The sequence below is a fragment of the Panthera uncia genome, chromosome E1, assembly GCF_023721935.1.
Source record: "Panthera uncia isolate 11264 chromosome E1, Puncia_PCG_1.0, whole genome shotgun sequence".
Classification (NCBI taxonomy): Eukaryota; Metazoa; Chordata; class Mammalia; order Carnivora; family Felidae; genus Panthera; species Panthera uncia.
Window position 1 is genome coordinate 48730379 of NC_064814.1, and position 144179 is coordinate 48874557.

Sequence of the window (144179 nt, forward strand, 5' to 3'; positions counted from 1 at the left end):
GACTCGGCCAGGGCTGTGTGCGTGTCGGGGTGGGGGTGGGGTCCCCTGGACAAACCCGGATTGAGGTTTCTCCCACCTGGTGCTGCACCTGCGGTTCGAGCTCACTGGCACAGGTAAGACCAAACAGGGAAACTGCAAAGTGGGTCAATCAAATGCTCAAGTTTATTGATACGTCATAGACGCCCTTTCACTGGGAGGTTCAAGGGTGGTTTCTGAAACCCACTGTTCTCGGGCTCCAGCCCCAGGCCCAAGAGGGGCTGCACAGAGCTGTTGACTCCACCTGTTCTCGAAATCTGCTGCCTTCTGCTAGGCAGAAGATGGGTCCAAATGGCACAGAACTCTACTTTTCTCCCCTCTTCCTGGACATCACCAGAGAGGTGTTACAAGGACGTGCGGGTGAGCAGGTTTGGGGCGCTAAGCACATCACAGGGGGAGGAGGGCTCCCCCACAGCCAGGCTCCCCAGCCCAGCAGTCCAAACCCCTGCTTCCGTCCCCCGCTACCTGGCCTCAGGGCTTTTCTTTCGGAGCGGGGATTACTCTCCAAGTCTGTTTCTCCATCGGTAAAATGAGGCAAGTAAGGGTTGATATGCCGATCAAATAAATGTTAGCTCGATACAAACACTTCACCGTAACTGCCAGATTGACCTAAAAGGGTAAATAAAGGATCTCTGAACGCAGCTTGCCGGGCGGGCCAGCCAGGGAAGGAGGCAAGTCCTTTCAGAAGCTGTCCGGCTAGAGCAAACGTGGTTCCAGGGAGCCCTAAATCCAGGTCTTGCCCCAAACAAACACAGGCTGTTCTCCACCCCTCCCCAAAACAACACAGCGGGGAGCCGTGGACCGCCACCAGTCCAACAGCGAGCTTCGCTGAGGATACGCACGTCCCCGGAACGGCTCGAACTTCGTGCTCACTAACCTGTTTCATCCGCACCCCACTCTCTGAGCTCTGCGCCCTTGCCCTCTGGACACACAGCTCTGCACGGGGCAGCTGGAGTCTGGGACCCGGGGGACCACCACGCCGAGGAGGCAGAGTGAAGCTTTCAGCAAACAAGTGCTCGGCTGGCCTCTCCTAGTGATGGAAGCAAACTCTGGGAAGGTCAGGACTGTCTCGGAGGAGGGCACGCAGCGTGGGGCGGTCCACGACCGTGCGCCAGGCAGCCTCGCCCAGGAGAGGCCCACCGCCTGTCTCCCGAGTGCAGACATCAAAGGAGCCGCTGTGCCAAGGGAAGGAGCGGGTGCGGGGCTCCAGGAAGCAGCCTCCTTGGCTCAGATCCACTCCCAGGAGGCACCCTGGGAACACACTGAACAACAAAATCCACATGGCCCGTTGAAAACTGGGCTAAGAGACCCTCCGTGAAAAGGGGGAGCCCATAGGTGAGTTCCGCTTGCAGGGGGCAGACATGCGCGCCCAGGGCCCTGGTCTGTGCGGCCTCCGTGGGGTCAGTGTGCCTGCAGCGGCGGGGACAGCAGGCTCCCGGCCCCCGTTCCTGTCTCTACCACAGTCTGGTCCTTGAATTCACACTGACCCTTCCTGTTTGGCTCTGCCCCCTCCGCAAAAGGGGAGATTTTCGGGGCTGATTGTCAGTTTCCCGGAGGGCCACGCTTTTCTAGGTGGATCGGTTCTGAGGCTGTTCCCTCTGACTCTGGTAAGGAAAACACCATCTTGACACTCTCCCACAGGCAGTCCTCTCACAAGGGCTTTGATAAACAAGGAAGAGACGCGAGCAGGTCCCGAGAGCTTCTGTGGCTGAAGATTCACGGGTCCGGGCCCCAGAGGTGAACCGTCTCAGGGCCGCGTGGAGATGGGCACAGACGCTTCGAAAACGCACCTCTCGGTGGAGGGAGGACATCACGCTCCCCGAGCAGATCCTCGCTGTCGCCGACACCAGCAGGCAACCCTCCTGGAGCCACACACCGCACTTTATCTCAGAAAGGATTTAAGACGGTCTGTAGAGACTCCATGCGTGGGAGGTCGTCCTGCAATCACTTCTGTCACCTCAAGGCCTTCCTAGATACCTGAGTCAATGGCTTCATGTCCACTATGTTCCCGCTCAGCTTCTCCCTTGTGGCCCTGTGGAGACTGAGGAGGACCCAGCCCCGCCAGGAAGCTCCTCTCCAGGGCTCCGGCAGAAACAAGACCATTGCTGCCTCGACTGTTCCTCTGGGCGGGGATAAGGGCGCGTGGACCGTGGGAACCGTTAGGTCCAGGACAGAGGTGCCGTTATAAAGGCAAACTCTTCCAGCGGGAAGAGCTGGTTAGCAAATTCACCGAGCAGGCCTCTGTTTACATGCGTGTGCTCAGTAACTTCCCACGTTATGCCTTCAATACGGGTGTCAACCCATGGGTGTGTAGACTGGCCCATTTCTAGCGTATGAAACAGATGATACGGAATTAAAAAATACACGTGGAAACATAAAGCATTTATTATTGCTATAATCAAGGCAAGATCTCTGAAAACAACCGGCCTTGAAAATGGAAGTAGAATCAGAACCGTTATTCATGAGTTTACAGTTTGTTCTTTGCTGTTCAGACTTCACGGTTTCACACACAGCATCTATCACAAGACGGACCTTTATTATACAAGAGGAGGAAGAATGAACTTGGAAGTCACAAAGCATGGCTTAACTACCTCACTAGTTACCTGACTTCAGACACATCACTTACTTGCTGAGAACCTGTTTCATCCTGTTTAAAGAAAAAAATAAAAAAAATAAAAAAATAAAGGACAGGGCGGAGGGGCCAGAAGGAACCCAGCCCCTTGGACGATCTACTGAGAGAACGCGGCTGATAACTACGAGAAGGTGAATGAAACTGCTCGGTATGCTTGAAGAAATTACACAAACTAGAGTGTCCCTAATACCAGTGCTCGTCACCCCCACAGGGAGGCGCAGGAGTCCTCATCACGTAGTCTACATGCCTGGCAGCCTGCGTTGACAGTCCCCGAGCATCGGAAATCTTGGGGCAGGACAAAGGATATGAGCGACCACCAAGCCTCCAAACTCACTGAGGAAGGAGCTGGCTTGACAAGCCACGTAATACGGACCCAGCTTGGCCCCAGAAACACTTTGTCACTTTTATTTTACCTCAATATACATCTGTACAGGCAATAATAAAAAGGCTATTACACAACAATTCAGTGAGTTTTACCTAGTTTCAAGAATAATGCATATGCAGTTACAAATGGGAGGTAGAAACACTGTATTAAAGACCTAAAAATACAAACATCATATAAATAAATGTTCAAATTAAGTGCTGGAATTTCATACAGATAAATAAGGTAAAAATTACATTACTTCGTCAAAGTAAAAGAAAAACCATGTTTTTGTTTGTCTTTATCAGTACGCTAAAGTCAGATTAATGCCAAAGAGCTTCTGTGCAATTTGTCAGAGTTCAGATTATATTATCTAAAAGGATAAAGATATAAGGATTAAAAGTGGAGAATGTTTATTCAAGTATTCAAGCAGGTGAGTAAAAGAAATCAAACAATACACGACGTAGGAACGGTTTCTGGAAGGATGTTAACTGCCCGCATTCTCCACGTCTAGCTATCTGGTGACTAGCTATCTGGTGAACTGCCAGGATTAACGTGAAAAATACACATTAGGCTGGAGAGAGAGCTGCCCATTTTCCTAAGAGAAAACAAACCTCATTTTCCACTAACTTCACGTAGAAACTCCACATCACTAACAAGCCTTTAGGTCGCCAACTTTGTTGTGGCCCGGCTAAAATTCTTGAGAGTCTCCCGATTGATACTCTTTCTAATACTGCCCAAATAAACCTAGCCTTTAGTAAACGTAGAGATCACAGGCGTCAATGCACATTCTGCATGCACGGTAAAAAATAAAACCAAAGGCAAACGACCAGCAACTCAAAAATACCACTGAGAAAATCTGTTACGTGTGGATGAACAGGTTAAAAAAATGCAACGGTCCACATGAACACAAGTTTTTACCGTTTAAAAGTCCACTAGACATTACATGTGAATTCTGGAAAGGGTGTGTGTATAGAATATAATCAAGTAAAATATTTTAAACGAGTCCATTGTGCCTCAGTTAGTTTTAAGTTGCAAAATCCAATGCACAGTTGTTTTAATAAATTAGTGCAATATGAAAGATTTTGGAAGAGTAACATGTGTCCATATTAGATCAGATGGAAGATTTCACAATTTCTTCCAAGAGCCTTCTTTCAGCTGGTTCTTAAGCTATTTCCTCCTGAGCTGTTTAAGGATGCGTGCTCAGATTTAGACAAACCTACCCCAGATATCAAACTGCCCGGATGAGATGTAGATTTTTTTTTTCTTTTTACTTTTATACCTCAGTAAATACATGGAATTTCACACATTGCTCTGATGAACGAGTAAAGAGCCACTCATTTTGTTCCCCTCTTAATCGTCTTTAAGAATAACTGCACTGATAGTTCTATTTCTAAGGTACGTTTATTTACCAGGTTCGAACTGAGAGCCAAGTGGAATACTCTTGCTGCTGCTTCTACAAAGAAAAGGGGAAGGGGTGTCGTCTCCGATAAGGCAGATTTCCTACAAGTATGTAGTTTTGGATTGTTCTTCCTTTGTGAAGTCACTCCTTGCTCTTTGGTAGTCACCAGGTGAGAAACTACGGTTTCCTGGAGATGGGGAACCAGAACCCGAGCTGTCATCCCAAACTTCTCTCCTCAATTCCACCACTGGTCCAGGGGCCGGACCGGCTGCCGCTCACAGGGTCGCGGTGCTACAGCAGAGTGCTGACAATCTTCTCTCGATACTAGTTTTATCTAGAAATAAAGTAAATTCAGAGCAAAAGTCATTTCTGTTTTCAAAACCAAGGGCAGAACAAATGAAAAACAAAAACAAAAACAAAAACAAAAACAAAACCACTTTCCACCTACATCCTTGTCTCTGTTCTATCTTTGCCCCAAAGTGAACCATTCTGAAGATTTTTTCTTCTTTCTGCCTGATAATTGTTTAGATATAATGTCTAGCTCAGTGATGCACAGGAGCAAAATGTAGGTTAGCACGTCAAATAAAGAAAATTTAGGTTTTAATAGCTAGCTTGCTCACAACTGCACATAATTTTAGAATTGCAGTCCTCTTGAGGCTCTTCAAAATGTGGTGTGACCACATATGCTCCCAAGCCCCTCCTCAAACACCAGGGCTTATACTCCACAAATGGTATCATCATCCTGGCACTCTCTAAATCTCCACTCTGTTGTCTATACCAGATCTGGGGTACGTAGGATCTTCATAAAGTTCTTTTTTTTTTTTTCTTTCACAATTTTTGAGAGGAGAGAGAGCACTAGTGGGGGAGGGGCAGAGAGGGGGGAGAGACAGGATCCGAAGCAGGCTCTGCGCTGAAGCCCACAGGGCTTAAAATAGTTGCATGTATTATTATTTAACAAAAACAGAGTTCTCTACATACACAAACACACATCTTCCAACACGGTAATGCGGTATAAAAATCAAAAGCCATCAATCATTACATTATAAGCATGATCTCCGTTCCTCAAACAACTCTCTCATCTTTTAGAAGCAGCAGCAGACCGCAGTAAGAATCAATGACTTGCCCAAAGTTGGAAAGCCAAGATTCAAACCCAGGCAGTACGACTCCAAACTCCAAGCTCTTCCTGCTGCACCCGTAGGAGGCAACTCAGCTGCAATCAATAACACACCACTTTCCAAGTCAACTTACATTTATGTACGTTTTCAATATCTGCAGGGTCCTGGAGGATCTTCGTTAGGCCTTCCAAAAGAAGGGCTGCCTTATGATAGCGATAAACAATATCTTCTGTCTGCTGAAACATCTCATCCAGGGCTGCAGACTGAACCTGAAGCCAAGTCAGCAAGAGCAAGGAGATTCTCAACTTTTCCACGAAAATACACATCCATCTGGGCAATGCAGCTTTAAATGATATCTAACACATTTTGACGAGATGATATAATCTACCAAACTATACAAAACTTACTCATAAGACTCATCAGATGAGCAGTGTAAAGGAGCTTCTCGATGAAAGTTACTTCGCCTTCAAACATAATCCCGTACTCAGAGAGATTCATGACTCAACATTTATACTTCTAAATTGGCTCTTCTACGGCTACACTAAAAAGTTTATTGTAAACATATACTCTGACACTAGGGCAACCTGACATTTCATTAAGGTAGATTTTGTTATAATAAGATAATTAAATGGTGGTAAAAGTCATTTAATAGCTTCCTTTAGCCAAAGAACTTTCTGGCGTAGTCGCCCATTCACTCAGGGGTGTTTACAAGTGCCAAGCGCTGCACATACCACGAAGGAGAACTCACAGTCTGGAGGGACACACAGGCCTGACAACATGGCTTGCTCATTCCACGAGACACGTGGCTGTGTAGGAGGAAGCCCCGAGATGGGACGGAACACATACCGGGCACATCTAACCGCCCCGTGGCACGCGGAGATTAGGGAAAGCCTCCAGGAAGTGGTGTGTAGGCTGAGTCATAAAGGAGTAGAGGTGATGAGAAAGGTGGGCAGGGGCTTTCCAGAAAGAGGAGACTGTAGTATTTATGCACAGGTCATGACTATTTGAGAAGTCTTCTCAATGGTATTCTGATTTCCTTGTTAAAAAGTAGACGACAGGCCCAAAATGGCACCACTTAGGCCAAGTCAGTAAGCCAGGACATAATACCTCACCTGACTGCAGTTCCAATACCCCAGGTATGTAACCTCGAACCAGTCAACATGGCATTTCCTGGTCAGCACTAGGAAATTTACTGATTGACCCCTTCCTTCCCCACTTCAGTTTCCCTTAGAAGGGCAACTTTGCCTAAACAACGCATTCCTTGCTAACGAATTCCTTTCCTCTTTTTTACTACCCCCTTCTCCCTTCAAACACCTTTGTTTTATTTAGCTCAGTAAAGCTCTCCTCTACTTGCTAGATGAAATGCTGCCTGATGCATGAATCATTTCACAAAAGCCAATTAGATCTTCAATTTTACTTGGCTGAATTTTGTTCTTTAACATTCTCTTCAGTCATTAAAAGCCGGGACTGCCAGTAACCCAGTATCCTGATGTGTACTTGCCGATATCTGTTTCTTTCAAAAAATACTTGAAAGCCACTTACAATAAAACAAATAAAATGGGTACAGAAAATCCATTCTGAAAAGGACGAAGAAATAACTAAACATGGTGCTAATATCACGAAGTTTGCTGTGCAGCTGGGGCAAAAGGAGGGACTTATTCAAGTTATGCTGCTCTTGTTATCAGAAAAGGAAGAACAGCCAAACTCCTCAGGAGAGGACATTTTTCTTGGCCCCAAGTTTTAAAAATAATTTATCATATGAAGTCTCAAACCGGTATAGAGTGATGCAATGCCTATTATTCATATCAATAGTTTAGAGCAAAATAATGTATGTTATGCTTATCAACAGTTTATACTCCAAAGTCATTTTCATTTGACTTTTGATAATGGCTTGCGGAATAAGGCCAAGGGTAACATAACCATACAATTCAAAGTAGACATATTCTGGGGGGAGGAGGTAGATTTATTATGTTAATGTGGCAAAAATAAGATTGCTCAATAATTTTTTCCCCCACTAAACTACTTAACTAACAGTCTCTAATTTCATCACTACTTCAGAGCAACTTTTCCCCCATGAGATAGAAACAAATTATTTCCAATAGTAGACCCAAATAATTTGAAAAGCAGATTTTACTTTGTGTCTATACTTCAGTAAGGTCAGTAAGTGGAATCTGGGCACGTGGACTTTTGAGGACTGGTAAACAGAGCGGTATTTTTCCTAATGTTTTATTATGCCAGAATTTCTTAGACAGTACAAAATGCAGAAACAGATCCAGCCAAAGCGTTTAGATGCAAAGTATAAGAAGATTAGATCATGCCTAAGGTTAACAATTTTTAGGAGGTACAATAACACTTCACCAAATGCGGTAACCAACGTTATTCAATGTGTCACCTGTGCTCATGAAGTCCAAGTCCTCCTTTAGTAAGAGGCTATCACCGTGTTTGGGACTTGGGAGCAGTCAAGGGCACAAACTCTTTTTAAAACGATAAGGTCAAGCAGGTATTCAACTCAAAAGATACTCTTAAATAATGTTAAACCGTAGAAAGGGTTACCATTTCTACAGCACAATTATAGATGAGTTTCTCTGCAGTCACGCTGCTGATTTCATCAATAAATCTCTGTTTGTCAGAGAAGAAGCGAGTCAGCTCTTCCGTAAGTTTCTTGCACATGGTGATGCAGAATTTGTATCGTTCATTCAAATTCTTGACAACTGAAAAGAAGTTGAGATGAGAATTTTATTTTTCCTCCACAAGTAAAGTCACAGTGACATGCACCTTTCCTGCTGATTTAAGGAAAGTGACATTAAATGATCATTGAAAAAAATGACCGGGGTTGGGGTGGGTGGCTCAGTCGATTAAGCGTCCAACTTCGACCCCGGTCATGATCCCACAGTTCATGCGTTTGAACCCCACGTCGGGCTCTGTGCTGACATAGCAGACCCTGGAGCCTGCTTCAGATTCTGTGTTTTCCACCCCTCTCTGCCCCTCCCCCCACTCTCAAAAATAAACATTAAAAAACAAAAAAGACCAGAAATCAGATTCTTTCATGTGTTCTCTTCCGGTTCAGAAAAGCACTTCCAACTGTCCCTGTATGAATTAAATGGCAAAAACAAAAAAACAGAAAAATCAGAATCTTTCCCCAGTTAAGAATATTTAAATGTTTTTTAAAAATTATTATCTGTTTATTTTGAGAGAGAGAGAGAGAGAGAGAGAGAGAGGGAGGGGGGGGGGGAGGGGGGAGAGAGAGAGAGGGAGGGAGGGAGGGAGACAGGGAGAGGGGGAGAGAGAGAGAGAGAGAGAGAGAGAGAGAGGGGAGGGGAGAGGGGGAGGGAGAATCCCAAGCAGGCTCTGAGCTGTCAGCACAGAGCCTGACTTGGGGCTCGATCCCATAAACCGTGACATCATGACCTGAGCTGAAATCATGAGTCTGATGCTCAACCGACTGAGCCACCCAGGCACCCCTACGGATATTTACCAACACAGGGATTCCTCATCCCAAACTCTCAGTGCAAAGGGGAAAGGAGCAGCTCGAGGACCGTCACGCCCCACCCATACCTTGTTTCACGGCCGTGGATGGGCTCAGTTTCCCGGACTTGACCTGGGCTTTGGCGAGATGCAGCGACGCGGCTAGAAGCTGTGCCGCCTTCATGTACAACACCAGCTGCTCCACCCGCCTGTGCCCAGAAGACAGCAGAGTGTTATCCTGGGACCCACATGCCAGACTCAGCTCTCTACTCGTCAGGTCACCATTAAAACAGCATTTCTAAAGGAGGATCGTTCTCCTGGATATATTTTAATGCACAAGTAACTCTGGGAGGAAGAAGGTTCATGAAAAAGATGTGTGTGTGCTTTGAATACAACAGGTCTCCTCAAAGAAAAATCAGTACGATCCCTTTATCGCCAAATACCTTCGACAGTGTAAGACACAAAGAGAAGGCAACGCTAGGGTTACGGAATCTTCAAGTCTTGGCTCATGTAGTGAGATCTCGCACAACGGAACAACTCGGGGCTCCCTTGAAGCCCTGAGATGGGATGTGATCTCGGCGTGCGGCAAGGTCTCCGTCTCAGACGTGAATTTACAGAAAGCATGGAGGATCTGGAAGTGAATGGCTGGGGAGCACCTACCCCCAGTCTTTGCTTAGTTGGCTGATCTGGTCCACGACCACGCTCTCCTGGATCTGGTACAAGGAGACGGCGGATGAGACAGCGGACGCGCACAGCTCCGGGTCTCCTCCCCGCGCGGCTGTCAGGTCCAGCACGCACTCGGTGAACATCAGCATCACACTGAGGTGGCGTAAGGCGTCTGTGTGTTCTCGCTGTGGCAAAGCCAATTTGTCTTAGAAACTTTCAGTGAAGAGGAGGCGTGTACTCTTTCCTGTATATAAGCCATGGCCGGCGCTAATGTTTTTCTATACTTATGAATATCAGAATGAGCAAAACAGACGAAGATTTTTAAATTCCAGAAGACTAGTAAGAAAATAAACACAGGTGAAACCAAATGTGGGTATGCGCATGTGTTTGTGTGTATGTATGAGAGCAGCCCCAAAATTAAGTGTCAAAGGAATGAGGTCACTGTGTTTTACCAGAAAAACAAAGACAAGCACAACCCCAAAACTAAACAATTAAATCAACATACTTGAGACAAAAACATGACCAAATAAGCATCAGGATTTTAAGGATATTCTTTACACTAAACCACCCTTCTTGCTAGTTTAGTAAATTCTACTGACCTAGAGTTCCAGAGATGTTTTATTTTAATTTCTGGTGAGTTTTCAGTTCACAGTCACTCCTAATACCAAAGCTCTAAATTTCTGTGAGCTGTTCACTTAAAGAGGGGAGTACAGACATAATAGCATGCTTTAAAAAATGAGCATTCTAAAAGTAATGTGGGTTTTTGTTTTTTTGTTTTTTTTTTTTTGAGAGGGCCCAAGTGAACCAGGGGCAGAGAGGGAGGGAGGGAGAGGGAGGGAGGGAGAGGGAGGGAGGGAGGGAGGGAGAGAGAGAGAGAGAGAGACAGAGAGAGAGAGAGAGAGAGAGAGAGAGAGAGAGAGAGAGTCCCACGAGGGGCAGAAAGAGAGAGAAAATGAGAGAGAGAGAGAAGGAAAGGGAGAGAAGTGAGGCTCACCCAAAGCAAGGCTCGTGCTCACCCAATGCAGGGCTTGAACTCACAAACCCTGAGATCATGACTTTAGCCAAGGCTGAGCAACCCAGGCACCCTAAATTAATGTTGTTTTGAGATGTGCTTTTAGCTATAAATGTTTTTTGAAAGCTCAAATAAGACTAAGCTTCTCATTCTCCTTCTATGATGAAAAAAGAATCATTTTCCTAGAAAAAGGAGAATAAACCAATTAACTTTTGAAAGTCTCTCTGCTCTCTGACAGCATATTGGACTGTACATTCCAATACACTGGAAAATGTATTAGAACACAATTTGTGTCTAATTTGATGGAAACTGAAAAAACTCTGAAAACTGCTTTCCCAATCTTAGGACTGCATTGTACATATTTTCAAAATCACGACTAGAACTACTCCAAAATCACCACTAAATTTTGCATGCAACATTTTATAACTTTTATGTGAAATATTTAATTCTCATTCATGCAAAATAAAAACGTTAGTTGGAGGTCCAGCATGGAGAGAGAATTTGTTCTCTGTTGGCCCGGAGAACTGATCAGTTTAATTTGAAATGCTAGCTAAGTTAGCATTGTAATCAGGGACTGAGGACACAGTGTAGGCCACTGGGTGCTGTCCTAGAGTCGAGTCTGAGGAACTGAACTGGCACAGTCTTTGGAGTCGCAAAATTAACTTCTGTCGTTCTGAACGTGTGTTCAGCATGCTTCAGATTAGGCTGCGTTTTTCCCTGTGGAACTGGCTCCACCGAGGGAGGGTGCTGGTCTACAAATGTGAGCATTTGCTTGGCAGTGCGACTAATCTGGCATTATGCTTTATTATTTCATAAGCCTAAGTGTATTGCTTTTATCTTACGAAGAAAAGCAAGCGGTGAGAATAAAAAGTTACGGTTTCAGGACAAAGACTGTGCTTTTACAAATCCCATAACTAGCAAATAAACTTCAGATTAAAAAAAAAATCTGCATGTGTCACTTCCTCTCAACCAATGCTTGTTCTGGATGAGTGTCACTGTTAACGTTACTCTAAAAACACATCAGCAATGTTTTTCAAGGAGAAAAGGACAAGGTGAGTTAAAGAGAAGAAAACAGCTTCAGAGCTTTTGTGTATTCTGCCCTTTCCTCATTGCTAGAACCTTCTTCCGTGCTCTCGACATTACAGCGACACGCCACAGGGGTCTCTTCTCTACCTCCATCAGTGTCTCCTCTGGCAGTTCAGGGGCTTCAAAGGTGATGAGCCCCTCTAGGCTGGGGGGTGAAGCACCATAAGGCATGTATCTCAGGCCGGGAGCCGCCTCCGCTCCCGGAGGGGAGGAGCCCGAGCACGGCCCTGGCGGGGAGCCCACGCACGCGCGGCCGCTGGCGGAGCACAGGGAGCCTCCGGAGCCGCTGGAGCCCGCTGCAAGAGAACAGGACATGCGGCGCAGGGCCCGCAGTGAGCGCCTGCTCCCACCATCCAAGGAACAAAGGAAATGTTAAAAGAAAAGGCACCGACCCCCTGGGTTTTAGTTTTCCAAGTTCCCCTCCGCTCTTCTTTTATACGCACATTCCATAGACATCATCATGGCTCGTTTTAAACTAATTTGTGACATGCACATCTCTCCCTGTTGCTCCGTAGTCTTTACTGCAACATGCGGTCGATGCAGAGCAGTTCACTACATTTTTATAGGTAACGATTATCGGAAGATTGATACCATTTCTGATTTTTGTATCACAAATAACACTATAATGGAATCCAAAGCGTTTCCTCCCTCTGAAAGGCTCGTTTGTGATCAATACTCCCAAGTGCTGGTGTAAACAGGAATGGGATTTCCACAGAGCAAACGTGACCCCCGCTTTTACAGCCTTGGGGACAACCGCCTCACGGCCTCCTACGGCAGTAGCTGTGAGGCAGCGCACCGATCCCGCCAACCTTCAGCAACGCTGGGCGTCAGTCTTTTAGTGTTGGCTTAGTTAACAGGTAAAAAACGTTACTTTCTGCAAACTGTATTTTATTATTACTTAATACTTCTAATAATCCGAAGAACAAGATCGTTGGCTCTACCTCCTCTCTCGTTATCTGTTTACAATCCTTTGCTTACGGATCTGCTGACATCGTGATCGGTCACTTACTCAGTGTAAGAGAACTCAGAGAACCCACGGTCCAATATAGAAGATGATGTCAAATGAGAACTCATTTCAAGTCCGATCTAAGTGCTTTCTTCATTTAGGGTATTAACGACCTATGTGTAGAGTATGGAGGATGATAAAACCAATCTATTGACCTATCTCAATGCAGACAGGATTCAGTGCAAAGACTGGGGCCCAAGGTACAAAAAAGGTAAGACTCAGGTTTCTAAAAGGACAAAGCAAAGACAAACAACCATCTACCATTTCAAAAAATGTACTAACTCTACTAAATCAAGCCTTTAATATAAGCTAAGAAGCACCATATAGGCATAGCTGCTTCATCATGGAGAAGTCACACTTCGATCGTATCGCTATAATATCGCAGTTGTAAATATACAGTACTTTTATTTTATCAAGTCTCCCCCTCCCACAAATAAGGTCCCATTCATACCTTACAACCCTTTAAGGTAAAGACAATGATGATCTCCATGTCATTGGTAAAGAAACTGAAGTCCAGAGAGGTCAAGGGACTTGCTCAGTCACACCATTAAGCCATCAACAGAACACTGTGCTCCCAACACTAGCCAAAATCATAATAAGACGATGCTTCACCTGAGGTTGTTCTCGTTCGAAGGACCATATGGGTACAAGTGGGGGCCGTGGCACTGTGTGGAGGAGATCCTACAGTGAACAGGACAGCCCTGGAACTTGCTGCTGTTCCTATGGGAGGTGCCAGTACCACACCACAAGCTCCTGCGGGGGCTACGGTGAAAAGGTCACAAGATGTTACATCGTTTTGATAGTGTCTCTTTTGGGGGCTGGGATTATAGGGAGACCTGTACTTTTATATAGTGTTTTAGTGTTTTAATAGTAATAGTGTTTTATAGTAATCTCTTCACAGCTGTGAATCTTCTTTACCCCAAAGCCTTGGATGCAGAGTCACTTCCGTGAACTTCCAGAGTATGTGACCTGCCGTCACACCTGTTGAGGGTCATCTGAAAAAGTGGAAACCAAGTACTTAGAATAAAAATGTGAGGTAGAGCTGAAGGAAGAACAGGAGTCTCCACAGAGTAAGAGCTTGAAAAGAGGGAGAGAGTGGAGTCGAAGCACACGCCTTGGAACTGCAGCCGTGTGTCTGTCAGGGGGGCGTGAGGTGGGTCCAACGTCGGAGGGGCCTGACGGGCTTAGCGTGGGCCAAAGGAAGATGAGGAGAAGAGTCCCTCCCCACCAAACTAAGGCGAATGAACAGAAGTCATCCAAAGCTTTTTCACATCCAAGCATCTCGAAAACATTACATTTCTGAGGTCACGGGATGGAGGCAAATCACAAATTTAAAAGTAGAAACACTGAACCAGACACAGAAAAAAATTGCCATCAGTGTCCGTGATCCACAACAGAGCATGACAAACTTGAAGCATCTAATTAACAGAACAGAGAGTTCATGAAAATCTTCTAGGGAGTAAGGGAACAGTAAGTGGGAATCGATTAAATAGCACCTATTGTCACAGGAGATGTACGAAACGACACAGATACTCTCTTTCTGTAACATTGTTATGATTTTATTTTATTGGGTATACATGTATTTAAAGATAATCATGGGTATATTTTAAGGGCCAATGATCCTATTGTTTCTTAAGGGCTTATGTTTTTATTTTCAGAAAAGGAAATTTCATGATTAGAGAAATGTGCAATTTCAAATGCTGACAATAAAGTTCATGTGGAAGATGGAAAAGAAAAAGAGAATAAAAATAATCAAATATGCATTTTCTGCCTAAATATTGTTTAAGGAGAAAAACCTGTCTCACATCCACTAACTCGGACCGAAATCAGAACGTATATTCATGTAGAACTTACACAACCTATAAATTTAAATCTATTTGTGAAGGAGAACGAGACATAATATGCTCTTTCAAAAGAGCTATTTTCAAAAACGGTCCCAACAACCAGTGACTGACTTTTGGCAGAGAGCCCACAGAGCAATCACTCCCAGAAGGGGCAGTGTGTGACGGGCATCGCAGACCTGCTCCTCAGTGACACGACCGTAACTGGTGGAAATTACTTCTCAAAAAACAACCGCTCAAAGCGGCTGCAAAATGTCCTGAGGGCATGCAGGAAATGAAACATTTATTCGAGAATATCTACCACATCTCGGTAAGAACCCTTGTCTCCACCCAGCCCCCACTCCGAGGGTGGAACCGGGGGGCGCGTAGATGAAATGCTAGAGCTTTACTGCCCTCACCTCAGTTCACTTGTCGAGCAGAGGTCTCGGGCCTGTAGAGAGAGGCAAGCCAAAAAGACCAGAGGCTTCCAGCCCACCCAGCACCCAGGTCACAAAGCAAGGGAGTCACTCTGAAAGAAATGGGCCAGCATCCTCATACCCAGCTCTAGAGAAGGGTGCCCAGGATTTTCCACGGTGGTGGAGACACGGAACGAAGAATTCTGAAATCCTCCCCAAGGAAATGGACTTTATTTGAAACAGATCACGAGAAAGTTCTCTGAGTGCACTGTCAAAAACAATGAAGATTTTGGTGATAAATGAGGAGGCTGCTGGCTCCATGAGAGCAACAAGCTGCCAAACAGACCATCTAGAAGGTTAATAGAGAGAACCAGGGAGGGAGACAGCTAAGAAGAGCCCTCCTGTGGTCAGAACGAGGCTGAAAGAAGACTGGCTTCAAAGACTCCTTCTGCAAAAGGGCCAGGATTTAATCAGACAAGACCGGAACAATTCACATCCACCACAATTTGTCAAAAATAGAGCCCTCGGAGGGCAAGCCGCAGGGCCCACCAGTTGGCTGTGGTACCGACAGAGGGAGAGCCTGAGAGACCAAAGAAAGCGTGGAAGAGAGCCCCGTCAAAGCCACCGTCATCCCAGGGCAAGTGTACACATGGCCAAAGCTTGCTCTCCGAAGACCGACGCCAGAGGGTTCACACTACCAGGCCTACAGATTTCACGGGAAGAGTCCAGACAAGACTAAACACATTAAGCCCAAAACAACAAGCCAAAGGGTAAGGGACTGGAGGAGTCAGAATTCAGAACTGCTACAGAACTATTATATAAAATGTCTGGTTTTCAACAATAAAAATGTGATATGTGCAAATAAACAGTAAAGAGTGACCACACATAGGGCGCCTGGGAAGCTCAGTCGGTTGGGCGTCCGACTTTGGCTCAGGTCATGACCTTGCGGTTTGTGGGTTTGAGCCCCACGTTGGACTCTATGCTGACAGCTCGGAGCCTGGAGCCTGCTTCGGGTTCTGTCTCCCTCTCCCTCTTTCTCTCTGTCCCTCCCCCACTCGTACTCTTTCTGTCTCTCAAAAATAAATAAACGTTAAGAAACAATTAAAAAAAAAAAAGAGTGACCACACACATGAAGAAAAATAAACAGAAACTGCCCTTGAGAGGGCTCAAATGTCAAAATTAGCCGACTTCCAAGGAGCACTTTTAAACATCTTCAAATAACTAAAGGAAACCATACTTTAAAAAGTAAAGGAAAACTTTACACTTGTCAGAATGGCTAAAATAAAAAAAAAAAAAAATGCAAGAAATAACAAGTGTTGGTGAGGACGTGGAGAAAAAGGCACCCTCACGCACTGCTGGTGGAAATGTCAACTGGTGCAGCCACTGTGGAAAACGGTATGAAGATTCCTCAAAAAATTAAAAATAGAATTACCCTATGGTCCAATAATTCCACTCCTAGGTATTTTCCCAAGCAAAATGAAAACACTCATTCAAAAAGATTTATGTGGGCCACCTGGGTGGCTTAGTTGAGTGTCCAACTTTGGCTCAGGTCATGACCTCACAGTTCGTGGGATGGAGCCCCACGTGGGGCTTTGTGCTGACAGTGCGGAAACTGCTTCAGATTCCCTGTCTCCCTCTCTCTCTGCCCCTCCCCTGTCTATGCTCACTCTCTCTCAAAGATAAATAAATATTAAAAAAAATTTTTTTAAACCAAAAAGATATATGCACCCCTATGTTTACTGTAGCATTATTTATAATAGCAAAGATATGGAAGCAACATAAGTGTCCATCAACAGATGGCTAGATAAAGAAAATGGTGTGTGTGTGTGTGTGTTATCTATACAGTGGAATGCTATGCATCCATAAAAAAGGATTGGCATCTTGCCATCTGTGACAACATGGATGTACCTGGAGGGTATTTTGCCTAAATGAAACAAGTCAGACAGAGAAAGACAACACCAAATGATCTTATTCATATGTGGAACCCGAAAAACAAAACGAATAAACAAAAAGGAAGAATCAGACCTACAAATACAAAGAACAAACTGATGGTTGCCAGAGGGGAAGGGTAGGGGAAAGGCAAAATGGGTGAAGGGGAGTGGGAGATACAGGCTTCCAGTTACGGAATGAGTAAGTCATGGGAATAAAAGGTACAGCATAAGGAAGAGAATCAATGATATTGTAATAGCATTTATGGTGACCGATGGTAGTTACACTTATGGTGACCAGAGCGTAATGTATAGAGATGTTGAATTGCTATGTTGTATATCCAAAACTAATGTAACATTGTATGTCAACTATACTCAAGAAAAAAAATGTTTTTGAGAGAGAGCATGTGCAAACTGGGGAGGGGCAGAGGATGACAGAGATTGAGAATCTTAAGCAGGCTCCATACCCAGCACAGGGCCCAACGCAGGGCTTGATCTCATGACTGTGAGATCATGACCTGAGCCAAAATCAAGAGTCGGACGCTTAACCAACTGAGCCACACACGCCCCAAGAAAAAAAATTTAAAGTATGACATTAATGTCTCCTCAAATAAATAATATCAATACAAAGAGAAATTATTAAGAAAAACCCCAAATGCAAATTCAGGAGTTAAAAAGAATAAGTGAAATTAAAAATTCACTACAGGGGTTCAACAGATCTGAATTGGCAGAAGAAAAAAATCCATGAGCTTGAAGATAAACCTACAGAGACTGTGCAATCTGAAGCATCAGGAGAAAAGAGAAAAGAATCGCAAAGAGCTATGAGACACCATTATGGGTACCTATGCATAATGTGTATTATATGCATGATGGAAGCACCAGGAGGAGAGGAGAGACCAAAAAAAAAAAAAAAAAAAAAAAAAAAAAAAAAAATCCAAGTAAATAGTGGCTGAAAATTTCTCAGGTTTGAAGAAAAACATGAATCTGTATATCCAAGAAGCTCAACAGACTCAAAGTAAGATAAAGTCAAAGAAATCCACACCCAGATACATCAGAGTAAAACAGCAAAAACTGAAGACGAGGAGACAACTTTGGGAGCAGCAAGAGAAAAATGACCTGTCACATACAGGGGTTTCATTCAATCTATAGATCAATTGGGGAGTAAGTCTTCTGATCTGTAAACATGGGTTTCTTTCCATATTTAGGTCTTCTTTAATTTATTTTATCAGTGCTTTGTAACTTTCAGAATAAAAGTTTTATCCTTTTATTCAATTTATTTCTAAGTATTTAAAAAAAAATTTTTTTTGCATTTATTTATTTTTGAGAAACAGAGTGAGACAAAGCGTGAGCGGGGGAGGGGCAGAGAGAGGAGGAGACACAGAATCCGAAGCAGGCTCCAGGCTCTGAGCAAGCAGTCAGCACAGAGCCTGATGCGGGGCTCGAACCCACCAACTGTGAGATTGTGACCTGAGCTGAAGTCGGACTCTCAACCAACTGAGCCACCCAGGAGCCCCCTAAGTGTTTTATTTCTGATGGTATCTTACATAGAATTGTTTTTTTAATGTAATTTTCAGATTGTTTCTTGCCAGTGTCTAAGAAATACAGTGGATTTTTGGATATTGGTCTTATACCCTGTCATGCTACCGAATTTATTTATTAGTTCAAATAGTTTTTTAGTGGATTACTTGGGATTTTCTATATACAGGATCACGCCATCTGTGAATAGAGGTGATTTTATTTCTTCCTTTCCAAGCTGGGTGTTTTGTTTGTTTGTTGTATTGTTGTAGTCATTTTTGCCAAGTTGCCCTGGCAAAAGCCACTGATGCGATGTAAATGGAAGTGATGACAGCAAATATCTTTGTCTTGTTCTTGATCTTGGGGGAAAAGCATTCAGTCTTTCACCATTAAGTATGATGTTAGTTGTGGGTTTATCAGGTGAGTAAACTCACTTCTATTCCTAGCATACTGAGTGTTATGTATTACCTTAATTGATTTTCATATGTTAAAGCATGTGAATCAAGGGAAAAATTTCATCCTAGCAGGTGATGCTAATATTCATATTGGAAACTCAAGGACCCAGGATAACCAAAACAATCTTGGAAAAGAACAAAGGGGGAGGACTCACATTTCCTTGGTTACTATAAAGCTATAGTAATCAAGGCAGTATGGTACCAGCATAATAACAGACATATAGATTGATATAATAAAGAGTCCAGAAATAAATGCATTTATAGTCAATAGATTTTTTTACAAGGCTGGCAAAACAATTCAATGGAAGAGAGAATAATGTTTTCAATAAATAGTGCAGGAACCACTGAATATCCACACACAAAAGAATGAAGTTGGACTCCTACATCACATCATCCTATTTGACAAGACCTATTTGACAAGAAATAGGTCAAAGCAGATCACAGATCTAAATGTAAGAGCTAAGATATAAAACTCTTAGGAGAAAATATATAGTTAGCCAAGGGTCGGATGTTATTTAAGGAAGGGTATCTAGGGAAACTCAAAAACAGCAGAGAAAAGTTTAGCCTGACACCTACAGGTACAGGAAACACTAAGCATAGCCTAACTCCTAGCCAGAAAAATGAAAAACCTCATACTATTTAACTCAATTCCTTTCATCCAATATATCATGTCAGGCTTTCACACACACAAAAATTAAAAGAGAAGCTAAAAGCTAAAACTAGTTTGATGAGACAGGGTAACCATCAGAACCAGACTCACAAATAGCAGATTGGAATGATCAGATTAGAAGTTTAAAATAACTGTGATTAATATGCTAAGGACTCTAATGGAAAAAGCAAACAACATGTAAGAATAGATGGATAATATAAGCAGAGAGTTTATGGAAACTCTACAAAAGAATCAAAAGGACACATTATACATCAAAATCATCAAAACAGAAATGAATAATGCATTTGATGAGCTCATCAGTAGATGGACATGGCTGAGGAGAGAATCGGTTAGCTTAAAGATACGTCAATATGAACTTCCAAAATTGGAAAGCAAATACAAAGAAGAATGAACACAAAAACAAAAACAGAATATTCAAGAACTGTAGGACAACCACAAAAGTATAACATACACATGATGGGAATATCAGAGGGGAAGAAAAAGGGAAAGGAATAGAAGAAATATATGAAGCAGTAATGACAGACCAAACCACAGATCCCAGGGAGCTCAGAGAACACCAAGATGAGTACCAAAAAAATGACACCTAGACCTATCATATTCAAACTACAGAGAATCAAGACAAAGCAAAAAATCTTGAAAGAAGCCAAAGAAAAAACACCTCACCTATAGAGGAACAAGGTAAGAATTACATCGGACTTCTCTTCAGAAACCATGCAAGCAAGAAAAGAGTGGAGCATTCTCTTTGGATTAGAAACCATGTTCAATCAGATATCTGATGATCCAGATATTTCCTTCTTTGGAAATATTTCCTTCTCCTAATGGGAGAGTCAATAAAAAAATTCTAGAGAAAACCAGAACAAAGAGATTACAACAGTGATTCTCAAATTTAAGTGTATATAATAATCACGTGGGGAGCTCATTAAAAATACAGAATCCTAGAATCCATTCCCAGAAAATGTAATTAAAAAGTCTGGGTTATGGTCTGCAACCTGCCCTTTGTTTTTATTTTTTTGACAAGCAGTCCAAGTAATCTAGAGGTGAGTCTGTGGACACAACAGTCCCTGAAACAACTATGAAAAGGCCAGGGGATCTCAGTGACCTACGTTTTTTATAGGATCTACTCACAGTAGAAGAAATGCTCAAGAGCATATGTGTATTTAAGCTCACTTTGGCCAGTATTATCCTACCAACATAACCCAATCTTGGGCCAGAATTCCTTCTAACTCCTAGCTGTTGATCATCAAGATACCTAACGAGCCCCTATCTTGTTGTGCTGAGAAAGAAGATGAAATGACAGGAGTGGGTGAAGAAATCTGGGTCAGTAGGTTCATGAAGAGTCAACAGAAGCAGACAGGTGAAATCATTACTTTCTCTTGGCCTCCTACACAGCCAAAGATGGCCAAGTCCTAATGCCTGGAAACCATAAGTAGGCTACGTTAAATGGCAAAGGGTAATTAAAGTTGCAGACAGAACCGAAATTGCTAATCGGCTGGCCTTAGAATAAAGGGATTATCCTGGATTATCCAGTGGGTCCATTGTAATCACAAGCATCCATTAAAGGTAGAATAGGGAGGCAGAAGGTCAGAGTCTAGACTGGTCCCCAATGGGAAGGGATCCAAGCAAGGACTGAGGGCAGTCTCTAGATGCTGGAAAAGGCAAGGACATGCATTCTCCCCTAGAGCCTCCGGAAGAAATGCAGCCTTGTCAACACACTGATTTTAGCCCAGTAAGACCCACTGCAGACCTCTGACCTCCAGAAATGTACGATAACACATTTATGTTGTTTTAAGCTACACGCTTGTGGTAATCTGTGGCAGCAATTACAGGGAACCAACGCATGCACTCACAAATTACCTGCCTAAAAAGAAATCACATTTGTCTTACCTATATCCATTGGTCGTTCTGTATTTAAGCTGTCCGTGCTGCCCTGATGTCCACCTAAAGGTATCTTTACTTGTTGATCTGATAATTTCCCAGTACTGACAGACCTAAAAAGAAGAATGGTGTTAATAACGGAAAAGTATCCTTTAAAAATCCAGACATTTAAATAATAAGGGGGATTTAAGCCAAGCCACAAAAGGGTTAATGGGAAGTCAGAGAAGAAGGAGACAAAAAAGAGATACCAAACAATTCAAGGCAGAGATGAACTTCAATAACTGAAATAAACAAAAAGCAGAGATAGAACATTCAGGAAATTCAGTGAGAGCTCTGTATTCGCAGTTGCAGGAAGCACCTGTAGGTTTTCAGAGATTCTAAGGGTACACAGTTCATATTATTAACCGTGTGGCATAAACCAGCTACTAACCCAATTTGGTCTGGTTGTCTTTATACCAGAAATATATGTACCATTACAGTTTTCATATCAAAGGCTGGAAGGAAATGCTGTCTTTTACCTGCCAAACACTGCCTTGTTCTGCTGCTCAGACTTCTGCCTCTCACTTCCTTGTACTAAGAGACAATGAGAGCATTCCCGTGGGTCACTCCCATCTTTAGACTGCCCTTCAGAAGGCCCATGACGAGTAACCAAGGCTAGCAGGTTGGAAGACGCTTGTGTTTTAGGTATTTTGAAAGGAGCTGTGGTCTGAGGAAGAAACATGTGGAAGCGAGTTACTACCATGCGGGCAGCATTCAGAGTTGTCAGGCTGCGCGGTGCGGCGCTCAGAAGCACAAGTCAGACCCAGGTTCACACACTGGCTCTTCCACTCCTGGACAGTTGGTTCATACCCTGTAGCCTCAATTTCCTTTCTCTGGGATTAAGTAGGATCATGTGTATAAAGCATTCGGGAAGTAAAGTGGCTTTAGACTGTGCCTAAACTAAGACTGTGCCTGGCACCCAGCAAGTGTTCATTAAATTGCAGTTGTTTTCACCACGAAGCTTTTCCCTGGTGTACAGGAGTCTCCCTATCTGTGGTTTCGTTTTCCGCGGTCAACCTTGGTCTGGAATAGATGATCCTCCTTCTGAGGTATCATCAGAAGGTCAGCAGTAGCCTAACACTGCATCATAGCACTATATCACTGACCTCACTTCATCTCAACACACAGGCATTTTATCATCTCACATCATCACATCTCACTGTAGTGACCACAGTATGGTATTCTGAGAGAGAGAGAGAGAGAGAGAGAGAGAGAGAGAGAGAGAGATCACATTCATATAACTCTTATTGCAGCATATGTAACTGTTCTCTTTTGTTATTAGCTATTATTAATCTCTTATTGTGCCTAATTTATAAATTTAACTTTATCGTAAGTATGTGTACATAAGAAAAAAACAGTATATATAGGGTTTAGTACTATCTGTGGTTTCAGCTGTCCACTGAGGGTCTTGGAACATATCCCCTGCGGGTAAGGACTACTGTACTTAACTATACTATACACTAGCTCATGACCTACTGTCAAGAGTTCAACTGGGCTACTCCACAGTATTGCTGCCTCTGCATTCAATTTGTGTGGCCATATGGCCTGCAGGACCTTAAATGACCTTGAGCCCCTCATGTAAGCTTGTGGCCTAGACAGCGGTTTGCACAGTCACAAGGAAATGTAAGTTCTGGATAGGACTCCTCCGACAGCCCTGGTCGTCAAAAGTCTCCCCCAGGCTTTCCCCTTACATGTCCCATAGATAAGACTCCTGTGGAGCTTACCAGAATCTCATTCTTTTGGTTTGAATTGACCAATTTAGCCCAGGAACCCCAAAGAACTCGATCCATGAACCCTAATAAAGGCATGTGCCCCAGGTCCTGTCTCTCTCCGTCTGCACCTGCCTTGACGTCCCCGTGTGGCCTCTCGAGGCATGCCAGGTACGTCTGCCAAGACAGAGGAATGGAATTCTCTATTTCAATTTCTCTTGTGGTCTACTGTTGAACCTTGGCTCAACATCCGGCACTCGATGCTCCATTTAACAAACGCTAATTTAACAAAGTCCTAACACTGACAAAAGAGTTTAACAAACATACCTTAGTAGGAGAGCCAATGATTGTTGGTAAAGGAGTTTTAAAGAGCCAGTCTGAACTCCGAGGAGAGGACCCCATGTGCTTGGTGGGAGAGGTTCCAAGGCCACCAGGCCGACTGGGCTGAGGTGAGTAGCTGTACCCAACCCCAGCGTGGGATGGGCACACAGGGTCCGAGTGCTGCTTTCTGAGTTTCTGCTTGTTCTGGTAGATGTCAGTGAGGGTAGGGGCGCTCTGCAATCTAGCACCCAACAGGAGAGACTGTGGTGACTGGGCCTGTGGCACTGGAGAACCTGCCAAGAACGCAGCCAATGTTCACCCAAAGCGTGGGGCAAAACTTAACGGTTAAGAAGACAATTCTTAAAGTGAGAATTCTAACAAATGTCACATTTTTCAGGAGCTATTTAAAAAACTGTTTATTTGGCAAGAGACTATTTTCAAGCATCTTTTACAAAACAGTAACAAGCCCACAGTCATTGGGATTCTCAGGAGGCAGAAGTTGATGATGGGTATGTTAGCTGTTTTTATCAGCAGCCAGCAAATAACTCAGATGAATGTATAGTCTGATTAGCACAAAAGAGAACTATATCATAAATTGTTAAAGTTAATGAAAACTACAAAAACCTATATTGAACAAAATGATTCCTACTCTTTATATGAATATATACTTTGGGGATACCAATGTAATTATTCTCTTTTCTCACGTAGCAGCTAAAAGAAACTTTTCAAAGCAACCCAGAATAACCCTTTAGATATGGGGAAATCTATATATAAAATTAGATAATACAGTTTTCTAGGATTTTATTTTACTTGTCTAAAAATAACAAGCTAATTCATTTTTTTATGGATAATTCATTTTTTATCAGTTTCATTAGTGAAATTCACTTATAACCTAAAGAGTCCATATTTTCTACAAAGAAAACACTTGTCCACAGATTCTTGCCTCTTAAGGGCACACCTCATCAAGAGCACACCATATCAATAGGATCTTTTTGGGGTTTTCTTTGAGAGAGCGAGCACACACATATGAGCATGAGCAGGGGAGGGGCAGAGAGAGAGAAGAGAGAGAATGTCAAGCAGGCTCCAGGCTGTCAGAATAGGGCCTGATGTGGGGCTTGATCCCACGAACCATGAGATCATGACCTGAGCTGAAATCAAGAGTCAGATGCTCAAGCCACTGAGCCAGCCAGGTGCCCCGAAATAGGGTTTTGATATGGTAAACAGTTGGCAGCAGCAAGAGAATTCCCCACACAAACCTTGTTGTGGCCAATTTAAGGTCTGCTACGTAAGCCTGGAGCTTCAGTTACAAATTCTTTGGTGCTTCTTGCAAGCCACACTACCACCAATAATGCTAAGGATCTATAAATCTCCTTGGTGACCCATAACCATCATCTTCCCAAAAAGAAATTAGAGCTTTTGCTGCTGCTGCCCACTCCTAGCTTACTCTCTTCCTAAATCTGGGATTTTATCTTTCAGAACTGGGCACTGCCGTGTGTATGTGTGTGTGTATATGCACGTATACATACCCACGTGTACGTATGTACACATATATACACACAAGTAAATAAAATTAACAGCAAAATGTTATGATTTGGAGAAAGTTACCTAAGACTTATTTTTAGGGAAACACAAAATATGAAAAACTAAGAAAAGAGTGAGATTCTAAGTACCACAGGATTCCTTTAATTGGCCAACTCTTCAAATGCACATACAATAAAACTTGACTTACAAAAGTGTGATTTACACACATCTTTTCGGGCATATACATATTATATAATAAAGCAAATAAACATCTCTATTTCCTGTTTATCTCAGGTAGCTCTTATCAAGAATAGTAGTAATCAAAACAATGAAATTTCATTTTCTAGATTGACTTTCATGATCTTTGTGACAATGACCAAAATTTAGCTCAGTTACTGAATTTCTAAGACTTACTTTCATAAAAGAATCATCTACCCAAAGAGAAATACTTTGTGGATTGGATGATAACGCTAAAACATATTAGACCAAGATTCTAAACAGTAGGATAACAGATAAAATATTTCATGCCAGTTCTATTCTTTTGATAAGACTAGAGAAACATAACACAAATCCACTTACAACAGGATTAAAATTATTAGTACACCAAATATATTTCCTACCTGATGAGTTTCTACTCCTGGATTCGTGACCCTGAGGATGCCCACAGCAGCACTGACTAAATTGCTCAGGAATGGTACCAACTATGAACGGGCAAATGGGGAAAAGGAGAAATGATTCAAAACCAACGAAGGACGGAAACAGGTAACACATGCACAAATTGCACAGTACATCATAGTTCACAAAATTTGATTAGGCAGAGATTTATTTCTGCTGACACTTACTGAGCGACCCATGTGCTGGGTGCTGGGCACGCTACCATACACTGTGCCTTGAAACAAGATCACCAGGGAAGGAAGCCACGCAAACAAATTAAAGCCTGTAACAGGTAGGTCACTTAAGACAGAGAAGTACCAAGAGCTTGCAGTGTTTGAGGCGGGTGGAGCCACAGGGGGCGCAGCTGACTCACAGCCCAGCTGCTGTCCCTCTGCACCCACCCCATCCCTGAGGCTCCTGACAAGGCCAGTTCCCCAGGGCTGCTCCCAGACAACCACCGCCTGTGGGCGAGGCACTAATTCAGGCCATTCCAGCAGGTCAGGGAACCTGGACAATGCAGTGTCTGGGGACGCCCCTTGGGCCTGGCTAAAAGGTTCCGAGAGCTCACCCTAGTCAAGACGCCCCCACCCACGCCTCCTAGCTTCCTCTCCCCCTCCCAGGAGTCAGATCTGCAAGGTGATCTGAAGGGGCTCCCCCAGATTCCTGCTGCCCCCGACCCCCGTTCCATCACAGGTATCTCCCGAGTCACTCTGGCACGTCCCTGCAGCTACCTTCTCTGCATCCACCTCCGAGAACCCAAACTAAGGAGGAAGCGCTGAGAAGGCCCAGGGAGTTTAAGCAGACAGGAGACATGGGTCTATAAAAACAAAAAGGCACTGACCCGGTAGCTAGGTGGCCAGGCGACACTTAGGTCCCGAGGAAGGGCCTAGAGTGCAAGCATAAGGCTTGGACCTCGTCTCTGGAGACCCTGAAGTGCCCCCAAGCGCTGCCGAGGGGGTGAAGGAGGGCCAGGATTTTGTCCGGGGAAGATTTTTCAGCTAAGAAACAGCTTCAAAACCATTGCAGGTGAGGTGGAGAAATAAATTTTTAAAAACATTATCATTATGGTTTTGCGTTTTTTGGAATCAGGGCTCCTGGGCACCACTTCCATCCTTCTCACTCCGCCTCCTCCTGAAATTTCCTCACGTGCCCTGACTCTCACTCCAGCAGCTTTGCCTGAGGGTGGGGCCCTCTTCTTTTAGAAGTAAAAAAGATATAAATACATTCGTACACCTTGCGGGGGCGGGGGCAAGTTTGGGATCTGCACCATGAGGCCTTAAGACCTGCTGCCGGGCCCTCTGGGCATCCCCTGCCCCTCCCCTCCCCACCACACCGGTGAGGTCTCTCGCGCACTCTGCCATCTCAGCGGCTTTGGCCCCTCTTGCTTATATCCTGAAGTCGGAGCACTTTCTCTCTCGATTCCCCCGAAACCGTGGTTTAAGGTTCGTTTTTTGGTTTGTTGCTGCTGCTGCGTCCCTGCTTGTTCTAGCATTCCCCTTGCCCTGCGTACGGTTTCCCCGAGAGGTGGAGAGATCCGTAACGAAGCCGCTACCATCTTCCTCCCAGAGCTGGGAGGCCTCTGGAGAACACGAGCCGGCACGCAAGGTTCACTATTGTCTTCTAATCCTCGTAAATCGGAGGGCTAAGTGGGCAGGCGTTTCATGTACTTTCCTCTAGGGTTTCCGATGTTGTGTGTTTACAGCCCAAACCCAATGGAGAGACTTTTTACCCTTGAGATTCATTTATTATTACATTTCCAGTAGCGGTCCTAACAAATTTACACAGAGATGCTCAGGCGGGGGCCAGGTGTAGGGTGCAGCTGGGGGAAGGATATGGCTCCCCATCAGCTGAGAGTCACTGTCGTCGCGAGCCACCGTCACGACTGACGTAAAGAGCGTCCCGTCAGATTTGTCACAGCGAATAAAAAAAGTTGAAAACAACAGCTTTGCTCTCCTTACCCAAAGGGGAAGGTGAATAAGGTCTGGAAGACCCAGTGGAGAGTCTCCGTCCAACTGTCTGCACTGTGTCTGCTGGTGCCGGGGAGCAGGATCCCAGCCGGAGGAAGCCCATAGGGCTGGTGTTAGACCTTCGTACCGCTGCAGATCTGAAAAGAAAAACAAAATTGTGCCCTCTCTGGCAGGTTCTAGGACTCTATTTCTGTCTTGTTTTTTTTTTTTTTTTTTTTCCCTAAAACTTCCTGACAATCTGCCATGGAATAGAATTTTCTTTTTTAAAAGTTTATTTTTTTGAGAGAGACGGAGACAGAGCGAGTGGGGGAGGGGCAGAGAGAGAGTCTCAAGCAGGTTCCACGCCGTCAGCACAGAGCCCGACGTGGGGCTCGGACTCATGAAACTCGTGAGATCACGACCTGAGCCGGAACCAAGTGTCAGACGCTTAACCAACCGAGCTACCCAGAATTTTTTAAAATATATGGTGTGGTCACATGGAACAAATGTAAAATGTATAAAATTACATGGCGCGAAGTCTCCCTCCCATCCTGTACCCTGTCTGCCTGATCCTCAACATTTCCTCAATCCTACTCCAAAGGTTACCATTATTTCCAGTTTCTAACATATCCTTCCAGAATTCCTTAATTTACACACAAGCAAACAGACTGAAAATAAAATCTTACTTCCATCTTGATTTAACTATTTTCAATTTTTTTGGTTTGAGGTTCCCTTTATACTCCTAAAAATTACTGAATATCCCAGAGTTTTTGTTCATGCAACTTATATCTATTGATATTTACTGTATGAGAAGTTAAAACTGAAAAAATTTTGTAATTAGTAATTCATTAAAAGTAACAAACTTATTACATGTAACATAAGGTTATGAAAATTAATTATATCTTCCAAATAAAATACATTCATGAGAAGCATGGCACTGTTTTACATTTTTTCAGATCTCTTATGTCTGGCTCAATAGAAGACAGTTGGATTCTCATACTTGTTTTTGCATTCAATCTTTAATGTAACACAGTACATATGGGGGGATGTACATGAAGAAAATACAGCCTTATACAGCCTTCCTCCTCAAAAAAAGGAGGAATATTTTGGTAGCCTTTTCAAATAATTGTGATGCTCATCTTTGATACTATACCAAAACTCAGCAAATGGACATTTAAAAAAGATTAGCTGCAATGTAGAATCTGAAACTACTTCAATGAAATCTTGTACTCCATTACATTAGACTCTAATCTTTTGCAAAGTCCCTTGTACTTGGACTGGACCTTGTTTTTTTGAGCCCGACATGGAGCTCGAACTCACGAACCACGAGATCACGACCTGAGCCGAAGTTGGACGCTCAACCAACTAAGCCACCCAGGAGCCCCTGGACTGGATATTTTATCTATGCACGGTTTTTAAACATTCGGTCACTTGAAAAATGTTGGTTGATATTCCAAATGTCGACCACATCACAGGGTATCAAAAAGTCACATTCATACCAAAATATCACCACAAACCTTAACAGAAGTGGCTGTCAAGGCATAGCAGAAGCTGTCAAGATCACAGCAGTGAATCAAGAGTTTTCAAAAACTCTAATTTTTGCTCAAGAGCTCACATTTCACGATACTTATTTTCCAGGTGGTGGCAGACTTGGCTCACGAGCCGCCAGACGCCCACAGCTGGAGTTTGTCAGTTGCTCTTTCACGAAAACACGGCGCTCCGTGAAAAAGGGGCTATGGTTCAGCTTGCAACTGAATCACGCGAGAGCTTCTCCTTAAGAGAACTCCTCCAATCTGCTGCAACAGTGCTTTATGCCCACATGCCACTCGAGATGGCGATTTCCAAAGAGAAATAATAACTTTGGAGGCTTCATTAAAGACATTCCTTGGTACCACAGTGCTGCTGGTAAAATATACAAAAACTCACAGTGTGGTTGGGTGCCACCACCGTGATGCATTTTAAGGCACCAGCAATTTGCACGTCATTGCTTTTGCACTGTCAGTGCATGTCCACACAGTGAGAGAAAGCAAACGATGTCCCAGTATCATTATGAAAACAGGTTTGACCTCATGGACCTTCTGGAAGGAAGCCACACATGAACCACACTTTGAAAACCACTGCTAATCCTGTTATCACTTTGCTTTTTTCATTTTATAAAATACCTTGGAAATGTTTCTACCTTAGTGCACAGAGAGCTTCCTTCCTCTTTTTATGGAAGGTGCTCTGTTGTCACAGGTGGACCTTATAGCAGTCACTTACTGGTGGGAACTTGGCTTACTTCTCATCCTTTGCTATTGTAACAATTAACGACGTGTGTATATGTAATTTCATACACAGGCAAGGACTGTATATCCATAGAATAAATTGCCAGAAGTTAGAGTGCTGGGTTCAAAAGATACATCCGTTAATAATCTTCACAGATACTGCCAAAATGCTCTTTGTAGAAGTTTTCTCAGTTTACATCCTATGAATCTTCTTCCATTCACTGAGCTCTACACTAGGTGGGCCCTTTTAACCTAAAATCTTGTGTTCTCCAATCCTGGAAAACTTTCTCTTGATTATTTCCTGGAATTTTCTTCTTCACCATTTTACTTGTTCTTTCTGGAATGCTTACATTAATTAACACTTGAAGATTTTTTCTTTTTTTTTGTTTTTAAGTAAGCTCCATGCCCAGTGTGGAGCCCAGTCTGGAGCCCAGTGTGGGGCTTGAACTCATGACCCTGAGATCAAGATCTGAACTGAGATCAAGAGACAGACATCTGGGGTGCCTGGGTGGCTCAGCTGGTTGAGCATCCGACTTTGGCTCAGGTCATGATCTGGTGGCTCCTGAGTCCGAGCCCTGCATCAGGCTCACCACTGTCAGCACAGAGCCCACTTCAGATCCTCTGTCTCTCTCTCTCTGCCCCGCCAGGCTCACGCTTGCCCTCTCTCAAAAATAAACAAACATTAAAAAAAGAGAGAGAGAGAAAGAGACATTTAAGCAACTGAGCCACCCAGGCACCCCTGAAGAATATATTTTGTTCATAGTTTCCACCTTCTTTATTTGATTCACCTATTTCAGATACGGCCTCAACTTTGTCTTCCAACATCTATTTTTATCTATTTCAGTTATATTTTATAACATCCAAGAGGTCTTTTTGATTTTGATTATTTTCAAAAACATTTTGTACCAATTTATGGATGCAGTCTCTTTCCTATTTCTAAGGATACAATTTTTTTTTTTTTTAAAGATTTTAATTTTAAGTAATCTTCACACCCAGCATGAGGCTTGAACTGACAACCCCCGGATCAAGAGTCGCGTGCTCCACCAGTTGAGCCGGCCAGGCGCCCCGGAAAGTAACAGATCTTTGAATAATAACAACACATTTTTTAAAAGAAAAGGAAGAAAAGAGAACGCTAGCTTACCTTGGAGAACCGTGCAGATTTGTGCCAGAGCTGGCAGTAGATGTAAGATTCTGCTCTATGCGCTGATAATTCCTTATCTGAGTAGGGACCGGAATTGGTGCTGTCTCACTGTGAGGGGACACGGTAGGCTGGCACTGCCTGCAACCGTAATTTATTGAAAAAGGCAAGAGATCCAAGTAAGCCTGTTTTTCTTTCATTTGACACATTGGTGATATTTAAAGAAGATTCTAGAAGGGGCCAAACGATCGCTTCTATGTGAATAAAAAATGATCATCTCAAAAAATAAGGCACAGAAAATCACATTAGTCATTTAAAAGACTCTCCAGACATTCAGATGCTTATTGAGGACGAAGAATTCTAACAAAAACTGGAAAAACATTCCTCTACGACAATAGGAAATGTCCGTAGGTTGGCAAAACTCAAGTTTCATCTGCTCACATTCTGCTACTCTTTATTACGTGAGAGAAAAAAAATATTTCTAGGAAAATATGCTGGGTGAAAGAACAGGAAGTTCATGAGCAAAGATGACAGGAATGTTTACAAAAGTTATGAATGCAGTAAGCATTCCCAAAGAACTTCTGACTTTTAAAAAGATTGCAAATAACACTGTACAACTCTCAAAGTACATTATCGATCTGAGGCCCACATGGTGAGGTGTTAGTACTGGGTTTCTGTAACAGCCTCTCCCCTTGATTTTCATAAATTCAGAAACAGGATGTCCTTGGATGACTTTCAATTCAATTTGCAACCTGTCTTGACATATCAGGGACAATGCTGGGCCTTAAAAGGTGATTTATTTCATTTTTCTGTCCTCCTATAAGTCCAAAAAAGCCACATGAATCTAATACTTTTTCTCAAATTACAATATTACAGATATCAAGAGACTGTATACTTATCTAACAAACAATATGATATTCATCTAAAGTGTCACTTTAGAGCTTTTGAAATATTAGAGCATTTCATATTTAAATAAAATCTCATCTCTAATAGAGATGTTAGTTGCTTTCTCCAATATCCATTCACCCACTCTTTCTGACTAGCAGAACTCAAATTTTATGGAAGATGGCAATTTGCTCAGTGAGATTACGACACATCCCAGACTCCTTTGCAGCCATGAGTAGTCATATATCTTTCCTGGTCAATGAGATGTAAGTGGAAGTCTTCGATCCACTCTTCCTCCTTCCTCCTTCCTCCTGCCTGGACTGTGGGTATGCTTGCCGGAGCTTCAGCAACTACCTTTGAACTATGAACAACAGGCCAAAAGAATTGGAGACAACTTCCTGGAGCCAAAGAAACGAAGACAACAGCTATTTATTTTGACTTCTCATCTTGCAAGAAAACTAAACCTTTAGTGTGAACCACGCTACAGTCAGGACTGTTGTTTCTAGCTTTTTGTCTACAAGCTCACTCTATTTTTCCATTTAGGTAATTCTCATTGTCGTGTATTCATTTATCCATCCATCCATCCATCCATCCATCTTGAAGTACAGTTGACACATACATTAGTGTCAAGCAGTATCTTTTAAATACAATAATGTGTGTTTTTAATATCTATATATCTGACTGTGAAGTTTACCTACAACCTGAAAATGAAACAAAACAAAACCAAAAACTTCTACTAGCGGAAACTAAACAGGTTTACAAGACTTCATTAACCAACTGTGGTGCCTGCAACCCAGAGCTCGCACAAGCCTGAGAGCCTAAGTTCCTCAGTAAGACAACAGCCAGCACGGCCATCAGATCAGAATGTGAATGAACAAATGTCGTCTTCCTACTGTCTCAATTCAATGAGTTAGTAAAGACTTAGTGAAGCAAGTACATCTGGGAATTTCTTTTAACATATACATCGTCAAGTTCTAATATCTTTTCACCAAAGGGAAATTAGAAGCTGAGTAAGAGTGCCCTATGATATAAATTGAGCAACTTCATACATAATTCAAAGCACCTCTCTCAGGGAATCCTAAGCAATCCTCTCCCAGCATATGAGGAGATAAGCAGCCATGACAGGTGTTCTGGAAATGTGGTCTCCGACAGTCTCTGGACAGAACCTTCAAGCAGACCTGCTCAGTCTACAAAGTCTTCCCAGGAGAAATCCCCAGAGCACCGGCTAGCTAAGACCACTGAAGCCAAATTTCTGTCTAGCTTTATATTAATATCAATATTTAACCATTACTTGACTCCCTAAGCCCAGGATGAGGAGAGGGAAGGTCTATGCATGCCCTGAGTCTCCAGCACAGCCTCCCCACCCCCACTAAGTAAAGCAGTTCAGAGGACTCTCTATATGCAAAGTCACGTTTGACCTGCATGGAATACTAGAAAGACTAAGCAGGCTGCCCAAAATACAATACACTTCTATTTTACGGAAATGAGTCATTTTTATCTAGGGGTCAGAAATTTTCCCGGAAAGATTTAGGTTAAATATTTCAAACTACTTTCAACAAAAGTGAGGCTCCGAGGAAGAATGAGACCTACTACTACCAACATTGCATAGACTGGCATATGAGATGACAGTTTGGGATACGGAGGTGCAAAGTTTTAACGACTTCACAAACAATATGTCTTGTACCTGCATCAAACCATTTTATTTTTGCATACAGCATAATTTCAATGTATTTTTGGTAATTTCTGTTTTCACCTGCACTTAATATCTTATGGTAGAGTGTTTTTTTGTTTTTTGTTTCCAAAATACTCACTACCTCTCTCTGGACCCATTTCTATACTCCCTGGTGTGGGCACTCCTGCCACAAATCCTGGGAGGTAGGTTGAAAGAACAGCCCCCAGTTAGGACATGCTGTTCTCACACCACAGGGAAACAGACCGATGACAGAAGAGAAGGTTTCAGAGCCATTATGTAGTCCTGCTAGCACTATTTCCCCCTCTCCTTTAAGATCAGCATGTCCCAATTCTTCTATACAATGTAAGAGACAAAAGTACCCCAAAGCCCATAAATCTATGATATTATTAGAAACACATGGGGTGCCTGAGTGGCTCAGTTGACTAAATGTCTGACTTTGGCTCAGCTCATGAGCTCACAGATTGTGGGTTTGAGCCCCACATCCGGCTCTGCGCTGACAGCTCAGAGCCTGGAATCTGCTTCATATTCTGTCTTCCTCTCTGCCCCTCCCCTACTCGTGCTCTCTCTCTCTCTCTCTCAAAAACATTAAAAAAATTTACAAGAAAAAGGAACATATAAAGATGCCATTTGTGACATCAATAACATAAATGGGGGGTAGTGTACTCCCATACTCTCCATTAGGAGGGTTTTTTAAAATATTTTTTTAATGTTTATTTATTTTTGAGAGAGAGAGAGAGAGAGAGAGAGAGAGAGAGTGTGAGAGAGAGAGAGAGAGAGAGAGCGAGCAGGGGAGGGGCAGAGAGAGAGGGAGACACAGAATCCGAAGCAGGCTCCAGGCTCCAAGCTGTCAGCATAGAGCCTGATGCAGGGCTCAAACTCACAGACTGTGGGATCATGACCTAAGCTGAAGTCGGACACTTAACGAACTGAGTCACCCAGGCGCCCCAGGAGTAGAGTTTTTGCAGGCAACTGAAGTTATCAGTTAAATGAGATTGTTGTAACTGTTAGGATATTTCATGTAGTCCCAATAGTAATCACAAAGAATATATCTATAGAATACACACGATAGGAAATGTGAACTGAAGCATGTCACTACAACAAGAACAAAACACAAAGAAAGGTAGCAAGAGAGGAAATGAGGGACCAAAAAGCCTCAAGACATACATAAAAGTAACAAAATGACAGTAATCTATCTTCCCCTATTAGGCTGAAAGTGAAAGAATATCCCATGCAAATGGTAACCAGAAGAGAGCAGGCACAGCTATAATATCAGACAAAAAAGACTTTCAGTCAAACACTGTTACAAGATACAAAAAAGGACATAATGTATAATGATTAAAGAGTCACTTAACCAGAAAAATATAACAATCATAAATATTTATGCACCAAACATCAGCTCTCCCAAATAGATCAAGCAAATACTGACAGAATTGAAGGGAGAAATAGATAATTCCATAATAATAGCTGTACCCCCACTTTCAATAATGGATAGAACAACCAGATAAAAGATCAATAAAGAACCAGGGCTTGAACGACACTCTAGACCAACTGGATCTTGTTGACATACACCAAGCACTCCTCCCACCAACAGAAGAACATCCGTTCTTCTCAGGGATACACGAAACGCTCTCCAGGATAGACCACACATTAGGTCACAAAACAAATCTTAAGAAATTGCAAAATACTTGTCAACAAGCTGGATAACCTGAAGAGATGTATACATTTCTACACACACACAGGCTACCAAGACTGGATGATAAAGAACGAGAAAATCTGAACAGACCCATAACTAAGGAGACTTGATCAGTAATCAAAAACCTTCCAACACCAAAAAAAGCCTAAGACTTTCACTGGTGAATTCTACCCAACATTTAAAGAACATCAGGGGTGCACGGGTGGCTCAGTTGGTTAAACGTTGGACTTCGGCTCAGGTCATGATCTCATGGTTTGTGAGTTCGAGCCCCCCATGGGGCTCTGTGCTGACAGGTCAGAGCCTGGAGCCTGCTTCCGATTCTGTGTCTCCTTCTCTCTGCCCCTCCCACACTTTCATTCAGTCTCTCTCTCAAAAATTAAATAAATGAAAGAAAGAAAGAAAGAAAGAAAGAAAGAAAGAAAGAAAGAACGAACATCAACATCTCAAACTCTTCCAAAATATTGAAGAGGAGGAAATAACTCCCAAACTCATTCCATGAGTTCAGCATTATCCTAATACCAAACCACACGCAGATACTACAAAAACAAAAACAAAAAAACTACAGCACAACTTCCCCTATGAAATTTGATGCAAAAATCCTTAACAAAATATTAGCAAACCAAATTCAACAACACATTAAAAGGATCATAAATCGTGACCAAATGTGATTTATAACACACCTACATCAATAGAAAGGACAGAAACCACAGGACTATCTCAATTTATGCAGAAAAAGCATTTGACAAAATCCCAACATCCTTTCATGATAAAATGCATTCAACAGGGGTGCCTGGGGGGCTCAGCTGGTCGAGTATCTGACTCTTCCAGCTCAGGTCATGATCCCAGGGTCCTAAGATTGAGCCCCTCACTGGGCTCCATGCTAAACGTGGAGCCTGCTTAAGATTCTCTCTCTCTCCGTCCCTCTGCTCCTCTCCCCAGCTCGTGTGCTCTCTCTCTCTAAACAAAAACAATTTTTAAAAAAGCATTACAAACTAGGAATTGAAAAAAATTACCTCAACATAATAAATACCATATATAAAAAGCCCACAATTAACATCATACTCAATGGTTAAAGACTGAAAGCCTTTTCTCTATGATCAGGAACAAGACAAGGATGCCTGCTCTCATCATTTCTATTCAACTCTTAGCCAGAGCAATTAGGCACAAAAAAAGAAATATAAGGCATTCAAATTTGAATGGAAAAAGTAAAATTATTTTTGTTCATGGAAACATGATCTTCAATGTAGAACATCCTAAAGATTTCACACACAAAAAGCCCTTAGAACTAATACATTCAGTGGGGCACCTGGGTGGCTCAGTCAGTTGAGCACCTGACTCTTAATTTCGGCGAAGGTCACAATCCCAGGGTTGTGGGATCGAGCCCCATGTTGGGATCCACACTGAGCATGGAGCCTGCTTAAGAGTCTCTCTCTGCCCCCCCCCCGCCCCCCCTTCTCTCCTGCTTGGTCTCTAAAATACAATACAATAACTCCTAGAAGAAAACATAGGAGAAAAGCTTCATGGCATTGGATTAGGCAATGATTTCTTGAATATGACACCAAACACACACACACACACACACACACACACACAAAATAGACAAATGAGACTACATAAAATTCTAAAACTTCTATGCTCAAAGGACTGGAAAAACAATCTTTGGAATGGGAGAAAATATCTGTAAATCATATATCTGATAAAGGGTTAATATCCAAAATATATAAAGAACTCCTACAACTCAACAACCAATGACATACAAACGGCCAACAAGTATATGAAAAGACACTCAAAACCACTAATCATTAACAGAATTGCAAATCAAAACCACAATGAGCTATTACCTCACACCCAAAAAAAGAAGTAACAAGTGCTACTGAAGATGTAGAGAAACCAGAACCCTTGTACACTGTTGGTAGGAATGTAAAATGGTACAACTGCGGAGGAAAACAGTACGGCAGCTCCACAAACACTTCTAACATGATATGAATGCAGCAACCCCGCTGTTGCGTATATATCCAACATAACTGAAAGCAGGGTCTCAAACAGGTATCTGCACATTCACGTTTATAGCAGAAGTATTCACAATAGCCAAGGGGTAGAAGAAATGCAATTGTCCGTTGAGAGAAGAATGGATAAAGAAAATACGGTATGTGTGTAGAATGGAATATGATTCGGCCTTAAAAAGGAAATTCTGACACAGGATGTAACATGGATGAACCTTGAGGATATTATGATGACTGAATGAAGCCAGTCACAGACACGTGTTGTATATCCTACTTTTTTGAGGTCTATAAAATAGTCACATCCATAGAAACAGAGAGCAGAATGGTAGTTACCAGTGCCTAGGGATGGGAGAAATGGGGAAGGCTATTACATGATGAGTACTGGGTTTGACTTTTGCAAGACGCAAAAGTTCCGGAGAGTGGTTGCACCACATGGTGAATGTACTTAACGCTACTACACTGTAAGCTTAACTACGGCCAAGATGACAGATTTCACGTGTTTTGCCACAATTTAAACTTTGTTTACCAAAAACGACACATTGTGAAACTAAATTTTAAGAATCAGGAACACAAAGTCCCCTAACTTTCCTCACAAAACTCAAAACGAGAGCAATCTTTTCATTTAATATACGTAAACATACCCTGCACACACCAAGAACTCGTTTGAAGCACGCTTGCCAGCAGCTCCCATTGGCATGTCATCTAAAGGAGAGAGAGGAAAATACAGTCAGTTCTGCTCTACCATCTGCTCACGAGACGTAACTTGTTCCAACATGATCATTAGGAAAAATCTGAGCACGACACAAAATGATCACTTGCTTATGTTGCAGCTTCCTCCATGAGTAAAAGCAGGTAAAAACCGCGAGGAGAAACACCGAAGAAGCTGCACCCAGCTGAATTCACAGCCCGCGGCGCTTCAACGCCCGTTTCTAGAAACAGTCCGGTCTTTACGAGGTAAAGTGTCATATTTATTTCAATGTCATGTATTTGTCCACCATCTAACACGCACGGGAAAACTGTGCTAACGTTTCGATCGTGTTCTTTTTAACATGTCACTCACCAATGTCTGGAGTATTATGGCTCCAATTCCAATTTGCCCATAAACTCGGCGGTTTTTACTGAGCAATTTTTTCAGACTGTGGTAATTTTCAGAACACACATGTCACCTTCTAGCACAACGGACTGCAAACAAAGTCTAGTTCACACCAGTGTTGGAGCACCCCCATCCTCCTGCATAACAAACACTCCTGTGTCCTGAATGGTTGTTGAGCGAGACGTGGAAGCTGGGGCTTCTCAGACACGGCAGCACATGCCACAGGCCATCGTCACCTACTCCTACATCATCTGTATGTGGGAACAGAGCTGGGCTCAGACGCAGGGGCCCCTCACTCCTTGTCACTGGTATGTCCACTGTATCACATTGCCTTTGTGATTTTAAATGGCCGTAAACGTGGGGCGCCTGGGTGGCTCAGCTGGTTAAGCATCTGACTCTTGATTTCAGCTCAGGTCATGATCTCATGGTTTGTGAGTTCAAGCCCTGAGTCAGGCTCTGCACTGACAGTGAGGAGATTCTCTCTCTCTCCCCCTCTCTCTACCCCTCCACCACTCACACATTCTTCCTCTCTCAAAAGAAATAAACTTTAAATAAATAAATAAATAAATAAATAAATAAATAAATGGCTGTAAAGGCATAATTAATGTGTTGATATGACACAGCAAATAATACAATTTTTTAAAAAGTACACAGCTAATCTATACTCAAAAGGGGGGAAAAATCAACACAAATATCCCTTTGAATGGCCCTAAATAAGATTTGAGAAATGTATTTACTTTAGCACATCTCAAGTCCCTGCTCTCTTGAGCTTACATTCTATCAGTGAAAGAAGGTAATAGTGTCAGGCATGATAAGAAATATAAAGGAAAATAAATCACGGTAAGAGAATAAAGAGAAGTGAGGAAGCAAGGTATCTATTTTAAAGAAAATAGCTGCCCACATGGGAACAGGGCAGATGGGGTAGAGATAGAAGCTACTTTTCACTAAGTGCACTTCATTTTGTAGCTTTGAGTTTGGAACCATACATAATTATGAAACAAAATAAAATCAAAAGAAAAAATATCCCTAGAAATCAAAAGCAAACCACGATAATGTTTTGCCATTCATAACCATATATCAACATATCTGTATTGTCACCAGAAGGGAATTCTTTCAAGTGACTTTAAAGCTCAGTAATTTGATTGGACATCCCTAATGAGATTATCCTAAGGACAAAAAAGACCCACAGAAAGAGTTTTTGTTTTGTTCTGTTTTCTTTTGTTAAGTAGTCTTCATGCCCCATGTGGGGCTTGAACTCTTGACCCTGAGATCAAGAGTCACAGTCTCTACCCATGGAGCCAGCCAGGCACCTCCCATAAAAAGATTTTAGTAATTATATCGTTATCTTGATACCACGTTGGGGAGGGAGAGAAAAGAGAAGAGCCTAAACTCACAAGGGCAAAAAGAAAAGTCAACAGCCACAAAAACTTAGAAGCTATAAAGTTGATATAAGCCTCATTTGATTTAGGAGACCCAAGAAGACAGAATCCTTAGCCAGCAGAGGTTCCCCCATATTGTATCAGGGAGTCTTCTCTGGGAGATGTGAATGGCCCTCCAAAAGGGAAGCATTCCAAGGCAAGTCAAGGACTCAGCCATATCGTGTCCCTAAGACCCACCACTTACAAAGCTTTCAAACAATGTTCTAATTTTCCACTCTTAATTATGAGTACACAACAACCACCAAACATCCAAAGAGGGAAATCCAATCTGAAAACCAGATTCCCAAACAACCTGGGGGAGATAAAAAAAAAAAGAAATATTTTCCAGGGAAAGGTTAAAAGATGTATACATAATTAACGTCCTCGGATAAAACAAAATACTGCACCCTGAAATAAGAACAATTCTCAAAGGGAGGAGGGAAGCTTCTGAAAATTAAAACATGAGAACATAAATGAAAAACTCAGTGAAAGAAAACATCAAGGAAATTTCCATAAAATTAGAGCAGTAAGACAAAAAAATGTAAAATCTGACAAGAGATAGGAAAATCAGAGGACTGTACTCAGGTATTTGTCTTATGTTATTACTTCTAAATCGTATACATGTTATTTATTTATTTATTTATTTATTTATTTATTTATTTATTTAAATCGTATAGATGTTTTAAAAATCTTATATGAGGACTTCCGCTTCCCAGTCTCACATGTAAGAAGCCTGGAAGTTGCCATTCCAACCCAACAAGTAAAAAGTTGAACAGACTGAACAATCAACAATTCTTCTTGGTGGGCGCCTGGGTGGGGTGGCTCAATCAGTTAAGCGTCCAACTTCAGCTCAGGTCATGATCTCACCGTTTATACGTTCGAGCCCCCCCCCCCCCCCCACCCTTGGGCTCTGGGCTGACAGCTCGGAGCCTGGAGCCTGCTTTGGATTCTGTGTCTCCCTCTCTCTCTGCCCCTCCCCCACTCTCACTCTGTCTCTGTCTCTCCCTCTCAAAAATAAATAAACATTAAAAAAATTCTTCTTGGATCCAAAAGAGAGAGAAGGACAAAGGGCAAACCGATGCCCTAGGATTAGAGAGACAGACAGGCAAACACAGGGACTTGTGGCTTATCTGAGATAAGATTCACCAGCAGAATTCTTGAGGAAACAGAGCTGGGGTGGCAAAACATGAACCATGACTGATAATTTGCTAGAGGATCACTGTGGACAACTCTCAGAGTTAAAAACTCCAGGAGGATCTAGTCATAGGGAGGCTCACAATATTGCCAGATTTACCTCCAGGAACTCAGAAGCTCACAGCAAATACCAGAGAAAAATCCCCTCCTGCTTCTGCTGAGATAATGGAAGAGAGACCATTTTTAAATAGGTCTGAGCATTCTGTTCGGAACAAGGCCTGCCCTCAGGGGAAACCACTTAAGCAGAGCCTAGCCGCCCTGGGGGCAGGGAAATGCCCAACTCCAGGCCCCTACGGCCATCTGGTCCCACCTAAGGCAGGAAGAAAAAGAAACTGGGAAACACTTATGCCCACAGAGCAGAGACCTAGGCTCACTAAAAGACTGAGACCTAATCGCAGGGCTACAGAACACCTCTACATACAGGCCTACTACTTACTTCCCCTGCTACTTACTGAAAGGCCTACTTACAGCAGTTCCTTTTACCCAGTACATCATGTAGGACTATCAAGAAAAAGTCACAAGGCATACCAACCAAAAGGCAAAAAAAACCAAACCAAACAAAACACAGTTTGAAGAGACAGAGCAAGCATCAGAACCAGACTTGGCAGGGATGTTAGAAGTATCAGGCTGGAGGGGCACCTGGGTGACTCAGTTGATTAAGTGTCTGACTCTTGATTTCCGCTCAGGTCATGATCTCACCGTTGGTGGCATCAAGCCCCACATCGGGCTCTGCGCTGACAGCATGAAGCCTGATTGGGATTCTCTCTCTCTGCCCCTCCACCCTCTTTATCTCTCTCTCTCTCTCTCTCAAACTAAATAAAAAACATTTCAAAATATCTTTAAAAAGAAAAGAACTATCAGACTGGAAATTTAAAACTATGATTAATATGCTAAAGGCCCTAATGGAAAAGGTAGACAGCATGCAAAAACACATAAGCAACATAAAAAAAAAGATGGACATACTAACAAAGAACCAAAAAGAAACACTAGAGATTAAAAAGCACTGTAATGGAAATGAAGATTGCCTGTGATAGGCTTATTAGTGCACTGGACACAGCTGAGGAAAGAACAACATATGGACAGAATCCTCAAAAACTGAAAAACAAACAGAATAAGAACAAAGACTTTTAAAAAAATCAACAGAATATCCAAAGTCTGTGGGACAACTACAACAGGTATAACATGTGTAATGGGATTACCAGAAAGAGAAGAAAGAACAAAAGGAACAGAGGGAAATATCTCAAACGATAATGACTCAGAATTTCCCTAAATGAATGTCAGATTCAGGAAGCTCAAAGAACTCCAAGCAGGATAAATGCCCAAAACAACTACACCTAGGCATATCATTTTCAAATTACAGAAAATCAAAAGTAAAGAAAAAAGAATTCTGCAAGAAGCCAAAGAAAAAGCCATACTTACAAACAAAGATAAGAATCACATTGATGGGAATGCAAGCTGGTGCAGCCACTCTGGAAGACAGTATGGAGGTTCCTCAAAAAACTAAAAATAGAACTACCCTACGTCCCAGCAATTGCACTACTAGGCATTTATCCACGGGATACAGGTGTGCTGTTTTGAAGGGACACATGCACCCCCATGTTTCTAGGAGCACTATTGACAATAGGCAAAGTATGGAAAGAGCCCAAATGTCCATCGATGGATGAAAGGATAAAGAAGATGTGGTGTGTGTGCATGTGTGTGTGTGTACACACACATATACATATACACACACACGCACGCGCGCACACACACACACACACACACACACACAATGGAGTATTATTCGGCAATCAAAAAGGATGAAATCTTGCCATTTGCAACTACGTGGATGGAACTGGAGGGTATTATGCTAGGTGAAATTAGTCAGACAAAGACAAAAATAATAGGACTTCACTCATATGAGGACTTTAAGACACAGAACAGATGAACATAAGGGAAGGGAAAGAAAAATAATATAAAAACATGGAGGGGGACAAAACAGAAGAAACTCATAAATATGGAGAACAAATTGAGGGTTACTGGAGGGATTGTGGGTGGGAGGATGGGCTCAATGGGTAAGGGGCACTAAGGAATCTACTCCTGAAATCATTGTTGCACTACATGCTAACTAATTTGGATGTAAATTTAAAAAAATAAAAAACAAATAAAAATAAAAAGAATCACATTGACTTCTCAGTAATCATGCAAGCAAGAAGAGAGTCAAGTGACTTAAAGTGTTGAGAGAAGTAAACCACCAACTTAGAATTCTGTACCCTGCAAAATTATTCTTTGAAAGTGAAGGAAAGGGGTTCCTGGGTGGCTCACTCTTGATTCTGACTCAGGTCATAATCTCATGGTTCGTGGGATCAAGCCCCAAGTCAGGCTCCATGCTGCCAGCATGGAGCCTGCTTGGGATTCTCTATCTCCTCTCTCTTTGCTCCTCCTTAGTTCACGCTTGCTCTCTTTCTCTCTCAAAATAAATAAATAAACTTTTTAAAAAAGTGAAAGAAAAATAAAGACTTTCCCAAATAAAAATTGAGGGGATTTGCTGACAAAATAATAGCATCAGCATATTCAGTTATGTATGCTAAATGTTTATGTCTTATGTATATATGTATATGCTTACATATGCTTATATTTAACTGGAATGAATGACAGCAATGATACAAGGGATGGCAGGAAGGAATGAGGATTTTATTATTATAAGGTACTTCACATTACCCATGAAGTGATACAGTTTATTTGAAAGTGGGCCTGGATTAGTTACAAATGTATATTGCAAACTCTAGGACAACCACTAAAAAAAAGTAAAAAGTATAATTGATATGCTAAGGAAAGAAAAATAGAGTAATAAATGCTCAATTAAACCCACAAAAGGCAGGGGCGCCTGGGTGGCTCAGTCGGTTGAGCGTCGACTTCGGCTCAGGTCATGATCTCACAGCTCGTGAGCTCGAGCCCCGCGTCGGGCTCTGTGCTGACAGCTCAGAGCCTGGAGCCTGCTTCTGCTTCTGTGTCTCCCTCTCTCTCTGCCCCTAGCCCACTCACATTGTGTCTCTGTCTCTCTCAAAAATAAATAAACATTAAAAAAAAAAAAATTTAAACCCACGAAAGGCAGAAAGAGTGGAAGACAAAAATAGAACAAAGAACAAGGATGATGAATAGAAAACAGTTAACAAATATGTTAGATATTAATCTAACTATATCAATAACCCTTTTAATGTCAATGGGCTAAATACACCTATTAAAAGACAGACTTCAGACTGGATTAAAATATACAACCCAATTATATGTTGTCTACAAGAAACTCACTTTAAATATAAACACACATAGATTAAAAAAGTAGATGGGTAGACAAAAATAGACCATGCTAACACTAATCAAAAGAAAGCAGGAATAGCTTTAATCTCCAACACAGCAGACTTCAAAGTTATCAGGAATAAAAAAGGGCATTACACAGTGATACATTTATGTTTACATAAACATAGATCCTCCAAGAAGACATAATAATTCTTACTCAACAGGTACGCATGCCCATAACAACAGAGCATCAAACTATGTAAGGCAAAAACTTACAAGGAGAAATAGGTGAAACCACTATCATAGTTGGGAGACTTCAACACCCTTCCCTCAAAAATGGACAGATCCAGGGGCACCTGGGTGGCTCAGCTGGTTAAGCACCTGACCTTTTTTTTCCTAATGTTTATTTTTGAGAGAGAGAGAGAGACAGACAGACAGACAGGGCATGAGTAGGGGAGGGGCAGAGAGAGAGGGAGACTCAGAATCCGAAGCAGGCTCCAGGCTCTGAGCTGTCAGCACAGAGCCTGACGCGGGACTCGAGCCCACAAACCGTGAGATCATGACCTGAGCCGAAGCTGGACGCTTAACTGACTGAGCCACCCAGGCGCCCCAAGCATCAGACTCTTGATTCCAGCTCAGGTCATGATTTCATAGTTTCATGAGTTTGAGCCCTGCATCAGGCTCTGCACTGACAGCGTCAGAGCCTGCTTGAGATTCTCTTTCTCTGCTCTTTCCTTGCTCATGCTCTCTCTCAAAATAAACAAATAAACTTAAAAAAAAAATGTTTTTTAAAGGACAGCTCCAGCAGGCAGAAAATCAATAAGGATATAGTTGAACTCAATAACGCCGTCAATCACCTAGATATAATTGGCATCTACAGACAACTTCATCCGACAACAGCAGAGTACATATTGTTTTTAAACTCACATGGAACATTCAGCAAGATAGACTACATTCTGGGCCATAAAACATACCTTAACAAATTAAAAAAAATAGAAATCAGGCAATGTCTATTCTCACACTACAAGAGAAATAAACTAATAATCAGTAACAGAAAGATAATTGGAAAATCCCAAAATACAGGGGGATTAAAAACACACTTCTAAAAACAAATTGGTCAAAGAAGAAATCTCAAGAGAAATTTAAAAATATTTTGAACTAAATGAATTTGAAAACACAACAATCAATAAGCTTCTAGGATAACTAAGAAACAGAGAGAGGATACAAATGACTAATATCACTAATGAAAGAAGGGACACCACTAGAGATCCCACTGAAATTAAAAGGATAATAAAGGGATACTATGCACAACTCTATGTCCACAAACTTGACAGCCTAGACGAAATGGACCAATTCTGTGAAAGACACAATCTGCCAAAACTCACTCAGGAAGAAACACGCAATTTGAATAAAGGCCTATTTCTATTAAAGAAATTGAGTCAGTAATTAATAACCTTCCAAACCAGAAAGCACCAGGCCCAGATGAGTTCTCTGGTGAACTCTTACCAAACATTTAAGGAAGAAATTATACCAAATCTTTATCTTCAATCTCCTTTCAGAGGATAGAAGCAGAGACAGTATTTCCTAATTCATTCTATAAGGCCATCAGTACCCAGAAAAATCTCCAACAAAACATTAGCAAATTGAATCCAACAATGTATAAAAAGAAATATACACCATAACCAAATGGGATTTATCCCAGGTATGCAAGGCTGGCTCAACATTCTAAAATTAATGTAATCACATGAATAGACTAAAAAGGAAAATCACAGAAAAAGCATTTGACAAAATCCAATAACCATTCATGATAAAAACTCTTGGTAAACTAGGAATGGAGGAGAACTGTTTCAACTTGATAAAAAACAATCTACAAAAAGCTACTGCTAACATCATACTACATGGTGAGAAACTCCAAGCTTTCCCACTAAGATCAGGTAAGAAGATAAGGACGTCCTTTTTCTTTCTTTTTTCCCCCCACTGATTTTTTGTGGACTGTGGTTATTACAGTTTCATATAATCTGTGAAAGATGTCCTTTTTTACCACTCCTTCAACACTGCACTGGAAGTCCCTGTTAGTGCAATAAGTCAAGAAAAGGAAATGAAATGGATACAGCTGGGTAAGGTAGACATAAAACTATTGCTTGCAGGTGACATGATTATTTATGTAAAAAAAAAACAAACTCAAAGAATTGACAACACACACACACACACACACACACACACACACACACTCTCCCAAACTAATAAGTGATTAAAGCAAGGCTGCAGGATACAAGGTTAATATTAAAAAAAATAAATTGCTTTCCTCTATCTCGGTAATAAACAACTAAAATTTGAAATTGAAAGCACACCACCATTTAAAAAAAATTTTTTTTAATGTTTATTTATTTTTGAGACAGAGAGAGACAGAGCATGAGCAGGGGAGGGGCAGAGAGAGAGAGAGAGGAAGACACAGAATCGGAAGCAGGCTCCAGGCTCCGAGCTGTCAGCACAGAGCCCGACGTGGGGCTCGAACAAGTCAACCACGAGATGATGACCTGAGCCAAAGTTGGACGCTCAACCAACCGCGCCACCCAGGCACCCCAGCACACCACCATTTCCATCGGCCCCCCACAAAATGAAAATATTTAGTATAAATCTAATAAAATACATACAAGATCTGTATGAGGAAAACTACAAAACTCTGATGAATGAATAAAATCAAAGAAGAACTAAATAGATGGAGAGATACTCTATGTTAGGAAGACTTAATATTGTCCACATGTCAGTTCTTCCCAACTTGATCTATAGATTCAATACAATCCCAGTCAAAATCCCAGCAAGTTGTTTTGTGGACATTGACGAACTAATTCTAAAGTTTAAATGGAAAAGGCAAAAGACCCGTAATAGCCAACACAATACTGAATGAGAAGAACAAAGTTGGAGGACTGACGCTACCCAACTTCAAGACTTACTATAAAACTACACTAATCAAGACGCTGTTGTATTAGTAAAAGAACAAACAGATCAACGGAACAGAATAGGGAGACCAGAAATAGACCCCATAAATATAATCAACTGATCTTTGACAGAAGAGAAAAGACAATACAATGGAGCAGAAACAGTCTTCAACAAATGGTGCTAGAACAATCAGACATCCACAGAACAAAAAAAAGAATCTAGATATAGACCTTACATCTTTCAAACAAAATTAACTCAAAATGGGCCACAGACCTAAATGTAAAACAAAAAACTACAAATATTGTAGAAGATAACATAGGAGAAAACCTAGAGGACCTTGGGTGTCATGATACCAACATGAAACACAATCCATGAAAGAAATAAATTGATTTAAATAATTTAACTAATCATTAAATTTAATGATTAATTTTAACTTATCGAAATTGAAAACAACCACTGTGAAAGACAACATCAAGAAAATGAAAGATACCCATAGACTGGACAAAAATATTTGCAAAAGACACATCTGATAAAGGACTGTTATCCCAAACATACAAAGAGCTCTTAAAGCTCAACAGAAATGGGAATACAAACTGGTGCAGCCAGTCTGGAAAACAGAATGGAGGTTCCTCAAAAAATTAAAACTAGAACTACCCTACGATCCAGCAATTGCACTACTAGGTATTTATCGAAGGGATACAGGTGTGTTGTTTCAAAGGGGCACATGTACCCCCTTTCACAGCAACACTATCGACAATAGCCAAAGTACGGAAAGAGCCCAAATGTCCACCGACGGATGAATGCATAAAGAAGATGTGGTGTATATATATATATACAATGGAGTATCACTTGGCAATCAAAAAGAATGAAATCTTGTCATTTGCAACTACGTGGATGGAACTAGAGGGTATTGTGCTAAGCGAAATTAGTCAGAGAAAGACAAATATCATAGGACTTCACTCATATGAGGAATTTAAGATACAAAACAGATGAACATAAGGGAAGGGAAGCAAAACTAATACAAAAACAAGGAAGGAGAGAAAATAAGAGACTCTTAAATACACAGAACAAACTAAGGGTTGCAGAAGGGGTTGTGGGTGGGGGGATGGGCTAAATGGGGAAGGGGCATTAAGGAAGACACTTGTTGGGATGAGCACTGGGTGTCATACATAGGGGACGAATCACTGCAATCTACTCCTGAAATCATTATTACACTATATGCTAATGAACTTGGGTGTAAATTTGAAAATTAAATAAATAAATAAATAAATTCCATCAGTAAAATGAAAAACAAAAACAAAACAAAAAACCAAACCAAACCAAAGTTCAACAAAAAGATAACAAAAAGGGACCAAAGATCTTAAGAGACACCTCACCAAAGAAGATATATGGATAGTGAATAAGCATACGAAAAGATGCTGCACACCACGTCATCAGAGAAGTGCAAATTAAAACAAGACACCACTGCACACCTATCAGAACAGCCCAATCCTGGAACACTGACAGCACTAAATGGTGGTGGGGGTAATGGGGCAACAGGAACTCCCATTCACTGCTGGTAGGAATGCAAAATGGCGCAGCCACTTTGGAAGACAGTTTGGTGTTTTCTGACAAAACGAAACGTGATCTTACCATACCAGCCAGGAGTCATGCTCTTTGGTATTTATCCAAAGGAGTTGCACACTTATGTTCACACAAAAACATGCACACGGATGTTTATAGTAGTTTTATTCTTCATTGTCAAAGCTTGGAAGCAACTAAAATATCCTTCAAAAGGTAAATGGATAAACTGTGATATAAAACTATACAGACAAAGGGATTAATGGTTTCCAAGGAGTACGTGGGGAGCATGGAAGATTTTTAGGGCAGTAGAAATGCTCCGTATATTATAATGATGGAAACGTGCCATTACACCTTTCTCCAAATCCACAGGATGTACAACAAGAATGAATTCTAAGTAGACTGTGGACTTTGGGTGATTGTGATATGTCAACGTAGGCTCATCCTCAGTGACAAATGTACTGTTCTGGTGAGGTAGGCAGGAGGTGTGGGGGAAACCTGCATCTTCCTCTCAATTTTCTTATAAACCTAAAACTACTCTAAAAAAATGAAATCTTTGAAAAAAATATATGTACGTTTCAAAATAACAAATTTTTAGCAATTGAAAAGAAGGGTGTGGCCAACTATAACACACGCTGTAAGTACATCAAAAAGATGAAGACCAAGAAATGACCTCTGAGGTTTAGAGGCACAAAGACTTCAACAGAAGCAGTTTTGAAAAAAAAGGTTTTCATATATTTACACAAGCACAAAAAACAAAGGTAACTAGAATAAAACAAAAGATGTGAAGGCCCTTTATGTAGGAAAATATAAATATGTATCAAAACATGTTAAGGAGAAACACATACTCTTGATTTGACAATTCAATATTGTAAAGATCATTTACTGCCTCTCAATAGATCTTATAAAATCAACACAATTCCCATAAAAATCCCCAAATGGTTTTTTGTAGGATTTGTCAAGCCAAATTTAAACTACATGGGCATAAAGGGGGCCAAGAATAGCCAAAGTGATTCCAAAGAATACAAGAATGCTATCATCATCCCTCTCCACAATCTCTCCCCGCTACCTCACACACACACACACACACACACACGCATGAATTTAAAAATAATTTATTTAAAAATTAAATAAATGTGGGGCGCCTGGGTGGCTCAGTCGGTTAAGCGTCCGACTTCGGCTCAGGTCATGATCTCACGGTCCGTGAGTTCAAGCCCCGCGTCGGGCTCTGTGCTGAAAGCTCAGAGCCTGGAGCCTGTTTCAGATTCTGTGTCTCCCTCTCTCTCTCTGACCCTCCCCCGTTCATGCTCTGTCTCTCTCTGTGTCAAAAATAAATAAACGTTAAAAAAAAAAATTTTTTTAATTAAATAAATAAAATTTAAAAATGATTTATAATATAGACAAATAGACCAATGGGACAGAAAACCTTAAAAAAAACCCTTAATCCTTTATATAAACCTGATTATGACAAATCTGGAATTGCCTATCAGTAGAGAAAGGACAGAATATTCAATAATGGGATCCCTACTTTATTCCATCTACAAAAATGAATTCCAGGTAAAGACTTTTCTTTAGAAGGTACCATTATACCATTAGGGGCAGCATGGCAGAGGCTATTGACTGGCTACAACTTGTGTGAACCAATATTTTGTAGATTTGAGGTTGAAAATTTCTGAAGTATCCATGTGGAAGGAACTCTGATCCAAGGACATCTGTTATAGTACGTTCTGAATAGTGAAAAGACAGAAATAATCCAGGTAACCATCAGCACAGAAATAGACAAACGGTGGTTTAGTTGTACCGTGAGATTCAGATATTAAAATGAACTAGACACACACCTAGATATATATACATATCTAGCTTTGTAGCAAAACCATGCATAAAAAAACAAACTATAGAAAGCTTCTTTATACTATTTACTTAAAAACTGTATAAACACAAGAATACCATATGTTATTTACAGATCCTGGCATATGTGGAAGTATAAAAAAAAATCGACACAAAGAATTTACCTCTGGCAAGAGTAGAATAAGGACAAGGACTTTAGCTGTACCTGCAGCATTTTTATCTTTAAAAAAGGACATCTAAAACAAAATGGCAAAATGTTGACATAAATAAAATTAGCATGGTGGTGATTGGAGTATCTGCTGTGTTACTTCCTGTTTGAAATATTTCATCATGTTTAAGGTGTATTTACCTTTAAAAAATAAAATAAAAGAAAACCCCCAATGTATGCTGGACGATCTTTGAAAGGTAACTCTGAGGTGGGAGAGCACTGATCGTAAATTGTCATCTACTCCTGCTGCGGTGTCCATAAATTAAATGCTAAAGTGCGCTTGCTCTTCAAAGCAGCTAGCATGGTGCCTGACACAGCAGCTGTTAAATCAGTATTTGACAAATGATTAAAGAGACCTCTGGATACCAACTTCTCCAACCACCTGTTCCCACACACAGTCAACCTGAGACTATTTAAGTAGCAAAGTAATCCAATTTCTAGTTTTTCTGATCCAGTTCCTTCACAACCAGACTATTGTTCCTTTTTTGTTTTGTCTAAGTCTCTTTTTTGTAGGTTTTCTGGTGCCCTTAATTATTCCATTAGAACCCTGACTATATTTAGCCAATTTGGATTCTGCTTCCTTTATAAAAATTCTTCCTATACATTTACAAAACTCATCCCCGACCTTACGCCAGGATCTTCCGAAGGGCATCCAGATTGACTTTAGACTCCCTTGACTCTCAGGCTGTCTTGCAAAAGAGGCGTTCCTTTCGTTCCTTTCCTTAGATTTAATTTCCCTTGGTCTGCTGGCTTTTCTATTTGTTTCTACTGTCTCGTGTAAACTTTCCATCTACCTTCAGAATCCAAAGTTACTGCTTTATGGGAGGTGCCTGAGCAGATTTTAGGAAGGCGGGTACATAACTCTGGGAATTCCAGCCACTAAATAACGTGACCGTTTGAAAGGGCCCCCTACACAAGAGAGCGTGATATAAAGGTTGAAAATAAATGCGAGTAACGTGTACAAGTAGAAGAGGTTCTCACATGAGTGGTCTGACGAGATGCTGTGTGGAACCAAAACAAAGTCATCCGTATCACAGGAAGAGTTCTTGCTACTAGTGCTGGCAGAATCTTTGGACACTTGCAGACAGTTGGGAGGACCCAACGGTGGGGAGGATAAGTTCTCTTCCTGAATATGCTGCATATCTGGAAGGGACTAAAATGAACAACAAAAAATTAAAACTGGCCTAATAATACAATGCACGTCAGAACAGCCACAAGACTAAGGAATACTGTCTTCATAAAAGTGGGCCTAAAGTTCAATTCCAGCCTAAAATTGCAAAAAAACCTCTCTTTGGAAAATCTCTCCGTTAGAAAAGCACAGTTTTAAAGTGTCTTTGCATAAAGACTTCTCAAATGTTCTCCAAAAATGATACTTAAAAATATATCATACCACTTATCATGTACATGTCTGCTTCTCCTGCAATTTCCGAGGTGCGTTTTTATCATCTCAACATCCCCAGTTTCGGCTCTTGGCCTAGCAAAGCAGACACTTAATAACTGTTCATTTAATGACTAAAACGCAGAGACTCTAGGTTAATGCCATCCTGCACAACTTGAAACAGTTTTAAACCTATGATGAAGAAAACATTATAAACAGGAAAGCAAGAGAGCATGTTACGTCAAAAAGTAAAGAAATCAACAAGGATAACTGCATTCAAGCCTAGAGGTTCACTTACACTCACAGAAAGATTTGGAAAGCCTTACAGGTGGTGGCTACGTTCCTTTGGTTTCTCTTTTGTTAGGGGGTAGGAAAAGAAAGGAAGAAAAGCCTATAAGATACATTTAAGCAAAGACTTAGATGTAAGCAGCTATATATCTTTTAGCAGTTGCCTAGTTCAAGGACTCTAGTGACACCTCTAATTAAATGTCTTGATGATACAATGGTTTTCTAAAACAATGAACTTCCTAATTTATTGTCTTAAGTCCCCTATTACCCTGTTTAACCTCTGTTTCTATGTAAGAAAAGGAAAAATACCACAATGTCCTTTAAACTTAAACCCATGTCTTAAACACCCAATTCACTGCAAGGGCGCTTTGAATGTCACTGTGCAATGAAAGCTGTCTCAAATCTCCTACTGTGTGCATGTGTGTGTGTGTGAGAGAGAGACAGAGAGACAGAGAGAGAGAGACATACACATGACATACAATCGCATCACTTTTTAGAGAGACCTTATGTGTCAAGGTAATAAAGAGAAGGGACAACGTAGAGACTTACACTACTGATCGTCACTGTGGGCTAGACACTGTTAAGAGCTTTCCATGTGTTACTTAACTCCAATCATGTTCTGAAACCCATTTATATATAATATAGAGATATACATCTACATACACACACACACACACACACACACACACACACACACACACACACACCTCAGAAGTTTAGGAAATTTGCCCAAGATCATACAACTAAAAAGCGGTCAAGTTGAGGGGTGCCTGGGCGGCTCAGTCGGTTAAGTGTCCGACTTCAGCTCAGGTCACGATCTCGCGGTCCGTGAGTTCGAGCCCCGCGTCAGGCTCTGGGCTGATGGCTCAGAGCCCGGAGCCTGCTTCCGATTCTGTGTCTCCCTCTCTCTCTGCGCCTCCCCCCCCATTCATGCTCTGTCTCTCTCTGTCTCAAAAATAAATAAACATTAAAAAAAAAAAAAAAGCGGTCAAGTTGAGATGTGATTCTAAGTATTTAACTCCATAATTTCTTTCCAGTGGTTTAGGCGGGAACTTTCTCACTTTCTTCCCTGCATTTGTAATATTATCTGCACCCACAACATCTGAGTGGAAGAGATCTCCCCGCTTCTCCACCTGTGCTCTAATTCTATTCCCCTCCACCTCCTCACCTCCTCAGAGACCAAGACCAACTCCCCTCTGCCCGACACTCACCCTCTCCCTTTTCCTCTCTGCACGTGAACACATTTCATTTTGTCACGTCTCAAATCCCTGCAGCCCGCTTAATTACCATCTTCTCTGACTACTTTTTAACAGTATCTCTTGAAATTATCAATCTTCATGGACTCATTCCTCACCTCGTATGTATCCCTCAACCCACCATAATCCACTTTCTACCTTCAACTGTCCAATAAAATGGTCTTTATTAGGCTCATCATGACCTCCCCATTGCCAAGTCATGTGAACTCTCGCTCTCTTCCTTAATTTATCCGAGCTACGTTACACTTGCCCTGCAGACCATTCTTGACACTCTACCCCTTCATTTTTTTTTTATTTAAAAAAAATTTTTTTTTCATTTATTTATTTTTGAGAGACAGAGAGAGACACAGCATAGGTGGGGGAGGGGCAGAGAGAGAGGGAGACACGGAATCCGAAGCAGGCTCCAGGCTCTGAGCTGTCAGCGAAGAGCCCGACGTGGGGCTTGAACTCACGAACTGTGAGATCATGACCTGAGCCGAAGTCGGTCGCTCAACCGACTGAGCCACCCAGGCGCCCCTCTACCCCTTCATTCAGTGACCCTGCTTTTCCCCCTACTTCTCCATCTGTTTTGTGGACACCCGCTTCTCATCTGTCCCTTAAAGGAGACGAGTAGAGTCTGGAGTTCCCCAAGGTGCCAGTCTGGACCCTCTACTCCTCACGTGCTTAGCCTCACCCCAGTGACCACTCTCACCCTCCTGCCTTCAAGTACCACCTCACCTCTGCAGCCTGGATATCTCCAGTGAGCGATGGACCAACTCACCACCTTTACTCTCCAGAGCACCCCCACACACACACACGCTCCCACACCCAGCGACTTCATCATCCATCCGTTCAGTCCCCAGTTCAAGCAATTCCAAGCTCTGCAGACTACCTTTCTCTTACCTGGTCCCACCTTCCCCTTAGCTCAGGCCCTCATTCTCAGGAAAAAAAAACAAAAACAAAAAAAACACACACAAAAAAACCAAGAAAGGTGCAACAGTCTGCGGTTGTTCTCCTTCCTCTACCAGAGAGACCACTCTACTCTCTACCAGTCTCAAATCCAGTCCTCCACCCTGCTTTTAGGAGAATCTGGCTAAAGCACACAGCGGGTCGCATCACACCTCCGTTCAGATGGCTCACCGCAGCCACACCCTGTCAAGACGCAGCATCTCCCTGCCTCTCTAGCACTACGTCCACCTCCCCTCGCCACCACCGCTCTCGGCATCCACCAGTCTGGACTGCTCAGGGAAGCCTTGTCCACAGCACTTCCGGCGATGAGGGAGACGGTCTACATCTGAGCTGTCCAGCATGTTACAGATCTACTAGCTATCAGTGGCTACTGAACGTGACTAAGGAACAAAGTTTTAAGTTTCACTTCGTTCTAACAAATTTAAATTAAAGTGGGTACGGGGGGGAGGGGGGCCTACAGAGTTCCTTCAGTGGGCCGTGCTTCCGTGACTTCACGAACAGGGACTCCTCTACCTACGAAACCATTCTTTCACTACTGCACCTTGCTACGTCTTTCTCCAAAACGCAGCCGCTCCCTGCCCTCCCCAGCAGCCCTTCTCAGTTGCTGCTCTGACGTGATGTTCCTCATTCGTGTTCCCACACGCAGTAAAGAGACACACACACACGCTTCTAATAGTGACCCATTTCCCGGCCTCCTCTCCACACAACTAAACTAAAAGCTCCTTAATGTAAGGGACCTGACTGTCTCCTCCATTAGTATCAACCAGAACCTTACACAAAGTAGACATTTAATAAATATTATGAAACCAAAAAACACTCAAGAAATATCACCTAAATAGCACTTAACCCATAGCCAGCATCGTAACTGAAAGACCAATTATTCATTTTGTTTTTTGTTTTTCTGCCTTTCTGAGGTTTCCCTGGGGGGCGCCTGGGGGGCTCAGTCAGTCAAGCATCCGACTCCTTATATCGGCTTGGGTCGTGATCTCGCTGTAATGAGATTGAGCCCCATGTCGGGCTCTGCGCTGACAGCTTGGGACTCTCTCTTTCCCTCTCTCTCTCTGCCCCTCCCCCACTCGCACGCAAGCACTCTCTCTCAAATAAACATTAAAAAAAAAGATTTCTCGGGGCGCCTGGGTGGCGCAGTCGGTTAAGTGTCCGACTTCAGCCAGGTCACGATCTCATGGTCCGTGAGTTCGAGCCCCGCGTCGGGCTCTGGGCTGATGGCTCGGAGCCTGGAGCCTGTTTCAGATTCTGTGTCTCCCTCTCTCTCTGTCCCTCCCCCGTTCATGCTCTGTCTCTCTCTGTCCCAAAAATCAATAAACGTTGAAAAAAAAAAATTAAAAAAAAAAAAAAAAAAAAAAGATTTCTCTAGAGTAAAGCAGCAGCTGGATATTTGTGTGAGAAGGTGAAAAAGAGAATGTTGTGTGTACATGTCCGTGTGTATCAACCCTGAGTATGAGAATCAACTCCAGCCGTAGGAAGGATGCACGTAGGAAATCATCTTACTTTTGTCAGATTACATTCAGAGCAAGGCTTGTTAAACCATCCCATTTTCTTTCTTTCTTTTTTCTCTTTTTCTTTTTTTTTTTTTTAATTTTTTTTTTTTCAACATTTTTTATTTATTTTTGGGACAGAGAGCGACAGAGCATGAACGGGGGAGGGGCAGAGAGAGAGGGAGACACAGAACCGGAAGCAGGCTCCAGGCTCTGAGCCATCAGCCCAGAGCCCGACGCGGGGCTCAAACTCACGGACCGCGAGATCGTGACCTGGCTGAAGTCGGACGCTTAACCGACTGCGCCACCCAGGCGCCCCTTTTTTCTCTTTTTCTAAGCAGGCTCCACACCCAAAGGAGGCCTTGAACTCACAACTCAGAGATTAAGACTCGCATGCTCCACCAACCGAGCCGTCCAGGTTCCCTAAACCATCCCGTTTTCTGATCTCGCTACCTGGAAGTTATACAGAAACACTCTTGATTTCCTTTTATTCCCCAGCTTTCCTTTTTACTTTCACTTCAAGCATTAGCTTTTAATAAAGGCCTTCTAAAATGTTTTTTCCACCACAGTTTGTGGCATCTAAATATGCCTCTTCTCTCCCTCCTGTGTGTCCTCACTGCTGTTAACACTCCATCTCTTCCCTAACAGCCAAGCTAGCTCTGTAGGCTCTCCCTTTCAATGCCACCCCCCTAAAAAAAAAAAAAAAAAAAACAAACAAACCCAAAAACCCAACTTGCTCTCTCCAGTCAAAGCAATTTCCAATTCAATGTCCCTCCTACTGGAACCCCTCTCTCTCATTCCCTGGTCGTTCCACAAACAGGCTCCTTTATTCTTACTCTCCCACATCTCTCCCATAATCAGATTCTTCCTTGCGGTTCCTTTCTCAAGCCTAAACTTTGCTTTTCACACTATGCATCACACTGTATCAAATGCAGACTTCATAATAATAGCTACAGTTTGTCAACTACTCACTACGCCTGCTCTTGAGGCAAAGCGCAATGAAGCCTGCGCTACAGATGAGGGAGCCACGGCTCAGCCCTGGAACTGACCTGCCCAAAGTGAAGGGTGAGCAAGCAGCAGCCGTGCCCAGCTCCAAATAACGCCAGCTGTCTTTCCATGTCAGTACTTCCTCCACACTTCTCCCCAGTCACTCCAAAGCAGTGTTTTCTTATACTCCCGACTGAAGTAGGAAATACACAACAGTCTTTTTTTCCTCTTGGGTTCCCCCCACCCACTCGAGGTTTTTTCAATTCATGGAAATATAATGTAAGTCTTATTAGCCCATCTGCTTTTTCTACTTGGCTTAAGTCTGCAGGGTTATGCAGAAAGGTTTTTTTGTCAGTTTTAGGACTCATCTTTTTGCGATCGGCTGCTTGGCATCTGCTCTAGCTAAGGGGCTATTAGGTCTTCCTTGAAAAGAATAGTAACATTAGTTGCCACAGAGTATTTACTATGTACCAGACAGTGTAGTAAAAGTGTGTTTGCTCATTTATCCTTAAAAAACTCTACGAAATAGGTAAATTACACTCACTTTACATATGAGAAACGTGGTTAAGAGAGTTTAAGTCATTTGTCCTGGTTAACTGTGGCAAGTAAGGAGTATAGAAGTCCCAAGCCCCATGCTCTTAAACCTCTGAGTGGAACCCACTAATTACACAATCATCTCCTTTTACAACTGCCCCACGCTCTGCCAGCAGAATTCAAGAAATTCATGTCTACCAGGCTAATCTGGAAAATATTCACAATAGCTGACACAAGAGCCCTTGGACCTTCAGCTTATGGAAAAGCCTCAAGGTCACAACCCACACTGCAACAGAGATTTGGGGCAAGGGTCAGAAAAGGGCAAAGTAAAACCCTGGGAGAGTGGAGTAGGAAGATGTAGTGAGCAGAAGCTCTCAGGGTCTAGAAGAAGCACTTAGGTTGGAGGAAAGACAACCGTGGGAGAAATGGCCAGGGGGCCCAGGAGGAAGAGGAGGCCAGTGGGGAGCAGCTCTTGAAGGGCTGGCAGCCGCCACTGTGGGGGTCCGGGTCCGCGGAAAGTGCACTCACCGCCACTGGAAATCCTAGATACCGTAACTCCCCAGCTGGTGTCATGACACTCAGATAAAATAAACATTACCTATCTACCTGTAATAGGTACCCTTTGCAATGGTCATTCTTTCCAACCCCCTAAGGCACGAGGTGAGAGTACCGTACCCGCTGTTCAGAGGCAAGTGGCCCAGAGAGCTGACATTCCTTGCTGCAGCTTACATAGCTACATAAGGGCAGAGATCCACATCTAGCTCTATTTGACTCAACAGTAATGCTCTTTCCCCAAACCTCAGTTGCCCCAGTAAACACGACACATAAAAAGGTCATCCACAGTGTACCTGTAGGCTTAGGTGTGGACAGATGCAACAGCACTAACTGAAAATTACCGTTAATGAAAGCAAAGCTTACCGGGGGAGAGGCAAAACGACAAGACGGGGAGCTGCCACAGGAGCTGCCGGACACAGAGCCAGCATACACGGGCACCGGGACCGGGCAGGCTGGGGGAAGAGACACGGATGAAGACAGACGTCACTCTGTACGGCAGTTACACGGCTTGTCTAACAGAAAACCTGTCAAAACCACTACAGCTTCGGGGCGTCTGGGTGGCTCGGTCGGTTGAGCGTCCAACTTCAGCTCACGTCATGACCTCACAGTTTGCAGGTTCGAGCCCCGCATTGGGCTCTGTGCTGACAGCTTGCTCAGAGCCCAGAGCCTGCTCCAGATTCTGTGTCTCCTTCTCTCTCTCTGCCCCTCCCCCGCTCACGCTTTATCTCTCTGTTTCTCAAAAATAAATAAATGTAGGGGCGCCTGGGTGGCTCAGTCGGTTAAGCGTCCGACTTTGGCTCAGGTCATGATCTCATGGTCTGTGAGTTCGAGCCCCGCGTCGGGCTCTGTGCTGACAGCTCAGAGCCTGGAGCCTGTTTCAGATTCTGTGTCTCCTCTCTGAACCTCCCCCGTTCATGCTCTGTCTTTCTCTGTCTCAAAAATAAATAAACATTAAAAATTTTTTTTTAATAAATAAATAATTAAAAAAAAACAAACAAAAAAAAACCTACTACACCTTCATGTTGACTCCAAATTCACACTCACCAACTTATTACACCTCCCATGGATAAAACTGAAAATGCAGCAATTACTAAAACTGTTTCCACCCAGATTTGGGACAAACAACTGTGATTAAATAAATACAGCTATGGGTATTTAAGAAAAGCTCAATGAAATCTTGAGAAGCACAATGAAATTAATTTTGTAACACAAAGCACTAATTTTTCCTTAAGTCTGCATTTACTCTTCAAGTAAAAATGCAAAAAAATGGGTACTCACATTTTTTCACCGGAACTTGCTCAAGAAAAGGATGGTTGAAAAATGCTTCTGTAGGGAAATAGGAGAATACAGCCTTTAAACTGATGCTGACTAGCAGACAGGTTAAACCTTTGTCAAAGAATTTAACAGAGTGTCTCTTCGATCATAATCATCATTAACTTCTTCATGTAGCCTCTATCTCTTTCAGTGTAAAAGCATATTATTTTTCTAACTCATCTATAAAAATGATCAGATTATAAGTAACTCTTAATCAGTGAAAAATTAAGAATAGTAATTTGAATTCTCAAAACACCCATTACCAACACGGGAAGTCCTGAGCTACCGAAGCAGACACGTTTCCTGACACATGCTGTCCTCAAGCAGCATCCCCACGGACGGCTGTGAGCAGGCCTTTCCTTCCTAAGCATGTGTATGAAGCACGGCTGTTGTAAACTGTCCCAAGAGGCAATCCAGGCAGCTGATTTATGCAATAAATCCTATTCTTCTATCCCAGAAGAGAGATTCCTGCAGCTGGCTTCATATTTTTTTAAAAACTCTAGGTTTGATTTAATTTCTCTGGCTATCCGCCAAGGACAAAACCGACACAAGCCTGCTAATTAGATAAAGATAAATAAGCAGGTGAGTACACGGCAGTTTGTTATTTCAGTTTAGTTATTTTATTTTCGTACGTGTTTAGAGTGTTTCATTATTTCTTTAAAAACCCACAAAGAAAATCTCATCTGTCATGAAGTCCCAGACCTGTGTGCTATTACATCTCACAGAGCAGACAAGGAGAGCAGCACAGTACCAGCATGGAGGTCGAAAAGAGGCAATGCAAGACCAGGAGAAGCTTAACTCAGGATCTAACGTATCTTCCTTCTACTCTGACAGGTCCCATGAGTCCCACTGCAAAGCATCGCCAAAAGCCACTCAGAGTAAATTATCAGTTATGAGACTTGCCAAGCAAATGTGGAAGCTTTTGAAGGAAAACGTGAGTTTTCTGAGTTCATTTTTAAGATTTTTAAAAAATGTTTATTTATTTTTGAGAGAGACAGAGTGTGAGTGGCGCAGGGGCAGAAAGAGAGGGAGACCCAGAATCAGAAGCAGGCTCCAGGCTCCGAGCTGTCAGCACAGAGCCCGACGCGGGGCTGGAACCCACAAAATGCGAGATCATGACCTGAGCCAAAGTCAGGCGCATAACCAACTGAGCCACCCAGATGCCCCTACCTGAGATCACTTTTAGAACAATCATTAATATACATATATATAAATTATAGTTTGCCACATAAGATTTTTTATGCTGATTTTTACAATGGACATAATAGGGATGAAATAGAAAAGATTAAAAAAAAAAACTGAATGCAAACACTCCGAAACCGCATTCCAAATCAATTGCCATGGTATGGAAAGTATATAAATATTAATATAATCTATCGTTTTTTTTAAGTTGATTTATTTATTTTGAGAGACTGAGAGAGCACAAGCAGGGGAGGAGCAGAGAGAGGAGGGAGAGAGAGAGAATCCCAAGCAGGCTCCAAGCTGTCAGCTGTCAGCACGGAGCCTGACACGGGGCTTGATCTCACTGTGAGATCATGACCTGGGCTGAAATCACGAGTTGGACGCTTAACTGAATGAGCCACCAGGCGCCCCTATAATCTATAATTTTAAAACTATTATCCATGAACATATTGTTTCACTATTGACCCACATTTCTCATGGTTATAGAGCAACTCTCAATTTCACTTCTCCATCTGAAAGATAAAAATATCTACCAAGTAGATTGCTGATATTTAACTCCAACTTTACAAAACTTTAATACATATTCAAGCTATTTCTTCTCTTCCCCTATATGGAAACTATTAGAGCCACTGTCTACTAAGAACATATGCTAGGACAATGTTTCACATAGCAGGTCATTGAATCCACACAAACTTAATGCAAGGCATTACCTTCCTGTATGGATAAGGAAATTAAAGCACATAAAGGCCATGTATCTTCTCTAATGTCAAAGAGCTAGTAAGTTTAGAGACTAGATTTCAAACCCTGGTCTGTCTTATCAAGAAGCCTTTGTAGACTTCCACAATACACATTAACAGACCAAAATTCTGGAATAAGTTTTTGCAAATCGCTATTACTATTACGACTAATTACTACAGGAAAAATCAAACACTTTTTTTTCCCTAAAAACATCAAGGTCAAGGTTCATTTAATAAGCATTTTCACTGAACATGTTTTATGGCTTTTCTGGTCTGACATTTAAATTTGAGTCATGCTGTTTTTACACATGACTGCTAAGAACAAGATTGAAAAGACAATCTTTTACATGTTTACATTGATAAGAACAAGTTAACAAACTGTGCCCCAAAGAGAAGCTGAGACCCAAACAATTTCAGGGAAAAATTTCCTTTCAAAAGCTTCAAGAACTGGATAATGCCTACAGTGTTAAGCTTTCCAAGTTCTTTCATCACACAAGAGGTGGTAAAATATTATTTGAAAATAGACTGTGTTAACTTAAAATACTTAAAGTTTTAGCTTCAGTGATTAGATTATAAAAGAAGAAAGGCTCAAAATCAATGGTAGAAGCTTTGCCTTAAGAGTCTAAAAAGCTAGGGGCTCAGTCGGTTGAGCGTCCGACTTCAGGTCATGATCAGGTCATGATCTCGCAGTCTGTGCGTTCAAGCCCCAGGTCAGGCTCTGTGCTGACAGCTCAGAGCCTGGGGCCTGCTTTGGATTCTGCGTCTCCCTCTCTTTCTGCCCCTCCCCCACTCATTCTCTCTCCTCTCTCTCTCTCTCTCTCTCTCTCTCTCTCTGTCAAAAATAAACATTAAAAAAAATTTTTTTTTAAAAGTCTAAAAATCTAAAATCATAGCCTCCATGGAGCACCCACAGCTGCTCTCCTAAGACCACGGTGAGAACCAAGCGGCCACAGAGCACATGTTCACAAGGGTCACTAACACGGAGCTGCCCCTCCCTGTCTCCCTAAACTCCATCTTTGAGGCCAGCGACTTTTCGACCAGGATTATGGAGCGTTTCTCTTCTCCTTCCTCCCAGACCTTCTCCCAAGTATACCCTCAGCCTAGACCTGTCCTCTGAACGCCAAGTGCCTTCTGACGTCTACAGTTACACAAATGCGTATCTTCACTTTAACACGGTCAACCCCAAGTCCTGATTTGCCCCATATCCTGCTCCAGCCTTTCCTGTGTCTGTAACCAACAACTCCATTCCTTCACGTGCTCAGGCCAGAAACCCTGGAGTCCTCTTGGAGTCCTCTCTCTCTCTCACACCGCACACCCAATTCATCTGTAAACACTGCTGCTTCTACCTCCAAAAAGATCCAGTAGTCAACGGACTCCTCACCACTTCTGCTGTTATTATCCCAGCCTAAGTGAGCAACTGCCATCTCCCGACTGGCCTCCCTCGTCGGTCCCCGGGCTACCTCCACACCCTTCACCAGAGTTCAAAACAAGCAACCAGAACGAGCCACTTGAAAACATCGGTCAGATCCCATTACTCCTCTGCTCAAACCCTCCCCAGCACACTGAGCGAAAGCCCCAGTCTTTAACTGGCCTTCTGACTGTTCCTCCAGTCTACAAGCCACACTCCCAGCTCCAGGCATTTGTACTGGCTGTTCACTCCGCCTGGAAAGCTCTTCCCACAGATATGCACACCGCCCACGGCCCACTAGCTCACTATCCTGCCATCCATCAATCAAGTCTTTATTCAAAGGCCACTTTCTCAGAAAGGGCTTCATTGGCTGCCTTATTTCAAATCTCCATCCCTTCCCCAACACCTTTCTCTTCCTTCTTTTTCTCCACAGCACTTATCACCTTCTATATGGTTTATAATTATGGTTTATCATCTGTCTGCCTCCCCCCCCAAGAGAATATATGCTACATGAGGACAGGGATTTTCTTTATTACTCTATTTCCTGTACCTAGAACATAGCAAGCGCTCAAAAAATATTTATAAAATAAGTGAAAGAAAAAAGACAAAGAGAAAGAAAGAAATTGACTTTAATTTTCTTCTGAAAATTCCATAGCATCTTCTCAAAATCTTTTTAGGATACACAGAAATACAAAATTTGAAAATATTACTTACCAAAGTCCATTCTGTCTTTTTGGTTTCTCTGAAGCAAACCCAAGAGGAGATTAGCCAAATAAGGTGATGTTTCTCTGGGAATACTGGGAAAAAGGAAAAAAAAAAAGGATCTAAGTGATGAGTTTATACATACTCGCTATATGACCTTGGCCTTCATTATGATAAAGGAAAAGGCAAATGCACTTTCACAAATACTACATTTCATATGAAGATGATTGCCGTAAAACCACATTTCTTACAGGAGAAAAACAGAAACAAAAACCAAAGCACTAAGCAACTGTCTTTGAGAAAAAGCATCCGTCTGGGAAGATCCCTGCACTGTGCTTCTCAATATTATTTGTTTGAATGTCGGCAGCGATAAAGCACTTCACAAGGGCAGCCTGGAGTTTAACACCACTTTAGTTTGGCACTATTATCTGCTAGAGTTCTCTGTTAGAAAAGGAGCCACCTCCAATTCTGTCTGGAAGAGGGCATGGCTTAAACAAATGCAAGTGAGAAATAATCCAGCCTCCCAAAATCCAATAAGAAAAAGATAAAGCACACACACGCACGGAAACACATAAAGCACAGAGTTCACTTGACGTTGTATTCACAGACAATAAAACCCAGTGTAACCAAAACACATACCTAGGCATTAAGCTCCTATTTTTTTCATAAAACATCCTTAAGTCTTGAGGACTATTGGCCTGTTTAAAAAAAAAAAAAGGTTTTATTTCCTAAATAATGGGGGCAAAAATTTCAGATCATGTGATCCATACTCATATTCTTGCCAAAGAACATAGACTCTGAACCTGAAAGTCATGGATTGCTAAAGGAACCACAGATGGGCACTAGGAACCTAAAAACCTCTAAAATTGGGTGCAAATTCTGCATATCCAGGCATAATGTCTCTTTTCTGAGTTCAGCCCCCTAGAGGAGCCTGAAACTTAGAAAAAGTTAAGAGTCACTATTCTGGAGGTTACATTATCAAACAGGTACAGTTTTGTTGTGTAAAAATCAAGGTATATTTTACCTTAGGACTGTCAGGGGTTCAAGGGAGAGAACAAAGTATACCTACCTCTAACTTTTAGTCCCTCCACAGCAACAGGAAGGACCCTCAGAACAAGAGCTGCTGGCTTAGTGAAGCTGCCCGTACGTGACAAACCAGACTGAGAAAGTTAAGTGTCTAAACTGGCTGTGTCACTATTCAACACCATTTTGGACACATAATTTTACTTTGCTGCAGTTTTCAGATTCAAAAAACCTCTTTGAAACTGGGCAATTATGAACTCAGGAGGGGTCGTCATGATGAGTTCTAGAGGGCCTCTTTTTTTTTTTAATTTTTTTTTTCTACGTTTTTTATTTATTTTTGGGACAGAGAGAGACAGAGCATGAACAGGGGAGGGGCAGAGAGAGAGGGAGACACAGAATCGGAAACAGGCTCCAGGCTCCGAGCCATCAGCCCAGAGCCTGACGCGGGGCTTGAACTCACAGACCGCGAGATCGTGACCTGGCTGAAGTCGGACGCTTAACCGACTGCGCCACCCAGGCGCCCTAGAGGGCCTCTTTTTGACAGGATATGGGGGTGGGGTGGGAAGAAAAACCCAAAATAATTTCCATAAAGGCTGAACAACTAACTCTCACCCAGCAGTGGTGGCAATAGAGAGCTGAAGACAGTTTCCAGTTACCTTCCCAGACCAGGCCCAGCCCTCACCTGGGAGTGCAGGACCCCCAAACCAAGCCAAGCAGGAAGCACTGACATCACTGTGCACCCCCATTTCCCACCAGGCTGTTAGTCCGGACCCTGGCTAGTTTTCATCAGCTTGTAAACATACAACAGGCTTTATGCTCAGGCCAGGTACAAAGGGAAGGCAGGTAAAAAAAAAAAAAAAAAAAAAAGGAAAAGCAAAAGACATTCTAGCTCATTGTAGCAGTTTCTGCCTGTAAGAAAATCAAACTAAGTCACAAGGGAACCCAAAACACTGCTTTCAAAGTATTCCCCGTTTTAGAAGTCAGAGGCAACGGCAAAATGAGAAGATCCCCAAATTAAGCACATAAGTAAGAAGTCAGGCTACCTGAAAAGGTGGCTTTCCAACTAGGCATTGATATATCACCGTTCCTATGCTCCACAGGTCTGCCTTAGCATCATAATGTTGAGACATAATAACCTCAGGAGCCTGGGGATAGAAACATTCCACACACATGCATTATGTTATTTATATAATTAATATGCATAAATTAATTAACTGGTAAAGGTCATGCTCCTAACAGAACTACTGAAATAGGATCACATTGTGACATTTCCCTGATCAGACGATCCTGCAGTGAACTTAAACCACATTCATACATTGGGATTTCCTGGTAAATCGCAAAAACAATGTGGCATGAAAAGAAGCAATTTATAGAAACAAACACTTCTATATATTACCATGGACAGCAATACAGTAAGAGCATTAAGTTTGTAATAAAGAAAAACACACACCAACTACAAGACAGAGGCTGCTTCTGGGGTAGGAGAGTGGAAAATGGAAAGAGGGAAAGATATAAAGGACTTGGACTGTTTCTGAACTATTTTCCTTCTTTCTAGGAAAAAAAAAAAAAAAAGATCAAGACAAACATGGCCAAATGTTAACTTTGTTAAATGTGGACAATAGGGACACAAGTTTTTTCCTGTCATTTGAAAGCTTTTAAAACAATATACAAACTATCATGAAAACACGGTTAAAGGACTGTCTAAAAAGCAAAGACGTTTTCTCTTTTGCTTTGCACAGCTCTGTTCCCACCTCTCACTAGATGTTGCTTTTTTAAAATACCATCAATCTGGACAAATGTTAAATAGAAATGTCAAATATACCTAAAGCAGTGAAACTTCCTTTTCCACGTGTACCATTTTTATTTGTCGTGCCTAGTATGCTTCTCACTGAGTCGACTCCCTTCAAGAACTGGCCCAAGCACTCTCTCCATCCTCAAGGCTATGGTTCAAGCCTGAACGCATTTCATACTCAAGAAGTACAAACTCACTTTTAAGTGACATTAAATGATAAAGTTTATTGGATAAGCAGTAAAATTATGATCAAGAAAGTCAATCTAATTTAAAAAAGATTTTTTTTAACTTTGATTACTAGTTCCTTAATCTCAGAGTTGATTTAGATTAGAGGAAATCCTCATTGAACACAAACCCATTTTAGATTTTGAATTAAGATAGGCACACTGATGTACTTTGCAAAATTCTGAAGGCCCAGAATTAAGCTATTTCCAGGCCTGATGCTTCACATTAGTTCAGAAGTTTCATAGCCTTCCCCTATCAGACCTGACAACATCCATATGAAAGGATAAAGGGGAGAACTAAGAATTTTCAGCTTTAAGTGTAACACTAATTGAAATACCGTTTATTTATTTATTTGTTTGTTTGTTTATTTATTTATTTATTTTGAGGAGAGGGGAGGGGCGAGAGGAAGAGAGAGAGAATCCCAAGCAGACTCTTCACTGGGGCTCAAACCCATGAACCGTGAGATCATGACCTGAGCTGAAATCAAGAATCAGATGCTTAACTGACTGAGCCACCCAGCGCCCTGAAAAACCTTCTGACACAGGGATCTTGTCAAGAGAAATAACATGCAAAAGATGAGCATGTTCATCCTATAAATGAAGAAATGCCCCCAAAAGGTTGTGTTTTTTTTTTTCAAGTTTTCCCAAATATTACACATCAAGTGTAACATGACCATGCTTAATCAATTTTTATTTTCAGTGTAATCTAATAGGAAATTCCTACCATAATAACTAATTTCTTTTTTAATTTAAACTAGTGGGTAAAAGTGACTTTTATGGTCCACTATGTTAATAATTTTTTTTAATGTTTATCTTTGAGAGCGAGCGAGCGAGCGAGAGAGTGTGAGCATGAACAGGGGAGGGGCAGAGAGGGAGACACAGAATCCAAAGCAGGCTCCAGGCTCTGAGCTGCCAGCACAGAGCCCGACGCGAGGCTCAAACTACAAGATAACGACCCAAGTCCAAGTCAGATGCTTAACTGACTGGCCCACCCGGGCACCCCCGGTCCACTGTGCTAAAGCAAAAGATGACTTATAGCATTATCAGTAACATAATCAATGTTAGTAATTATTAGCAATTACAAACGACAAGTCAGACCATACATAAAATCCCATCTTACTTGGAAACTACCATTATACTTAAATCCCAGGGCTAATGGCGCCATCATCTACACATGTCAGGACAAAAAAAACCCTCACTCACCATGTACATTGGGGACCCGCACAGGGTTGCGGCCATCATGTTACTATGCAGGTAACGAGCAAACCCAAAATCCGCTGTGTCACAAAATAAAAAGGAGAAAAACAAACGATACTTTTACTCATGCTTGACACAGATCGTATCTTCAAGATACAAGAGGGCACAAGGAATTGTGAGAGATTTGCGGCTTATTGAATAAGCCTGTCTGCCAGAGAGAAAAGTTGCTACCTCAATTTCCACAGGCTAAAAAACAGTGTTGGCCACCAGCCGAACAAGTCACTGCCCTGCCAGTCCTGAAACAAGGAGGGAACACCAAGCTTTGCAAGACAAAGTGCTAATTGTAACAGATGATTCATTAAGGCAGCTCTCACTAAATATGACACCAGGTATAGAATTTGAACTGGGTTGTTTTTTTTTTTTTTTGCCTTCTCCAGATCCATATGTAACACATGTGAAATCAGAAATTTCTTTAAACACTGGTAAGAAAAAAAAATTATATATATATATATATATATATTTGTACTTTTTTGTACAAAAAGAAAAGCTTGAAAAATACCTACTATTACAAAAAAAAGAAAAAAAAAAGAAAAAATGCCTATTATTACAAACTGCTTGAAATAATTGTGACATACAAGAGCCAAAAAGGAAAGGCTGAGTTAAACCGTCTCTTCGATCCCTTGCGTTAAAATCCCATGAGTTGTAAAGAACCAGTGCCATTCCATTGCTGCCAGGACTGTAACACATCAGCTTCCCTCTGATGAGAAGCAGGATAGGGTTTGCTGCTGGGAATCCATGGGCCCCTGGGTCCTAAGATTCAGCATATGCTACCAGTAATGTAAAGTTTCCCATATCCAAATGCACCTCACTGAACCCAATAAAAATGCCCAAAGTGCATCAACAAAACCCGTCATTCTGCAAAGTTGAACTGAAATCATCCAAAACTACGAAGTCTCAAAAACGTCCTTTTGCATAAAACGCTATGTGGCCATTTACCTATTTTGATGCGAATACCACTGACGTTGGACTTTCTGCGATTGGCGTATGACAGCAAGATGTTCTGTGGTTTGAGATCCCTGTGGATTATTCCTTTGCTGTGCAGAATTCGCATGGCAGCTGCAATCTGATGCAGAAACACTCTAATAGTATCTTCGCTGAGAGTTCCCTTAGCTGGTAGAAAAGGAATTGCATAAATATTTAAGCACAAACTCAAATACCATCTGCACCTTCTATCAACAGAATCGAGTTAAGAATGTAGAGGGAATAAGGAACCAGGGTTTTTTTCCTTCCTTTTACTCTAACCATTTAAGCCTATGAAAAGACATCAGACACCTCAAACATTTTACACGATCTGTAGTAAAGAGAACTGATTTACATTTGCGTTTCATTTCACTGGTGTTCTTCCTTTCCCATTTTTACTGTGAAGGTGTCCACATTACTGCACACACAACAGGTACTTCCCCTTAGGAAGACGAAAAGTCAAGTTCCCCTTCTTACTAGCCAAATATCTGGGATAAAGGTCCATATGTACTCCCAACAATGAACAAGAACACAAATTAAAGACAGGTGAAATCCTTGAATAAGACCTGGACCTCACCACCACTTGCAGGTGTCAGGCAGGGATCCGTGTTCCCACATCTCCCTCCCCTCATCACCCCTGCCCTGCAACACTCCTGACCTACCACAGTATCCTTCACTACTGTAAAGAAACAGAATGAACACTATTGGAGGGTGGTCATCATTCAGGAAATCCTGAAGCGTGTCTGTGTGTATGCTGGAGCATGGAATGGTAAACAGCTGGGTTTGGACTCGGGCTGCCTTTGCTCAAATCCCAGCTCCTCCTCCTACTTGCTGTGTGACCCTGGAAGACGAACCTTCTGTGCCTACTTCCTCATCTATAGAAAGCCAAAATCAGACTAACCACCTGGGGCTGTTGTGACCATCAAACAAGACAGCACCTTTAATAATGAAGACTTTAGAAAAAGCCTGGCACAGAGTAAGTACTCAAACATAGTCAGTACACAAATACAGACTTTTTATTCCTGTGGATCTCTAAAAGTCCCAAGTGTGACTCCTGGAATCTACATTAGGATTTAACATCCACGACCCTGTCTACTAAATCCTCTGTGAACATACTTCTGCCTTACATCTCTAGAATATGTTCCACATGACCTTTCCATATGCAATTAAGAAGATAAAAATAACATTACATTTGGAAATGAAATATTATAGTTTTAAAATCATTTCAATGACATGTTATAATGACATTTTATGCCCTTAACACCCTCAAATAAAATATATCCTCTTGGTTTAAAAAATTGTCAAATACTTTTTTCTGTGAGGGCTGTTCTTAACCTATCCCCCATTTTTATTCTCTGATGCTGTCAAAAAAGAAAGAAATCTAAATACACTAAAACATATAAAAAGTGATATCTCCCATATGCCATCCCTTAGAGATAAACACTGCTAACAATATGGAGGGTATTCTTCCGGATCTCAATGGGTGGGTCAAACCAATGATGGGAGCGTGGAGCTTTATTTTTGTAATGCCTACTTAAGTTACGCTGCAAAAATTAAAATGGGCAGTATTTGTTTTCTGTTTCATTCATTTACATTTTCATTTTAGGGATTAGAAACATTTTGTTACTTCAAATGATTGCAGATGCTTAGAACTTGTATTTTTGCCCCATGACATACAATTGAATACACTTAAAATTTATTTGCTTCAGAGTCCAAATTCTAACGCTGTTCTTGTGTGTGGGTGGGTGGGGGAAGGGGATTAATGATCTAACATAAGCTGTTTCTGAACACACGCTGTAGTAAATATTCATATTTTTACAAACGTGGAATGCATATTTCTCATCACGATCCTATAAACTGTATTTCCCATGTTAAAAACTTACTATTTTAAAGGCATGGCCAACATTGACACTCTTCCAAAAAAATAAATGCTTGAGCAAGTCAGCCCGGAGGAAGCAGGCTCAGCCACTCCTGCCACACTCAATATTCTGCTGGAATTCACGTTGAAGTACAACTTGATAATTAACTTAAAATTTGTTTTAAACTTGCAATCAGTAGTATCCGTGTTCTAGCTTTTGAAAACGTTAATAGCATTTCCCTTAACAAAGCAAATAGAAGGATTAAATGATCATGATCGTGTTGTGAAGTAATGGCATTAGATCTTCTAGACCAGGACTCTCCAACAGAAACAGTAGGTGAGCCACATACATAACTTCTACATTTTCTAGTAGCCACATTTTAAAAAGTAAAAAGAAACAGGTGAAAATAAACATCCAAAATATGATTTCAACTTATAATCAACATACTTAATGAGATACAGTCATTTTCTTCCTTGACGCGTTCGAAAATCAATATATTCACATTTACAGCACATCTTCAGGCTGGCTCAATAGTCCCACGTGATTGGTGGCTACCATAGTGGACAGTTTAACTCTCGAAAATTCCTTGAGGTCCAGATTTCTCTTATATGCCTTTACAAGTGTTTTCAAATGACAAGGGACTCCCGTAAGAACTACAGCAGAGAGGCACCAGAAGGAGGCTAAGTGACTCGACCAAAATCACAGCGATTAAGGGATGTGAGGAGCGGCTTGCCTGTCTGACTCCGACATTCAGGCTCATACACCCCTCACTCTGGGGCCTCCTGTTCTAACACTGCTGCTCCGGAATATCAAATATGGAGTTCAACATAAGGGACAAAACTGCTGTCAAGGCGACCTACCCCAGTAACAGTGCCTGTATCAGCGAGTAGGACTTCTGTCGGTGAGGGAAACCGATACTCCAATGAGGGCACTAAACTGATAGGGTGCCACTCAATCTGACCCCAGGGGAGAGGTGCGTTTATCTGGATCACTGAGAACATCAAGGAACTAGACAGTCATTGACTGAGAAGGATGTAGAAGCAGGGTGTTTTCTAGCTTGAACTTTCCACCAGTGGTGACCCAAAGTGCCTGTCTCATGTGTCCTATTAGTAAGTGACATTTGACATATACATATATAACCAAATGAGAATATTTACATAAAACACCAAATGAGGATTAAGAAAAAAAGAATCTCGGTTGGCAAAAACACAAACTGCACGTGGAATAAACTACCAAATTCCAGATAATCATCGTCTTCAAGGGGGAAAGCCAGGAGAGGACTACAGAAGGGCTCACACTGGATCTTCAACTATAATCTTTTTAATGGGGGGGGGGGGGGCATTTATACCAGTTTCTTCCCTCCCTCCTCCCCCTGACCCTTCCCAGCAATCACCTAGCCCTAAAAGGAACTTCCAAATCCAGTCTCTCTCGGGGCCTTCCCTAAGGTGTGCTGGCTTTAGAAGAGGCACAGCCCTCTCCCTAGGCTGATGGGAAGGGCCCACAGCACTGGAGGGCAGGGTAGACCCCCCCCTCCCCGCCCCCGGAGACCACCCCCATCCCCACCCCACCCCCGGGTAGCACCTCTGTGCGAGGGAAGCCAGAGAAGCAGCAGCCTCGGAGCCCTGGAGCCCCGGTGGTCTCCTCTTGGGGCAGGAACACAACACGCGGGACTAACAGGGCGGGGAGGGGGGGGCGTGGCGCAGAGACAAGGAGGGTCTCGGCTCCTCTCGCCCCCATCTTCCTCCTCGCCCCCATCTTCCGGGTCAGGTTGAAGCTTTGCTGTCGTTCGCCAGCTGTGCCCGGCGGAAGAGCCCATGTGACATCCGCAGTGTCGCCCGGCCCGGCCCCGGGGTCGTCGCTGTCCCCTGCACGCCCAGTCCAGGCCAGGAAGGAGATGCTCCGGAGCCTCAGGCCCAGGGCCACTTCACCCTGCACCAACCAACCGGTCGTGGCCTGTGGCAACACTCCCAGTGTTGTTTCTAGTAATCTCCACGCAGCTTTTGAAAGTGAGCAATGTTTTATACTTTAAAGACTTTTAAATTTACCATTGCACTCCTTGATTACTAGGTGAAATGGAACATTTTTAGTATGCTCTTGTGAACTGTCTATACCCTTTGCAAGTGTATCTACTGATGTCGGTGACTTCGCCATCAACTCCCCTGATCTATTTAGAGGTTGGGGTATTATCAACCTTTCACTGTTTTTTTTTTTGTTTTTTTTTTTTGTTTGTTTTTTTCATATTTCCCTTGCATTTTAAGGAGTGAACAAGTAGATGCCGGCCTCATCTAACACCATTTAGAAATTACTTGTGAGAGACACAATTGATCTGAACACCTTTTATCCTATGTACATACATTCTGGACGCAGAATTTCTAGCACCATCTAGTACTAAAATCTCACCTCTGTGCCACGAAATAATTTCAGTGTTACCTTTAATCCTTTGTAACTTTTTAATTTACAAGAAAGATTCCCATTAACAAACACATTCTTAGATACATGTTTTCATCATTATTATTATTATTTTTTTTAAAGAAACAGAAGGAACTAAAGGCCCACTGATGGCAACTCAGCAGAGTCTTTTGAAGAAAGGAACCTACATATTTGTTTTTTTCTCTCTCGGGGAGAGGACTCGTCTCTCAAACACTGTCAGAAAGAGGCACACATAAAGTAAGTACCTAGAAGCAAATAAAGTTTAGGAATAAGACCACAACAAATGACAACCGGTTGGCAAAGTGACCACACTTAAACAAGTACACAAACATTTATTGACTGTTTCTATACAAGTGCAGAGAACAGGGTCAGCATTACTTCAGAAGTAACTCTCAGGATCCAACAGACCACACACAGTACTATCTTCACTGAACACTGACAGACAGACAAAAATTACCTTGCAAATAATCTGCCAGGTCTCCACCATTGCAGTACTGATACATAGAAGAAAAAATAATTAAAATAAGGGAATCGATTCAAGATTAATTCAATCTGCAACCAGTTAATTTCAATTAAAAATACTTTGTGTACAATGTAAATCTAGTCTGAAAAACATAAGCACTATGGAATCAAAAAATTTTTATATTCCTTATAAAGTAGAATATAAATCACTAAATTGAGTTTAACTCAAAATTTCAAGTAAAAATAATCTACTGTCAATTTTAAAGTACATATTAATCAAAAGGAATCTGAAGTAAATTAAACAGCACATATTACTACCTACCTCCATCACCAGAAAGACAGAGTTGGGTAATTCCTAAAAAGTAAACATTAAATATAATTTAGAGTAGGGAAAGAATGAAGCCCAAATTCACAAAATCTAAATCTATCAGTAAGTGAAATTTTAAATCCCCAGCACAGTAATTTAAGCATCCCAGCCTCAAAGTCAAGTTTTGATAACACTAACATAGTCATGAAGTTCAATTCTGCTTATGGAAAGAACTAAAGAAAGATTCATCCTTTGGTCAAAGCTATGGTAAATTTGTGAGAAAAAAAAAGAAAAGGTAAGATTCTCTGGTCCTCAGGGAAGCGCTTCTACTTTGAAAAGTTTATGATTTAAGCAGTGACTCAAAAATCCTATCTAGCAACACTAACTGCACAATCTGATTTCTGGAATACATGACCCAGGATGGTTAGTCTTTTTATTTCTTTCTTTTTTTTTTTTTTAATGTTTATTTATTTTTGAGACAGAGAGAGACAGAGCATGAATGGGGAGGGTCAGAGAGAGAGGGGGACACAGAATCCGGAGCAGGCTCCAGGCTCCGAGCTGTCAGCACAGAGCCCAACGTGGGGCTGGAACTCACAGACCGTGAGATTATGACCTGAGCCAAAGTCAGACGCTCAACTGACTGAGCCACCCAGGTGCCCCTGGTTAGTCTTTTTCTGGAGGCAATCACATTATCTGGGAATTGGTGGCAAAGAAAAGACAATTATTTCTCCTCACATATCTTAGTAACAGATTGATTTTTAAGGAATTAAGAAATTTTACTAAGTTTCTCAAATTTCACATAGCTCCAGATCTGTTGCTTGGGTAATTCAAACACTGACGTCATGATTCTTCAATAAAAATATTTCAAAGTTAATGAAAAATGTTTATTTATTTTGAGAAAAAGAGAAAGCATGAGTCAGGGAGGGGCAGAGAGAGGGGACAGAGAATCCCAAGCAGGCTCTGTGCTGTCAGCACAGATGTGGGGCTCGAACTCATGAACCGTGAGATCATGACCAGAGCCTAAGTCGGGTGCTAAACTGACATCCGTTTAGTGCCCCGTTAATGAAATTTTAAATTGTGCTTCCTATACCCTAACTTGAGACAGTGCTCAAGTGTAATTTAAGATACAACCTTTCCCAACAGCACTTGGCTTCACTAAGCTCCTAAATTCAAGAATGAGGAGTTCTATGTGAAAAAAAGAAAAAAAGAAAAAGAATGAGGGGTTCTATCAGAGAACAAAGGGAGATGTAAGGCAGTGTCCCTCAGAGCATTGTTCAAGGACCAGTGCCAAGCAGTGAATTATTTGGTATGAGCCCACAATGAGATAATTATAGAAATTAAAAGAAATTTTAAAAGTCTTAAAGCTATAAAATAATTTTATGTCTGCTAATCCTAATAATAAAAACTTTGGACATCTATTCATAGGTCCTTTTTTATTTCATTTTGACAAAAAATTCATTTTTATTGGCTTTTATAAATAAAGGATCAGTTCGCACAGATTAGAAATAACAAACTGGTGTCGCAGCACTTCTGGTCTAGAGCACTTCTGTGCAACAAGAAATAGAAGGGGCTGCCACAAAGTGGTTCCACCGTGTTCACCAAGGGTCTGGATGCCCCAGGCAAGATCTGAATTAAATTATTTTCTGCAAAAAACTCAGGGACTTGGGATGATTTACTTCACTTAATTCTCAGGACTAGACAAAAAATTCAAACCCCTTGTGCCCAATTCTTCGAGCAACCCCCTCGCCCCCAAACACACACACATAGAGGCACATGGGAGTTCAGAAAAACAGCAGTGCTTTCTGCTCTCTGCTGGGGAACCAGGAACCACAGTCCTGCCCGAGCAGGGTGGCGGGCGTGGAGAGCCAGGCTGCAAGCCTAGAACAGACACTTGGTTTCCCAGAACAGCAGCACTCCCATGATCAGGAAGGAAGTAGAGACCAGTCAGCCTCCAGCAGGCCAGAAAAGCAAATCTGTAAGAAATATTTATTTCCTTTTATCATAAGTAAAAACAAAAATCTACTCTACGAGTGAAATCATCTCTATGGCGAATCAGCCTTAGGTTTAGCCATCTCACCTGATCAAATCCAGACCAAAATACCCTATCATCCCCCAAAATACTGAGATATAATTAAACCAGTAACTTTCAACACAGTTTTCTTCTTCTTGAGTAGGAGTTACAAAAATATTATCTCAAATCAGTATTGCTTAATCAGATAATGGCACCATATCCTAACTACTGAAGACAAAAGAGAACTAGTAATTCCTTAGGGGAGACTAAACTGCTAACTCAATGTAAAGATATCAAAAGAAATATTTTAACATCCTTGATTTCTCAGGCAAACCTTCTTTTGCCCACCTTTAAAGCAGTGAGAATCTTCACTGGTTCTATCATTCTCTCCTGAACACTCCCCTCCTTAAGGGCCTCCAGTACAAAACAGTGCACACCTTTCAAGTGAAGCACTTAGCTCTAAGAGCCAGGAAAGAGTCAGCAAAAGGAAAAGAGAACTGAAAAAACAATCAAGTCTTCAACAGACAAACTGAAACTCTAATGGTACTGGGGCACCAGGGAAGAACTTGAAGAGATACTTAAAGGGACAGAAAGGCTGAGAAGTGAGGCCAACAGACCTGTGAGCCGACCACAGAGGGTTTCCCAAAGTTGAATACACATCTGTCCTCCTTTTCTAAAATCAGGAAACTAATCACCCTCAACTCCTCCCCAGAACTTCCATCCACAAAATTAAGTATAATGAATTTCATTTTATCATTCCCCTACTCAAACTCTTTAATAAGATAGAAAATCCCTAAAGGGGAGCGGGGGGGGGGGGAGGTATTCTTAAGAAGAACTCTATGCCAGTATACAAAAATGTAGATGAAATAAACAATTTGGGAAGCAATTTGTTCGAGTAAAAACACAATCCTCAGAATTATTTCTCCTTGGGGTTACATGGGACCAGACAGCCTCACTGCATCCTGTAAGTAAGAAGAGTTGGATTATCATCCCTCCTTTACCAAAGGGGTGATGTTAACAAATAAAAAATAAAGTCTTTTGAAGGATGCACAACAGTGGAGGTTTTTTTTTCTGGAAAAAGAAATAAGGGGAGGTATCAGAAGAGGGCATCTCTTCATTACTTAATACACAACTAGACTATTTAAATTGTTTTTCCACCCAGGCCCTATTACTTTTGTAATTTAGAAAACAATAAAGAGAATTTAAAAATCAGACAGCATGACTAGGTGTTTTCTCTAGCAGAATTCAGATGCTCAGGATCAGAAGGGGAGAAACAGAAAGTAACAAAAGAATTAAGTAAATAGCAAGAGAAAGATTCAATAAAAATCCTTGGCTCCTAAAACCCATCCCTCACCACTTCTCTGCTACTTTTCCTGATTTATTCTCCATGCCTCAGGTGACTCCTATGGGTTATCTCATAAAGAAAAGAAAATCCTTGTGATCTGCTAAGGGATCAGATATGGAAGGATCTTCTGTTAGTTCTTGAGGTGACCTTTGGAAAGTCCCCTAAGGATAGGGCCTGGTTTGCCAGAGAAGCCAACAGTTGGATCAGAGAGTTGGAAATTTCAGCCCAACCCCTCCTCACCCCATCCCACCTCCAGGGAAGGGAGAGGAGGGGCTAGAGACGGAGTTAAATCGCCAGCGGCCACTGATTTAATCAAGTGCAGCTATGTAACACAGCCTCCGTAAAACTCCAAAAGGATGGAGCTCAGAGGCATGTGAGGAGTGAAAGCTCTCCCCACATACCTCACCCTATGCTTCCGTCTGGCTGTTTCTGAGTTATGTTCTTTTACATCCTTTTATAATAAACCAATACCCTAGTAAGTCAAATGCTTTTCTGAGTCCTGTGAGCCACTCTAGCAATTAATCAAATCCAAGGAGGAGGTTGCTGGTACTACCTCCATTCAGACCTCAGTGGGTACTTTCTAATTGATAAAGTTCTTCTTCTTAACTCAGGCAAAAGCCCTGGAGGGCAAAGCAAGAGGGTCGGGGTCCCAACCCCACCAAGACCCCCTGTGATTGACCCTAAGACAAGGATTGACCTGACCTTTACTGCCCACCTGCAGGTACCCAGTGACCTTTGCCCCATATTTTCCTTAGGTAAACCTAGACGTATTTTCAGCACTTTGGAGACAGTCTTTGAGACCCTGGTCCGCCATCTTCCCGGTAGTGGCCTCACTGAAAATCAAAATCCCTTTCTTGTTTCACCTACGCTCCTCTCTCTGCCTTCGGACTTTGTCCAAACCTGGTCTGTTTGGGACCCCGGGAGCCAGGTGCTCTTGTACCCTTGGGCCCCGGGTTACAAACTCAGGAAATGATAACAAAGCACCCACCTAATCTAAACCTGATTTGCCCATAAGTCTCCAAACTGCGAAAGTCCTCACTGTTTGTGACAGTAGGGCGGGGAGACAGTGTCGGGGAAGGGATTGTTCATTTTACTGAGGGTGGCTAAAGAAAGCTTTTGAAAACATAGTGTTTGGGTAAAGACCTAAAGAAGGTTGGGAATATACCTATATATACTACAGACATGTAGAAATATCTGCCATACAGTGTATCTGGGAAGAAAGGTCCTGGGGAGAAGGAAAAAAGGGGCAAGGGCCCCGAGAATGGTCTGCAACAGGAGCCATCAGAAGCGGCAGCAAGCATAGAGAAGCACAAGACAGACGGGGTGAGAGAGAACGCGGTTATGCTGTGCAAATAAGGACTTCGGCTTCCACTCTGATAAAAACAGGGAGCCGCTGCAGAATCCCAGTCTGAGCAGAGGACTAACAAGCCCTGACTTACATCACCAGGATTATTCTGATTGCAACGTCGAGAATATTCTTACAGGGTGACAAAATATTGTCAGATAGCATGCCAAAAAATGTTCTTACGATTCACGTTTCTACCAGTGATCTATGAGCATATTTTACACCTCCTCCCCAATTCCACCAGGAAGAATTAATGCACTTTTTAATTTTGCCAAAGGGGTGAGTGAGAAGTGGCACCTCACTGTTACTTTAATTTACGTTTCCCTGACTGCTTGTCCATGAGTATCATTTCATACATTAGCCATTTTTATTTCTCTTATGAGAACCAACAATTTATATCCTTTGCTTACTGTCTCTTTGGGTTATCTTTTCCTTACCAGTTTGTGAGAGAGGATTTATATGTTTCAGATATTAGCCTATTATCTGTTGTGTTGTAAATACTTTCTCAAACTGGTATCTGTCAATTGCCTTTTCTTGAATTATGTTATGGTCTAATGTACACACATTAATACACAGAGATTTCAGTTACAGTTCAATGTGCTGTGACAAATGGATGGATACATTCACGTAACTACACTTCCAGCCGAGCTACAGATCATTTCCGTCGCCCCAGAAAGTTCCTTCATCCTCCTTGCGGTCAACCCCCACCTCCCCAGAGGCACCCTCTGCTGTATTATCCCCGATTTCTACCACCCTAATCTCCTCTTGGAACTCACAAAACAGAATCAAACAGTAGCTGTGTGTGGCTGGCTTCTTTTTCTCAACATGGTAGAGGCCACTTTTGGGCAACAGCTTGAGCAATGGAAACTTGAGCAAGGCAGTGACCACGGTGACCACCGAGCTGAACGCAAACAGGCTCATCAAGCGACCCACCTCAAAATGGCCACAGGCCCTAAGTGGCCAATGAGCTACTCACGACTGGGCACGGTTACCAAAAAAGGGAAAACTTCCTCTGTCCCCGTACTCCCTCACTATAACTAACTACAGCCCCCCACCACTGCATCCTCGAAGACAGCGAGAGACAGCGTCTCTCCTTCGCCATCCTGCCCACTGCTCCCTTGTGCTGTATTCGATAAACTTCTATCACCGTAGTTCTGCCTTGGGTGAATTCTTTCACCGCCTGCACCACCGGCCCCCACCCAATCGGGACACCCCACAAGCATGTTTAATATATCATATGCTGTGGCATGTATCAAGTTTGTTCCTTTTAATGGCTATCAATTTGTTCATGGTATTATTGGCCATAAAAAGAAGTTTTTAAAGATTTTATGTGCCTACTTCCCTATTTATTTATTTACTGAGAGAGAGAGAGAGAGAGAGAGAGAGAGAGAGAGAGAGAGAGAGACAGTGAGTGACAGTGTGAGCAGGGGAGGAACAGAGACAGAGGGAGAGAGAATCCCAAGCAGGCTCCGTGCTGCCAGCACAGAAGCGGAGTGTGACTCAAATGCCCAAAACCGTTGAGGTCATGACCTGAGCCGAAACCAGGTCAGAGGGTGAACCGACTGAGTCACCCAGGCGCCCCTATATCCCTATTTCTACAGCTTCAGAGTTTCTTATCTCGATTTAAAAAATCTTTCTAACTCTTGGGTTATATACAGTTATCTATGTATTATGCTAAGGTCCTTATTGGGTATTTTATATATTTAAGCCTTTCATTCATTTGGAAATTGTTATGGAACATGATGAGAACAGGGATCCAACTTTACTCTTTCTCAGATACTCGGTTTTGCCAGCACCATTTATTAAATGAATCCTCTTTTCCCACTACGCTAAAAATTACCTAGTGGTGGATCTTTATCCAGTCAATTGACCATCATACAGGTAAAGTACTCCTAACTGACAATACTTACCTCTTGCCCAGAAGGTTCAAAGATCTGTATCTTTTGAAAAACAGACATATCACTCTCCTGCTCTTAAAACTCTTCAATGGCCCTGCGCTGCCCTCAGAACAGAGGTGGCCCCTGCCAACCTCGCCAGCATCGCCTGCCGCCACCCTCCCCTCACTCCCGCACTCCCCTCGCCCAGCCTTCCCCTGGCTCCTCAAGCTCTCACCCTCCTGCCTGCTCTCCACGGAAGGCTTCATCTGCTTGGGACACTTCCCTGCTCTTCTCCCACCTGCCCCAGCCTGGCTGGCTCCCACTCTTCTGTCAAGTCAGCTTAAACATCATCTCTTCACCAAGTCTTCCCCAGCCCATAAAGTGGGTAGCCCCCATGTGGTGTCCTCTCAAAGGTCTTCAACGGTTCTCTCTCACTGCACTGGGCACGCTTAGAGTAAGTGACTATTAGCTTCACGTCCTCTTCCCCACTATACTGTGAGCTCTACAAGGACGAGGGCCATTGCTGTTTTGTTCACCACTAACTCCCGCATACCTCATTAACTGACTCAAGAAATACCAATTACAAAGAAATCAGTAAGAAAGATGAACACAACAGAAGCATCACAGAACAGCAACAGGAAAGCCACAGAAGAAATATAAAAAGGTAAATAAAACATTAAGATGTTTGGGGCGCCTGGGTGGCTTGGTCGGTTAAGCGTCTGACTTCAGCTCAGGTCATGATCTCACGGTCCGTGAGTTCGAGCCCCGCATCAGGCTCTGTGTTGACAGCTCAGAGCCTGGAGCCTGTTTCGGATTCTGTGTCTCCCTCTCTCTCTGCTCCTCCCCTGTTCATGCTCTGTCTCTGTCTCAAAAATAAATAAACGTTAAAAAAAAAATTAAAAAAAAAAAAAAAAAAAAAAGATGGTCAATGCACTGGGGCGCCTGGGTGGCTCAGTCAGTGAAGCGTCCTACTTCGGCTCAGGTCATGATCTCACGGTTCATGAGGTCAAGCCTGGCATAGGGCTCTGTGCTGACAGCTCAGAGCCTGGAGCCTGCTTTGGATTCTGGGTCTCCCTCGTTCTCTGCCCCTCCCCCGCTCATGCTCCATCTCTCAAAAATAAACAAACATTAAAAAAAAGTTTAAAGAAAAAAAAAGATGGTCAATGCACTAATGATTTAAGAAATAAAAAGTAAAACTTAAGCTACTGTCTTCCCATGAGATTGTCAAAAAAGGAAAAAAACAGGCCATTGGTATAACCTTTTGGAAGGTAATGCAGTAATATCTTTGGCCATACAATTCCATGACAAGGAATTTATTCTACAAGAACACTCATACAAATGAGCAAAGATATGTACACAACTTTCTCTCCAGCACTGTTTCTAACAGGAAAAAATACCAAACAACCCAAATGGCCACAACTGGGTTTTAAGTAAATTATCATTTAGCCCTATAATACTGTAGTGACATGAAACTGTATCCAAAATACATTAAGTCCAATAAAACAAGCTGCATTCATGTACAAATACTCTTCTATTAGTAAATCTCTCACAATTAAAAGGTTAAAAATCTAATTATAAATGGTTAAAGAGGAATAAATGTATTCTGAAAACTCTACAAGAAATGTAACAGTGGTGTCTCTGAGAATTGCCATTTCTTTTAGAATTTACTCATGTTCATAATGATTATTTTAACTAGGGGGATATATTAATTTTATAATGGGAAAATATGTTGCTTTTTAAATGTCATCTAAACTGAAACCAGATTTGTTAGAAACAATGTCAAAGTTCTCAATTTATAAAAATGTATCCATAAATTTTACATCTCCAAAACTGATGGCCAGGAAAAATAATGTTCAAGTTGGTAAAATTACTGTTCTACTGTCTCCATAAACATACAGTAAACAACTAAATTTATAAGGGGCAAACCTAAAATAGTAGATCAAGACTCTGTTCACTCATTAGCCAAATGCTCAAGAATATATTTACTTGACTGAGAGGTCTTAACTTTATGTATTTCCAGTAATATACAGTGGATAAAATATAAACATTTTTAATGCAGTCACCTTCATATTCCTGATTGTTTGATAATTCAGGTTTTTGAGTACATGTTCCCCTTAAGTATCTCATTCTACAACCAAAGCTAGTACTTAAAAATATTTTTCTAATGGAATGAAGTTTAAGTACACTCTCTCTTCTGAAAAGAAATTCTACTCTGCAATTGACAGGGTCTTCTGTGCTTCTCAAAAAATGGGATATTAAGAGTTAATATTATTTAACAATTTTTGTACCAGGCACTGACTTGTACCACTTGGTGCCCTCTGTCTCCAAAGACCAAGACAGGCTACACAAACAGCTCCGAGGAGAATCGACCTTTCAACTAGGGATTGTGAGAGAAGTTGAGTTTTGACTCAAGTTTTTTCTCCTTTCTATGCTGCTCTATCTCGGCTGAAGGAATGAGTTACACCTATTTCAATAGGTAATAAAATACACCCCACAGTCACTCACAACAGTCTGTATGTGAAATTTAAATTGCAATTTTTTTGGAGAGTAATCACACTCTAACACCAAGAACTTTAAAATTACCCTGGTAATTCCAATTCTAGAAACTGAACATAAATAATCTAAGATATGTCCAGAACTTCACTATTATCCCCATAGCACTTTCCTGTAATGGAAAAAAAATGACACATCTTGTAACATGGGTTTAAATACTTCGTAGTATTTCATGGCTGCATGAAAAATGACTATACACAAAAAAAGAAGTACGTTGAAGAACGGTCCATTTCGCTCCACCCCACTAAAATTAAGCACACTGAAAGCAAGGACTTTGTTTTACTCACTGCTTTGTTCCTACACTTAGAATGATGCCTGGTGCATAGCAGCCACTCAAAACCTTATAAAACTAATGAATTTGAGTAATGCGAGTGTATACAGAAAAAATTTTAGCTAGAAACACATACAGCAGAATCACATAACATGTCCATCTACTTTACTGGAATTCAACTGTCCAGACTAAGAAAAACAAAAGAAGGAAATAACGTAAATCATGCACCGTAGTCTGCTTTGAAGTGAGAATCCAGGGGGAAGCTGAGTCGGCTGGCTGCCCTCCCTGCCCCCTCAGTAGATCTCAAATCCCTGGGGCTGTCACACAAGCCGACTGCCATGCTAGAGAAGAGTGGTTTTAGTATTTAAAACCCAATACGCCCCTAAATATAAGCCAACTGCTTACCCTGGTGCCCCACCCCCCCAAAATAGTAATTTTCTCCAAATTGGGGCTTTTCAAAAGGATTTCCAAGGGTAATTTTGTCTGTATAGAAATGTTGCCTTAGATGATAACTTGAGAACCCAGCCTTCCCACCTCCAAATAAAGTGTAACTCTACTGTGATAATCAGATATATCAGGGTGATGAGTATGCAGTTTCCTTGGTTTTACTTATTTTCTAATACCTCTCCAATTAGCAAATGTTGCTTTTGCAATAAGAAAAAAGCTCTAATTTTTTAATAACCCACAACAGTCCTTTCTACATTTATCACAGAAATGCTAGATCTGGGATCAATATTCCTCTACCTGACCTAAAACACTACTCCTATAGTACAACCATACTCATGCAGCACATTATTTTAACCTAACGCTCTATGCTACTTTAAACAACTTATTAACCTATAACTCAAACTATATACCTTTCTAACAAGAATAAGGCAGTTTTCTATTTCTATTATGATTCATTTACATTTGTATGAAACAGAAAAGTTCTTTATTGACATGCAAATTTTAAAATAATAATAAGGTACCTGAACATCATAGAGGGCTACAATATTTTCGTGCTGAAGTTCCTGTTAAGGAAATTGAGAATTTAAAATATTCGTTCTAACACATTTCAATATGCAAATAGATATTAAGTATACACACACATACACATACATACATACAATTTCTACATACTACACTTCTGATGACTGGATTAGAACAATTCAATTTACGAAAAAATAAGACGAAATGTGCCTGATCAAACTTTACTTGGGCCCTAAATGTTTCTTCACCACGATCATTTGTTAGACTCTTAACACAGGGAGTACTCTTGTCTACAAAATAAATATCACAGGTAGTATGACTGCAGACTTTCTGGGAGTCTTTTAAATTCAGTATACAACTCTAACAGCACTAAAGGCATAAGTTCCAAAATGCTTTTAAAGAGCAGATAATTTGTCTGAAAGAAAACGAAGCATAATTCTTAGCTCAAAGAGCTAAGAGGGTAGTAGTTTTGATGAAAGCTAGTGTTAGGTGAGGGGTCTATGTTCTTATCAGCTTGGGGAACACTGAGTTACATACATCTAAACTAGTTTCTTCATTGAGCAATTTTTCAGACTTTTTTTACTGAGCAAAGTGCTTTGTGAGTGACTCTCCAAGAAGTATGTAGTGGACAGGATTTTCCACACTCATTTGACTAGGAGACCATTTTTTTCCTCAAAGCATCTCATTGCGATAACACTGCTTGTGAGTGATCTAAAAAGGCCACTTGCAAGGTAGGTAATTCTTTTCAATTTACAAGGAAAAAAGATTCCAACTGTCCCCAGTCCCCTTCTCCCCCAAATACTTAAATGTAGCACGAAAGGGATCAACAGAAGAGCTAAATGATGGATAAGAAGGGCCTGCCTCTTCTCAAACAGTAACACAGTAACTAAGGAAAAGAAATTAGGAGAAGCTAAAATCAGCCTTCCCAGAACCCCTTCTAAGCACTGGCCAAGAACACAAACATCTATTCTTAAAAAGTTTCCAAGTACCCAAACGCTTCAAAAAATGACAGCAACAGGTGAAAATTCTCAAATTTGGCTCCAACCACCAAAATGACAAAGGATGTCATCACACACTAATTTAAAATAGGTTTTAACCTACTATGAAATATCACATAAAGAAGCATACCTTCAAGATTTTAATTTCCTTCCCAAGCAGGATTTGTGATTTTGACAAGTTCTTTTTATTAATACTTTTAATAGCCACCTCCCAGTCAGTTTTCTGAAAAGGAAAAATAGTGTTACTCCTGGAAATTATTTCACAGAAGTATAATCTATAAGCACAAAGATGTTTTTAGCCCACTCATATACAGACAATGGAAAGGGTAAATGGGAAGGACCCTGAACCTCCAGCAACAGGAAGATGATTTCATAAATTACAAACTAGTACCTTATAAGACAGCCACTAAAAATAATAGATAGGAGGACCACAAGTGAAACAAAGAACACAGTTTACAACCACTTTAAAGTTACGGAGAAATGCGGACAATAAACTGGAAGGTGGCATTTGATAGCTTGGCAGGATTCAGCTTCCTGCTTAAATTATTTTTTGAGTTTTAAGCTTTTTCTCTTAAGAAAGGAACGCAGTTTTTATTACTCTATCTGATAAGTAACAAAATCAGCCCACTTAAACATGCCTCTTGCCAACAGTCAGAACTACCAAGCCCCTTTGATTATTTCCACTCTCTAGGTGCTCTTCCAAATTCTTTAGATTCTAAAACCTCGTGTGACACTATTTACGAAACAGCAAAAGCTTTAAAAAAAAAAATTTTTTTTTTTTTGGAACCTGCTTTCATGTTTACTTGGATTGAAACAAGAAGCGTCCGCCCATCTTTTCCAGCCGCCCATCTAACCCCAAGAAGGGAAGGTGGTACGGGGCTCGAATGGGGTGTAGACGAACCAATGCTGGGAAATGCGATACCCCCGGGTTTGAGAAAGTCTCGAGCTAACGGGAAACAAGCCCGTTTTCCGCTGGGTCTGCAATTATCGACCTCAAAGGCGACAAGCCTTGGCAGCCCAAGGCGCGGAAAAACCTAAGGTGCGTGCTTCCACGCCCGAGCCCCGCGCTGGGGAGGGGACCGAGCACTCCTTTAGGACTCAGATTCGGGTCGCGTTCAGGTGGAAAGGCGTGTGTCCCGCCGGGCCCCGGCGGTGAGCCCCTAAGAGCATTCTGGTTACCAGGCTCTCTGCAAACAGGGGAAATCAGAGGCCGAGCGGCCCGTCGGTAGGTGGAGCGCTGCCTAGCGGCTTCGGCCTCAAAACAATCCCCGCCCGACCAAAACAAACCCAGCGACACTGACAGCGCGCACAATGGCAGGCCTCGGGGCGACGAGCCAAACCGGGGGGTGGGGGTGGGGGTGGGGGGGCCGCGCCCGCGGCGTCGCCAAGTTTCGGGACCACCCGGCCTGGCCGCAGCCAGGCAGAGGTGCCGCGGCCCACACACCCCGGCCTCGCCCCGGCGGACGGGGCTCACCTGGCGGTGCCGCCCCCGGAAGACCACCGCGAAGGCCCCGTGTCCCACGAGGTCCCTCTTGCTGTACTCGAAGTCGCCCACTACCTCCATGGCCGCGCCCCCGGGGGCATACAGCGGGCGGGCGGGCGGCGCAGCGCGGCGGGCCGGGATCAGCACCGCGGGCCCGCCGGCCCTGAGCGCGCCCGCGGGCCGCCGGACCGGGGCAGCCGCGGCCCCCGGCCCGGGCGGACGCTCATGCCGAGAGGCCGGAGCGGAAACGGGGTGGAGGCCTCCGCGCGGGGCCGGGGTCAGCGAGGCCTGGCCCGGCCCCGGCCGCTCCTCATGGCCCGGCCCGCCGCCGGCCGAAGGTTCCCTTGGCGAAGCGGCCTCGGCGCTTGCCGGGCCAGCGGCGCCGCAGCCGTCACTGTGCGCCCCCGGAGCCGCGCACGCGCCCGGGAGAGGTGCGGGACCCGGTCCTCCCCATCCCCAGCTCGTCCGGCCGCGTCGGCCCCCTCCGCTCGGGGGGCTGCTGCGGTGGCAGCCGCCGCCCTAGGACCGGCACAACCACCGTCCCTGCGCGCCTCCCTGCCTCGCTGCGGCGCCTAACGCACACGCGCGCGCGCCGGCCGCTCCCGAGCCGACTGCCGGCCCTCCGCGACGTCAGCACGTCTTGTAGGACGCAGCGCCCGCCGAAGCCCGCTCCCTCCGCCAGGAAAATGAGTGCGCGCGCGCCCGGGGGAGTGGCGCCGCCGCGAGGGCGCGTCCCCAGTCGCTCGCCCAGGCGGGAAAGGAGGGTGCGAGCCGCTGGGACCGCAGCTAGTTAACCCGCCGCAGCCTTTGCAGCCTTCGCGCTGGGCCTGGGAGCAGATTCCAGCCTGCCACGCCCCAGGCTGGAGCCCGCTGGGAGGCGGGCGTCGGGGAAGCGGGTCTTGAACTCTGACTGCAGGAGGGACGGGGCGTCCCTGGTGCAGTGTAGACCCCAGGGAACCGGTCGGGGCAAAGGAGCATCTCCTAGAGCTCGGCCTTCCCCGCCCCCTCTAAAACCCGAGGAGGTCGTACCGCCAAGCTGCAGGTCTCCCCCAACCCTTCTGCCTTTACTCCTCAGGGTCCCTGAAGAGATGGTGTCAGGCAGGGGTTCTGCACCTTTTGGGGTCCCTTGACTTCGGTGAGAAGCTGATGACGGCTCAGGACCCTCTTCCCGGAGAAATGTTTATGCACGTAGACTCAGTATTGAACACAGTTTCAAGGGCTGTAATGAGAAGCCCTGCTCCCCAGCCACCACTGTATCCTGCCCGTTTGACCTCAGGCTTACCTTTGAATGGCTTTAAGGGAGTTTTCTTTTCCTCCTGATTATTGAAGGTCAAGTGTCAAGAACTGATTTGTCCACTTTTCCTCAAGGAAATGCCATACGAGACCATTTTATAAACAGTAAGCTTGAACATGTCATAGAGAGGCGCCTGGGTGGCTCAGTCGGTTGGGCGTCTGACTCAGGTCATGATCTGACTGTTTCATGGGTTCCAGCCCCCTGTCGGGCTCTGTGCACTGGCTGCGTGGAGCCTGCTTGGGATTCTCGCTCTCTTTCTGCCCCTCCCCCGCTCATTCTCTCTCTCTCTCTCTCTCTCTCTCTCTGTCTCTCTCAAAATAAATAAATTAAAAAACATTTTTTTTTTTTTAAAGAAAATGTCATAGAAAACTCAGACCCCACACCATACCCTTTGGTTTGGGTATTTGCTCTCAGGTCATCCCTTACCACCAGAATTACATTTCCCACCCCGGGGCCCATCCCAGAAAACTGACCTGAAGGCTGCCCAGAAACCCTAAGAACCTCCAGGTGGAATTCTGAGAGGAATCCCCTCCCTTCCTCAAACCTTGAACATGTAGGGTCTTGGATCTCTGCTCTCACTACTGTGCACACCTACATCATTCTATCCCTACTTCAAAATCTGGCCCAGGTGAATGTTAGACACTGTGGAAGTCTGGAGCCTTCAAAAACTAAAAGCAAATGAAGTAAGTTTGCACAGAGACACAAAAATTCATCTGGAGATGACTCTTTACCTGTTTGAAAGCTTCTCTGTTTGTAAATCTTTAAATATGGATATTTAAACAGGATATGGGATTTAACGTGCCAAGTCCCTAAAAAAAAAACAACCAGCTCTTCAGGAGGCACCTGGGTAGCTCAGTCTGTTGAGGGTCTCTTGATTTCAGCTCAGGTCATGATCTCACAGTTGGTGGGTTTGAGCCCTGCATCGGGCTCTGCACTGACAGCACAGAGCCTGCTTGGGATTCTCTCTCTCCCTCTCTCTCTCTCTCTCTGCCCCTTCCCCGCCCGTGCTCTCCGTCTCTCTCAAACTAAATAAAGTTAAAAAAAAAAAAAAATAGCTCTTCGGGAATATGTATCTTAGGAGCTGAAAAAAAATTCTTAATGTTTGTTTATTTTGAGAGAGAGCATGAGTGGGGGAGGGGCAGAGAGAGAGGGAAAGAGAATCCTCAGGAGGCTCCATGATGCTTGACCCAGGGCTCCATCTCTCGAACTACAAGGTCATGACCCGAGCTGAAATCAAGAGTCCCATACTCAACGACTGAGCCACCCAGGTGCCCCATTGGTTCTATTGTTTCTACTTTGCTGCTGCTGCTGCTTTGAAATTCTTGTGTATAGTTCATGTGCAGAGCTTTGATATCTACATATGCGTGAATTTATAATAAATTATGGAAATAATCCCATAAAATGAAGAGATGGCAAGATTTGGATATATTTCTTAAAGCTTTTAGAAATAGCATAACCACAATTCTTCTGAATCATAAACACAAATCTTCTGAAATTATACCAAAAATAGACTTCAGCCTAGGAATTTTATGATATTCTGATAATATCACAACGTCAAGGAGCATCTTTCCATGTCATGCAAGAATCAGTATAAAATTTGCATTTCTCTTAAAAAAATTTTTTTTAATGTTTATTTATTCATGACAGACAGAGAGAGAGACAGAGAATGAGCGGGCGGGGTGGGGGGGGGGTGCAGAGTGAGAGAGGAACACAGAATCAGAAGCAGGCTCCAGGCTCTGAGCTGTCAGCACAGAGCCCGATGCAGGGCTGGAACTCACAAACTGAGAGATCATGACCTGAGCCGAAGTCGGATGCTTAACTGACGGAGCCACCAAGGTACCCCATAAAATTTGCCTTTCTAAAATGAAAAACAGGGTGCCTAGGTGACTCATTCGGTTCAGCATCCAACTCTTGATTTCGGCTCAGGTCATGATCCCAGGGTTGTGGGATCGAGCCCTGCGTCCAGCTCCAGGCTGAGTGTGGAGCCTGCTTTGGATTCTTTCTCTCTCTCTCTCTCTCTCTCTCTCTCTCTCTCTCTCAAAAGTAGATAGATGATAGATAGATAGACAGACAGATAGAATGGAAAACAGTTTCATTATTTCAACCAAGATATCAAGTAGCTTATTTTTGCTGTTGCCATAACTGTTATACCCAGACAGTCCTCACAATTTGAATCATTGGAAGTTAAAACAGCTAACCACATATTTCATAGGAATGGCCATAATATCCTGTTAATGCCAACGGGCAAAATAAAGAATATTTGCAAATGTCACTGAGATAAAATGCAAGGAACATCATGAGTCAGTTTTCCAAATAAAGCATCTGAAATAGTAAAACTCCTAAAAGAAATACGTTATTGATGTGATGATAAAGAAAATGAAAAATGTTTAATTTCAAAAGAATTTTAATCAAACACTTACACAGCTTTTAGACCTGTGAGGTCTAAAACAGAATACAACATCTTCAGCCATGAAGCATTTACTAGAACTTCAAAAAAGAACAGAAACGTATCATTGTGATCTAGATCTTTGCTCCTTCTTATGAACCACGTACCTACTGACCTGAGAAAACAGTGTGCCAGGTGGGTTCTCCAGAAATAGGCGCTGAGTTGGGGTGCAAGATGATTATTAGAAATTAACACAGGTGGTGGGAGGGGCTGTAAACAACACTGGCGAAGAGGGAACTGGGATGCAGGCAGGGCCACCCCAGCAGAAAGCTCTGGAACAAAACGTCACACTCGACCTGCATTGAGCCAAAATGCCCCAGCTCGCCCGTCACCTGATGGGGCTGCCCCGGGAGCTGTGAGCTCAGGTGATCTAGGCTGCTGTCAGGCTGAGACCCTGAAGGAGCAGAGAGCTGGAGGCAGACCGTAGTTCCCCAACTAAACAGCACATCCTTCCTCCCGCAGAGGTCTGGACGGCACATCTCCAAGTCGACAACAATGTTTTGGAAAATTTCTGTGTCAGGCTGTAAAATTTCTATCAGTGTCAATGACGTGTCTATTGTTTCCCAGAGAAGTATGTTTGTTTTGCCTTGGCTTTTTTTTTTTTTTATTATTAAGAAAAAGAGTTTATTTTGGAAACTTTCAGAGTGCTGCTGTGCTCCATTCGTCCATCTGTTTATTTGTCCAGAAGTACCAGGCTGCGGGGCGCCTGGCTGGCTCAGTCAGAAGAGTATGTGACTCTTGATCTCGGGGTCGTGAGTTCGAGCAGAGATTACTAAAACAATTAAATAAACTTAAAAAAAAAAAAAGTACCAGGCTGCTAGGGTGGGCCCAGAAACTACACCCTGGCTGGGCTCTGAAGCTCAGCTCCCGGAAGGCTGATTCCAAGATCAAGCCACAGGTGGAATAGTAAGGTATTACATACTGATGTACTCATCCCTGGACTTGGGTGGGATAAAGAGTTTGGAAGGAGGCTGGAGGAGGCAGAACCCAAGCTTAGCGCCTAGCAAAGGGGTTAGACTTCCTGAAAAATTCCAGGGCTGGAGGCTGAGGGGCAGGAAGGTTCCAAGAGGTTCCAAATTCTGGGCTGGGGTCCAGAGCTATTCAGGTGGGGCCGGGGGGCGGGGAGAAGAGGAAGATGCTACAGTTACTTTCGTTCACATCTCCAAGCGATCTCGCTTCCCTTTGCAGGGTCACCTCACGTTCCTGACTCAGCAGGAGTGTCATCTCTCTAAGGCTGAGTGTTGGTTCCCTGGCTGTTCCTTCTTCGCAAATCCACCTGCCCGCCGGCAGCCAGCGTGAAGATACTCCAGCCACACCCACACCCACTCGTCCTTCCTCTTACCCAAGAGGCGCCGTGTGGGGAACCTGGCCTCATCACTCAGATAGTCGATGAAGGCCCGAGGGGGTGTGGTGAGCCAGTTCCCGTCACCCCAAGACCAAGCATCCTAAAGCTCTTCCTCCTCTGGTGGGAGCTGGACAGGGGAATGGGGGAGAGGGAAGGAATGAGACAAGCAAGTCTCAAAACAACTAGCAAACAAAGGCACAAACCATTTGCAGCCCCACTCATTTCCTTCTCCCAGCAATGGGCCAACCATCCTGCACCAGATGGTCTGGGAGTCTGGACCAGAGGGTGCAGGCTGGGGGGCCGACCCCATGTGTCCCGGCTGCACCATTCCCGGCTGTGACCTCCGTCCCCTCCACGCTGTCTACCTCGACCTCGACCTCATCCCGCTCTCTGGCTGTCCTAAGTGTGGTGGCTCTGGTCCCGCACTTTCTCTGGGTGATGTGGGAGGCCGCCCCTCTCAGAGCAGCCCCATCTCCGCTCTGGAGGTGATGGAACATGTCTGCAGCTCACCTGGACCAGACTCCCATCCTCCTGAACACATCAAACCCCTTGGTCGCCAGCTGCCCAAGGAAGCCTTCCTCCTCATCCAACTCCTGGGCCCCATCTGCTTGGTGGGTAAAGGTCCAGACAGGGAGCCCTTTATTCGCGGAGGTGTGCACTGCTGAAGGACTGCTCCGGTGTCCCCCGAAGCCGCTTGGCTTTCTCCTGGCTCTACGTTCCCTGAAGTCATCCTCCACAGCCATCTGCAAGGCCGGCCGGGGACCCCAGCACGCGTGCGCATTGCGCATTTCCCCCCAGGCCTGCCGTCATCCGGCTGCGGACCCCACATATGGGTATTTTAATAGTGTAGTCAGAGTGCAAAATTGAAGACTCGGAAGGTTGTTTAACGGTTCTTAGGAATGATGGAGCACTAACAGGAGTAGCATCTTTTTTTTATTAGTTTTTTTTTTTTTTTAATGTTTATTTATTTTGAGAGACAGAGAATGAGCAGGGGAAGAACAGAGAGAAAGACACAGAATCCGAAACAGGCTCCAGGCTCCGAGCTGTCAGTACAGAGCCCGACGGGGGGCTCGAACTCACAAACTGTGAGATCATGACCTGAGCCGAAGCCGGACGCTCAGCCGACTGAGCCACCCAGGCGCCCCGCATCTTTTTTAAAAAAACTTGTTTAATGTTTATTTATGTATTTTGAGAGGGCGAGAGAGAGCAAGTGGGGAGGGGCAGAGAGAGAGAGGGTCAGACAGAATCCCAAGCAGGCTCTGCACCATCAGAATGGAGCCTGATGTTGGGCTTGAGCCCATAACCCATGAGATCATGACCCGAGCCGAAATCAAGAGTCGGGCGCTTAACTGACTGAGCCACCCAGGCGCCCCCAGGAATAGCATCTTAAAATCATATCTTTAATTTGATGGCCAGTGCTCCAGAAAAATGGTTTCAATGAGAAATATGCATATGAAAACTTGATTGGGTTTTGTGTCCCTGGTCCCAGTGCAATGCTAGAGGGAGAAAATCTAGCATTTCAGAGTTTTAGAAAACCTTCAGATGTTTTCATTGGATGCTTAGTCACTGTATTCAGTGATCTCTGGGTGATGCAAGAAAGTTGCAAACCAAGTAACTCACTTTAAATCTTCCCTTGATAAATGTTGTCTGTACTAGCCTGTGTCAAATAAACAGCAGAGAGAATGAAAAATAGTATCTGAGAGCAGGGAGGGAAATAATGACAGCCGGATGACGACTTGGATCTTGTTAGCCAGCCTGTTATTATCCTAGAATGACAAAGGAGTTAAAAAATTCTATCAGTCAGGGCGCCTGGCTGGCTCAGTCAGCGGAGCCTGCGACTCTTGATCTTGGGGTTGTGAGTTCAAGCTCCACGTTGGGTGCAGAGATGGCTTAAAAAATAAGATACGGGTGCCTGGGGGCCTCAGTCGGATAAGTGTCCAACTTCGGCTCAGGTCATGATCTCACACTTTGTGAGTTTGACCCCCGCATCTGGCTCTCTGCTGTCAGCACAGAACCTGCTTCAGATCCTCTGTACCCACCCGTCTCTGCCCCTCTCCCAAACTCTCTCTGAAATAAATAAACATTTAAAAAAGTCTTCAAAATAAAATAAAATACAGTAAATGCTATTGATCCTGCTCTACAGAGTTTGATAAAAATTGTAGAGTGGGAGTGGCTAAATAAATAATAAATACGTGGGAAAGTTTATGTGTTTGGGTTTAATAAGCGAAATTACGTATTATCTATTATCTATTACAATAGAACACTCAGGACTTTATAAGATAGACTGATAGAGCTTGTATCTTACAAGCTGATAGATCAATTCAATGGTCCTCAAAGTGTGGACTCCTGAATATTTCTGACACTTTCAGGGGTTCTGTGAGATCCAACCGTGTATGTATTTTCTTAAAAACATGAAAATATGAGTTGCCTTTTATGTTGTATTAATATTGACACTAAAGGCACAGACATCCCTTTTCTTACTAAATTTGTTTCAGAAAACAGTTATTTTTCATAACAATATGTTTTTTATGTTCACTTATAATGGGCTCACTATTGTCTTTAAATAAATTAAGAATGAATCTATTTTGCATGTCTTAGTTTTAATTTTAATTTTATTGTTTTTAAAAAAAGATTTTATTTTTAAGTTATCTCTGCACCCAGCATGGGGCTTGAACTCACAACCCCCGAGATCGAGAGTCGCTCACTCCACTGAATGAGCCAGCCAGGTGTCCCTTAGTTTTAATTTTTAATCCAGTGAATATGTTGGGTCTTGAAACTACACAGTTTGAGAACTGCTGGATTAATTAGGCACATGATAAAAATGATTAAACATACAAACCTAAGGAAGGGAATCTATGAAAGAAAAAGAGATATAGTGTGCTATTAGAAATTTTAAAAAGGTATCAATTCCAAGGGAAAATTTTGGTTGTTTAATTATGTAATAAGGAAATTATTTAATGACACAAGTGAAAATTACAGTAAACTTTTAAATCTTTATTTATTTAAAAAATTTTTAATGTTTATTTATTTTTGAGAGAGAGAGAAAGAGAGACAGAGCATGAGTGGGAGAGGGGCAGAGAGAGAGGGAGACCCAGAATCCAAAGCAAGCTTCAGGCTCCGAGATGTCAGCACAGAGCCCGACACAGGGCTCGAACCCACGGACCGCAAGATCATGACCTGAGCCGAAGTCAGACACTGACTGAGCCACCCAGGTGCTCCTAATTCTTTTCATTTTTTAAATTCTGAAACTTGTTCAAATGACGTTTTGGCTTCATGGATTGAGGATGAACAAAAAGTCCTAAAATTATGCCAACTGTTGAAATAAGACGTACCAATAATTTTCTATAGACTTGATAATAAATATGTCAAATGTGCTTTTTAAATCTCTGAGATTATTACAAAGATTGAAAAAGGATCCAGAGCCATGAACAACATAGTAAATCTTAAAAGACATCTGCTACTAATGGGGTGCCTGGGTGGCTTGGTCGGTTAAGCGTCCGACTTCGGCTCAGGTCATGATCTCACGGACCGTGAGTTCAAGCCCAGCGTCAGGCTCTGTGCTGACAGCTCGGAGCCTGGAGCCTGTTTCAGATTCTGTGTCTCCCTCTCTCTCTGCTCCTCCCCTGTTCATGCTCTGTCTCTCTCTGTCTCAAAAATAAATAAACGTTAAAAAAAAATTAAAAAAAAAAAGACATCTGCTACTTATTTAAGAATATTGAAATTATTGGGGTGCCTGAGTTGGTTAAGCATCCGACTTCAGTTCAGGCCATGATCTCAAGGTTCGTGAGTTCGATCCCCGCGTCGGGCTCCGTGCTGACAGCTCGGAGCCTGGAGCCTGCTTTGCATTCTGTGTCTCCCTCTCTCTCTGCCCCTCCCCTGCTCATGCTCTGTCTCTCTTCCTTTCTCAAAAATAACTAAACAGTAAAAATTGTTTTTTGAAATTTATCTTTTCCTAAGGCCTAAAAATGGAATGTTAACAACTTGTTCTTATTAAAGGAGGCACGTCTGTTTTGTGATGTCTCCGTCATCCCTTCTGCTTCCCTCCGCTGTGCTGTCCGACCTGGGACGACCGTGATGGAGGCTTGAATAATTGACATTTTGTAGGATGGCTACGTGGATACAGGGTTGGCTCTGAGAGTCAAAGTTCAAAACCAGCGGGATGGCTCACAGCAGAGTCTATGTGAGATGTCTTAGAGAAAAAATACGACTCCTAAGACCTTCAAGTTGAGCATATCTGAAGAAAGCCTGTGCCAGTCAGAAAGGGGCTAGGAACCTCGGAAGAATAAAAAGGTGGAGTCAAGGAGGCGATGAAAGGAGAGGGAATACTGGTTGAGACTTTAGTTGTCTTGACATGAGGGAGTGTCTCTGACGCGCCCGTATCGGCAGATGACCTTGGCTCTGATTCCAGCGCACTCAGTACCCCCAGAAGCTCTGACTTCCCACGTGGCTTTGCGGTGGTGAGGCATGTCGTGATCTTGTGATCCAAGCATTGTAGCCCGCTGGACAGTTCCCGGACGCACGCATTCAACAAGTAGTTATGAGTGAACAAAACTGACAAGGTGTCTAAGCTTATTCTGTGGTGGGGGAAACAAGCCATAAATAGGATAAATAAAATAAGACGTTAGCTAGTGATAGGTACTAAGGAGAAAACAAAATCTAAGAAAGGAGATAGGAAATATGGACAGAGGAGTACTTCATTTATTTATTTATTTATAAGTAGGCTTCACGACCAACGCGGGACTTGAACTCACGACCCTGAAATCGAGACCTAGGCTGAGATCAAGTGTCAGATGCTTAAGTGACTGAGCCACCCAGGCGTCCCAGGATATAATTTTTAAAAAGATGGCCAGGAATGGCTCCACTGAGAAGGTGACATCTGAGCAAAGACCTGAAGAGAAGGAGGGAGGGAGGCTGTGATCCATGCAGATATTTAGAGGGAGAGCATTTCAAGTGGAAGGAATCACAAGTGCAGAAGCCTGAGGCAGGAGAGTGCGTGTAGCCCAGAGTGGCTGGAGCTAGTGACCCAGGGGGAGGATGATTAGAGATGACGCCACAGAGAAAACAGGCCATAGGGTCTCATTGGTCATTGTAAAGACTTTGAGGGGCCCCTGGGTGACTCCGTTGGTTAAGCGTCAGACTCTTGACTTCAGCTCAGGTCATGATCCCACGGTTCATGAGTTCGAGCCCTAAGTCGGGCTCAGCGCTGACAGCATGGAGCCTGCTTGGGATCCTCTCTCTGCCCCTCCCCCGCTCGCTCTCTATCTCCAAAATAAATAAATAAACATTAAAAAAAAAAAAAAAGGACTTAGGCTTCCCCCCCCCCCCCCCCCCCCCCCCGGGGTCAGATGAGAAGCCTTTGTAAGGTTTTTAACAAAAGAACAACATCATGGCAGCCAAACTGAGCCGCAAGTTACTCCCACCACCTCTGAGACAACAGACGTGTTAACTAACACTACGATGGCAGTCATGTGGCAATATAAATGTGTCACATCGATATGCTGTGCCCCTTAAATTGACACAATGTGGTATGTCAACTATGCTTCGATTTAAGAAACTGAGCAGAGATTTTCCACATATGCCCTGTTCCTACACGTGCACATCCTCTCCAACTGTCCACACCCACACCAGAGAAGGCTATTTGTTACAACTGATAAACCTACATTGACACGTCGTTATTACTCAAAGCCCATACTCTACGTTAGGGGTCACTCTTGGTGCCGTACATTCTATGGGTTTGGACAAACGTCCAAGTGGAGGAAAGTTCTCTATTCCTGGTTTGCCCAAAAGGGTGCAGGGTTTTGTCAAATGCTCTTTCCAGTTTACTTATTGACAATTGAACTTTTTCCTTTTTTTTTTTTTTAAGTTTTTAATGTTTATTTTAATTTTTTTTATTTTTGAGAGAGAAAGAGCCCAAGCAGAGGAGAGGCGGTGGGGGGGTGGGGGGGCGGGGAAGCCATGAGGACAGAGGGTCCAAAGTGGGATCTGCACTGAAAGCAGATGTGGGGCTCGAACTCATGAACCTTGAGATCATGACCTGAGCCGAAGTCGTACACTCACCTGACTGAGCCACCCAGGTATCCTGAACTTTTTCTTTTTTTAATATTTATTTATTTTGAGAGAGAGAGAGAGCAAGAGAGAGAGAGAGAGAGAGAGAGCAGAGGAGGGGCAGAGAGAGGGAGGGAGAGAGAGAGAGAATCCCAAGCAGATGTGGGGTTGAAACCCACAAATGTGAGATCATGACCTGAGCCAAAATCAAGAATCAGAGGCTTAACCAACTGAGCCACCCAGGCGCCCCTGAAATTTTTCTAATAAATCAATAAACTGGTCCTCTGGTGTATATTTCTGTGTCACAGCCTCTGGGAATTAGATTAAAGTGAACTGTTCTAGGGGCGCCCGGGTGGCTCAGTCTGTTAAGCGTCCGACTTCGGCTCAGGTCACGATCTCGCGGTTTGTGAGTTCGAGCCCCGCGTCGGGCTCTGCGCCGACAGCTCGGAGCCCGGAGCCTGCTTCCAATTCTGTGTCTCCCTCTCTCTCTGCCCCTCCCCTGCTCATGCTCTGTCTCTCTCTGTCTCAAAAATAAGGAAATATTAAAAAAAAAAAATACCGTGAACTGTTCTTGAGAGAATCTCTCTCCCTCATCTCCGGATGCTCGTGCATTCAGGTTCGTGTGAATTTTCTAGAGGAGGCTCCCCTTGCAAAGCCTTTAGGGAGGTCAGCGGGACAGCCAGCTGCTCCCAATGCCCCCGCTCCCCGTCAAAGCAGTGCTGAGGGCACACAGTCTCTCCGAGCCTCCTTCCCCAGCGGCCTGGCATGTCAGCTCTGTGGCTGACCTCAGGCAGGCAGAAGAGATTGCTCTGGGCCCTGCGGTCGGGACAGAATGTTCACTTCCTGTTGAGCTGGGCGAAGCTATCAGATCAGCAGTTCTCCGCAGTGGGGAGAGAAGAAGGAAAGCTCCTTTTTCCAGGGCCGGCGATTGCACAACTCAAATAAGTCCTCACGATCAGAGACGCCTCTAATGAGGAACCGAGGGCCCGCACAAAGTACTGGGTCTGGACTCTGAGAGCGGCCTTGGAAGTAAGATTATTGGAGGGGGTGTTTCCCTGTAATACTCTAAAGAAACCCAGCACTTCACCCTCTTCCTCATAATACATCAGCAGCACCTTTTGATTGCATTGCCAAATATCTCTCGAACCGATGAGCTTCCTTCTCTGCCACCACCAGCTGCTGAAGAACAATCATCTCCATTTCTACAGGGGCCCAGAGAAGTGAGGGAAATACTGAAGATCCCACAGCAAAGAGGCAGCGCAACAGGGAATTGGATCTTTTTCACGCAAGTAGCTCGGGGCAGATGAGCTCTGGCCTCCCTGGTGCGGCTTCTGCGACTAGCCAGAGGTTGGGCAGGTAGGGCAGTTCTCAAACTTTTTCCTCTCAGAACCCCTTCTCACTCTCCTGGTGGATCTTGCCCTTTGAATCTTTGACCTATGCATGCTGCTGTGCCTCACGCATTCGTCATTTGGAAAATGTTGGTTCATTGGGTTATCCAGATCTTCCAAATGTTGGCACATTTCACCACGCAGGATCAAAAAAAAAAAAAAAAAAAAAAAAAAAAAGTCAGGGGCGCCTGGGTGGCTCAGTCAGTTAAGCATCTGACTTTGGTTCAGGTCATGATCTCGAGGTTTGTGAGTTCGAGCCCTGCATCGGGCTCTGTGCTGGCAGCTCAGAGCTTGGAGCCTGTTTCAGATTCTGTGTCTCCCTCTCTCTCTGCCCCTCCCCCACTCATGCTGTCTCTCTCTCTCTCTCTCTCTCTCTCTCTCTCTCAAAAATAAGTAAACATTAAAATTTTTTTTAATCACATCTGTTAGTCAGCTCTCAATAGAAATGTCCTTTCTATTGTGAGCTATCAAGTTCGCAGTGGTTAATATTGGTTTTCCAAAAGTCTAAATTTTGCTTGAAAACTCAAATTTTATCCTTGGCAATAAATACTGTCAGTATTGTCTTCTCAAAGCCCTAAAGGCTTGCTTCATTCATTTTTCAGAAAATGCCTTTTATGTATTAAAAAAATTTTTTTAAGGTTTATTTATTTTTTTGAGAGAGAGACAGAGCATGAGTGGGGGGTGGGGTAGGGGGCAGAGAGAGAGACACAGAATCTGAAACAGGCTCCAGGCTCTGAGCTGTCAGCACAGAGCCCGAGAAAATGCCTTTTAAATGTCCAAGTCTCTGGGGGCGCCTGGGTGGCTGAGTCTGTTGGGTGTCAGACTCTTGGTTTCAGCTCAGGTCATGATCTCATGATTTGTGAGTTCGAGCCCCAGGTCAGGCCCTGAGCTGCTGGCACAGAGCTTACTTGGGATTCTCCCTCTCTCTCTGCCCCTTCTCTATTCGTGTGTGTGTGTGTGTGTGTGCACATGTGCTCTCTCTTTCAAAATAAATAAATATTTGAAAAAAAAAAAATAAACACCCAAGTCTGAATAACCAGCTTGTCTGGTCTTTCACATATTCCATGACCACAGCGGCCAGTTCTGCTAACAAGTCGCACGATTGCCTAAGTGCTTGTCCTGCAGGCCACGGTCATAGTCACCGTGCAGAAGTGCTTTATGCATACTTCCCATTTTGTCCCACATGCGATTGAAAAACATGTGTTTGAAAAAAAAAAAAAAAAGAAAAACATGTGTTTGAGATTTAATAAAACTAATAATTGTTTCTGCTTCGCCAAGGACATTCTTATGGGAAACTGGCTTTTTTTTTTTTTTTTTTAAATGACAAGTCACACAGTGGTGAAGAATACAATGACCGCTGGTAGTTTGGTGTCACTGTCTAGATTCCTGCTAAGATTCCAGAAGTTTCACCATTGTTTCTGCATTATCAGTGCAAATATCCACACGGTGCAAAGAGCGATTAACGTCTTTAGTGTTATTATGATACATAATTTTGACCATGTAGACCTCCTGGAAGGGTCTCAGGACACTCAGGCGTCTGTAAGTCAGACCTTATGAATTGCCGGACGAGTGTATCTCAACATCAACCTCTTGCCAGGAGCAGAGACCTCCTTTAGCCCCTAAGGCACAGGAAGACTTGGTTCTGAATCTGTGCACATAGGCCTGGAAGGCCATTAGCTGGGCCTGATTCATTTAGAGCAAGCCCCCCACCCCCCAGCATCTCCTGAGCCATGTTCCTCGGGGTCAACCCCAGGCCTTTCCTGGGAAGAGCTTCCTCACATCTGGTGAGACAGGCCCAGAACCAACCCCCCATGACACCACATTGGATGGTGTGTGAGGATGTGCTCAGAGCAACTCAGACGGACAGGGCATCAGGGAAGGGTTCTAGAGGAGGAGGCAGGGGAGGAAGGGAGCCAGCCTTCAGAAATGAGGACTTCTTTATGTGGAGTTTAGAGAAGGGCATTTTAAGTTGTAGGCGTTGCTTGAGCAAAGGCACGGGCTCAGAGGGGTAAAAGCCCACTGAACAAAGGATAGAAAGGGGTAGGTGTGGTTTAAATTCTAGTGTGGAGCGTCCAACTTTGGCTCAGGTCATGATCTCACTGTTTGTGGGTTCGAGCCCCACATCGAGTAGTTCTGTGCTAACAGCTCAGAACCCGAAGCCTGCTTCGGATTCTGCGTCTTCCTCGCTTTCTGCCCCTCCCCCACTTGTGCTCTCTCTCAAAAATAAATATTTAAAAGTAAAAATTAAAAAAAATAAAGTCTAGTGTTCCAAGATCTAGGCAGCTAGATCAGTCAGCATGTTAAATGTTAATTAAGGAACTTGGGAGTTCATTAATGATATAGGTGATCTTAGATTTAAGGCAAATCCCTATTTTCCTAATGAAAAGATTGTTAAAAATCAAGGGGTCAATCCGGATATTTAAACTTTTAGGAATGTTGATGAAATAGGCAGATGTCTAATCATAATATCTAATTTATTTAGTTACACATGCATATTTAAAATAACATTATATACAATGATACAGTAATACAAAATATTGCCCCCCCCCCATTCTTACATTTCAAGTAACAATTTTATTCCAACTCTCTACATGCATCTTGGACATCAACGTCTTCGTCATATCCAGAGCCACAGTGTCTTGAAGTACATTATCCTTCAACTGCATCCAAGTTGTTTGAGCTGCAGCATTTTAAAATACTTATCTGACATCGTCATTGGAAAGTTTGATCCAAGTCACCACGTGAGGGCAGTTCTTGCCCCACCCCCAACTTATCGTGTAGGCGCAGGTTTGTAACCCTTACAAGGAAAGTAGTCACTTACTGCTTTTGGAATTGCTCTTTGAAAGGCTGGTTTACAAAACCTAACTCTTATAATAGTGAGGGCATACCCCTCTGGGATAGTTACTAGGTTTCTTCCCCCCCCCGCCCCGCCCCCTTTTCACTCATCCCAATGGGAGGAATCTAGAACTGTACTTGCACCGTTTGGGATTATGGTGGGCTAAAATGTGAGGAGAAGCCAGAGGTAGAGCAGTTGACAGGAGGTGACAAAATCTAGTGATGGGTGTGACTGAAGAGTAAAATACGTTCTTGAGAACGAGGAAGGCCAAAGAACTCTAAGCTGGGTTGCTGGGTGGGTCATCATCATGGACAGTGGTTTCTTGGGGTGGGAATGATGCGGTGATGAGTCAAACACGTGGCGAAAGATAGCCAGGAGTGTTCTGGAGCTGGGCAGGTGGCAGAGCTGAGAGCACAGCCTCCCCATGTGGCAATGGGGGATGTGGAACAAGGATATGGACACAGCCCTGGCCAGCAGCGGGCAGTCGTGAACCATGCCAACATGAAGTCGTGGTCCAGTTGTGGGGTTAAGGGGGAGGAGTGGCCTGCATGTGTTGGGACTGGGAAGAAACAGTATCTTGAGGAAAGAGATACGTGCAGAATGCACATGTTCTGGAGGAAGATGGAGATGATCAGGAAGTCTGTGGCTCACAAAGAGGGGTCCCCCTAGACTGCCCCCGACAGATGTCCCGCTCTCTCTCCCGTAACACTCATCACGTGAATTACCATTGCCTTCTAGGCTGCAAGGAGGGGTACTGCTTGTACCCCCAGTAACTGAAACAGGCATATAACGAGTCCTCAGGAAATATGTGCTGAAGGAAGAAATGGGGAGGAGGGAGGGGAAGAGGGGAAGAAAGGAAGAACAGGTACCAGTGTCCTACGGGAGGGACTTGACAACGAGGGCAGCAAGGGAGAGAGAGACAGGTCAGGAAAGTCATGGTCAAGACCTCAGAGGGCAGTCGGCATCAAGGACCTGGGGGAAGAACTGGAAGAAAATGGACCAGACAGGGATTGTGCTCTTGGGTGGGATGCCAGCTCAGTCTCAGCCCTAAGGGAGCATGTCAGGTGCACTGTCCCCAGCAAAGGCACAGCGCATGGCGGGGCAGGGGTGGGAGCTCAAGACCAAGGGGGCGGAGACTAGCCTATGGCTTTACCCCCAGGGGGAGACTTGCCTCGATGGTCTCAGACCTGCCCAGTGACTGAGACAGTGGGGTGGCGTTTGCGGGTGCTTGGCTCCGACATCTGAAAGTACTAAGAGATGCGTGTGCTTGTTTTGGTGAATCATGAGTAACAAAGACTCAAACTGCGTTTCTGTGTAGCACGGGCATTTCCAATAACGGAATGAAAACATTCAGTTCCCAATTTACAGGAAAAGACTTAAAGGCAGTGATTCTCCAAAGTCAAACGTCTGGTCTCCAGAGCAGAATAGCGTCATCTAGGAAGGCGTTAAAAATGCGAATCCTCAGCCCTTGCCCCAGACCTACTAAATCAGACACGGGGTTAGGCCCAGAAATCCATGTCTTAACAAGTTCTCCAGGGGATCCTGATGCACGTTACAGTTTAACTACTGCTTTCAGGTAACGGACGGAGTGTTTTCCGTTTTAAAGCCACGATCCCGTTTTCCTAGAGCATCTATGCCAGGCTTTCGTCAGCACGAAGCAACAGCAGCACAATGAGAGAAGAGCCCGTGACGATTTACAGGGGGAGCAGAGCAGTGGGGAAGCGGGCAGTCTCACCGCCTGGACTCGCTTCTTCCACCTCTGAAGCCTCCGCCCCCCTCGTACAAGGGCAAGTAGGCACTTACCTTACCAGCGCCTGGCACAGTGTAGGCATTCGCTTGTGCCGGTTACGGTCATTATCGTTAAAGTCGAACTCAGAACGAGCAGACTACCTCTTGGAGTCGGCTCGATAGGTTCTTCCAAGGCTGGGATTTTATATCACGTGCATGTAATGACTTTACACTAGCTTTTGTGTTTCTGTTTCTAAGAATTCAGTTCCCGAAACTCTGCACAGAGCCCCATGGGGCTCAGACTGATCCTTTGGCCTCTGCTAAGCCTACCCTACTTAGACTTGCTTGATGGCCTCAGACGTCAAGGTGCCCACTCCTTGTTGTCAGCCCGGTGCTCCGTGGCAGAGCGACCCCTCGTTGGGCCCCCTTCAGCCTGTGGGTCTCTTTTAGGGGTCGGGAAAGCCTAGTGACTTCCTGCAGGGCTTTGTAAGGAAAGGGTGTTAAATCATAGGCTCAAAAGGCAATCTTGAGTCAAAAAATCCCAGCACACAGTATAGATGGAAGCTTCCAGCTTCTTATCACCTCCTCGGTAGAATGGAAGTGGCAGGGGGCTCACAAGTTTGTTTTATTCCCCTGTCCCTGCACTGTAAATAGTGCCTGGCACTTAGTAGGCATTAAAATGCTTCTAACTTCGCGAACATTTGCTAAACCAGGGGCTCTGTCATTAGAAGGAACAAAGGCTGTTTGTCAAGATGAGGAAATCTAGGGTCTGGGTGGAGCCCGCTAGGTTCTGATGAGCACACAAGGCTGGGCCCGCCACTCAGAGCTACACATAGTGTGGAGGCTGGCACTGTTCGGCGAGGGCCTGTCCTCGAGGGGCATGGCGCAGAGGCCTCTTGCTGTGGTGCAGGCAGGGGCCAGCTTGGGACCATTTAGGGGTGAGCCTGAAGGCACATTCAAGATGGGGGACTCATACCTGAAGTCAAAGGAAATGCCAGGAGCTGAACTCAAACTCACTTTTTCTAGGCACCTTGCCTGCCCAACATAGGCCCCAGGGGCCCAGCTACCCCAGCCTGTGCTCACGAATAGTCCCGTAGGTGCCGCAGCGGTGCCTGGGAGCAGTGCGCTACCACTCTTCGGCAAGGGGCTTCATTATTCCAGGTGAGTTCAGATACCCTCACTGTGCCAGAGCAGGCAGTTTGGAGGGAACAGGCTGAGGATAAATTAGTTGCATAAAATTACTAAGGCAGAAATACTCACTACCCTGTGTGATAGGCAAGCAAGCAGATGAACTTCTCTCTCCCTGAGCATGGATGCCCTCCAGGCTTCTGCTCATACCGATCCCTCCAACACTCTCCGTGGCCACTCCCACCTGCCCAAGATCCATACAGTACCATACTCCTGACTCCGAACCACTCTCAACCCTGCCCAAGCAGAGACCCCGCAAAGGCCCACGGTGCTAATCTGTAAGTGGCCTCCTAGGGTGACTCTTAGTGGGGGTCTCCTAAGTTGTAAACTTGAGGGTTTTGCTGGGATTGACTCCTACTTATGGCTCCAGCCAAAGGCCAGACATCTTGTCTTGTATGTAGAAGTGGTCAGCATTGACCTGTTTTTGATAATCACTGCCCTCCCATCATTTGAAGCTTATTAATTATGTTACTCATTGATAGAAATGTCCTCTATTTCTGGGTTTATTATAGTTGTTACAAGCGGGGATGGTGCTTATCCTTTGGAGGGATGTTGGGAAGCAAGAGGCGGCCCTGGTCCGGAAGGCCTGAGTTCTAACAGGGACTTAGACCTCCCCTTTTCCTAGGCCTGAGTAACTCCTCCCTATATAAATGAGGGAGTGTCTTTTAGCTCCATGAGTTTAGGATTCCATTTCGAGAATTCACAAAATGACCAAGGAAGGTTTACGAAAGAAGAATGCTCCAGAATTCAGTGGTACTTTGCAAACACACTGAGGACACGATCATGAGTAATTAGAACAATCTGGCAGTACTTTAGTCAAGGTCCTTTTGGTCGCATGTAATAAAAATTCACTTCAGACGGACTTTTGAAAAGCCAAAATGCATTCTAAGGATACCTGAGGGATTAGCAGAGTTCACAGCAAAGATGGAGAACCAGATCCAGAAGCCAGCCAAGTCCTCGAGGCCACTGGGGTGGCCCCTCTGGCCCACTCGCACTCATGTTTCTGTATTTCTATTTTAAGCCTCTCTGCTTGTCATGCGGTGCAGCTCATGGGTCCCCGCCTTCTAAGCGCCCCATACCAGCTGCAATCCCAGAGGGTCACTCTCCTTCCCCTTGCAAAACTGTTAAGATAAAGAATTTTCTTGGGCCTGTTTGGGTCAGTTCAACCCTGGTCTAATCAACTGGTGTGTGGGGGAGGGAGGAAAGGGAAAAGGTCACTGTGTGCAGACATGCCAGCGTGAGTCAGGCGGGTATCCCCCAAACAGTGTCGTTAGAGAGAAAAGGTCAGCTGCTTCAGCAGGTGCTCAGCTAGCTGTACTGAAATAAGACAACAAAGAAGATTGTAATTTTCTGCAATCCAGAGTGACCTTCCCCTCCAAATTCTTACTGAACTAGTCACAGCTCCAGAAATGGACACTGCCTCCATTTCATAAAGCTCTACTGAATGTTGAAACCCAAGGAGAAAAAGCGGCAAAACGTTGCTCCCTGCTTTATCACTCATCACTGGACTCAGTTGACATTTGCTTTTCACTTTTCATCAAATCTTACAGGAGTGATTGAAGACGTGGTAAGTTACAGAAGGGACCACTGCTTTACTAACACCTCTTCTTTCTTAACGATTTGCGTTGATGTCAACAACATGATACGGATGGGGTTCAAATGATTCCTTGAACCTATGAGAGCCTGCAGAGGCAGCATATTTTGTGGGCGCGCTGCATAGAGCCTGGAGCACACTGTGTGCTCAATGTTATATCGCATCCCATTCCAGTTTTAAAAGAAGTCCAAGGGTCTACTTCCCATCAAATATTAACTCTGCCTAGTAACTTCAGGCCACAATCTGCCTCTGTGTCCCACAGCAGGTGGGGCAGAAAAAAGTAACCAAGTCTCAAACTTGCTACTCTTCTCTGTGTAAGAATCTTACAACCACCGATGTCTCTAGCTCGGAAGCACAAAATGTATACAAAGGACTATATACACTCTTAACTAAAAGCAGTAGTTTAAATTAGCCTGGAGTCTTACAGAAATTGTTATTCCAAAACATGCAGAGGCAGCAAGAGTCACCCAAAACCACATTTTATTCTATGACCTTTATATTGCTTTTCTCTTACTTAAAGGTTGAAGCAAAGTGAAAGGATGGCAACATTGTGTTAAAAGAACAAAACGAGTTAGTCACAGCAAATACACCTAATAAAACCTCAGGTCTATGCCATTCACTCCAAACACAGGGCTCAGTCCAGGAGTGGCTCGTGTCTGGGTTTTTGTAAAGCAAACGGAAATATTTGGAAGAATCAACACGTTTCAGGAGAAGAGCCACGAGTGCCCTGAAAGCAGAAAGTTGACACCATTTTAAATATAATTCATATATATATATTTTTAAAATCAAACACAATTAAATAGAATATGGGTTAAGTACATGAATACTTCGCTTTAGAAGAATAACAGTGGTGGTACACAGTACCAAAAACTTATACACAGCCTTTTGCTTCTTCTGTCGATGAAACAGTGTGCCTCTATACAATCAAATATTGCAATGGAATAAAATCTCTATTCATTCAAGACTTTCTCAAGGACAGAGGTGATTAATAATTATATATTTATATATATATATATATATCTTTTTTTGTTTTCTTTTTTGCAAAGTCTGAGCAAAAGCAGTAACGCCTAAGAGAACGTTCCTTCCCCTCAAACAGTCACGCGCAGCGAGGAGGTGTTGGCACCGTCTGGCCAGTGGAGTGTGCTCGCCAATGGGGCAGGCCTGCTGACGGCGGCGAGGTCCGGACCCGGTAGCCGACTGAGTGGAAGGGCAGGCAGGGGGTCGCCTACTATCCGAAAGACAGAAAGCAAAAAGGCCACCAACTGCACAGCGGAGAAGGGGGAGGCAGCCGAGGCTGGGTGCTCTTCCCGCCCCCAACCCTTGCTTGTCAATATTCTTAATTTACAAAAAAAAAAGAAAGAAAGAAAAAAGAAGAAACAAAACAAAAACCGCATAGTCTGGGAACAAACATTTTGTCCAAGGTACCACAGGGGAAACGGGAGTGGCTGTTACTGTACATTCCTTCCCACACGTATTCTGAAGGGAAAGTGAAGTAACCTGGAGGAGTATTCCAGAAGAGCAGGTCCTGATGCGCAAAGCAAAGGAGACTCCTCTTTTTTGTTAGCAGGGGAGAGCCTGGTTTTCAGTATACTGCATTTTAGGAGCAATTAAAATGTAAAAAGTGTATGCTGTCACCACAGGGAAGGACGATGCCACTGAGATGACCTATCAGCTGGCTTCCTCCCAAATTAATGCCTCTGCGAATGCACAATGCCGCTGAAGGAAAACAACCCGCTAGCACCACGCTGCCTCCCTGAGCTGCCTGGCTCTCGGAGGGGCTGACTCACCTGTTGGTTTAGGAGGCCAAAGCAAAGCACTTCTGGTACCTGCTTTATGATACTTTTAGGGATGGGTTACCGCTACAGAATGGGCATCGGGTATCCGCTCTGCGCTTGTCTGCCTCCCACAGTATGTGGTCCCTGTCTATTCCAGTGGACTAAAATTCTTTCGTAAATGGGTTATTGCCATTGGAAAGCTATTAGTTTTCTAGTAATGTAAACAATACCACTTTGTCTCTTTATGACTTTCACTGTGTGAACATCATGTGCAGCAAATGTCTACATGTCACTCTGCTTAGGATGGAAGTCTAGGATTGTCTGCCATTCTTTCTTGGGAACAACAGTGATATATTCGTGAAAAGAAATACAGTGCTTTGTCTTCATTGGCTGTGTTGAAGAATCCAACCAAAGGAAAAAAGTTCTCTTATTTTTCAAAAGCAGATTTCCTTTATCTCAGGTCTTGAGTCATAGCTGAAAAAAAGAAAAAGAAGAAGGTAACGTACATTTCTACAGCCAGTGACATTATTACAGATTAAGAAGGGAATCAAAACCTAGTGTTTACTATATACCAGCATCCAGGACAGCCAGGATTGGACCACAGCCACTTGAGGCAGAATACCAGAACTACCTTTATTTACATATGAATGAATGAATGAATGAATGAATGGATGGATGGAAGCTTTAAAAAGGTCAAGCAACTCACCCTACCATTACCTAACAGGACTAGACTGGCAACCAGATTTGCTTTTATCTTTCCATTTTGGCACCAGATTATTAGAACGAAATATCTACCTTTTGACAGAGTAATTCTGCTTCTAGCAATTAACCCAATAGCATACTTGTAAGAGAGGGTAAAGACTTCTATACACAGACATTCATTAAAGTACTGTCTGTAACAGGAAAAAACCCCAAACAACTTAAATGACGATCCTTAGAGGATTCACTAAATCAGGAGAGCCATAATACAGAATACTCCAACACCTTCAGAAAGAGAAAAAGAACTCTGACCTCGCCTCCTAAGACCAAGATCTTGAGGCTGAGACCCCTGTACTCACAGCTCTGGGGAGGGAACAAACATCCCGGGGAGACAAGGTCTTGGGGACAGATACACATGAAATAACTCAGTAATGCCGTGAGGTAGTTCACATTACATTCCCAAGTACGTTTCATAGACACGCGCAGAGTAGGCGATTCCGAGCACAGAGGCATCAACACAGGCTAGAGGGAGGCTGGGCACTCCTTCGTGGAAGCAGCTCACATTCATATAATCATAGAATGAGAATCAGAAAGAGATCTTATGAGACTGTCTTGTCCAATTTTTCTGACCTACTGATGAGGAAATGGGGATTGGAAAGGAAAGCAACTTGCAGAAGGTCCCACATGTTCACTAAAAGTGGACTGAAGAAGTTCTGTTAGCCCAGCACTTTCTCCATACCAATACACTGCTGATCCCTAAAGGACACACAGGATGGTCACCTTAGCCAGCCAAAGAGAAGGCTAGCGAGCTTAAAAAACAAAATATAGGGGCGCCTGGGTGGCTCAGTCGGTTAAGCATCCGACTTCGGCTCAGGTCATGATCTCGCGGTCCGTGAGTTCGAGCCCCGCATCAGGCTCTGTGCTGACAGCTCAGAGCCTGGAGCCTGTTTCTGATTCTGTGTCTCCCTCTCTCTCTGACCCTCCCCCGTTCATGCTGTCTCTCCCTGTCTCAAAAATAAATAAACGTTAAAAAAAAAAAATTAAAAAAAAAAAAAACAAAAAAAATATAGCAAAATAGACGTAATATTTTAAAAATGAAAAGCACATGATAATAAAATCCGAACATACAACTCAAATAAAAAGCCTCAATTTTAAATACCTGCTTTCTAAAATGGTGTTGAAAAGAACATTTTCACGTTGTCAAACATTTGATCATCAACGATAATGGGGAATCACAACTTCATACACCTTTATCTTGCTCTTTGTTATTTTAGGTTTGACTGAGCCAGTGGAGATAGACAAAAATTACCACCCTTACACAGAAAAAAGGATGGAATCTGCCACAGTGAACAGAGCTTTGGTGTGAAATGGCTCAGTGTGAAGTTCAAAATTAAACCAACCTCTGGTAATGATAGTGCTTGGAGTAAAAGTTGGCAAGGAAAGGGTGATGCTGGACCTAAATTTCAATTCAAGCCCTCCAAACTACTGTGGGTTATACGGGGTGTCATCTGAACGTATTTGATTCTGATTCCTGATTTTTGCTAACATAAATAATAGAGGAGTCATTTAATGCCTTCATAATGAACATGAGCAGATATTCTCCTCTCGCATTAAGTCTCTGTGATCAACTCAAGTTAGGGAAAGTAAAACTGTTGAAAAAACTGGGAATGTTTGGCTTGAGGAGAGGACTGGGGGGTTCGCTATGTGGCTGCCTTCAACTTTCTAAAGGTTACCTGCATGGCTTCTCACAGGTACTACTAGAACTAGCTGGAGAAGCTACTGAGAAACAGTATTAGCTTGTGGCAAGTCAGAATTTCCTAACCATTACAGCTGCGGGCCTCCAGATAAAGATGGAGAGTTGATCGCACTCATTCAATTCACTCCTTCCTAAAATAGCAGTTAAAAAAAGAAAAAGAAAAAGAAAAAGAAACAAAAATTCACACAAGTGGGGAAAGTGAGAGAAGAGGCAGAACAAACTTGCAGAAGCTGGAAGCAAATGTATGAGCGGTAAATGACTTAGCTGGTCCAAAAGACTCAATCCTAAAAGGAAAGGGGAAAAAGTGGAGAAGCAACCTGATTTACAAGGCAGAATCCCTCAAAGTCCAGGAATTGGTGGCACCAGTATGTCTCGTAAAGGGAATGGGGGCTGGGTACAAACACAAGGATTTCTTAAAAGCCTGTTTTGGAAGTTAGTAATCTACAGCTATTCTGCAATTCTGCTCAACCAGCCCCTGCCCTGAAACCAATCTCAGCAGAAAAATCTGAGATTTCTTCTCTGAGCAGAATAAGACAGAGGGTCTCTGGGCTGACCTACACCAAACATGACCAAGTACACGGATTCTGTCCTGAAAAGAAGGGGATTAAGGAGAGGTATAAATAAGAATAATGAGAATTCCCTCGCTTTTTCCCACTTGCCTCCTTGGTAGCCTGGCCTTCATCCTCCAGGCTGGAGACTGCTAGTGTTTTCTCTGGAAATATGATCAGCCCAAGAAGAAAACTTAAATTTAAAAAAAAAAAAAAAAAAATCTGCCATCAGAGTTTCCCAAGGAGATACCTGGCTAGTATATATTTCACTTTTTAAAAAGCTGCCAAATTGTTTTTCAAAGTGGCTACAGCAGTTTGCATTTCCACCAGTAATATGGTAGGGTTCAAACTGCTCTACATCCTTCACCTGTCAGTCTATTTTAGCCATTCCATTAGGTCTGTAGTTGTGTACCATTGTGACTTTAATTTGCATTGCTCTCATGACTAAACATGTCGAGCACATCTGCATGCGAATATCTGCCATCTGTGTATCTTCTCTGGTGGAATGTCTGTTTACCTTTCGCCCATTTAAAAAATATCAGATTGTTGGGCTTATTATCGAGTTTAAGGGTTCTTTATATTATTGTGGATACAACCCCTTTCTCAGACAGTTGTTTTGCAAATATCACTTCCCAGTCTGTAACCTGCCTTTTCATTTTCTTTACAGTGTCTTGACAAGTACAAGTTTCTACTTTTGATAAAGATCAATTTAACGCTTTTTCTCCTTTATGGCTCATGCTTAGTATGATCTAAGGAATCTCTGCCTAACCCCAAATCACAACGATTTTCTCCTACGAGTTTTACTTTTAGCTCTGACATTTAGGTCTATGATCCATTTTGAGCTGATTCTGTATATGCTATAAGGAACAAGGTTCGCTCCCCACCCCACCCCCACATAGATATATATATGTAACTGTAAACTGTAAACTAAAAAGACCATCTTTTTACCATTGGATTAGCTTGCACATATGTCAAAAGTCAATTGACTTCATATATTTGGGTTTACTTCTGCACTCTCTACATGTCCCAACAATCTATATGTCTACCCTTATGCTAATATCCCTCTGTCTTAATCATGCAGCTTTACAGTAAATGTGTCTAGGCAGTGTTAGTCTTCCAATTTGTCTCCCTCCCCACCACGTTTCTGGTTGTTGTTGTTGTTGCTATTCTAGTTACTTTAAATCTCCCGATAAATTTTAAAATCATCTTGTCAATTTCTACAAAAAAGCCTGCCGGGGTATTTACTGTGATTGTACTGAATCTATCAGTAGTCTTGGATAATCTTGTACAGAATGGAGAGTATAGTCAATACTGTATTACATATTTGAAAACTGCTAAGAGAGCAGACCTTAAAAGTTCCCATCACAAGAAAAAAAAAAATCTGTTAACTATGTATGCTGATGATGTTAACTGGACTTATTGTGGTGATCATTTTGCAATGTACACAAATACTGGATCACTATGTTGTACACCTGAAAAGAATATAATGTTATATGTCAGTTATACCTCAACCACCACCATCACTATCCTGGGTTGAAAAAGCACCTTTAAAAATTTTTTTTTTAATTTATTGAAATCCAAGTTAGTTAATATTTAGTGTAATAATGGTTTCAGGAGAATTTAGTGATTCATCATGTATATGCAACACCATGCTCATCCCAACAAGTGCCCTCCTTAATGTCCACCACCCATCTAACCCATCCCCCCTAGAAATGGCTCCTTAACAACACTGAATCTTTTGATTCACAAACATGACTTATTTGTTTTTATTTAAATCTTTAATTCTGCTCAGCTATAGTTTATAATGTACAAATATTATACATATTTCATTAAATATATTCCTAAGAATTTCATGTTTTGGGATGTTACTGTAGATTGTATCGTTTTTTAAGTTTCTATTTCCAACTGTTAATTGCTAGTATATAGAAATGTACTTCATTTTTGTATATTAACCTTATATCCTTTAGCACTGCTAACCTTAGTTCTAATAGCTTTTTTGTAGATTCCTTCAGATACTACTATCCAACAGTCCTTTCTGTGATAATGGAAATGTTCTGTATTGTGCATACATGGCTAGTCACGACCATACTGGATAAAGTAGCCTTAGGAATTTCTATGTAAGTGATGAGGTCTTCTGCAAAGAAAACCAGTTTTACTCCTTCCTTTACAATCTATAGGTCTTTTCTTCTTTGCCTTTTTGCGTTGGCTAGGACTTCCAGTGCAAGTGTCCTTGCCTTTTTCCTAGAATCATGGAGTCTTTCCCCATTAAAAATGATGTTAACTGTCAGTTTTACCAGGTTTAGGGTGTTCTGTTCTGTTCCTAGTTTTCTGAGAGTTTTGTCATCAATGGCTGAATTCTGTCAAATTCTTTTTCTGCATCTATTAAAATGATCATATGCTTTTCTTTTTATGATGCGTAGCAGCAACTGGTTTTCAAATATCAGAGCAAACCTGCTTTCCTGGGATAACTCCACGTGTCATGGTGTTCTACTCTTTTTATATATTGATGATTGGTTTCCTTATATTTTTGTCAAGGATTTTGCATGTATGCTCATGAGAGATACTAGCCTGTAGTTTTTTTTTCCTTGTAATGTCTTTGTCTAGTGTCAAGGTAATGCTAGCCTCATAGACTATGTTGGGAAATATTACTTCTTCTTCAATTTTCTGGAACTTTGTCTAGAATCAGTATTATTTCTGTTTTATTTTTTGGGCTTGGGGTTTTCTTTGTGGGAAGGAAATTCAATTTCTCTCCTCTACCCTCCAATTTTATTGCTATGATGGACATAATACTGTTTAAGTTTAAAGTATATAACATGATAATTTGATATATATAGTGCTTATTACATCTATCACCTCATATAAACAGCTTTAAAAAAATAGTAAGAATACTTAAGAACTACTCTATTAGCAACTTTCAAGAAAATAATACAATTATTGTTAACTATAGTCACCATGTTGTACATTAGCTCTCCAGAACGAATCGATCTTGTAACTTGAAGTTTGTACCCTCTGACCAACATCTCCTCATTTCCCCTACCCCCTCCAGCCCAAGTCCCTGGCAACTACCATTTTTGCTGTTTCAAGGAGTTTGACTTTTTCAGATTCCACATATAAGTGAAATCACACAATATTTGTCTTTCTATAGGTCTGACTTATTTCACTTAGTAAAATGTCCTCAAGGTCCCTCCATATCGTCACAAACGGAAGGATTTCATTTTTTTTTTTTTTAATTTTTTAAAAAATGTTTTATTTATTTTTGAGACAGAAAGTGACAGAGCACGAGCAGGGGAGAGGCAGACACAGAATCCGAAGCAGGCTCCAGGCTCCGAGCTGTCAGCACAGAGCCTGAAGCAGGGCTTGAACTCACAAACCACAAGATCATGACCTGAGCCGAAGTCAGACGCTTAACCGACTGAGCCACCCAAGTGCCCTGGCAGGATTTCATTCTTTTTGATCCATTCAACCATAAATGAACACTTAGGTTACTTCCATGTAACACATTTAGGATTCTTGCATAGGATTCTAAATATGCAATGAACATGAGGTGCAGATATCTTTTCGAGGTAGTAATTTCATTTTCTTCAAATATATACTCAGAAGTGGTATTGCTAGATCTATACGATAGTTCTAATTTTAGTTCTTTGAGGGACCTACATACTGTTTCCCATAATGGCTGTACCAATTTACGTTTCCACCAATAGTGCACAAGGATTCCTTTCTCCTACATCCTCGTTAACACTTGTTACTGCTTGTCTTTTTGCTAACGGTCATTCTAACAGGTGTGAGGTGATATCTTATTGTGGTTATGATTTGCACTTCCCTGATGATTAGTGATATTAAGCACCTTTTCATGTATCTTTTGGCTGTCTGTACGTCTTCTTTAGAAAAATGTCTTTCCAGGTCCTTTGCCCATTTTTTAATTTGAAAAAAATTTTTTTGTCTGCTGAGTTCCTCATATTTTATATATATATACATATATATAACGTATCAATATGATATCATAAATATAAATATATTTAACTCCTCAAATTCAATTTGATACAGCATTATTCAGGTTACCATTTCTTATTGAGTTTTGGTAATTTATATATTTCAAGGAATTTCTCCATCTCATTCAAGCTGTTGAACTTATTAGCGTAAAGTTGTTCATAATAGTTCACTAATATCATTTTAATAACTTTAGGATCTGTAGCGATGTCCCCTTTCAATCTTTGTATTGGTGATTCATGTCTAATCTTTTTTTCCCCCCTCAATTAGTCTGGCTAAAGGTTTATCAATTTAATCGATCTTTTAAAAGAGCCAGCTTTTAGGGGCGCCTGAGTGGCTCAGTCAGTTAAGCGTCTGACTTCGGCTCAGGTCATGATCTCACGGTCCGTGAGTTCGAGCCCCACGTCGGGCTCTGTGCTGACAGCTCAGAGCCTGGAGCCTGCTTCGGATTCTGTGTCTCCCTCTCTCTCTGACCCTCCCCTGTTCATGCTCTGTCTCTCTCTGTCTCAAAAATAAATAAACATTAAAAAATAAATAAATAAATAAAGAGCCAGCTTTTGACTTTTCTCTATTATCTGCCTGTATTCTATGTAATTGATAATCACTTTTTAATTTATTATTTCCTTCTTTCTTTGGGTTTAATTTACTCATTTTTTTAGTTTCAGGTAGAAGACTGAGACTTTTTTCTTGTCTAATATAAACATTTAATGCTATAAATTTCCTTTTAAGAACTGTGTTAGCAGTATCCCACAAATACTATGCTGTATTTTCATTTTAATTCAGTCCAAAATATTTTTAACCTCTATTTTGATTTCTTCTTTGACTAATAGGTAACTTAGAAGTATGTTATCTAATCCCCAAATATTTGGGGAATTTTCCACATATCTTTCTCTGACTTCTTGTTTAATTCCTTTGTGAGGAGAAAACAGATTGTAGGATTTCAATCTTTCAAAATGTACTGAAACTTGTTTTATGGCCCAGAATATGGTATATCTCAGTCAATGTTCTATATGTAGGCCAAAATAATGTGTATTCTGCGCTGCTAGATGCATTATTTTCTACAAGTCACTTAGGTCAAGTTGGTTGACACTGTTATTCGAGTCTTCTAAACACTGTTCTATTACTGAGACAGGGCTATTGAAATCTCCAAGAGTCATTATGGATCTGTGTATTTTTCCTTGTAGTTCTATCAGCTTTTGCTTTATGTGTTTTCAAGCTCTGTTGTTGGATGCAACATTTAGGATTCTTTTTTTTTTTTTAACGTTTTTTTTTTTTTTTTTTAATTTTTTTTTCAACGTTTATTTTATTTTTGGGACAGAGAGAGACAGGGCATGAACGGGGGAGGGACAGAGAGAGAGGGAGACACAGAATCGGAAACAGGCTCCAGGCTCCGAGCCATCAGCCCAGAGCCCGACGCGGGGCTCGAACTCACGGACCGTGAGATCGTGACCTGGCTGAAGTCGGACGCTTAACCGACTGCGCCACCCAGGTGCCCCTAACGTTTTTTATTTTTTGAGAGACATAGACTGAGCACAAGTTGGGAGGGTACAGAGAGAGGAGACACAGAATCCAAGGCAGGCTCCAGGCTCCGAGCTGTCAGCACAGACCCGACGCAGGGCTCGAACTCACAAACTGTGAGATCATGACCTCAGGCAAAGTCAGACGCTTAACTGACTAAGCCACCCAGGTGCCCCCACATTTAGGATTCTTGACGTCTTCTTAATCAACTGACCTTTTTATCATGTAAAATGTCCTTTGTGCCTGGTAATATTCCTTGTTTTGAAGTTTACTCTGACTTGTAGTAATATGGGCAGTCCAAATTACTTTTATTAATGTCTGCATGGTATATATCTTTTCCATCCTGTTACTTTTTAAGTCTCTATATTTATTTATTTATTTATTTATTTTCAACGTTTTTTATTTATTTTTGGGACAGAGAGAGACAGAGCATGAACGGGGGAGGGGCAGAGAGAGAGGGAGACACAGAATCGGAAACAGGCTCCAGGCTCCGAGCCATCAGCCCAGAGCCTGACGCGGGGCTCGAACTCACGGACCGCAAGATCGTGACCTGGCTGAAGTCGGACGCTTAACCGACTGCGCCACCCAGGCGCCCCTAAGTCTCTATATTTAAAGCAGACTTCTTACAGATAGCATCTGTCATTATCTAATCAATCTCCGATTTAACTATTTATTAATTTTTTTCAATTTAACTATTTAGACCATTTACATTTGATATGACCACTAATAGGATTTCACTTAAACCTACTATTTTGCTCTTTGTCTTCTATTTGTCCCATGGATTCTTTCTTTCCTTTTCCCCCTTTTCTTGAGTTCTTTTGTATCCAGTAATTTTTTTGGTATGGTTTCTATAGATTATGTTTTTCTTCTGATTGTGGGTCAAGTTTTTCTGCTTCCTTGCATACCTAGTAATGCAGTGGATGGCAGACATTGTTACTTTTATACTGTTGAGTACTGAATTTTACTGTGTTCCTTTAAAGCGGGCTGGCCTTTGTCCTGTCATGCAGTTGTTATTTACAGAGCAGTTTGATCCTTTCAAAGGTTGCTCTTCAGTTTGGTTAAGGGGCTTTACTCTAGAGCTTTCTGGTTTTTTTTTTTTTTTTTTAAAGATTATTCATCTATTTTGAGAGAGAAAGAGAGCTTTCATGTGCGCACAAAAGAGCGGCAGAAAGAGAGAGGCGGAGAGAGAATCCCAAGCAGGCTCCGTGTTGTCAGTACAAAACCCAATGCAGGCTCGAACCCACAAACCATGAGATCATGACCAGAGCCTAAAATCAAGGGTCAGTGCTTAAACAACTGAGCCCACCCAGGTGCCCCATACTCTAGGGTTAATTGAGCTCCAGCAGTAAGGCATAATGTTTCTGAGGAACTACCCAATGCCTTGTCCATTACAAGACCTTGGTTAGTAGGGGTGGGACCTATTCCTAACCCATGTTTCAGGAATTAATTTCTGTTATTTTTTCCATGGCCATGGGCATTTTCACCCAATACATGTATAGATCAGTATTTGGCCAAGCCCTTCAAGGGACCTCTCATAAAGAGAGAAACTCTGGAGCTTTCTTTCTGTGAAGCTCCTTTTCTGGTATTCTTCTCTATGACTTCTAGCCAATTTAGGTTATCCAAACTTTGACTTCTAACTCCTTAATTCAGCAACACTATGAACTCAATTAAGGTCTCCCCTCCCTGCACTTTGGAAACTGCTTCTGGGCAGTGAGCTACAGATCACCTTCATGTTACCCTTATTTCAAGAATTACAGACCTCTACTGCCTTTTGTCCAATATCTGGAACTAGCTGTTTCACTTAGTTTGTTTTCTAGTTGTCCATGATGAGAGGGCAGTTTCTACAGCAGCTAATCCTTCAAAGGCAGAAGCAGAATCTCCCTTATGCCCTTTTTTAATATCTGGAATTTAATTCTTTCCAGTTTTTATACAAGCTAGATCAGAACACAGGTCATTCTTACCTTTGTAGACCTCTCTAAGGGCTGATCATATTGTGCCTGTTGCATAACATCACTGACTATCATTTTAGCAATCTTCCAAGCTAGCTCTTCTTGGGCCTAAAACAACAACAACAAATCATTTCAAACTGTTGATAATGGTTATTCATTAGAAAAGTCAAGACTTACATTATCAGTGCTCTAAACACAACTGTATATGATAGGACCTGGGCCACCCTTTGGCTATGCTACATTAACATGCTATTTGTTCACTGTCTTCTAGGGTGAGCTACTGGGTACCCAACATCATGACTATTTTCAAGTTAGATGATCAAAACATTTTTCTTTTTCCACTCACATCTCTCAATGTACTTAACTAACAAGTCAAAAAGCAAGCCTCCTCTTCTGCAAACAGAAGAAGTGAGGAAAGAAACATTTGAGCTTTTTGTTTCTATGGATGCCTGATGGTTGATGGAAACTTGGAGGTATGGATATTTCTCAGTGGCTAGAGTCTCTGAACTAAAAGATCCTGCACTGACCCCACAAGGCAATTGTTAGATACTAAAAAGGGCCCACCCTTTCTTGTTACCTCCTGGATAAGGGAGCAATGATGTGCCATGTTGCTTAAACGTGGGAACTAAGGAAAGAGAAAACCTGAAACTTTACTCAGACAAAGTGCCACTTATAAACAGGAATTTCTTTACACTGAAAGTAGAATTTACCTCATCAGTATTTCCTTGCACCCATTTCTTCATAGCTTGTGAGAACATGGATCCTAGTAAACAAAACCAAAATTGAATGTAGATTTCATGCACAATTTTACATTAAACAGGTGCTCTTATTCAAAAGCTATTTCCAGAAATGGATATTTTTTTTTTGTACACTCTCATCTAAAACATTAAGGAATATTACCGTTAATCAAAATTGATTATCTCCATTAACAAGTATTTAACTTGCAAAAGACTTTTGAAAATCTGTTTCAGAGTTTTGGACTTTTCTTCTATTCTCGTCACTTAATAAAAGTATTATCGGGGCGCCTGTGTGGCTCAGTCAGTTAAGCGTCCAACTCTGGCCCAGGTCATGATCTCATGGTTCACGAATTCAAGCCCCAGGTCGGGCTCTGTGCTGAGAGCTCAGAGCCTGAAGCCTGTTTCAGATTCTGTGTCCCAGAATTCTGTGTCTCTCCCTGCCCCTTCCCTGCTCATGATCTGTCTCTCTCTCAAAACTAAAATAAAAACATTAAAAGAAAAAAAAGAAACTATTCTCTAGTGTTAGATTTTCAGCTAATATTAAGTGAACAAAAGAAAACCATGACTAGGATTGGTCTTAGATAAGAGTCTAGCGGTACGTCAGGAGGTATCAATCTACTTGTCATATATCCACATTTTTTAGACCAGCTCCTATACAAAAGGGCTTCCAGTAAAAACTACACTGTCACATGCTCAATCTCTGGTCTGTATAAATTGGCTGATTAACAGCAGAGTTTTAAATGGCCATGCTCTGTCCAGGCCACAGCACACCTCAACCCCCTAGGAGATACACACAAGCCTATCTTCGTATAGGTAGGTACTCGGGTGCTGGGGAATCACCAAGACATAGACTAGCCACTTTTTCCATTAATGAAATACATAGCTTATCCTTTCATTAACACAAATAAGCTCCTTTCCAACTCGGCCTTAAATCAAGCAGTTGGTAGATTATTTCTTAGGCAAGGTACTGATTAAGTCAATGACTGGATTAGAACTATATATAGCATTCATGAAAAGTGCAAAACCTGCATCCTTTCCCTTGATAATTTTTAGTATTAGCTAAAAGTCTGAAGACTGGTCTACTTCAACTTTACGGCCAACCAGTCAATAAAGCCACAACATTACACACTCGGCCTAAAGTCTCAAATGGCTGTTGAATTGCCCAATGCACTGCTCTCTCTTCAGGCTAACCCAAAGAGCCACACTGTGACAGTCTCCTACATGTTTAACACCATCTCTCCTTTTCAATGCACCCAAGTTTGGCTCCTTTCTGTGCCTCCCCTCCCCTTTTAACACGGAACTTCTCCAGGACCCCATTTCCAGCCTTCTTTTCTCCTTTGACAGATCTTCTCTGGGGCATCTCATCCCCTCCTGTGGCCTTAACTTCCTTCAAAATGCAAATAATTAAAAAACTTGACCTTGGGCATTAAAATTCATGGACTTAGAAATTGTCCTACGGTATCTCACAATTAACATGTTCCAAATTGAACTTGTCTGTTCTCTACCTACTCTTTTTTTTTTTTTAAAGTTTATTCATTTATTTTGAGAGAGAGAGAGAGGGAGAGTGTGCAAGCAGGGAAGGGGCAGAGAGAGAAAGAGAATCACAAGCAGGCTCTGCACTGTCAGTCCTGAGCCTGATGCAGGGCTTGATCTCCTGAACTGGGAGATCGTGATCTGAGCCAAAATCAAGAGTCTTGATTTCTTGCTACCTGAGGACAGTGTAGAGCCCTTGCTGGCCAATACCCCACAGAGGCTGTCTAATACTTCCTCTACTCCAAAGCTACCAGTCACTTCTTCTTTGTACTCATTTTTTACCAATAAAATACACTATTAGACTCTAAGTTTCTTAATGGCAGGATCTGTATGTTCTAACCTGCCCCGTGAATAAGAGTGCACAGAGGCACTACGAAATTATTTACTGAATGAACTGTGCAGACTTCTTTCTGTCTTTGTACTTTTCCCGACTGTGTACCTCAGGCTTCTCTGGCAAATTAGGAAATAAAATCAATTATTTAAATAAACTGATAGGGTAAAATAGGTTAACAGGCCCTTTTTGGGTCTAAATGATTTCAACAACTGTTGCATTTTTTGCTTACTCTGTCAATGTATATCTGACCCAAAAGTAGATTGCTCACCAACACCAAGATCATTCCTTACTCAAGTAGTAGTTGAATTAAAAAATAAATATAATACAGGCACCTGGCTGGGCTCAGTTGCTGGAGCATGTGACTCTCGATCTTGGGGTTAGGAGTTTGAGCTCTACGTTGGGGGTAGAGTTTACTTAAAAGTAAATAAATAAATAAATAAATGGAATGCAATCCTATTATATTCAATAGGAAGATTAATAATAGCTCTTAATTTTAAACACATTTCTCAAAATGGGACATTTTCTTCTTCTTTTTTTAAAGTTTATTTTGAGAGAGAGAGAGAACGTGGGAGGGGCAAAGAGAAAGGGGGGGAGGGGGAGAGAGAGAGAGAGAGAGAGAGGGAGAGGGAGGGAGAGGGAGGGAGAGGGAGAGGGAGAGGGAGAGAGAGAGAATCCCAAGCAGGCTCCACAGTACCAGTGCAGAGCTCGATGTGGGGCTCAAACTCATGAACTGTGAGGACACGATCTGAGCCGAGACCAAGAGTCAGACACTCAACCGAGACATCCAGGTGCCCCTGGAACACTTTCTTCTTACAAATTAGTGTCTTTTACTCAAGACAATACTGTCAATCCAATCACACTGAAAAATTTCTAGATCCCAAGTGAATGGATCCACATTGGTTTTTAAAATCTTCCTTGTAAACCAATTGTTTGGAAGCTGAAATCAGTCACAAATAATGTACTTGTCAAAAAAGATTTGTGTTTAACTCTTGCAACTAAATGAGCACTCTCCAGGTGATTTTAAATGAAGGACTTGAATTTCAACCTCTTCATACTTTTCACATATATATCATGTATTTGAAATTTCAGCAAATTAGAGGAAATTTAATGAATTAAAGGGTCTTGAGATAAACCTCAAATCCAACCTGGACTGGGTATTCACCATTTTTGTTTTTTAAGATTATTTATTTTGAGAGAGAGTGTGTGAGCGAGTTGGGGATGAGCAGAGAGAGAGAGAGAGAGAGAGAGAGAGAGGGAATCCCAGACTCCGCACTGTCAGCACAGAGCCCGATGTAGGGCCTGAACCCAAGAACCATGAGATCATGACCTGAGCCAAAGTCAGACTGACTAAGCCACCCAGGTGCCCTGGGTATTCACTATTTTAAATAAAAAAGTGAAAAATATTTTTTCATGCAGATGTGCTTTCTGGAATGGTAAAGCAAATTCAATACCTTTCATTCAGAGACTGTACAGGGATGTGATTACACAAAGCCCTTGTGCTCAGCTGTGACTACAAACACAAGGTGAGAGAGAAGGCAATTATTTCATAAAATAAACTGTTTAAATCTTAAATGATCCTTCACTTACAGTCACTGACTAATGTGAGCAAAGGCTTAATTAACAGGGAGTATGAAAACACCACAAACCTTTTGATTTCTTCACATCAGGTTCAGGCTCAGATTCTCGGATGAATTGCCCCAAGTCACTTACTCTTCCAAATGTCATCTTCCTAAATAAGTACAAAAAGAAAAACATGATTTCTAATGATCAATACCAAATTAAGGAAAGAAAAATTCCACTCTTAAGCATCTCATTTAAATGTAGGAAGCTAAAAATACTGTGTCATGTTATTCAAAGCAAGGCTTATTTTATTTTATTTATTTATTTTTTTTTAAGCAAGGCTTATTTTAAATAGAACTGTCCCCTAAAGAAAGCAAAATAATCTTTAATTCAATGTAATTCCATTCAAAATCCCAGAAAGGTTTATGAAACATGATGGGTTAACTGGTAGCTCACAATTCTAAAATTCATATGGAAGACAAAAGGCATAAGAATATCCAAGATAATTTTGTAAAGGAGATAAAAAGGTAGGAACCTGTCTTAGATCAAAATGTGTATTACAGAGCTAGAGTCTATAGAGCTAGAGTCATTATATATTACATATAGTCATTATATATGCTATAAAGCTACAATAATATCAAGCAAACTTGAAAGGCAAAGAACACAGTGAAAGACCTTATTTAACAGATTACTAATCAATAATGAATATTCAAAAACATAAAGAATTCCAACAAGTAACTAAGAAAGACAGAAAAATGTAAAAAGGAGACGAATAGTCACTTCACAGAAGAGAAACCTGAACGACCAACAAACATGCCAAAAGCAACTTAATCTCAGGGGCAACAATCCAGATTGGTAAAAAATCAAACATCTGATGTTATTTAGTGTCAATAAAGATACGGGGGAAACGAGTATCTTCCTTAAGGGGGGGGTGGGGGGGGAAGAATGCAAAACATATAGCTACTCTTAAAGGGAAGCTGGTTAACGGGCGCCTGGGTGGCTCAGTCATCAAGCATCTGACTTCAGCTCAGGTCATGACCCCATGGTTTGTGAGCTCGAGCCCCATTTTGGGTGAGCAATGCTTCTCTCTCTCTCTCCTTCTCTCTGAGGGACTCTCTCTCTCTCTCTCTCTCTCTGTGTGCCCCTTGCTCACTCGCGCCCTCTCTCTCTCAAAAAAATAAAGAAAATAAAGGTAAACTGGTTAAGATCTATTAAAATTTAAAATCTGCCTCTTGGTACAAGGAAGTATATAAAAGTAATTCTTTTGCCATTCTGTGCGTAACAGTGAAAAATTGCAAACAACTTGAATATTCATCAATACCCAAAGGGCCAAACAGTGGCCACAGTTATGAGCTATAATTAACATTTTATATGGAACACTACATATAGTTAAAATGAGGTAAATCTGTATATACTACTATAGAAAAGTCTCCAAAACTTACTGGACTGAAAGCACAAGGTACCAAATAGAGTGTAATATCGATTACATAAAAATAAGCAAGCAAAAATACATACTATGATGTCACAGTGATTATCCTGAGTAGGAAGGGGAGAGAATAAGCTCTGGTGTGGGATCAAAGGGGACATCAGCCTTATCTACACATTTAATTTTTATAGGAGATTAATGTATTTGTAATTAAAAGAAGAAAAACAAACTGTGACGCCCATGTATTATTTCACTCGGGCCATGGTGGGTCTTATTTTAGGGTTATCCTTCCCAGTAAGTTGTCATTTCACATGTGCTTGCAATACACCAACAGACAGAAATATGTCTGCCTTGAGAAACATTTCAGGAGGATGCCAAAACCATAAGACTAAAAACCAACACTGAAAACTATCTTTAAAGATGAAGAAAAGTTGGGGGGCGCCTGGGTGGCTCAGTCAGTTAAGCGTCCAACTTCAGCTCAGGTCATGATCTCATGGTTCATGAGTTCGAGTCCTGTGTTGGGCTCTGTGCAGAGCCTGGGGCCTGCTTTGGATTCTGTGTCTCCCTCTCTCTCTGTCCCTCCCCCATTCATCCTCTGTGTGCGTGTGTCTCTCTCTCAAAAATAAATATTTTTAAAAACTAAAAAAAATTTTTTTAAAGATGAAGAAAAGTCATTATTTCTCTATTTCTGACCCATTTTATATATTATCTGTTAAAATATATTTATTTTACACACACAGCAAAAAAATTACAGAAGTAAAACATCTTGCAATTGACAGACTGCTTTAAGTCAGGTTTTAAGTAAATGAACTAACAACGATTCCTTAAGAATAAATATAATCTTTGGGAATTAAATCATTTAGGTTTATTGTCTACCATTTCCTAAAAGAAGAGATAAAGATCACCATATTGATGCAGCTAAAGCATGCTTTCTGAAGACAATATGGTCCCACAGCTTTAATTTACTTCAAAGTACATCCCACGACTCCCTGGTCTCCCAAATATCACTGTTACTTTCTGATAAACTCAATTAAACATGTTGAAATCCCTTTTTATGGCATTGCCGGGACTGGGGTTGGGTCTGAGTAGGGTAATCAAGACTTTACACAGGTTTATATGTTAATCAAGCCATCTTTAGAGAGGAGGAAGTGATTTTGTGATCTGATCTGTGGTAAAGGTCAGCAAATGGTATATGCTAGGAATTGATGTCTTTTTGTTACAGGATAAATTAAACATCCAATTCTTAATTAAATACAAAGAAATAATTTTATTCCATTTTCAAGTATTAGTTACACAGTATTAGTCACTGTACTTTACTTTTGCTTTTAAGACAGACTTTGAAATAGCTAACATACTAACCAAATGAAACATGGAAGAGATACAGCCTAAAACCTGTCAGATAAACATGATACTCATCAACCTTGTATAGCATGGTGGAATGATGACGGTAATGACATTTATGGAGTGTTTACTAGATATTAGGCAAGGTTTTAAATGCTTTTTGTGTATTACCTCATTTAATCCCCCGAACAACCCAATGAAGCAGTAATATTTTTCTCAATTTAGAAATGAAAAAACTGAGACACCAAGAGGTTAAGTAGTTTTCCAATAAGTGGCTGAGCCAAGATAAAAACCCAGGAAGTCACTCCTGAGCCTTCACTCTTAACCATGGTCTACTGCATACTCTATATGAGTAAGTGCTGGCTATATAATAGATGAGAAACAATTTTTAAATCTTAATTGTTTTTAATGTTTGTTTATTTTTGAGACAAAGAGAGATAGAACATGAGTAGGGGAGGGACAGAGAGAGAGGGAGACACAGAATCCGAAGCAGGCCCCAGGCTCTGAGCTGTCAGCACAAAACCTGATGCGGGGCTTGAACTCATGAACTGCGAGATCATGACCTGAGCCCGTGTCAGACGTTTAACCAACTGAGCCACCCGGTACCCCCAAAATTTTTAAATTTTAAATTGAAAAATAAAAGAGACAAAATTCCATAAACTTGTAAACATTTTAGACACTCAGTCAAGCTTACCCTGCATATGTCCGCTGATACAAAGATTCTGGATCCAAACTGGCAGCATCCACAATGATCGCTTCATCAAAATTTTTCAGAATTTTAACACTGGCTTTTTTCATACTGGACTACAACAGAAATTGTAAAATCAGCAGTATATTATTTGGGAATCAAACAATCCTGGGTTTGAGATAGGAAAGATTTGTACAAAATCTTCAGTAATTGAAATACACATAATTTTCACTCAACCCCATCATGACTGAGATGCGAAACAGTAATGATTCTGAAATGTAACCTCGAAATATAACTGCAGGAGCAAGCACAATATTAAAGTGTACGACCCAAGCTTTTAATGCCAAATCTGTTTGTTTTCCTGGTGATCTAACAAATGTGCGGTCTTTACAGGCATTGTGTTCCCAAGGGTGCAAGACACCCATCCATCCAGGTATATAAAGCTTAGCTAACTTTTACAAAATAAACACGCATACTTTTGATCTTCAGTGAGGCCAAGAGAAGCTGAAGAAAACTTTCTAAAATGACCAGCTAGAAGAGTGTAGTAAGTTCTCCTCCAGCATGTTATCTCCCACTCCTCATCCCACGAAAAAGCAAGTCAGAATTGTTGTTTCTATAAAATACCAGAGCCATGTGTTTTCTCAGTTATTCCACTTCTAAAAATTCAATTACAGACAGACTCAGCTCAACAAAATGACTAATATGCAAGATTATTATTCACTATAGCACTGTTTAAAGTAACGAAAGGCAGGAACATGTTTAAAATCTGTGACTAAGGTACAGGTTAACACCCATGACTCACGTATAGGTTAACATCCATGGTTAAGGTATAGGAACAGATGCTTACAGAACACACTCCACAGTACATGGGGTTCTCTCTATGTGCTAAGAAGGGGTAAATAAGTAAAAAGAAAGAGGCACCCAAATAAAGAAGACAGAATACTTCCTTGAGGCTACTGTTAACTCAGTTACCAAAACTGGACATCACAAGAAAAGAAAACTACAGATCAGTGTAAGAATTGATGCAAAACCCTAACAAAATACTAGCAAACTTATAAAAATAATTACATACCACCACCAAGTGAGTTATCCCAGGTATGCAAGGTTGGTTTAACGTCTGATAATCAATTAATGTAGTACACCATATCAACAGAGTAAAAACCAAAACCCACATGACCACTTCCATTGATACAGAGAGAACATTTGACAGAATCCAATACCTTTCATGATAAAAAAAAAAAAAAAAAAAAAAAAAAAAATCAACAATTAGGAATACTGGGAAATTTCCTCAACTTAATAAAAAGCATTTATGAAAAGTCCATACCTAACATCATATTAAAAGATTAAAAAACTGAAAGCTTTCCTCATGAGGTCAGGAATAAGACAAGGATGCCAACTTTCACCACTTCTGTTCAGCACTGTACTGGAAGTTTTAGCTAGAGCAATCAGGCAAGATAAGCAAATAAAAGGCATTCAAAGAGGATAGGAAGAGAGAAAACTATTTCTACAAGCAGGTGACATGATCTTATATAAAAAAAAAAATCCTAAAGAATCCACAAGAAAACTATTAGAGTTAACAAATGAATTCAGTCGAGGTACAAAATCAACACACAAAAAAGTTATATTTCTATGCATTACCAGTGAAGAAAAAGAAATGGAGAAAGTAACTATTTATAATAGCATCAAAAAGAACAAAATATTCAGGAACAAAATAACTCAAGGAGGTATTAAGACTTGTACACTGAAAACTACAAAACATCAATGGAAGAAATTAAAGGCTTAAATAAATGGAATGACGTCCCATGTGTATGGACTGGAAGACTTAAATGGCAATACATCCCAAAGCAATCTACAGATTCAATGTAAACCTGATCCTAAAATTCATACGGAATTGCAAGGGACCCAGAATAGCCAAAATAATCTTATGAATGGAATGTGAGTTGGAGGACTCACAGCTTCTGATTTCGAAACTTATTAAGCTGTAATAATTAAAACAATATTAGTATTGGCGTAAGAAAAGACATGTAGATCAATGAAGTAGAACTGAGAGTCCAGAAATAAAACCCATGTATCTAAGGTCAAATGATTTAAAAAATAAATAAATAAATTTAAGTTTATTTATTTTGAGAGAGAGAGAGAGAGAGAGCGCGTGCGAGCAATTGAGTGGGGGAGTAGCAAAGAGAGAGAGGGAGACAGAGAATCCCAAGCAGGTTCTGCACTGACAGAGCGATGCTGGGCTTGAACCCATGAACTGTGAGATCATAACCTGAGCCGAAACCAAGAGTCAGACACTCAACCAACTGAGCCACCCAGGCGCCCCTAAGTCAAATGATTTTTGACAAAGATGCCAAGATCCTTCAATAGTAAAAGAATAGTTTTCTCAATAAATGGTCCTGGGACCAGATACCCACATACAAAAAAATAAAGTTGGACCTTACCTCACACAACATGCAAACCTAACTCAAAATGGATCCAAGGCCTAAACTCTTAGAAGAAAACACAGGTGGGCATGGGAAGTGACAGCTTTATGTTTCATTAGCTAGGTTTCCATTTGGGGTGATGAAAAGTCTGGAACCAGACAGTAGTAATGGTTGTACAACACGGTGAATATACTAAATGTCACTGAATTATACACTTTATGATAGCTAACTTTATGTCAAGTGAATTTTATCTCGATTAAAAAAATTATACTTCTATACACTTACAATGAAAATGTGAATATGAGAAAAAAATTCCATTTATAATAGTATCAAAAAGAATACAATATTTAGAATAAACAAGAAATACCAAATGGATACTTGAAAACTACAAAATGTTATTGGAAGAAATTATAAAAGATGTGAAGAAATGAAAGGCATCCTGTGTACATGGATTACAAATATTAAGTATTGTTAAGACGGCAATATGTCCCAAATTGATCTATGGAGTCAATACAGTCTCTATCAGAGTCCTGGCTGGCTTCTTCATAGAAGTTGACAAACTGATCCTTAAATGCATTTGAAAACTCAAGGGACCTCGAGAAGTCAAAACAATCTTGAAAAAGAAGAACTAAGTTGGAAGACTCTCAGTTCCTGATTTTAAAACTTGTTACCCAAGCAATGGTAATTAAGACAGTTAAATAGAGCGATTATTTGATCTAACAATTCTACTTCTAGGTATATACACAAGAGAAATGAAAACCCATATCCACACAAAAACTTGTACAACAGCATTATTCCTAACAGCCAAAAGAGAGAAACAACCCCAATGTCCATCAACTGATGGATACACAAAATGTGGTATGTGTGTAAAAGGGGATGTTATTTGTTCATAAAAGAGGACTAGTTCTGATACACCCTAAACATGGATGAACCTTGAAAACATCATGCTAAGTGAAGGAAGCCAGTCACAAAAGACCACATATCGTATGGCTCCAACGACCAGAACAGGCAAATCTACAGAGATAGAAAGTAGATTAGGAGTAGCCTAGGGCTGGAGGAGTGGAGGATTTGGAGGGTAGTAAAGGACACACGGTTTTTTTCTTAGGTGAAAAACTTTTAAATTGGCTGTGGTGACAGTTAAGCAACTCTATGAATATACTAAACACCACTGTATTATGTAACATAAATGAATGAACTGTATGATTTGTGAATTCCATTTCAATAAAGCTGTATGAAAGAAATAAAGGAAAAGAAAGAAAGAATATATAAGGAATGATTTCTTTTTTTTTTTTTTTTAATTTTTTTTTTCAACGTTTTTTATTTATTTTTGGGACAGAGACAGACAGAGCATGAACGGGGGAGGGGCAGAGAGAGAGGGAGACACAGAATCGGAAACAGGCTCCAGGCTCCGAGCCATCAGCCCAGAGCCTGACGCGGGGCTCGAACTCACGGACCGCGAGATCGTGACCTGGCTGAAGTCGGACGCTTAACCGACTGCGCCACCCAGGTGCCCCTATAAGGAATGATTTCAATTATATAACTGAACAGGTAACACGAACCCACACCATCAAAATCAGGATAGTAGCTACCTGGCAGGGAGGATAGTGACTAGAGGGGGGCACAAGAGAGTTTATGACATACTGGTAATGTTATGTTTCTTGATTTGGATACTGGGATACATGCGTTAGGTCTGTTTATGAAAATTCTTTAAGCTATATAGTTATAGGAGTTTTCTGTACATATATTATACTTCAACCAACAATGTAAAACTATATTTTATGGTCAGCACTTAGACCCTGTAAGTGCCTAAATAAAAACAAAACCCTCTAGCCTGTATCAAAAAACAAAATGGCAACCACATTCAGCAGGTAACCTAAACAGGAGGAAAAGGTACTGGGGAGAGCTTTGTTAATGGTAATAAATAGTATTCTTATAAATTAAGAAAATTATCCAGGGCCCTGTGTCAAAAAATCTGAAGTGTTATCTATTTATGTGTCAACAGTGTAATGAGAAAACAATTATGCTACATTACGGCAAAGAACACTAGACAGGGAATATGTTTTGGCTCTTCACTTACTGTGTGACTTGAAAAAAATCAGTTAACTTTTTAGCACTTCCCTAGATCTCTTCTCTTGGGGACAACCCATTTAATGTGATTTTGGAGAGAATCCGAGAAGTCTGATACATGAAAGTACTCCAAAAAAAAAAAAAAAAATTGAGGAAATGTGCAATGGCACTAGAATTTAAAATAAAATCAAAAGCTCTTCAGTGAAATACAGTATTAACAAATCTAGGCATTCACTCAATTATTCTATAAGAAAAGCATCCCCAGTGTAGTTACTAAAATTTCCCAAGTAATTACACTAAATAGCTCTTCAGAGGCTCTAAATGCATATTATTTGATTACGGAGAGCACCAGCTGGAGTGTCAAGCAGAATAATGGCCTGAATGAAAGAGGACAATACCTTACGATATAATATACTGGTAATCACCACGGATACTCTGATTAGAACATACAGTAAGTAGGCTAATTTTATTTTCTCTTTCGTTTCTTCTGCAACTAAAACTTACAAACAGAATCTGTTACTGGTATTTGAAGGAAAGGATTCGTACGCTTTTCTTCCTAATGGCAGAGGCAAACTGGTCAATACCTGAGAAGCTGAGCCATCAGAACCGCCTGGGTGAGAGTCATCAGGAGGGCCGACAGAGCCATGAGCAGCCAGTGAAACGTTCCCTCCCAGAAATTCATCTCCTCGAACCGAATGGATGAGATCATTCAAATATTTATAATAAAGATTGCTGGATAAAAAGCCAGGCAAAAAGACCTGAAAAAGAGGACAAGCATTATTTTAAAGTTGAAACCAAATACGACTAAAATTTTATTTGCAAACAAAATTTTACCCGCAGTTCTACCAGGTGGTACAAATGATTTTGTCACACTACCAAGTATTATCCCTTCATACACAGTTTACATTGTGACTACAATTAAGAGTACAATTTGTAGGTTTTTTTCCCTAAAAAACACTTGCCATAAAACTATTACATAGACTTGATATTTAGACTTCTTAGTGACCAGAAAACATGCAGGGACTGAATATAACCTGACACTACATTTTTCTGGCTTGCTATAAATATTAAAGTCCAGGTGTATGTATTGATAATTTACTTTTGAACTGATTTCCTTAAGATAAATTACCAGCTGTGTGATTATTGAGTTAAACAGCATGAACATTCTAGCTTTGATATATATGGCCAATTTACTCTTCAGAAGGATGTTGCTAATTTGTATCATTGGCAATATATCAAGGTGTCTGTTTTGAGACCGGCTTTCCAACACTGGATTGTGTTTTTCCAAATCATTATTAAATAAGTGCCTAATGATGGATGTTTTTCTTTGCATTTAAAAATTATTAATGATGCTGAATAAGCTCCCATGCTTATTACTGGCATTTCCTATCACCAACTTTTCCTTCATAGCACTTCGCCCATGATGGTGGCACTTAACATGTTTTTAACTTGTGCCTTCTTTATAGACAGAGCTCCAAGAGGGCAGAAACCACATTTTTTCGTTTACCCCTGAAACACCAATACCTAGCATAGAAATTCTCAAAGTACTGATGAACAAACCATCTAGGTCTTTTTCTCATTTATCTACTTGACAGTATTCTTAAAATTAGTGTAAGTTCTTTCACATATATACATTTTATAAGAAATATTTTTATGTTCTGTTTTTCTGTGTATTTTAATTTTCTTTTTTACCCAGAAAGCTTGCACTCTTCACATGATACAGATTTGGAACTTTTCCTTTAAGATCAGAAAGATTTTAACCTTAATTTCATTTAGTTCAATTAAAAAAAATTATCCCTGGGCCATAGCTGATACTCTACTCAGTTTAGCACTAGATTTTAATGATTTGAATTTTATATGTAACTCTTCCATGTTCCTGAAATTCAGTTTTTATGTGTAGTATTATTTAACAGTGCTTACTTAACCCTTTCCCACCTAGATACACATGACATACATAAGCAACAGAACCTCATGGGCTTATCCTGGGCTCTGTGCAATTCCTGGCAAAATCTGCTCTCGTTCATTAGAAGAATAAATCATTCACAAATTCCAACACCTTATTATTAATAAGCTATCAGTGATACCCCAGAAGTTATGATACACAAAACTAGCACTCTAGCCCTGTTGACAGATATTGATGAAATATCTGGAACACCCCTAGGCTAACTTCACCCAATATTGCTATCGAATCATTTTTGAAAATGTGATAACAACAGGCTATGTTAATAGCCATTGACATTTTTTAATGCTTACTATGTGTCAGGCGTAACATTAATAGTAACTGCATCCATCTTACCTCATTTTAATCCTTAAAATAACTTTAAGTATCCATACTATCTCCATTTTACAGGTGAGGAAAACGGCATTAAAGAATTTCAGTAACTGCCTGAGGTCACTCAGCCTATAAAGGTTAAGATGAATACATACCAAGTCAGAGTCAAAGCCTCTGCTCTTAATCACTATGCTCCACTGTTTCCATTTTCCACTGTTCTGTTACATTTGGTTTTTCCCGTGTTATGTTTTCTGGGTTTCACCAGTAAAAACTTCTTGCGGTTTTAATATTTTTGAAGTTCTTGGTTACCTTCTCCATGGTCGTCCAGGCCTGACGTAATGGAGTTGTGAAACAGTTAGGGAGTGGCCCACCTTCCCTGCAGATATTGGATTCGATTTCTAATCGCACAACATCATCAAATCCAAGAGGATGTGTGGCTTGGAGGGAGAAGTACCTATGGTACAAAGACAGCCAAAGAAAGTAAAACCAAATTCCACAGCCAGTAGAAGCAACTTTTGGTACCTACACTAGAGAATCTTCTATGAGGCTACTCGATTCAGCCCGCAGACCTAGGACTCTAGAACTGGCTGACAGCTGGGCTGCAACCTTGATTCCCACGGCCCTAAAGTCAACTTGCTACCTTTGTATTATCCCCTTCCGTCATCCTTAGCCCTTGTTTAAGTTTTCTGAGGGTCAACTGACACAAAGAAATCAATCAATCACACACATTGAATGGGTACCCATTCTCTGTTCAGCACTTGGGAGAGAGAAATCGACTTAAAGGAGGGTAAGACACAGTTATTTCCCCTGGAAAGGGAGCAGAAAAAATCTCTGCACAGGCCACAATAAGAACATGCCATCATAACTAAGAGACCCAAGTAATGTACAAGTAGGAATTCAAAATAAAAGAACAGTGAGGGGCAAGCAGGTGGATTTGATGTATTTGGATAGGATAACAGGACTTGATGACTGGGTGCAGAAAGGAGAAGGAGTAATTGATCAGTGATACCTCAAAGATTTCTAACTTCTTAAGATATAATGCAAAACTAGTGTCTTGGTAAGCTGATTATAAAGTGGATACCAAAAAAGGAGGATTAAAAGAAAAATACCATCTTAGGGACTTCTAAGTCCTGTCTACGATACAAATAAAGACTGATTAGATAGGACTGTGATGTTACATACATAATATACAGAACACATAAAAACAAACAGGGATTGGTAAAGTCAAATTTGGCCCAATGAACTTGACAAAATGACAGTGCGAGTGGGATGCCATACGGTAACCCTCATTTACAAAAGGCTCCCAATGTGACAATGGGATCCAGTAGGAAAACAGACTCTCTGCTCTGTGGGGTTACTGACCTCCAGCCAGGATCTCACTACTAGTACCATTTTTCTGTTCCAGCATAAAAAAATATACATATATATTTTTTGTTATCAGCCTTTTCTTAACAGACAGTTAGTCTCCCATCTTGTAATGAGTAAGCTGGTAAATACTCTTCCATGATTGGAATTTTGGAGCATCTCAGACCAAATTTCTAAATGTAAACATCTGCTATTTCAACGTCCATGTAACAATATTACTTATATAATATTTCCCACAAATACATTATACTAAAATAAACACTGAGAAAACATTAAGAACTGTATTCCAGCTTAAGTTATGCCACTAACTCGCCCTGTGACTTTGAGAAAGTCACTACGTCTCTGGGCCTTCATTTTATCATCTGCAAAATGGGAAAATCGGACTAGATCCCTAATCTGGCTATTCATCAGCATCATCTGGGGAATCTTCTAAAAATAAAGATTCCTGGGTCATACCTAAACATGCTGAATCAGAATCTCTCAGGGAGGACTGGAAACCTATTTTTAACAAGCCCCCAGGTGATTTTCACACAGACAGCCCAGCAAGAACTTGCAGAGCAATGTTTAAGAATCACTGACCTAGATGCACTCAGCTCTCTCCCAACCCTGACAGTCCATGGATTCTCCTCTACCATCAAGTTATCCTCTTAGCAGTTGCTTGTGGATACAAATAGCATATTACTTTTCTTTACAGAATATGGAAAATTAAATGAACAGAGTATGGGCGCTGGCCACAGCCTTATCACTTAACTGACCAAATGTTTTCAGTCTGTTCACTGTAAGATTTTGCCATCCTCTCATTTGCAGTGAAGACAAGCGAAAAACTATTATTCATTGAGTATGAACCAGGCTGAGCAGATCTGCACCACAAAACATGATCCACCTATAGAGAGTCAAGACCCTTTTTCATATATCCCAATTAGTTTCATCTTCCTTTTTATTTTTTAGAGAGGGGAGAGAGAGCGTGTGCATATGCACGTGTGTGCGGACCGGGCAGAAGGCAGGGGAGAGAGGGGCTCTCAAGCAGGCTCCACGCCTAGTGCAGAGCCCGATGCGGGCCTCAATCATCTGACTGTGAGATCGTGATCCAGGCCGAAATCAAGAGCCGGACACTTAACCAACTGAGCCACCCAGGTGCCCCCATCTTCTGCTTATATTCCCTACCCAAGTTTTACTTACCCAAACTCAAGTTTCCTGAAAGTGCCACATTCCCCTAAGTTTCTCTGACTTTGCTTGTGCCAATCCCTCTGCCTAGAATGTTCTTTCCTGCCTTCTCTGGCTAGCAAATTTCAATTCGTTCTTCAGGATCCAATTCTCATCTTTCTCTTGTGAAACCCTCCCTGAACTCCACCACCATCAACCTTCTTGCCACACACAGACCTCCTATTCCCCCAAGACCTTTGTTCTAACAGTCCTAAAACTATACACACCATATGAAACGTAGCTTTTCTGCTACTCCCTGTGAGCTCCTTGACAGCAAGGACTGAATCTATTCATCTTTATTTCCAAAGTACCTATCAAATAACAAACACTTGCCAAACGCTGAATACATCAACAAAACTCACTTGTCATATAAAATCATGGCATCATTCTGTGCCTCCTGTCCATCATACTGGCCCTTCTTGGCAGCCAGCTGAGACTGGAAGTTATCTGCTGCCAACCAGAACTGTAAGATATTCACTGCATCCTCTTTCTCCATGTACTAGGAAGGAAAAATACAAAAGAAGAAAAAAAGACCATAAACAGATTTCTCTCCCCATCTCTAATCTCTGAGTCCAACCATTAAAATACAGGACACGCACGCACACGCACGCACGCGCACACACACACACAAAACACAACACAAAAACAGATCCACTTGTTCAGTTAATGCCAGTCAACAACTTACAGTTATTTGAGATTGAAAAGCATAAAGCCATTCTTGTAGGGAGAAAATACAAAAACTAACAACAAAACAACCACACTGCCGGATACAAACTTAAGTGAACTGGAATAAAAATCACGGTAAAGATGATTAGTGGTCCCTCGCTGGCAAACATACACAGAGTAAACTAACCAGACCAAATCTTTTATACCTGATCATTTCCATCATTCCACGCAGCCAGAGTAACGGGAACAAATGCTGGACTTAGGCTGATGGCAAACGAGGGAGTGAGAAAGCAGATCAACTGAACGGGCTCTATTCTTGGGAGAGGCAGAGTCAAGCGTATCCAAGTTACGCTCTGTGAGCCTGGAAATCCTCTCATCTCTACTTAATAGTCATTTGCTTTGCAGCAAAAGCATTTCATTTGCTGAAGCTGAACAAATACCATTACACTAAACTGTATGCCTCAAAGAGATTAATATATTCATTGCTCGAGAAATCCTATCCAGTGGCTAAAGTAAAAGGGACAATAGTAGGAAAAAGTTTGCTACCTTTCTTTCTCTCTTCTGAAGTCTGGTCTGCAAATATGTGTGCATTGGAATCATGTACCAAAACTGTGGTTTTTTAAAACAGCTCCAAATAATCAAAAATATGCATTCTCTTATAAGCAGATGTTTAATAAGTTTTTCAAAATTAGAGTTATCTTACACTGAATTTTCACATTCTCTACTCTGACTAACACGCCATCAAAGTACCCTTGCCATTAGATACAACTTAAAATAGTACTGTGTCATTCCAATGGATCTTTTTGGAAATGACTTGGCTCTTCCGTGTTATTTTCTATAGAGGGGGCCCCAGCATTTCTAGTTCAGAGGCTGGAATGCTCTAACAGAGTGTGAAAGGAAATGCAGACTTTACCTCAGAGAAATAAAAGAGGGCTGACTCACAGAAGAGAATGTCAGCCAGGTAAACAGTTCCACTGGTCAGCACTTCAATCTGGTATTTACAGAAATGGTGACTTCGCAGAAACTCACTAAAGTGCCTGCACATGGACAAAAAGGGAAAATTTGAGGGAACGACCAAGGAAAGAGCTTAACTGGGAAAAATACACTCTTTCCATTCTGTGCCTGTTGTATCTTAAAAGCCTAGGTCAACACTACCTCCCTTCCCCTGGTGTCGTTCCTGGTTCTTACACCTGGAAATAATCTCTCCCCGCTCTTGGTGGCTTTGTAGTTTTCCTCTGTGACACATGCTACCTCCTATTACGGTAACCAAAGATCATGCCCTATTTCTCTCATTAGGCTCTAATTTTCTTCAAAGCAGGCATTGTATCTAACTGTGCCTTGCACAGAGCACCCTTTTCAGAAATGCTAAATGAATCAATATGTAGATTTTTTTTTTTAAGGGCATGCAGCAGTAATTAATCTAAAACAAAACAAAACAAAACAACTTTGGAGGCCGTTTCAACAAATCTATGTGTATTTAGTAGTAACAGCATCCATTAAGCCTAAAGCATGCACTAACAAATTAGGATATCCACCTGCACACGTGCATTGTTTGAACAGAAACCAATTGTAACAGTCACACTACACCCACATCACCCCCAAATGACTTCAGAATTAAAAACAAATTCTTTTAACCTAGGAAATATTAACATTAAAAATGAACACGGGTTTCATTATTTTTAAGAGTTCACATAATTTATATTTAAAAGACACCATTAACCAAAGTAGTCTTAGAGCATGAGTATGCTTATACGATCCTGTAAACATTCAAAATACTTAAGTCCTCAGAGACCATTTGTTTTTAGTCGAGTGAACCCAAATCCCGAAAATGCAAATGGGAAAGTATGTAATTAACTTACTCTTGCTCCATTGCACTAAAGACTATGGACTGTGCCACAACAAAACAGTTGGGGTCCACCTGTCCATCTTCTCCACAAATCTTTGCTGTAAAAGAAATGGTAAATAAATTTCTACTAAATCTGAACTATACACCTTTGGGAATCAGAGGAATAAAGGTAGAGGCATATGAATCAGAAAGTTTTAAATAGAGCTAAGAAAAATACAGGTGCACGGCTAATCTTGAGGTAGGGAAGGTCTTTCTTTTTTTTTTTATTTTTATTTTTTTTTTTAATTTTTTTTTTTCAACGTTTTTTATTTATTTTTGGGACAGAGAGAGACAGAGCATGAACGGGGGAGGGGCAGAGAGAGAGGGAGACACAGAATCGGAAACAGGCTCCAGGCTCCGAGCCATCAGCCCAGAGCCTGACGCGGGGCTCGAACTCACGGACCGCGAGATCGTGACCTGGCTGAAGTCGGACGCTTAACCGACTGCGCCACCCAGGCGCCCCATGGTCTTTCTAAGCATATACACAAAAGTAGAAATAAAAAGATTTAACAACATAAAATTAATTTTTATACATGAGAACACCTCCGAAACAAAAGAAAACAACTGGTGCAAAAAATTCTCAGCATGAATGACAATTTACTTTGTATGTGACAGATTATTATCATTCATATATCAAGAGCTCCTACAAACTAGTAAGAAATGTCCTGGAAGAAAAATGAGCCAAGGACATGAAAAGACAGTTTACAAAAGAACAAATATAGGGGCGCCTGGTTGGCTCAGTCAGAAGAGCATGCTACTCTTGATCTCGGGGTTATGAGTTCAAACCCCATGTTGGGTACAGAGATCAAAGGAAAAAAAAACAAAACTTTTTTTTTTTTTTAAAGAACAAATTATAAAATGGCCAATATGCAAAGATATGCATGCTCGCTGGTAATCAAATAAATATAACTACAAATTAGAATAATGAGGCACCCCACCTTTTGTCTAGCAAATTGGCACAAAACTGTTACAACAATGCATATGTTTAATTGTGTAACACTACACTGCCTTGTTTGAGCAAGGGCATGGGAAAACAGACACTAGCATTTGTGGGAAAATAGTGGTATATAATTTTCCGGAGGGCATTCTGGTAGTTTCTAGCATAAGCTTTAAAAATAAACATGCCCTTTCAATCAGCAATTCTATTTCTAAGACTGCAACCTAAAGAGTTATGGATTTGTAAAAAGGTTTATCTGTAAAAAGTTTAGCAAAATGTTATTTGGAAGAAACACAAAGTGTGCTAAAATTAGGAATTACCTAAATCAACTGCAGCAAGTGGGTAAGCCGGTTGGTTAGCCAGCTATCAAACATGGCTGAAACCCTCCCGCCCACGATGGCTGGTTTCACTTTAAGTTCATGACCTTAGCACGACCTTAATGAAACCCAAGGATCATACTACAGTCTCCTGGGCCATCTTCTCTCATACTGTACCGGACAACACACAACACATCTTCTTCTCTCTCTTTCAAAATGATATACATCTTCGAATTCTCTTTGCTGATTACTCTGCCTCCTACTTCATTAAGAAAATAGAAGCAGTCAGAAAATTATTTCCATCTCCTGCCACCACATCTACCAGCTCACCTGCACCTCTACCCACACACTCTGCATCTGAGCACCGGACCCCTTCCTCTTGCCTCAAGACTTCTTTCTTACAGCAACTGTCCCCTCGGTCTCCGGCATCGCTTCTTTGCTGCTGCCTCATATTCACCAGCTACATACAGTCTGTCTGTCTGTTACACATATGAACTTGTTTGTATGCTATACCTTATATGCGCATAACACATCACCACAAAAACAAAACCCACTGGCCCTTGACTTAACATCCCCTTCCAGTTTATCCCTGGAGCAAGATGCCTCAAAGAGCTGCTCACACTTGCTGTCTCCACTCCGCCTCCTATTCTAAGACTCCTCTGATGAAGTTTTCATCTCCACCGGTACCCTGAAATTAAGAAAACCAGTGGGCCAGTTGTCCACAGGGTTGGCAAGTCCATTCCATTCCTAGTACTCATCTTACTTAACCTCTCAGCAGGATTTAACACACCTTCGATCACTCCCTTACCCCCAGAAACGTTTTTTCACTTGGCTTCCAGAAAAGAACTACTGTCCGGAGACAGAGTTGATAAAGCGGGGCCTACTTTACTAGCTGTTACTCCTGAGTTTCTGCTAGTTCTTCCTCACCTGCCAGACTTGTAAGTATCAGGCCTGCCTCAGAACTGGGTGCTTAAGACTTCTTTGTCTTCACTCATCATACTTATGCTGAGGGTAATGTTACCCGTGGCTCTAAACCACCTATATGCTGATGACTTCTAAACATGTATCTTCAACCTACACCTCTTTCATGAACTCCTAGTGCAGATATCCAGCTGCATACTTGACATTCACCATTTAGCGAACACCCAAACTCCTGATTTTCCCCATAAGCCATTACCCTCACAGTCTTCCTCATCTTATAAATGGCAACTCCAGGGGCACCTGGGTGGCTCAGTCGGTTAAGCGACCGACTTTGGCTCAGGTCATGATCTCACAGTTCGTAAGTTCAAGCCCCATGTCGGGCTCTTTGCTGACAGCCCGGAGCCTGGAGCCTGCTTCGGATTCTGTGTCTCCCTCTCTCTATGCTCCTCCTCTGCTCGTGCTCTGTCTCTCAATAATAAATAAACGTTAAAAAAAAAAATTTTTTTTTCAAGTTTATAAATGATAACTCCACTCTCTTATTCAGGTTTGTTTATTTGAGAGAGTGACAGCATATGAGCCAGCGAGCAGGGGGAGAGAGGCAGAGGGAAAGGGACAGAGAATCTCAAGCAGGTTCCAAGCCCAGTACAGAGCCCGAAGCAAGGCTTGATCCCATGACCCTGGGATCATGGCATGAACTGAAATCAAGAGTCTTACATTCAACTGATGGCCACCCAGGTGCCCCATTATTCAGGTTTGAAAAACAAACAAACAAACATGAAGTCATGCTTATGCCTTTTTCCCCCTCTCACACTATTCAACTTCAAACCATCAGTAAATTCTATCAGCTATACCTTCAAAATATCTTTAAAATTCTACCACTTCAAGGATTTGCAGAAGATGAAGGAAGCAGTGGAAGCACAGTTTTTGGGTTATTCTGAGTCCCCATATAAACCGGGAGTAATGAGCCAGCAAAACCAGAAACCCATGGATAACATTTACAACCAAACTAGGCAGGTGGGATACACAGTAACAGCTTAAGTGCAGACTTCTTCCAACTGTAATGTACTTGTAGAGCTGTGTAGAGTATTCCAGGGGCGGCTGGGTGCCTCGGTTGAGCATCTGACTTCAGCTCAGGTCATGATCTCATGGCTCAGAGTTCGACTCCGCACCCAGCTCTGTGCTGACAGCTTGGAGCCTGGAGCCTGCTTTGGATTTAGTGTCTCCCTCTCTCTCTGCCCCTCTGTCGCTTGTGCTCTCTCTCTCTCTCTCTCTCTCAAAAATAAATAAACATTAAAAAAAGAAAAAAAGCATATTCTAACTGAAAGAGAAGAAAACGGGGTAGGATTCAGAAGAATGAGGTTCAAAGAAGAAAAATGGTCTAAAAACATAGTTAATTAACATTTTAACTTTCTCAGATCTCTTGATCACTAAATGTTACCAACTTATACTTCAAAAGATTTTTTTCCCCTCACGGGATTATATCATTAATTTGATAAATAAAAGGAAAGAAAATAATTGAAGTGATATTTCATTTTTAAATATTTTACTTGAACCCCCCCCCCCCTTTTCTCCCCTACCCCTGCATAGTTTGGTTATTCACTGGCACAAACAAATCCCCAAAGGAATCACTAGCCAATCAATATCTCAAACAGCCAAATTCTAATCAGTTAGCACACCCCAGTTGTCCTGTTGCAGAGGAAATGCTGGTCTAGAGAAGTGTGGAAGATGGTTGTAACAAATTCCCACATAAAAATAGAGGAACTGCATAGAAAGGCCAAATTCCAAAGACAACATTTGCAACAAAACTGGGTGAAAACCCAAAATACAAGCAAATGGGGACAATCAACAGCCCCAAGACCTGTATAAGAGTCTATCTGTGTGGGAGAAACAAAAGGAAAACAATGGGGCCAACATCTGACAAGCCCTAAAATAGTCAACAGTTGTTCACTGGAAAGTATGGTGGGCCAAATTAAGAACTACAGTTTAGACAGGAAAAGGTTTTGCTGTCTCCAATAATGAATGAATGCAAAGTATCTGTGATAAAGACTGAAAGAGCCCCATGCTGGGAAGAATCTGCTAGAAGAATAACATGCTATATTTCATAAATCAAAAATATCAAGTTTCTGCAATAAAAATATAAAACTCAGTACCAGGACTTGATGGGAACATAATAAATATTTGTTTAATGAATAAACAAATCACTTTCATCTGTGATTACAGGTGCCTCTAAGGTCCTTCTTATACAACAGAGTAAAAACTCTTTTTTTTTTTTTTACTATGACCTACAGAGAAATAGGTTTACATGACATAGTATATACATACATACATAAACATATGATGAAAACAATTTCCTGAAATGAGGTTTGCCCTTACTACTGTGAAGCACTTTCATTTTTCTATTCTAGTCTTTTTTTGGCAGGAAGGTGTGGTCATAAGAGGAGACTAGTCTGAATTTACAGTATGAAAAACATTGCCAAATAGCATACCAGTCAACGTGTAGTGGTCTATTTTCTCGCTTTTTCTTTTTTTTAATGTTTTTATTTTTGAGAGAGAGACAGCATGAGCAGGAGAGGGGCAGAGAGAGAGGGAGACACAGAATCTGAAGCAGGCTCCAGGCTCTGAGCTGTCAGCACAAGGGCCTGACACAGGGCTCAAACCCACCGACCACGAGATCATGACCTGCGCTGAAGTCAGACAGTTAACTGACTGAGCCACCCAGGTGCCCCTGTAGCGGTCTGTTTTCAAATCCTGAGTCTGCTATGTCTGAGGTGTGTTATCTTGGACAAATAATTAAATCCCGTCTTTGTGCTTCAGATTTCTCATTTATAAAATAATAACTGTATTTATATTACAGGTTTTTAGAAGGTTAGAGTTTATCCACAGAAAGTGCTTATAATGCTGTCTGGGACACAGTAAGAATTCAACATTTTTGAGTGCCACTATTGTTTTTGCTGCTGCTGTTATTTGAGCCAAAGTCTAAGAATTTACATCTGACATATGAAGAGAAAATTTTTAAGTGAGCTACAGTTGATATACTAAAGTACTCTGAACACAGACTAAGAAGGGATATGTTGACTTCCATTTTCATAAAAGATTCTCTTAAGTAATAACCAAAAACAGGCATTATTTTTTTTTTTTTTTGCCATAGCTTCAAGCACTGCTTACCTATGATGTCATTTCTCATTGCTTCTGTAATCGGTATTGGTTTAGCAGCATCTGGAGATATGTATTTGGTAAAAGTATTCACTGCATCTTGTTCTATGCCTGCAAGGGAAGAAGGGGACAACTTCAAAATTCAAAGCACACTTGGACCAGTAATGGGCTACAATCATGAACAGCAGGGCTGTTTGTTGTATGCCCAAGCGTGTGCGTGCACACACACAAATACATCCACATTTATTACAAATATAAATATATAAAAAAATATGTACGGGAGAAAACAATGTTGCTTCTTCACCATTTGGTTTGTGGAACAGAGAAGTTACGCCTGAATTCCGCCTCCTATTCCTCCTCTAAACTAACCAACTGCTCCTTAACAGCAATTATTTATGCATGTCCTCTTTCCATGTCTCTTCTCCAAAATCTCAACTTAAGGGA

The 144179-nt window shown here is 42.0% G+C and overlaps 2 protein-coding genes across 7 annotated transcripts in view; both read right to left on the reverse strand.

The window, feature by feature from the left end:
- Positions 1–2401: 2401 nt before the first annotated feature.
- ULK2 (unc-51 like autophagy activating kinase 2) lies at positions 2402–87426 on the reverse strand. 4 transcript variants are annotated; one of them, XM_049638064.1, is made up of 27 exons: positions 86806–87426; positions 85462–85554; positions 84333–84374; positions 73978–74010; positions 73651–73687; positions 68881–69054; positions 67891–67964; positions 65715–65816; positions 64288–64346; positions 63661–63743; positions 59584–59631; positions 58669–58757; positions 51845–52016; positions 37968–38028; positions 31056–31193; positions 27663–27808; positions 25671–25751; positions 23536–23822; positions 21979–22166; positions 21470–21573; positions 13394–13543; positions 11863–12071; positions 9672–9862; positions 9102–9220; positions 8100–8257; positions 5680–5815; positions 2402–4765 (listed from the first exon to the last, which is right to left on the reverse strand). In XM_049638064.1, exons 1-27 carry the CDS (start codon positions 86893–86895, stop codon positions 4707–4709), a joined length of 3123 nt encoding a protein of 1040 aa, XP_049494021.1. In that variant the 5' UTR covers positions 86896–87426; the 3' UTR covers positions 2402–4706. The 4 variants fall into 4 exon arrangements, with proteins under 4 accessions (XP_049494021.1, XP_049494022.1, XP_049494023.1 ...); XM_049638065.1 differs by lacking the exon at positions 31056–31193; XM_049638066.1 differs by lacking the exon at positions 13394–13543.
- A 14843-nt stretch (positions 87427–102269) lies between these two features.
- AKAP10 (A-kinase anchoring protein 10) overlaps positions 102270–144179 on the reverse strand; it is an 83910-nt gene continuing 42000 nt past the window's right edge. The window contains exons 5-16 of one of the 3 annotated variants that reach the window (XR_007459368.1): positions 143748–143846; positions 138382–138466; positions 137436–137559; positions 136219–136355; positions 133598–133742; positions 131601–131774; positions 126536–126645; positions 123161–123243; positions 119621–119673; positions 118923–119018; positions 108466–108927; positions 102270–107405 (exon numbers count right to left, since the gene is read on the reverse strand). Coding sequence is in view for 2 of the 3 variants with exons in the window: in XM_049638068.1 (XP_049494025.1) it covers positions 108922–108927; positions 118923–119018; positions 119621–119673; positions 123161–123243; positions 126536–126645; positions 131601–131774; positions 133598–133742; positions 136219–136355; positions 137436–137559; positions 138382–138466; positions 143748–143846 (1112 nt within the window). In the remaining variant the exon portion in view is untranslated. Of the gene's footprint in view, positions 108928–118922; positions 119019–119620; positions 119674–123160; positions 123244–126535; positions 126646–131600; positions 131775–133597; positions 133743–136218; positions 136356–137435; positions 137560–138381; positions 138467–143747; positions 143847–144179 lie in introns of all 3 variants that reach the window. The other 2 variants (XM_049638068.1, XM_049638069.1) reach the window with 2 other exon arrangements.

What these genes read in the sequence shown, in the direction of transcription:
- ULK2 (XM_049638064.1), bottom strand. Translation starts at nt 86,895, where the DNA reads ATGGAGGTAGTGGGCGACTTCGAGTACAGCAAGAGGGACCTCGTGGGA. An exon ending in GTCGTTTTGCCTCTCCCCCG is followed by an intron (nt 52,017 to 58,668) that starts GTAAGCTTTGCT and finishes TGTTCATTTTAG; the next exon opens with TCCCTTCCAGATATGCAGCA. An exon ending in GAGTTCTTGGTGTGTGCAGG is followed by an intron (nt 31,194 to 37,967) that starts GTATGTTTACGT and finishes TTACGGTTGCAG; the next exon opens with GCAGTGCCAGCCTACCGTGT.